Source organism: Mustelus asterias, chromosome 13, assembly GCF_964213995.1.
Source record: "Mustelus asterias chromosome 13, sMusAst1.hap1.1, whole genome shotgun sequence".
Lineage (NCBI taxonomy): Eukaryota > Metazoa > Chordata > Chondrichthyes > Carcharhiniformes > Triakidae > Mustelus > Mustelus asterias.
This window is the reverse complement of record NC_135813.1, coordinates 91,546,328-91,686,465: the sequence shown is the minus strand read 5'-3', so window position 1 is coordinate 91,686,465 and position 140,138 is coordinate 91,546,328. Positions and strand designations below refer to the sequence as shown.

General features: G+C 43.5%; 2 protein-coding genes across 3 annotated transcripts; one reads left to right on the top strand and one right to left on the bottom strand.

Moving 5' to 3' along the window:
• Nucleotides 1–47,778: 47,778 nt before the first annotated feature.
• Nucleotides 47,779–98,019, bottom strand: lrrc74b (leucine rich repeat containing 74B). Of its 2 annotated transcripts, XM_078227256.1 has the most exons (13): nucleotides 97,729–98,019; nucleotides 95,553–95,709; nucleotides 94,270–94,412; nucleotides 91,970–92,102; nucleotides 89,285–89,491; nucleotides 85,971–86,080; nucleotides 80,627–80,742; nucleotides 73,181–73,259; nucleotides 72,003–72,098; nucleotides 60,952–61,068; nucleotides 58,772–58,900; nucleotides 52,464–52,549; nucleotides 47,779–50,693 (listed from the first exon to the last, which is right to left on the bottom strand). In XM_078227256.1, exons 1-13 carry the CDS (start codon nucleotides 97,903–97,905, stop codon nucleotides 50,663–50,665), a joined length of 1,581 nt encoding a protein of 526 aa, XP_078083382.1. In that variant the 5' UTR covers nucleotides 97,906–98,019; the 3' UTR covers nucleotides 47,779–50,662. The 2 variants fall into 2 exon arrangements, with proteins under 2 accessions (XP_078083382.1, XP_078083383.1); XM_078227257.1 differs by lacking the exons at nucleotides 47,779–50,693; nucleotides 52,464–52,549; nucleotides 58,772–58,900; nucleotides 60,952–61,068 and adding an exon at nucleotides 71,624–71,763.
• A 586-nt stretch (nucleotides 98,020–98,605) lies between these two features.
• chek2 (checkpoint kinase 2) lies at nucleotides 98,606–139,480 on the top strand. Its single transcript, XM_078227258.1, has 14 exons — nucleotides 98,606–99,477; nucleotides 106,357–106,481; nucleotides 108,757–108,904; nucleotides 111,432–111,522; nucleotides 112,463–112,571; nucleotides 114,447–114,518; nucleotides 114,599–114,663; nucleotides 115,820–115,919; nucleotides 121,990–122,076; nucleotides 123,426–123,589; nucleotides 124,775–124,890; nucleotides 128,399–128,484; nucleotides 133,172–133,252; nucleotides 136,069–139,480. The coding sequence occupies exons 1-14, from the start codon at nucleotides 99,249–99,251 to the stop codon at nucleotides 136,165–136,167; spliced, it is 1,572 nt and encodes a 523-aa protein (XP_078083384.1). The 5' UTR covers nucleotides 98,606–99,248; the 3' UTR covers nucleotides 136,168–139,480.
• The last annotated feature ends 658 nt before the right edge of the window (nucleotides 139,481–140,138 follow it).

Sequence of the window (140,138 nt, the reverse complement as noted above, 5' to 3'; positions counted from 1 at the left end):
GATCGTGCATTCTACCACACGCCAAACCAACACATCCCAGCAGTCTTCACTTCATATTCTTTCTCGTACTGCCCAACAGAACAATTATACACTCATGACGTGTATAGTCAACATCTTTTCCCAAAGGTAGGAGAGTCTAAAACTAGAAGGCATAAGTTTAAGGTGAGAGGGGAGAGATACAAAGGGTCCAGAGGAGCAATTTTTTCACACAGAGGGTGGTGAGTGTCTGGAACAGGCTGCCAGAGGTGGTAGTAGAGGCGGGTACAATTTTGTCTTTTAAAAAATATTTAGACAGTTACATGGGTAAGATGGGTATAAAGGGATATGGGCCAAACATGGGCAACTGGGATTAGCTTAATGATAAAAATAGGCCGAAAGGCCTATTTCTATGCTGTAAACCTCTATAACTCTATGACTTTCATCTTGGCACTAAAATACTTGTGTCATAACTCAAAGTGATGCAGAACCACACGTTACTTGCATCCTCGTAATTGAGCTCCTTTCGGGAAGCGATGGCCTAGTGATATTATTGCTAGACTATCAATCCAGAAACTCAGCTAATGTTCTGAGGACCCGGGTTCGAATCCCACCATCGCAGATGGTGGAATTCAATAAAAAATATCTTGAATTAAGTACCTACTGATGACCATGAAACCGTTGTCGATTGTTGAAAAAACTCATCTGGTTCACGAATATCCTTCAGGGAAGGAAATCTGTCCTTATCTGGTTTGGCCGACATGTGACTCCAGAGTCACAGCAATGCAGTTGACCCTCAACTGTCCTCCAAGGGCAACCAGGGATGGGCAATAAATGATGGCCAGCCAGCGATGCCCATGTCCCATGAATTAATAAAAAAAATGAACTCACCCAGCATTTACTCAACAACATTTGGACTTTGTAATCTTAAGGGAACACATAATTCCAATTTAGCTTTGTGCTTTGCATTATATAGTGTTCTGTACTCTTCTTACAGAACAGAATAGCATCTGACTTACCAGGAGCAGAAGGCGGAGCAGACTCGATGGGCTGAATGGCCTACTTCTGTTCCTATGTCTTATGGTCTTACGACTACTCTATATTTGCTAATCTTCCCAAAACTTTGTGTATAATGTGTGTTGCAATTTAAATGTGTCTGTAACTCAGAAGAAAATTCTGGTCTGCTTTTGTGAATGGCTCATATTTCTCAGGAACCAGTGAAAAGATCTTTATACTGATTGACTCCAGTTTGGAGTCAATCAAAGAACGCTCCACCATTAACCAATTACTTCAATGGTTTTCACCGCATCACTTACACGCCCTAGCAGCACTACAATCCAATATGAGCAATAAAGTAGGAGGTCCATGAGTAGTAGATTAATTGTAAATTTATTTTTCCATTTATTTGTTCATATTAGGTCAGCATTTATTGCCCATACTTAATTGCCCTTGAGAAGGTGATGGTGAGCTTCCTTTTTGAACCACTGGAATCATGTGGTGTAAGTGAATGGGGCTCTAGGATTTTGACCCAACAACAGTGAAGGAACAAAGATATAGTTCCAAGTCAGGAAGGTGTGAGGCAAGGAACTGTATTGCCATTCCTTCATTGCAACTAAAAAATGGCAGCTTAAAAGAATCGATCTCATGGCAGTTTCATGTAACAAAGGCTGTTTTGAACTCATCCTTCAAGATTATCAAGTGATAAGAGTGTCAACCTGCTCCCTCAGCATACAACTGGGACTGTAGATCGGCTGCCCGATACAGCACAGCCATTGATGTTAATACAATGGGCAGCTGATGGACCAGCTGACTTCATTAATTTTGTATATTTTTCTATACACATTTAGAACTGAATAATCTCATTAGCGATAGACAACATGGTTTTGTACGAGGGAGGTCATGCCTCACAAATTTGGTTGAGTTTTTTGAGGAGGTGACAAAAATGATTGACGAGGGAAGGGCCGTGGATGTCGTCTACATGGATTTTAGTAAAGCATTTGACAAGGTCCCTCATGGCAGGCTGGTGCAAAAGGTTAAATCTCACAGGATCAAAAGTGAACTAGCTAGATGGGTACAGAACTGGCTTGGCCATAGAAGACAGAGGGTAGCAGTGGAGGGGTCTGTTTCTGATTGGAGGCCTGTAACGAGTGGTGTTAACACTGTGTTAAACTGTGTTTACCCCAGTCCAACGCCGGCATCTCCACATCATGACGAGTGGTGTTCCACAGGGCTCTGTACTGGGACCTCTGCTGTTTGTGCTATATATAAATGATTTGGAGGAAGATGTAGCTGGTCTGATTAGTAAGTTTGCGGATGACACAAAGATTGCTGGAGTTGCGGATAGTGATGAACATTGTCAGAGAATACAGCAGGATATAGATAGGCTGGAAAATTGGGCGGAGAAATGGCAGATGGAATTTAATCCAGATAAATGTGAAGTGATGCATTTTGGTAGATCTAATGCAGGGGGGAGCTATACAATAAATGGCAGAACCATCAGGAGTATAGACACACAGAGGGACCTGGATGTACAAGTCCACAGATCCTTAAAGGTGGCAGCACAGGTGGAAAAGGTGATGAAGAAGGCATATGGCATGCTTGCCTTTATTGGACGGGGCATAGAGTATAAAAGTTGGCATATGATGTTGCAGTTATAAAGAACGTTGGTTAGGCCACATTTGAAATACTGCGACCAGTTCTGGTCGCCACACTACCAGAAGGATGTGGAGGCTTTGGAGAGAGTGCAGAAAAGGTTTACCAGGATGTTGCCTGGTATTAGCTATGAGGAGAGATTGAGTAAACTAGGGTTGTTCTCCCTGGAAAGACGGAGGTTGAGGGACGACCTAATAGAAGTTTATAAAATTATGAAGGGCATAGATAGGGTGAACAGTTGGAAACTTTTTCCCAGGTCAGAAATGACAAACACAAGGGGTCACAAGTTCAAGGTAAGGGGGGCAAGGTTCAATACAGATATGCGGGAGACATATTTTACACAGAGGGTGGTGGGGGCCTGGAATGCACTACCAAGCAAGGTGGTTGAGGCAGACACGCTAGGATCATTTAAGACTTATCTAGATAGCTACATGAACAGACTGGGAATAGAGGGTTACAAACGGATGGTCTAGTTAGGAACGCATGATCGGTGCAGGCTTGGAGGGCCAAAGGGCCTGTTCCTGTGCTGTATTCTTTGTCCTTTGTTCTTATAATGGCATGATATGCAACTGGGTGGCAAGTTCAAAATCTTCCCTCTGAGTCTACCATCTTTCCATTACACTGTTAGGTTTGTTTGATGAGCCTAAAGTACAGGCCTCAGGCCTTCCTTCCCAGAAATCCATCCCAGCCCCTGGACTGCGCTAATTGGTATTTTGTCTTTGGAAAGGGAGGGAGGGATCGGGCAGGAGACCAGGGGAATTGGTTGGACTTCACCTCATTTTCCCTTAGATCTGAATGAGCTACTCTATGGCTATATGATGAGATAATAGGATTTCTGCGCTGATAGAATCAAGGAAAGTAGGTCATTTTGATGAGCGGATCTTCACTATACCTGGTGGAATTGTTGTGCTTGTGATTTATTTCTCACACTACAATTCTCTTAAGTCCCCCTCATATATTAACCCTTCAGCTCCAAAAGAGGACAACCTTTTTTTGCCACACTCAGTCCAGCCATGCGTGAAGACTCTGTCAAGTCCTCTCGACTATCATCAAGACGGTGCTGACTCATCATAGAGAATGACACATAGAAACATAGAAACTAGAAGCAGGAGTAGGCCATTCGGCCCTTCGAGCCTGCTTCGCCATTCATTTTGATCATGGCCGATTATCAAATTCAATATCCTGATCCTCCTTTCCCCCCCCATATCCCTCATCCTTTTAGCCCCAAGAGCTATATCTAATTTCTACTTGAAATCAGACAATGTTTTGGCCTCAACGAATTCTACAAATTCATTACCCTCTGGGTGAAGAAACATCTTTTTACCTCAGTTCTAAAAGCTTTACCCCTTATCCTCAAACTATGACCCCTAGTTCTGGACTCCCCCGCCATTGGGAACATTCTTTCTGAGTCTACCCTGCCTAACTCTGTTAGAATTTTACAAGTTTCTATGAGATCCTCTCTCACTCTTCTAAACTCCAGTGAATATAATCCTAATCGATTTAGTCCCTCTTCATATCGCAGACCTACCATTCCAGGAATCAGCTTGGTAAACCTTTGCTGAACTTCCTGTATAGCAAGGACCTCCTTCCTCAGATATAGACACCAAAACTGCACGCAATACTCCAGATGTAGCCTCACCAACGTCCTATACAATTGCAGCAAAACATCCCTATCCCTGTGCTCAAATCCTCTCGCTATGAAGGACAACACACCATTTGCCTTCTTTACTGCCTGCTGCACCTGCGCGCTTACTTTCAGCGACTGATGCACAAGGACTCCAAAGTCTCGTTGAGTATCCACCTCTCTTAATTTATACCCATTCAACTAATAATCTGTCTTCCTATTATTGCTACCAAAGTGGATAACTTCACATTTATCCACATTATACTGCATCTGCCATGCAGATGCCCACACACTCAGCCTGTCCAAATCACGCTGAAGCATCTCTGCATCCTCCTCACAGCTCACCCTCCCACCCAACTTTGTATCATTTGCAAATTTGGAGATAATACATTCAGTTCCCTCTTCCAAATCATTAATATATAATGTGAACCATTGGGGTCCTGGCACAGATTCCTGTGGAACCCCGTTAGTCACTGACTGCCAATCAGAAAAAGACCCATTTATGCCAACTCTTTGCTTCCTATCTGCTAACTAGCTTTCTATCCATCTCAAGACACAGTGCAGGAGGCGGCCACTTGGGCTATTGCTCTTTGAAGGAGCTATACAATTAGGCCCATTCTCTCATTCTAACCCTGTAGCTTTTCATGTCCCCCGCACCCCTCCCCTCTGCACCCCCCCCACCCCCATCCACTACCCAATTCTCTTTTGAAAGTGACGACTGAATCTGTTACCACTGCTCTTTCAGACAGCACATTCCAGATCACAACTCACTGCAGAAGTAAACATTTTCTCAACTTCTCCTCACCAACTACCTGAAACTTTTGTCCTCCAGCTATTGACTATCTTTGCAATTAATGAAACCCTTCATTTTCTGCCTTCTTCCACAATTTGGACATTGAAGTGATCTCTGCTCCCAAAGGACAGGCCTTAAAGTCTCCCCTTTAACTTTATAGTTACATGCTGCAAATCCCACCCCAGTACACAGCAAACCAGACACTAATGCCAGCCCCAATCTATGTCAGTCATATGTTCAGTAGTAAAGTTTGCCATGCAGCCTAGGCCTGCATGTCAGCAAGCTAAGGAATGTTCATTCACTCTCAGCTGGTGTTATGATTTCCACACTGATATGTAGAATCATAGAATCCCTACAGTGCAGAAGGAGACCATTCGACCCATCAAGTCTGCACCAACTCTCCAACAGAGCATCCTATCCACACCCTATCCTTGTAACCCCAAGTACTTACCCCACTATTCCCCCTAACCTACACATCTTGGAACACTGTTGAAGCAATTTCCCATGGCCAATTCACCTAACTTAACCTAACCATCTTAAAGTTTATTTATTAGTCACAAATAGACTTACATTAACACTGCAATAAAGCCACTGTGAAAATTCCCTAGTAACCACACTCCGGTGTCTGTTCGAGTACACTTTGGAGTGTGGGTGAAAACCGGAGCACCCAGAGGAAACCCACATGGACACGGGGACAATGTCCAAATGCCACACAAGCAGTCATCCGAGATCCGGGTCCTTGGCACTATGAGGCAGCAGTGCTAACCATTGCATCACATCCATTGGAGAAGAAAGACAGTTAATTTTCATCACGAACTTTCCCTGCCCTCACAGATTGCCCCGTATTTTGCCAACCACACTCTTTATCCAGGTCACTGCCAGCAAGATCAGGAGGCACTCAGTACAATATGTAAGTCAGATTTAACATTGCACATACCCGAAAACCTTTAGCTAGCTAATGTATTCACTATAACAGATGGATATATGCTGCCCTACATACAGCTCAGTGCAACTAACCCTCTTTTAAATGAGCAAAACTAAAGTCTTAATCATACTAGGAGCAGCTTACAGCAATGCCCGAGGAATGAGCTACATCTCGTGACAGCCTTGAGTGCTCCCTTCAATTGCCCTTCACACCCAGAAGTGGATATGCTCCACACTGAGCTGCCTCACATTAACTCCTTACTTTCCATGTCTCCTTTACACATTTGTGAAAATACAGCTACACTCAAATCGCCTTCAAGCCGTGCTTACTGTTCTTCCAAAACCTCATTTTTGCTCAGAGCATTTTGTTAGTTCCTTTGTAAAGGTTCGCGCATTCCATGCTAATCCCTTTTGATTTGACTTATGTATTGGTATATAGTGAAAAGTATTGTTTCTTGCGCGCTATACAGACAAAACATTTACTTTCTCAGAAGACTAAGGAAATTTGACATGTCAGTTAAGATTTTCACCAGCTTTTACAGATGCACCATAGAAAGCATTCTTTCTGGTTGTATCACAGCTTGGTATGGCTCCTGCTCTGTTCAAGACTGCAAGAAACTACAAAAGGTCATGAACGAAGCCCAGCCCATCACTCAAACCAGCCTCCCATCCATTGACACTGTCTACATTTCCTGCTGCCTTGGAAAAGCAGTCAGCATAATTAAGGATCCCATGCACCCCAGACATTCTCTCCTCCACCTTCTTCCATTGGGAAAAAGGTACAAAAGTCTGAGGACACGTACAAACTGACTCAAGAACAGCTTCTTCCCTGCTGCTATCAGACTTTTAAATGGACCTATTTCGCGTTAAGTTGATCTTTCTCTACACCCTAGCTATGGCTGGAACACTACATTCTGCACTCTCTCCTTTCCTTCTCTATGAATGGTATGCTTTGTCTGTATAGCATGCAAGAAACCATACTTTTCACTGTATACCAATACATGTGACAATAATAAATCAAATCTCTGGCTGAGGGAGTCCACTCACCTGTTGTGCCAACTAAACAGATGTGCTTTAAGAAGCAAACTAGAGGGGCTTTGCTGCTCCCCGCCTCGAAGAGATCAGGATGCGGTCATGCGCGGTGGTTTGATATCCTAATGAGTCGGCCAATCCAGCTGATAGGACTGGTCCTCCAAAGGGGGGTGGGGTGGGGGCGACATTGTGAATAAGTGCTTGGATTTCTGCAGGGTTCATCCATTCTCCCACCAAAAGCCTTGGAGAAATGTTTGGGAAAAGGTTGGGGGTGGGTGGTGGTGCGGTGGGGAGGTATCATTTTCAAGTTGGTTGTCTGGAGGTAAAGTGGACCGTGCACCCTCTGTGGAACATGTCCAGCTCTCATCCCATTGCTTACGATGAGATAAAGGTTGGGCGGATTCTGCATGGAGTGCACGTGTCCACTAGGTTGGCACTCAGTTGCCAAGTTGAACATGAAACCTATGTAGAGATAGGCCTTTCCTCCCCAGGATTTTTTTTAACATTGACTTATCCTGAAGTTAAGTCAGAAAATGAGAAGAACCCTTGGAGATATTTCAGGTTTTTTCTTAAATTCATTTATGGGATGTGGCTGGCTGGCTGGGCCCAGCATTTATTGCCTGTCTGGAATGAAAAGTCTAATGATAACTATGAAACCATTGCTGATTGTTATCCCTTTAGAGAAGAAAATCTGCCGTCCTTACCTGGTCTGGCCTACATGTGACTCCAGACGCACAGCAATGTGGTTGACTCTCAGCTGCCCTCTGAAATGGCCCAGCAAGCCACTCAGTTCAAGGGCAATTAGGGATGGGCAATAACTGCTGGCCTTGGCAGTGATGCCCACATCCATTTTAGGGCGGCCCAATAGTTAGCACTGCTGCCTCACAGCGCCCGGGACCTGGGTTCGATTCCCGGTTTGGGTCACTGTGCGGAGTCTGCACGTTCTCCCCGTGTCTGCGTGGGTTTCCTCCGGGTGCTCCGGTTTCCTCCCACAGTCCGAAAGACGTGCTGGTTAGGTGCATTGGCCATGCTAAATTCTCCCTCAGTGTATCCGAACAGGCGCTGGAGTGTGGCGACTAGGGGATTTTCACAATCTGTAGATGTAATCAGATTTGCCATCAGATTCAGTCTATTGTAAAAAATTCAAATCCACCTTTATGCTTGCAGAAGGGAACTTAGATGCTGATTCTGAGGTGAACGCCTGAGTTGAAGTGGCCACTTTTGTGGACCAATGTATGTAAAAATTTGCTGAGTTATGCCAATTTTAGCGTTTGACTCCATTGAGCCATTTATAATTTAAATAGTATGGCAATGGTATTTGTTTATTCATTTCTTTATTCATAAATCACTCCATTATAATTCTGGCACGGTAGTATAGTGGTTAAGGCACTGGGGTAATCCAGAGGTCTGGGGTGTTAACATGTTATCGTGAATTCACATCTCATTGTCTCAGTTGGGGAATGTAAGTGTAATGACCAATACCTCTGGGTTAGAAATAGCGAAACACATCAGGTTTACTTATATCCTTTAGGGAAGGAAGTTCGACCTCATTACCCAGTCTGAACAATGTGTGACCTCCAGGCCCAGAGTAAGTTGACTCTCAACTGCCCTCATAATGGCTTAGCGAGTCACTCTGTCTTAATCAAGAAGATGGCTGGCAACTAACTACCTTCTCAGGGGCAGGTTGAGATGGGTGTAAATGCTGGCCCACTTCCTGAGAATGATTAAGGACTCAATTCAACACATTCACACTGCCTGCACTGAGTATTGAAGTGACCACACACTAGCTTCCTTGTACTTGTAGAAAGAGTCGACGTAGACACATGTGCCAGAATTTTACCACCTCACCCGCCCGAGGCTCGTAAGATCCCACCCGAGGCCAACGGAGAATGCCGTTCCGCGAACCTCGCCCGTCTTGATTCTGGGGCAGGCGTGCCGGTGAAATTCCGGCCATGGGGTCAAATGGTTTCCTTCCATATTGTAAGTTTCCATGGTTCTTGCCCTAGGATCAACTGGCTAGCCCATTTCTTGCTCCTCACCTCTCCTTCTGCTGAAGCCAGTCTTACTATTTCTCCTCACAAGAATTACTCAAGCTCATTCTTACCCAGTGTTTCTAAAGAGTTCCTGCAGTTCCCTTCCACACAAGCTGTAACTTGATATAATCCAAACATTCCTTTTCTGAATTCTCCCTACTTCTAAAGCTTGGTGCTTATGAGGATTGTGGCCTTTAACCCCTCCTAGGATTTTTAATATAAACCTGAATTCTCTTTAATTTCATTTTGTTTGTGAGTGGTTGGATGAAGACTTCCTTCATCTCACCAGATGACAGTCCACGCCATGTACTGACCCCCTCCACTGGGGGGGTCCCCGTTCCCCAGGGGCAAGTCCACCTCCACTTGGCTGGCTCGCTCCACAGCCATTTAACACCCCACTGGAGAGGAAGTACCGCCCCCTAGAATAGCTGGCCAATCAAATGGCTCCTGTCCCAGCAGCGCCAGTGGGGCTGGTGGCCAGTGCTAGAACTGCAACAGTCTGCAAGGAAGGCGCTTAGCAATTGTGAGATGAGTCTGGGGTTCCAGGCTGACACGGAGGGGTGGCGGGGGTGGGGGGGGGGGGGGGGTGTGTGGTGGGGGGTGGGCTGAGGTCAGATGAGGAGAGGGTGGGAAAACTTAGGGCAGGGTGAGGAGAGGGAAACTGATGTGTTAGACCTGTGCTTCTGTTGGACACAAGGGGCCCAAAAAAGAGGCCATCACGCCCTCCCTTACCTGGCCACAGGTCCTCCATTTTTCACCTGACAACAGCCGGAGGAGGCCCTTAAGTGGTTATTAGTTGGCCGCTGAAGTGCCTCATTTAACTTATGACCATCTGACACCTCACCCGCTGCTGGTAAAATCGCAGCATTGTTAGTAAAAACCCATCTGGTTCACTAATGCCCTTTAGGAGCAGAAATCTGCCGTCCTTACCTGGTCTGGCCTTCATGTGACTCCAGAGCCACAGAAATGTAGTTGACTCTCAACTGCCTTCTGAACAAGGGCAACTAGGGATGGGCAATAAATGCTGGCCAGCCAGCGACACCCAGATCCCAGGATTGAATAAAAAAAAGGTGCAGGTGTTTCAATGGCAGGCATGGAGGCAGTGTCCTGGCACCCAATTTTATGCTCCCCCACAGCCTGTCATTCTGCCCTGAAGGATGGCATGGGGGAGGTGGTAAAATTGCTGCCTACAAATTGTAAGCAACATTTAATTATGAGGGTAAAAACTGTCTGGAGTTGGGATGGAAGTAAGAACTTTCTCATACTCTACCAACCTGGCAATCCACCTGTCAATTGGAGGGGGAGGCGATGGCCGAGTGGTATTATTGCTGGACTATTAATCCAGAAACTCAGCTAATGTTCTGGGGACCCGGATTCGAATCCCACCTTAGCAGATGGTGGAATTTGAATTCAATAAAAAGATATCTGGAATTAAGAATCCACTGGTGACCATGAAACCATTGTTGATTGTCGCAAAAACCCATCTGGTTCATTAATGTCTTTTAGGGAAGGAAATCTGCTGTTCTTACCTGGTCTGGCCTACATGTGACTCCAGAGCCACAGCAATGTGGTTGACTCTCAGCTGCCCTCCAAGAGCAACAAGGGATGGGCGACAAATGCTGGCCAGCCAGTGCCACCCATGTCCCACAAATGAATAAATTGTAGGATCCAGTCCTGGTGACTTAAAATTGGCCATAACCCAAATTCAATCGGGCACAGAGCAGAGATTTCCCCCATTAAACTGAAACGGCCAAGCTCCAGGCTTCTGAGAGTGCCTAAGCATATGTGTTTGAAACGCTAGGCTTAGACGTAGAATCATCATGATAATCACAAGGGAGCACAAGTTCAAGGTAAGCGGGGAAAGGTTCAGTAGAGATATGTGGGGGAAGATTTTTACACAGAGGGTGGTGGGGCCTGGAATGCACTGCCAAGTGAGATGATTGAGGCAGACACATTAGCGACATTTAAGACTTATCTGGATAGACACATGTACAGGCGGGGAATAAAGGGGTACAGGCGGGGAATAAAGGGATACAGGTGGTTGATCGAGATAGGACAATGTGGTCAGGCTTGGTGGGCCGAAGGGCCTGTTCCTGTGCTGTACTGTTCTTTGATCTTTGTTCTGTTGAATGGGCTGGTCCAAAGTGTGGGGAAGTTGATCGCAACAGATGCTCACTGGGGCAGTGATGGCGGGGATGTTGAGGGATTAGGGATGAGCTATGGTCTGGAGAATGGGCAAGCAGAGTCTGATGCAAATCTTCAGGTGGGGAGCTAAATTGAAGATAATAAATTAAATATGAATTTAAGATTGCATGGACAAAGAGAAAAATGACAGAGAAGTGGAATGTAAATTAAAGAGCTACTCAGTGTCTCAGGCTTGGAGACAGGACAATGCAGGAAATCCACCAAGATATTCTATAACATGGCCATCTAACTTCCAAAGCTTTATCTGTGAGCCTCATAAGACTCATCATAAAGACCTTTGAGCCTCTAACTCTGTTTGAGTCAAATTTTAAAACGGAACTTTTCCTAACTCGCAAATCTCCCTGATTACTCTCCCCAAAATGGGAGAAACCTCCCTTGTTATCTCCTTGCTCTTGTACCTCCTTAAATGATAAGTGCTGGCAAACTTGTTATTTATATTTTTGTAGAATAGGATTTTCTAAAGGAAATTATTTGTCCCGTGGTATTGTAAAAATGAAGCTACTCTTTGGATTGTAACTCATATTCCTGTCGTAATTCTTGTCAATGTTGTATTTATTTTGGGGACGCATTTCTAATTTGGTGAATAAATGTTCTGAAGCAGCAGACTGGTCTGTTCTGTGTGTTGGTGTTTACTGGATGTTTTCCAGCTGTCTTCTCTTTTTTTCCCCCTAATTCTGCTGATCCACCTGCTTTATGGGCAATTTTCTACAGAGCCATTGTCCATCATAGAAATCATAGAAACCCTACAGTGCAGAAGGAGGCCATTCGGCCCATCGAGTCTGCACCGACCACAATCCCACCCAGGCCCTACCTCCACATATTTACCCGCTAATCCCTCTAACCTACGCATCCCAGGACTCTAAGGGGCAATTTTTAACCTGGCCAATCAACCTAACCCGCACATCTTTGGACTGTGGGAGGAAACCGGAGCACCCGGAGGAAACCCACGCAGACACGAGGAGAATGTGCAAACTCCACACAGACAGTGACCCGAGCCGGGAATCGAACCTGGGACCCTGGAGCTGTGAAGCAGCAATGCTAACCACTGTGCTACCGTGCTACTGTGAGGCAGTGAATACTGACCAGCACAAATGGGTCTGACCCTGATTCATGTCCCCCTTCTTATCAGCTGTGACTCAGTTAGTAGTGTTCAATTGTTTGATCTTGTGAGTCTGGTAACTGATCTGTGCTCACTGTACTGGATTTGTTAAGCTTGGGTATGGACTCAGTGTTAAGGACCAGATCAGAAACGCCAAAGTATTTTATGAAGTTGGCCTAGACTCTAACGTCTACATTTGATTTTGGCATTAGGATGAGCATAAGGTGTTTCACTCCAGGTATGATTCAAGTGGCCCACTAGAAGCTTTTATCAAAACAAGCTTTATTTAAGAACACAGTAAGAATATAGCAAAAGGATTTAGCATAGTTTTTCCCAGTTAAAATCCTTAAACATGACAAAGTATAATTCTTAACAGCTAGCTATCTCTATTGTTCCAATTTAGTAGTATCCCCCAGAAACATGAATCCCTTCTTTAGAACCAGTTAGTACAGAAACCAAAGATGCTTATGTGGATACTAGGTTTCCAGCCTTCTAACACTTCTGGAGAGTGATCCAGACAGACAGACTCTCTTCTAATTCAATGCAGCAACTTCCAGAAAAGGCTCCACCTCCCAAACAGTAGAATCTTCGAGAAAAATACTTATTTCTTGACAGATTCCAGTCTCCACTTCAGACAGAGCAAGAAACACAGAGAAAGCAACCTGTCTCTAAATACCAAAAAAGCAGACTGCCTTGAGTTCTCCGTGAAAGCCTAGCAGTACCCAGTCACATGACCTTAACTGTCAATCAACCTAATCAAGCCCCACTCTGCAATATCCCAGGGGAAAACACAAAAGAACAGAACCCTGCATTACTTCAGATCAAAACAAACACTGCATCAATTAAGATCAATTTTGTTGGTGCAATAGATGTCTCCGATAAAATGGAAAGGACTAGTAAAAATATTCAGCACAGAAACATGATTAAAGTACATTTCTTAAAGGCACAATATCATCACACAGAGAAAAGGAAACAAATGGTAGAAACAGCTGGAAACTAGAGTTGAAGCATAGGGAAGGCATTTTGAAGCACTGTGAATTAAGTTCCTGTATGTATATAAGGTGGTGTTTTATCACTGCATAGATCTGAAATATACAATAGATAGCACTCACACCTCTGAGTCAGAAGGTTGTAGATTCAAATACCACTTCAATGACTTGAGCACCAAAACTGAGCTGACATTCCGGTGCTACACTGAGGGGGTGCTACACTGTTGATTGTGCTGCCTTTTGGATGAGATTTGAAACCACGTTCAGCTTTCAAGAGGATTTCAGAGATCCTCTGACACTCTTTCAGAGAAGAGCCAAGGTGTTCTCCCTTATGTCTTGCCTTTATTCACGAGGGTATGGTCACTTATTGGTTATGTGATTGCACTGGTAATCCAGAGATTTATTCTGAAGACATGAATTCAAATCCCACCTCCTCGGCTGGGGAATTTAAATTCAGATAATTAAATAAATCTGGCTTTAAAAAGTGGGACACAGTAATGGTGATCATGGAACTAGATTGTTGTAAAACTCATCTGGTTCATTAATGTCCTTTAGGGAAGGAAATCTGCCGTCGATACATGGTGTCCAGACCCACTGCAGTGTAGTAGATTCTGAAATGGCGTATTTGCTAGCCTCATCAACGATGCTCACTTTCCCTGAATCAATAAATCCCCTGTCATGTTTGAGGTCTAATTATGGACAATAAAAAGACCACGAGGTAGGTCAGTGTAATTCAGGCAGGGAACGGCTTATTGAACATCTTAACAGATGGACAGTCAGTCCAAGATTGACTCCCCAAAGCTCCACCCTGGGTCACCTGACCCATTCTCTTAAAGGGGCATACGCCCAACTACATACATAACATCCCTCCCTCCCTCACCCCTTCCACAACTGCAATGATGCCTGAGATCACCTGATTGAGTCTGGAACCTCCCATGTCGACTCTTCCAGAAGATGGAAGCCTCTGGCACCTCCACCCATTTAATAATTATTCTTGCACAAGCCTCGGTGCTGGCTAGTTATTCAATTGATTCAACTGATCCCATTGCCACTGACTTCCACAAGGGGTCATTGGATATTAATCGAGAGTGGCAAATCAGGAGTGGCAATCTTTTCCTCCCAGTGCAGGATACTGAAGCCAAATTGTAATCCTTTATCGTAGAATACTTAGAGTGCAGAAGAGGCCATTCCACCCATTGAGTCTGTACTGACTCTCCTGCAGAGTATCTCACCCAGATCTTCTCCCTGATCCTATCCCTGTAACCCCATACATTTCCCATGGCTAATCCATTTAACCTACACAGCTTTGGATTGTGGGAAGAAACCAGAACACCTGGAGGAAACCCACACAGACATGGGAAGAACATGAAAACTCCACAAGGCCGGAATTGAACCTGGGTCGCTGGAGCTGTGAGGCAGCAGTGCTAATCACCGTGCCACTGTGTATCAGTAGCCTAAGTACGGGAAAGTGACATTGTACAGACTGCAGATTATATATAGAAACAATAGGAGGCCATTTGGCCTCTTGAGCCAGTACTCATGTTCTGTGAGATGACGATGGGAATCTACATCATGACTTTATGCACTTGTCTTGGTCCTGTCTCCTTTTATATGCTTTTCTGGTAAACTGCTGCCCCACAGCGGCAGGGACCCGGGTTCAATTCCAGCTTCGGGTGACTGTCTGTGCGGAGTTTGCACATACTCTCCGTGTCTGCATGGGTTTCCTCCGGGTGCTCCGGTTTCCTCCCACAGTCCAAAGATGTGCGGGTTAGGTGGATTGGCCATGCTAAATTGCCCCGTCAGGTGGACTAGCTAGGATAAATGCATGGGGTTATGGTGATAGGGCCTGGGTGGGATTGCGGTGGGTGCAGCTTCGATGGGCCGAATGGCCTCCTTCTGCACTGCAGGATTCTATTGATCTTGGAATGTTTTGGGTCTGTGTGATGCATTGGGAAACATAATTCACTCACAAATTGCTTGAAACATTGACTGCATTCCTTCTTTGGCCCCTGTGCAGGATGTGAAAACTAGGTGTGTGATTGTGTCATGAAAGACATCACAATTTCTCTTACTCACAGTGTTACTCTGGCCAAACAATACAACCAGGATAGGACCAGCTTTTAAAATATTCCAACAATAACGTGCTTGCATTCTAGAATGGAAAGAGTTAAAATTGTCCATTGTGCTAGCTTGGCTTCTGGCTGTACTTGGAGTCTGTAGGATTAAACGGTGACTTATTAAAAAGTGAAGCAGAATGTGAAGGGAGAGGATTTTTAGCTGTTAAGCAATTAGACAGGCCCTAAGGTTAAGCAGCGCCTGATTCTCCTTCAACTCCAATCTTAAAGATGTGATGCTCCATATATCTTGTGAGACACTGTCATTGCCTGTATGTCTGTGGCAGGTTCACCGAGCTCGCATTCATTCCTTATCTTTGCCCTTGTCTTAATCACCACCAATAAAAGTAAAGCTGAGATAATCCTATTTGGAGGTGACTGCAAAAAACTACAAAGGATTGTGAATGTAGCCCAATCCATCACGCAAACCAGCCTCCCATCCATTGACTCTGTCTATACTTCCCGCTGCCTCGGAAAAGCGGCCAGCTTAATTAAGGGCCCCACGCACCCCAGACATTCTCTCTTCCACCTTCTTCCATCAGGAAAAAGATACAAAAGTCTGGGATCATCTACCAACCGACTGAAGAACAGCTTCTTCCCTGCTGCCATCAGAGGTTTGAATGGACTTACCTTGCATTAAGTTGATCTTTCTCTACACCCTAGCTATGATTGTAACACTACATTCTGCACTCTCTCATTTCACTTGCTAGCCACAGTTTGCTTTGTCAGTATACAGTGCACGAAACAATACTTTTCACTGTTTACTAATACATGTGACAATAATAAATCAAATCGAATTTAAAAAAAACCTTCTTCATATTTGAAAGGACCTAATTAACACCAAGCTATTTAATACAGCAAAAGGACGTGATGCTTTCAACTCTCACCAGGTGGGCATGGGAGGCACCCGCTGATGCCTCAGTTGGTGTGTACCCTGCCTATTGTGGCACGGAGCCATATAGACCTGAAACACTTGCCTTCTGGATCAGGGCCCAGTTATCAAGGTCAAATGAAGTCACAACATCATATTGTGTGGGAAACTGGGAGCAGGTAGCGCAGTGGTATTGTCACTGGCCTAGTAATTCAGAGACCCCAGGCAAGATCTGGGGACCCGGGTTTGAATCCCACCACAGCAGATGGTGAAATTTGAATTCAATAAAAGAAATCTGGAGTTAAAAGTCTAATGATGACCATGAAACCATTGTCAATTGTCATAAAAACCCATCAGGTTCACTGATGTCCTTTAGGGGAGGAAATCTGCCGTCCTTACCTGGTTATGGCCTACATTTGACTGCAGATCCACACCAATGTGGCTGACTCTAAAATGCTCTCTGAAACGGAGGGAAGTTAGGGAATAAGGACAAGTCCCTGATCTTTAATTTGCTAATTAATGTCCTTAATTGGCGACAGGCCACTTGTGGGAAGATCGCCCTTTGGCTACCACGCCCACGTCTGCACAGGTGGCCCTGGTGGTGGGATGAGACGAACCGGTGGGTGGCATGAAGTGCCTGCCCTCATACTCACCTCTGTATGGGCAAAATTCCTGCCCAGTGATTCTGTAACTCTCTCCACAGGCGCTGCCTGACCAGCTGAGTGTTTCCAGGGGTTTTCTCACCCCTGATCACTGGAAAGTTATCCCTGCTGGAAAGCTCTCACTTGGGAATAAGTGATGAGGCCAGCATCAGGCTGGGCAGTGAATGGCTCAATAACGCCATGTCAGACTGGCAGGAGTAATTGCCATCGCACCCGTAAGGGCAGCACGGTGGCACAGTGGTTAGCACTGCTGCCTCACAGTACCAGCGATCCGGGTTCAATTCAATTCTGGCCTCGGGTCACTGTCTGTGTGGAGTCTGTATGTTCTCTCTGTGCCAGCCTGGATTTCCTCCGGGTGCTCTAGTTTCCTCCCACAGTCCAAAGATGTGTGGGTTTGGTTGATTGATCATGGTAAATTGTCCCTTAGTGACAGGGGGACTAGCAGATTAAATAAGTGGAGTTAGGGGGATTGGACCTGGGGTGGGATTGTAGTCGGTGCAAACTTGATGGGCTGAATGGTCTCCTTCTGCACTGTGGGGATTCTGTGATTCTACCCGGGCAAGCAAATGCCTTTCCTTCAAGGGAGAACTGAAGTAAGAGGGAGGGCATCAAGGTGAAACAACATGATGCAGATTTTTAAAAATATTTTTCTTTGCAGATGGGTGTGGAGAGCTGACAGATCTCCTAGTGTCATAGGGACACTCTCAACAGCTGTTCCTTCACTATCAATATCTCAGTAGCAATAATGCTGCCCATGGTTTAAACCTTCAGTCCTGCTGGAAAGAAATCCGTTCACTAAGTAATGATGCATTTAGGGTGTTCTTGAAAAACATACAAGAAGTGAATTCAGAAGCATATATTTGTGTTGATATATTCTAAATAAATTACTGAAGACACACTGCCTGTTAAATTAATGCGCCTGAGGAACTCGCTGCGCAGTGGAGTCTGAATCGCTGAATGGTTTCAAGAAGGCGACAGATATATTTCTAATTAAAAAAGGGATAAGGGGATATGGGGAACAGGTGGGAAGGTGGATTTGAGAGATCAGCCATGATCTGATTGAAGGGCGGAGCAGGGTCGAAGGGCTGAATTTGCCTACTTCTGCTCCTAATTCCTATGTTCCTATGTCCTGTGGTTCAAATGCTCCTAATGCCACTTAGACAATTAACCCTGTACGATGTGGAATAGGCTCTTGAATCAGATTGTTGTGGGGCTCATACTGACAGATTACTGTCAATGCTGAGGGAGTGCTGCAGTGTAGGAGGTGCCATTTTTCTGATGGAATGTTTCACCAAGGCCCCATCTGCCTTCTCAAATACAACACAATCCCAGTGCACAATCCGAAGAGAAGTAAGAGACTGGGGGGTGGTGGGGGTGGGGTGGTTGTACTCCTTGGTGCTCCTGCCACTATCTATGCCTCAACCAGCACCTGCTAATTACTGTCTGGTCAGTATTGCATTGCTATTTATGGGTTCTTTGCTGTAAGCAATTTCTATGTTATGTTTCCTACACAACAGGAGCGACTGCACTTCCGCAAGCTATTGATTGCAAAATGCTCCTGGACATTGTGGGGTTGTGAAAGGTGCTATATAAATTCAAGTCTTTCTTTCTTATGCAAGACAGGACTGTGCTTAAATGGCTAGTGCTTCCCAGTCTCTCCCAGCCCATAGCCTAACACATCAAAGAATCATAGAATCCCTACAGTGCAGAAGGAGGCCATTCAGCCCATTCTGCATCGACTCTCTGACAGAGTATTTTGCCCAGGCCCTCTCCCCCTGCCCTATCCCCGTAACCCCACACATTTCCCATGGCTAAACCTACACATCTTTGGGCACTAAGGGGCAATTTAGCAAGGCCAATCCACCTAACCTGCACATCCTTGATCTTTGCACATCGACAAGCCCTCACTCACCATCAGGTCTCATACACAAGGCATGATCCCATCAGGACAGGTGTCGTAGGACAGTTACTGATGATTGAAATCTGCTTCTCCAAAGACATGCAGGTTAGGTGGACTGGCAATGTTAAATTGCCCCTTAGTGTCCAAAGCTGTGGCAGGTTAGGGGCATTGGCTATGCTATATTGTCCCTTAAGGTCCAAAGATGTGCTCCGGTTTTCTCCCACAGTCCGAAAGATGTACAGGTTAGGTGCATTGGCCATACTAAATTCTCCCTCAATGTATCCAAACAGACATCGGTGTGTGGTGACTAGGGGATTTTCATTGTAGTGTTAATGTAAGCCTACTTGTGACACTAATAAATAAATTAACAAATAAAGATGAAAGCAAATTACTGTGGATGCTGGAATCTGGAACCAAAAGAGAAAACGCTGGAAAATCTCAGCAGGTCTGGCAGCATCTGTAAGGAGAGAAAAGAGGTGACGTTTTGAGACCCTTTGTCAAAGCTGGACATTGTCCAATAAAGATGTGTTATTTAGGTGGATTGGCCATGCCAAATTACCCCTCAGTGTCCAAAGCTGTGGCAGGTTAGGAGGATTGGCCATGCACAAGGTTACGGGTGACTCATCAAACACGGGAGCAGAGGAGACGGAAAACTGAAGGAGGGCGGGGGCAGTTTGGTGTGGGGTGGGAGGGGTGTGGGCGTGTGGGGCGGGGACTTGAAAAAAGACAAAAGGAGGGGGAAGAAATTACAAGTAGAAACGGAACAAAGCTCTGCAGTGAGAGGGTTAATTCAATTTAAATTAACCATCGGGAGAGCTGGGTGCGGTTGCTCAGGGTAATGTTTCTACTGAGACAGAAGGAACTCATTGCTCATTAATTGACGAGCATATGCTGGGTGAACTACTCATTATACTGCCTGAGCCCTGAAACCTGTCAGCCATTTGAAATGAGGAGCAGTTTTATTGGATCGAAACGGATTGCCTTTCGAGACAAAACCAGTTTGCTGTTGTCTCGCAATCCATTTTACATTTAGAAATTACATGACTCATCAGAAGGGAGAAAAATGGCTGTAATTTAATCGAGGCCTTGGGCTGATATTATATAACCCAGCAAAGCTTTCTGATTACTGTCTGCTCCTCCAGATTCAAACACGGTTTTATTCTCTCTGTCTGCTATTGATGCATTTTATTGTACGTTTTCTTGATGGTCAGACAATTATGGCATCTCATCCGGCAGTCATCCGTCTGTCAGGCCCGAGGTGTCACACGCAGAATGGTGCTGCTGCGCTGAAGAAGCTATGACTCATAGAATCATAGAATCCCTATAGTAAAGGAGAGGCCATCCATTGGGTCTGCATCGACCCTCCAAGAGAGCAGCTTACCTCAACCCAATCCCCTGCCATAATCCTGTAAACTTGCGCATAGCCAATCCACCTAAGCTGCCACAGCTTTGGACACTAAGGGGCAATTTAGCACAGCTAATCCATCTAACCTGCCACAGCGTTGGACACTAAGGGGCAATTTAACATGGCCAATTCCCCTAACCTGTAAGTGTTTGCACACTAAGGGGCAATTTAGCATAGCTAATCCCTCGAACCTGCACATTTTTGCAAACTAAGGGGCAATTTAGCATGGCTAATCCCCTAACCTGCACATTTTTGGACATTAAGGGGCAATTTAGCATGGCCAATCCCCTTAACCTGCACAACTTTGGACACTAAGGGGCAATTTAGCATGTCCAATGTGCCTAACCTCTACATTTTTGGACTCTAAGGGGTAATTTAGCATGGCCAATCCCCCTAACCTACAAATCTTTGGACTGTGGGGGGAAACCGGAGCACCTGGAGGAAACCCACGCAGACATGGGGAGAACCCGCAAACTCCACACAGTCACCCAAGGTTGGAATCGAACCTGGGTCCCTGGCGCTGCAAGGGAAGCAGTTCTAATCACTGTGCCACCGTGCCACCCCCATGCTGCCCCACACATGCCATGGAAAATGGGGATGCTGAAGAAACATATGCCTCTTATCCCTCACACCTCAATCCATTGTTGCTGAAAGGCTGTGTGGGATCAGTGGATGATGCGACTCAAAAAAAATAATGAGTGCATTCCAGCAGGAGTTAATTCCAGTAGGCTTATTTCACAGGTAAGAGTTTTCTCGCTGGGATTAACAGGTGAAACAGTTTGTTTAAACAGATGATATCATGATAAAACATTAAGTTTGGAGACAGCTATTGCATAATTAACTCCTTCCATGCCCTTGGTAACAGCCATCCATCAGTCCACCACCAGGCAGACAAACCTCCCTAACCTTGGATGTTCCTCAGCTACCTCTCAGCTACAGTGTCATCGTACGCTAGAGAGCAGGAACATCTTAACTTGGTAGTCCATATTGCCTGCAACCAGGGAATAGTGGGAAAAACGCAGCCTCCAGGATTAGCAGAGAGGCAAACCCTTCTAATTCTTACTCTGATTGCCAGCCAGTGATCTCTGGCCATGTATGAGTCAATGCTGGATGGGAACAGAGATGATACCTAAGCCAAAGTGCCTCGTCTAGTTGAATAGAACATAAGAACTAGGAGCAGGAATAGGCCATCCTATTCAATAACCTGATGAACCTACTCCGAAAGCTCGTGATTCCAAATAAACTTGTCAGACTTTAACCTGGTGTTGTGAGACTTCTTACTATGACCATTCCAGTCCAACGCCGGTATTTCCACATCATGGCTCCACATTCAATAAGATCATGGCTAATCTTTTCATGGACTCAGCTCCACTTACCCGCCAGCTCACCATAACCCTTAATTTATTTACTGTTGAAAAATTGATCTATCCTTGCCTTAAATATATTCAATAGGCCGATCGACGAATTTAACCAGCTGAATCTCAGCCCTTTCTTCTTTGCTTATTAATTCTTGTGGACGTTAGGGTTGGCCAAGAGTTAATGGGGGAAATTTCGCATTCCACCCGTCACAGGAATTGTAGCAGGCGGGAGGTGGACCATGGAAAGGTCCATAAGACCATAAGACATTGGAACAGAATTTGGCCACTCGGCCCATCAAGTTCGCTCCACCATTCAGTCGTGGCTGATATTTTTCTCATCCCCATTCTCCTGCCTTTTCCTCATAACCCCTGATCCCCTTATTAATCAAGAACCTATCTATCTCTGTCTCAAAGACACTCAATGACCTGGCCTCCAGAGCCTTCTGCGGCAAAGAGTTCCACAGATTCACCACTCTCTGGCTGAAGAAATTCCTCCTTATCTCTGTTTTAAAGGATCGTCCCTTTAGCCTGAAGTTGTGCCCTCTGGTTCTAGTTTTTCCTACCAGTGGAAACATCCTCTCCATGTCCACTTTATCCAGGCCCCTTAGTATCCTGTTAGTTTCAATAAGACCCCCCCTCATCTTTCTAAACTCCAACGAGTACAGACCCAGAGTCCTCAACCGTTCCTCATATGACAAGATTTTCCATGGTAAGAAGTATCACAACACCAGGTTAAAGTCCAACAGGTTTATTTGGTAGCAAATACCATAAGCTTTTGGAGCGCTGCTCCTTCGTCAGATCTGACGAAGGAGCAGTGCTCCGAAAGCTTATGGTATTTGCTACCAAATAAACCTGTTGGACTTTAACCTGGTGTTGTGAGACTTCTTACTGTGTTCACCCCAGTCCAACGCCAGCATCTCCGCATCAAGATTTTCCATGCCAGGGATCATTCTTGTGAACCTCCTCTGGACCCTTTCCAAGGCCAGCACATCCTTCCTTGGATATGGGATCCAATACTGCTCACAATACTCCAAATGGAGTCTGACCAGAGCCTTATACAGCCTCTGAAATACATCCCTGCTCTTGTATTCTAGCCCTCCCGACATGAATGCTAACATTGCATTTGCCTTCCTAACTGCAGACTGAACCTGCACATTAACCTTAAGAGAATCTTGAACAACGACTCCCAAGTCCTTTTGTGTTTCTGATTCCCTAAGCATTTTCCCGTTGACCTCGGGTGGGCTTTTCCGGTTTTGGGGCGAGCGCAGTCGGAAATTCCTGTCCCATATCTCAGGATGATGAGCATTTATCAGAGCCCAGTTCTGGATCCGTTTGGAAAATTTGCTGGGAAAATTAGCTTTTGAAGTTCTTTGTGCATCTTTTAAAAATAAAACGCTGCTGTCACCACCATAAACGTCATTTGCGAGTACCACTTTGATGTGGTGACAGATGCCTTGTTACAGTTGTGCTGCTTTTGATTTTAAGCTAGTCTGCCCTTGGTGATGGTTGCTATGGCTGCGTGCCTCTCTGTCACAGCTCCAGGTTGGTGAGTCACGAGCTGTTAAGTTGGATGCAAGCTATGCTATGCTTGTTTTCCCCGCTCCAAGGTCATTTCACTCCTTCTTGGCTCACAGCGAAGTAGAAAGATGTACAGCGGGTGTGGAAGGGGGGGGGGGGGGGGGCGGGGGGTAGCAGACTGTAGCAGCTCACTCACAGGCATTTGGGATCATTGCCATGGACTGAAATTAAAAGCATTAAAGTAAAATAAAAACAGAAACCACACTGCCTGCTGTTACAAGGTGACTAACGCCTTTAGATGGTTTCCAACTGACTGAGGAAAGCCAAATCTCCATGGACACCAAGGAGAGAAATGAAATTACAGATCAAAAGAAAAATAAATCACCAATTTTAATATTGAATATTCAGAGCAGCATTTCCAGCATGGTGTTTACTGGACTGCTAATTCAGAAGCTTGGATTCATAAATGAGTTCTAACCCAAATACAGTCGCTGGGAAATTTAAATTCAGTGAATGAAACGATTCTAGCACAAAACTAGTATCAGTAATGGTGAGCAGGAAACTGGTCAGTGTCACGGCGGCACAGTGGTTAGCACTGCTGCCTCACAGCGCCAGGAACCCGGGTTTGAATCCCGGCTTGGGTCGCTGTCTGCGCGGAGTCTGCACATTCTCCCTGTGTCTGCGTGGGTTTCCTCCGGGTGCTCTGGTTTCCTCCCACGCTCCGAAAGACGTTAGGTGCATTGGCCATGCTAAATTCTCCCTCAGCGTACCCGAACAGGAGTGTAACGACTAGGGATTTTTCGCAGTAACTTCATTGCAGTGTTAATGTAAGCCTACTTGTGACTCTAAGTCACTAATTGTCAATTTTTTTTAAAAAACCTATCCGGGTCACTAATGTCCTCTGCAGAAAGGAAACCTGCCGTCCTTACCCAGGCATGTCTATACGTGACCCCAGACCCACAAGGTGGTTGACTCTGCTATGGCCTAGCAAGCTATTCAGTCATACCCAAGAAGGTGGCTCACCACCAGCTTCTCAAGGGCAATTAGAGATGGGCCATAAACGCTGGCCTTGTCTGTCACATGCACATCCTTTGAATGAATGAATAAACAAAAAACACATTGGGGGAGAATTTTCCCGTCCTGCCCGCCATGGAAATCATAGCAGGCGGGGCAGACCATACAAAGACCCATTGACCTCAGATGGGGTTTTCCGGTATTGGGGTGAGCGTGGCCGGAAGATCCTGCCCATTGTACTTAAATTGAAGAATGTTATGATCTCCATTGCGACTGGTAACTTTAAAGGAGGTGAATTATTCTCTGCTAGGTTCCAAGCCTCTGTCTTGCTCATGTAGCCACATCATTTAACTGGACTAACCATATAACTAGAGTGGCTACAAGAGCAGGTCAGGGGCTAGGCATGCTGCAGAGGGTATCTCACCTCCTGACTCCTCTAAATCTGTCCACAATCTACAAGGCACAAGTTAGGGGTGCGGTGGAATACTGTCCACTTACCTGGATGAATGAAGCTTCAGCAACACTGACAAAGCTTGACACCATCCAAGACGAAACAACCCATTTGATTGCAACCCCTTCCACAAACATTTAATCCCTCCACCACTGAGGCTCACTGTGACACTACATTCTGCACCCTCTCCTTTCCTTCCCTATGTACGCTATGCTTTGTCTGTATAGCGTGCAAGAAACAATACTTTTCACTGTATATTAATACATGTGACAATAATAAATCAAATCAAATCAAAAACCTCACTTGTCTTCTTTTAGGCTCTCCTTAAAAACTTAACTCATTGGCCAAGTACCTGCCTTAGTGTTGTATTATGAGCCTCATATCATATTTTGTTTTGTAAGGCCGCTGTGAAGTACTTATGTTAACGGTGTGTTAGAAATACAAGCTATTGTTAAATCTTTGATACACCCAAATGTTTTGTATACTTTGTCAAATAGTAATTTTATGTGCATTGTTCATTCATAAGCCTTGCCGTTGGATTTTCTACCCTTCATTGTTGTTGCTACGTTTTCTCTCACTGCCAAGTTTATGTTTTAGTGACTGGCCAGGAATCGTAGTGAAGTGTTAATTTACCATGCGATTTGAATTGGAGTGATATCAGTTTTAGTCTCGCAACAACCTCTCCCCCCCCCCCCCCCTGTACTCGTAACACAACCGGGGCGATGACTCTTTTTTTCTCTTTTCTTCGCCAACCCATGGGCGGAATTTTCTTGTCTCGCCTGCCGCGGGACGCTCTGCGGATCAGTTAAAGGTTGGACGGGAATTTCGAGTCTTGGGGTGCTCGTGGCCGGAAAATCCCATCCCATGGCCTCCTTTCTTGTCTTCTTGGAGCTTGACTGCAGTGGAACTTAGTAACCCCCCCCCCCCCCCCGCCCCCTCCTTCCTGCCACGAGCAAAAGATTGTAAGTGGGAAGTTATTAGGAGGAAACTTCCATGCAGCAAATGAATGGAGTTTATTAAGACAAAACGCATGGTCCTAAAGTGCTAACTTACCTTGCTTTAGCTGTACTGAAGTGCCTTGCCTGCTCTTGGCAACTGCTCAATGGTATTACTGACACCAGGAACATAGCGTGGAAGGAATGGTACACACTGACCTCATCTAATCACACCATGATGCAGAGCATTTTAGATGATTGTCCTCAAGCTAGATTCGCTGGGCCTTGTTGAACTGTGAGTGTGTAACATGCTATACATTATACATTAATAATATTTTAGTTCATTAAAAACAAAGAAATCTTGAAAGCAATCAGGGGTCTTTAAGTTGGCTGATCTCCCAGTGTATTGATTCCCAGTTCTGCTTGTGCTAATACAGGTGTAATAAGAGACAGTAGGCGAGCCATTCACTCAGCCTCTGAATCGACAGGCACTAACTATTGCTCAGCCCTTTCTCTTTGAATATACAATCGATTTCCTGAAAAAGGAATAGGAACATTTGGGAAACAGGGATGTTAGTCAACATATAAGGCCATTTCATAACTTCAATTTCATAGAAGCATAGAATCCCGACAGCGCAGAAAAGGCCATTGGGCCCATCGAGTCTGCACCGACTCTCTGACAGAGTATCTTACTCAGACCCTCTCCCCTGCCCTATCCCCGTAACCCCACACATTTCCCATGGCTAATCCATCTAACCTGCGTATCTTTGGACTGTGGGAGGAAACCGAAGCACCCGGAGGAAACAAACGCAGACACAGTGGGGGGAATTTTGCATTCTTGTATTTATAAAATTTGCTCATGTACATAATATAACAGTTCAAATATGCTGTGACAAGGTGTAATACAGTTCCGTTTATTTCGATTCAGTACATGAGATGCCTCACCAAACTTATAATTACAGATCATAATTAGAATGTACACTTAAATTTCATGTCAAATATATTCGGGTGCACAAAGACGAAGGTGTTTTACATGGATATCAGTGCCTTGGTGTAGTGTGGCAGGTGTAGACTGTAACCTCTTCTCCACTGAATCTTTGTGGTGGTTTTCTCAAGCTTTAGTGTGCAAACACACAAGAACACAAGAGATAGGACAGGAGTAGACTATACAACCACCTACAGCAGCCACTACTGCCAACCTCAGTGCTTTTCAAGGGTGGCATTGTCAGTGGCTTGAAGGTGATTGTGGCCAAGAACTTTGATGCTTCAAGCTCCTTCCAGGATGGAATAGGCAGTATTTGCAATATCTCACAGTGAGTCATCTGTTGTTTCATAAATATACGGTAAATGGCAGGACTCTTAAGAGTATTGACAGGCAGAGGGATCTGGGTGTACAGGTACACATTGAAGTTTTGTATTCCAAGAGCTGACAATGTTTCATTTTCTCTTGCTTGAGAGAGCGAAATAAGGTGAACACATAATTTAAAGTTTATTTATTAGTCACAAGTAGGCTTACATTAACGCTGCAATGAAGCTACTGTGAAAATCCCCTAGTTGCCACAATTCGGTGCTTGTTTGGGTACAGTGAGGGAGAATTTAGTGTGGCCAATGCACCTCACCAGCACGTCTTTCAGACTGTGAGAGGTAATGCATTTTGGAAGGCCTAACACAGATAGAAAATATACAGTAAATGGCAGAACCCTTAAGAGTATTGATAGGCAGGGGGACCTGGGTGTACAGGCACACAGGTCACTGAAAGTGGCAACGCAGGTGGAGAAGGTAGTCAAGAAGGCATACAACACGCTTGCCTTCATCGGCCGGGGCATTTAAAATTTAAAAGTTTAAAAATTGGCAAGTCATGTTGCAGCTTTATAGAACCTTAGTTAGGCCGCATTCAATTCTGGCCGCCACACTACCAGAAAGATGTGGAGGCTTTGGAAAGGGTGCAGAAAATATTTACCAGGATGTTGCCTGGTATGGAGGGCATTAGCTATGGGAGGTTGGAGAAACTTGGTTCGTTCTCACTGGAACCTAGTCAAAGAGAAAAAGGAAGCATTTGTCAAAGTTAGGAGGCTGGGAACATGTGAAGCAAGCGTGGAATACAAGGAAAGTAGAAAAAAACTTAAGCACGGAGTAAGGAGGGCCAAAATGGGTCATGAAAAAGCATTGGCCAGCTGGATTAAGGAGAATCCCAAGGCTTTTTATACATATATAAAGAGCAAGAGGGTAGCCAGAGAGAGGGTTGGCCCACTCAAGGACAAGGGAGGGAATCTATGCGTGGAGCCAGAGGAAATGGGCGAGGTGTTAAATGAGTACTTTGCATCAGTATTCATCAAAGAGAAGGAGTTGGTGGAAGATGAGTCTGGGAAAGGATGTGTAGATACTTTGAGTCACGTTGAGATCAAAAAGGAGGAGGTATTGGGGTTCTTGAGAAACATTAAGGTAGACAAGCCCCCAGGGCCTGATGGGATATACCCCAGCATACTGAGAGAGGCAAGGGAGGAAATTGCTGGGGCCTTGAGAGAAATCCTTATATCCTCACTGGCTACAGGGGAGGTCCCAGAGGTTTGGAGAATAGCCAACGTTATTCCTTTGTTTAAGAAGGGTCGCAAGAATAATCCAGGTAATTACAGGCCGGTGAGCCTTACATCAGTGGTAGGGAAATTATTGGAGAGGATTCTTCGAGACAGGATTTATTCCCACTTGGAAATAAGTGGACGTATTAGTGAGAGGCAACATGGTTTTATGAAGTGTCTCACGAACTTGATTGAGCTTTTCGAGGAAGTGACGAAGATGATTGATGAGGGTAGGGCAGTAGATGTTGTCTACATGGACTTAAGTAAGGCCTTTGACAAGGTCCTTCATGGCAGACTGGTGCAGAAGGTGAAGTCGCATGGGATCAGAGGTAAGCTGGCAAGGTGGATTCAAAACTGGCTCAGTCAAAGAAAGAAGTTTAACAACACCAGGTTAAAGTCCAACAGGTTTATTTGGTAGCAAAAGCCACACAAGCTTTCGAGGCTCTGAGCCCCTTCTTCAGGTGAGTGGGAATTCTGTTCACAAACAGAACTTATAAGACACAGACTCAATTTACATGAATAATGGTTGGAATGCGAATACTTACAACTAATCCAGTCTTTAAGAAACAAAACAATGGGAGTGGAGAGAGCATCAAGACAGGCTAAAAAGATGTGTATTGTCTCCAGACAAGACAGCCAGTGAAACTCTGCAGGTCCACGCAACTGTGGGAGTTACAAATAGTGTGACATAAATTCTGATTCTAGGATCGCATGATAAAGACTCAGGAGGAAAAAAGCAGAAATATTTATGTGAAATAGTGTGACATAAACCCAATATCCCGGTTGAGGCCGTCCTTGTGTGTGCGGAACCTGGCTATCAGTTTCTGCTCCGCGACTCTGCGCTGTCGTGTGTCGCGAAGGCCGCCTTGGAGAACGCTTACCCGAATATCAGAGGCCGAATGCCCGTGACCGCTGAAGTGCTCCCCAACAGGAAGAGAACAGTCTTGCCTGGTGATTGTCGAGCGGTGTTCATTCATCCGTTGTCGCAGCGTCTGCATAGTTTCCCCAATGTACCATGCCTCGGGACATCCTTTCTTGCAGCGTATCAGGTAGACAACGTTGGCCGAGTTGCAAGAGTATGTACCGTGTACCTGGTGGATGGTGTTCTCACGTGAGATGATGGCATCTGTGTCGATGATCCGGCACGTCTTGCAGAGGTTGCTGTGGCAGGGTTGTGTGGTGTCTTGGTCACTGTTCTCCTGAAGGCTGGGTAGTTTGCTGCGGACAATGGTCTGTTTGAGGTTGTGCGGTTGTTTGAAGGCAAGAAGTGGGGGTGTGGGGATGGCCTTGGCGAGATGTTCGTCTTCATCAATGACATGTTGAAGGCTCCGGAGGAGATGCCGTAGCTTCTCCGCTCCGGGTCGCGGAGCAGAAACTGATAGCCAGGTTCCGCACACACAAGGACGGCCTCAACCGGGATATTGGGTTTATGTCACACTATTTCACATAAATATTTCTGCTTTTTTCCTCCTGAGTCTTTATCATGCGATCCTAGAATCAGAATTTATGTCACACTATTTGTAACTCCCACAGTTGCGTGGACCTGCAGAGTTTCACTGGCTGTCTTGTCTGGAGACAATACACATCTTTTTAGCCTGTCTTGATGCTCTCTCCACTCCCATTGTTTTGTTTCTTAAAGACTGGATTAGTTGTAAGTATTCGCATTCCAACCATTATTCATGTAAATTGAGTCTGTGTCTTATAAGTTCTGTTTGTGAACAGAATTCCCACTCACCTGAAGAAGGGGCTCAGAGCCTCGAAAGCTTGTGTGGCTTTTGCTACCAAATAAACCTGTTGGACTTTAACCTGGTGTTGTTAAACTTCTTACTGTGTTTACCCCAGTCCAACGCCGGCATCTCCACATCATGTCAGTCAAAGAAAACAGAAGGTAGCAGTGGAAGGGTGCGTTTCTGAATGGAGGGCTCTGACAAGTGGTGTTCCTCAGGGATCAGTGCTGGGACCTTTGTTGTTTGTAAAATATATAAATGATTTGGAGGAAAATGTAACTGAATTGATTAGTAAGTTTGCGGAAGACACAAAGGTTGGTGGATTTGTGGATAGCGATGAGGACCATCAGAGGATACAGCAGGATATAGATCAGTTGGAGACTTGGACGGAGAGATGGCAGATGGAGTTTAATCTGGACAAATGTGAGGTAATGCATTTTGGAACGTGTAATACAGATAGGAAATATACAGTAAATGGCAGAACCCTTAAAAGTATTGATAGGCAAAGGGATCTGGGTGTACAGGTACATAGGTCACTGAAAGTGGCAATGCAGGTGGAGAAGGTAGTCAAGAAGGCATACAACATGCTTGCCTTCATCGGCCGGGGCATTTAAAATTTAAAAGTTTAAAAATTGGCAAGTCATGTTGCAGCTTTATAGAACCTTAGTTAGGCCGCATTCAATTCTGGCCGCTACACTACCAGAAAGATGTGGAGGTTTTGGAGAGGGTACAGAAAAGATTTACCAGGATGTTGCCTGGTATGGAGGGCATTAGCTATGAGGAGAGGTTGGAGAAACTTGGTTTGTTCTCACTGGAGCGACGGAGGTTGAGGGGAGACCTGATAGAAGTCTACAAGATTATGAGAGGCATGGACAGAGTGGATAGTCAGAAGCTTTTTCCCAGGATGGAAGAGTCAATTACTAGGGGGCATAAGTTTAAGGTGCAAGGGGCAAGGTTTAAAGGAGATGTACGAGACAGATTTTTTACACAGAGTGTAGTGGGTACCTGGAACTCGTTGCCGGGGGAGGTAGTGGAAGAGGTTACGGTAGTGACTTTTAAGGGGCATCTTGACAAGTACATGAATAGGATGGGAATAGAGGGATATGGTCCCCGGAAGGGTAGGGGGTTTTAGTTCAGTCGGGCAGCATAGTCGATGAAGGGTTGGAGGGCCGAAGGGCCTGTTCCTGTGCTGTAATTTTCTTTGTTCTTTGTAATGAAGGTACTGATGGAAAAGAAAAGAAAATCTCTGCATTTCTGTAGCACCTCCGTCCCTCAGGTGGTCCCAAAGCGCTTTGCAGCCAATGTCATAGAATCCTACAGTGCAGAAGGAGGCCATTTGGCCCATTGATTCTGCACCGACCACAATCCCACCCAGATCCTATCCCCGTAACCCCACATTTTTCCCCTGCTAATCCCCCTGGCACTGAGGGACAATTTATTGCCTGGGCAGGGGAGAGGGCTTGCGTCAGAGTCGGTGCAGACATGATGGACCAAATGGCCTCTTCTGCACTGTGGGGATTCTATAAAGCATGAAGGTTAATACCTGGTATTCTACCAGCAGTCATAATGCCTTCATTCTGCACCATTGAACTTATTATGGTATTGCTTCCAGGGTTTGACAGCTGGCATTGACCACCACCACTATTGAGTCCAACTGGTCTTGTACAATTTGCCTGGAGGGCCTCCTGAACCCTATGGATAAATAACATCTCTCCTCTTCTCCAACTCCTCCAACAAGATGTCCAGTGAAGTGTCAGACAACCTTAGAATTGATGATGAATAGCTTACAGAATCGTAGAATCCCTACAGTGTAGAAGGAGGCCATTCAGCCCATCGAGTCTGTACTGACTCTCCGACAGAGCATCTAATCCAGACCCCATCCCTGTAGCCCTACGTATTTACCCCACTAATCCCCCTAACCCACATATCTTGGCACACTAGGGGCAATTTAGCATGGCCAATCTATCTAACTTGCACATCTTTGGACTGCGGGAGGAAATCGGAGCACCTGGAGCAAAATGTGCAAACTCCACTCAATCACCCAAGGTCAGAATTGAACCTGGGTCCCTGGTGCTGTGAGGCAGCAATGCTAACCACTGTGCCACCATGCCGCCCATTAACTGCTGTGCCATGGTGCCGCCCACTTAGACCATACTCTCTCACCTGTTGCACCAGAATTCTCTCTTCTTCTCTGGTTTCCTCTGGTTTCCTCACACAGTCCAAAAGATGTGCAGGTTAGGTGCAGTGGCCATGCTAAATTCTCCCTCAGTGTACCTGAACAGGCGCCGGAGTGTGGCGACTAGGGGACCTTCACAGTAACTTCATTGCAGTGTTAATGTAAGCCTACCTGTGACACGAATAACTAAACTTAAAACTTAATAAAACTTAAAAAAAATAAACTTCCTGCTCAGACTGTTTTCCATAAAATCCGTGTGCTCTTTGCATGTAAAGTGGACCATAATCCCTGCACCTTTTTGGGAAGTGATCGAATTTTGCCATGATCTCTGTACAGACGTACTTACAGACTCAGTCACGTTTGTCAAATTGATTTTACACTTAACCAAACTCTGTGGATTGATGGTTCATTGTTTTGTCAAGTTCACAAAAGATGAAATTACCTTGGTCGTATGGTTTGAGTGACAGGTAGCTCTAATAAGTGGCTTGTTACACACCAAAGATAAATGGTGTTAAACGTATAAAAACACACAATTTACAAGTCAATACCTGATGCCACTTGCTGCTACCACTAAGAAGTCCTCTAAGTGCCACAGCACCTGAGGTTATATTTCATGCTACTGTTGCAAAGAAGTTAGAGTCACCTTGTCAGGAATCCCAGGTCTGCATGCTACAACTATGGACATTCGAATGCCCTCACTACTTTATTAAGGCTGTGAAAATGTCCCCTTAAGACACCAATAGTCCATTCAGACAGAGGCAGGTGTCTCATTAAAGTTGCAGTACCATTCAGAAGGTCAGCAAGGATCCCCAAAGATCTCGCATTCACGTGGCTATATTCTTTAAAGTGCTCAGGGAATTGCCAAGAAATTGTCATCTTCCGGTGGCCATTTGAAGAATGATTTGCGTCTGGTCACACATAATCTGGAGCCCTTCTCTGTGAAGCACATTGAGAGGGTTAGGTGTAGGAATTCACAAAGGTGTGTGGCGCCAACTTGGCTTTGGAGAATCCAGCAATGCTAAGAGGCTTGATAGATATATTATTTATTCCTTTGTGGAATGGGGCATCAATTGCAAAGCTAGCATCTGATCCCAATCCCTAAATGTCTTTCTGGCTTGCTCGGCCCTTTCAGAGGACAGCTAAGAGTCAATCACATTGCTGTGGGTCGAGAATCATTTATAGGTTATGATGTGGAGATGCCAGCATTGGACTGGAGGGGGCACAGTAACAACACCAGGTTAAAGTCCAACAGGTTTATTTGGAATCACAAGCTTTCGGAGGACTGCTCCTTCATCAGGTGAGTGTGGAGAGGTGGGTTCACAAACACAGCATATATAGACAGAGACACAATTGCAAGATAATGATTGGAATGCGAGTCTTTACAGGTAATCAAGTCTTTACAGGTACAGAGAGTGCGAGTGGAGAGAGGGATAATCACAAGTGTGAATTGTCTCAAGCCAGGACAGTTAGTAGGATTTTGCAAGTCCAGGCCAAATGGTTGGCGATTACATGTAGTGTGACATGAACCCAAGATCCCAGTTCAGGCCGTCCTCACAATTTATAGGCTAGACCAGATAAGACTGGCAGATTTATTTCTGACAGGATCTTTAGAGGTGGTGGGGGGGAGGGTGGTGGGGGCAAGGGATCAATTACTGTGTTGTAGGACACTGTCCAATTAAATGCTGCTTCACCTTTTTTTCCTCTTGCATTTAACTGCCTTTCATGGCCTCAAACGCGTGAGTCAGTTAAGTACCAAAAGAGAAAATGCTGGAAAATCTCAGCAGGTGAGGAGGAGGAGGAGGAAAATGGATGGGACAGATTTATGATGTGGAGATGCCGGCGTTGGACTGGGGTAAACGCATTAAGAGGTCTCACAACACCAGGTTAAAGTCCAACAGGTTTATTTGGTAACAAAATCCACTGGCTTTCAGTGCGCTGCTCCTTCGTCAGGTAAGTGGGAGTTCTGTTCACAAACAGGGCATATAAGGACACAAACTCAATTTACAAAATAATGGTTGGAATGCGAGTCTTTATAGGTAATCAAGTCTTAAAGGTACAGACAATGTGAGTGGAGAGAGGGTTAAGCACAGGCTAAAGAGATGTGTATTGTCTCCAGACAGGACAGTTAGTGAGATTTTGCAAGCCCAGGCAAGTCATGGGGATTACAGATAGTGTGACATGAACCCAAGATCCCGGTTGAGGCCGTCCTCATGTGTGCGGAACTTGGGACAGATTTAGTCAGTTAAGTACTTTTGCAGAGTAATCACTGAGGCTGTAAATGCTGCAGGGAATGTGTGCACATCAAAGTCTTACAGAAAGCAACGTGAAGACCAGATAATCTGGTTTAGTGATGTTGGTTGATTGCATACTAGGGATTAGCAATTTGGAATCATGAAGCTGGTACTTAAAACCACTCAGAGTGGGCGGAGGCAGAAGACTTCCAGTGGTCTTGGAGGCCATTAAGTGTCAGAGTCAGTTTCAGCTAATTCCAGGTGGCAAAAAACCCCTCACTTAAAAGCTCTTCTGCTACTTCAACCAGCTTTCTTGATGGTCCATTTTTTTGGTTCAAGGGCTTTGAAACAAAGTATTTCCACCATCAATTGATATTGGCCAAGCCTGTAATAACTTTGCTATTAACTTGATGCAAAGGGTGGAAGGGTCCAAACTCATTGCTGTTTGTTCAATAATATAGTAATAAATTCCCAGCAACATTGAATGGTGCCAATGTCATCTACAATCTCAATTATGAGATGAAAACCCAGAGGAAATCGATCTTGTCTCAGAATCCACGAATGACACTACTGTCAGTCTGATTTTTACAACTCATCAAAAGCGTAAGAAACTTAGGTGTGCAAGTAGGCCACACAGCTCTTTGAGCATTGGGGTGGAATGGAAGGGGATGTGAGGGGTGAGGGCAAGCTGCTTAAAATTTAAGGAAACAACTGGGATGATGTCCCTAGGAAGAAGTCCCCGTGGCTGCCTCCCAATCTGCATCCAGGAACGACGGGCCTCACTCCATTCTGCACCAGCACCTCCAGAGCAATAATTGGATCTATTCAATAGATCAGGCCTGATCATATATCAATTCCATTTTCCTGCCCTATTACCTACAGTTCCCTTAATACTCAAGAATCTATCCATCTCTACCTTGAATATAATTAATGACTGAGCCGCCTGGGTTAGAAAATTCCAAAGAATCACAACCCTTTGCATTCCGGAACGTTCTCCTCATCCTTAAATGGCAGTTCTCTCATCTGAGACTTTGATTTCTGCAGAGACTCCATGGACCTTTAAGATTGGTAAGACATATTTGGAAGTCCCACCCCCACCCCCAGCTGTTTCATTTTTACCAGTAGGGAAAAGGGAGCAGCCGTGACTCAGACATGACGGAAACCTGAATTTAGCAGGGCTATTTTAAGTCAGTGCTGAGTTCAAAAAGACCCCATTTTCACTGTAGCAGAGGCCTTAAGCCACAGTATCAGAGTCACAAATTCTTAGAGTTGTTGTCAATGTTCATGAAGGGAAGATAAGGTCTGTAGGCATATCAAGCTGTTGTTATTTTCATCGCCTTTAAAAAACACCGGTTTCCTGAGTGAGATACAATAACAAATGTTCTAGTAAATACAATAACTGTTTGTTGACATTTCCCTAAGTATTAATAATAATATTTCCACAACTGATAATTTGCAGGCTCTTCCTAAGTTCCCAATTTGATTGACAGCTCTAAGAGGTTTTTACAGGATTAGTTGATATGGGGTTCAAAACAAAAGTTTGTTTTTATAAGGGGTTAAGTCTTGATTGGGGTTTAAATGTTTTGATAGGGTTTTCATGAAAGGAAGTGTTTTTTAACTACTGCAAAAACATCTCAGTATGGCTTCTGACATCCGCCCATGTTGGATACAGGGCATGTTGGCATGAAGGGTGTGAGGGCAAAGGCTTGTGGGGCATTGGCTGGCATTAAGCTGGCACGAGAGATATATGAGGCAATGGAAATGACTGGGAAGGTCTAAGTTGTCATTAAGTTGGCATGGGGACTATAAGAGGCCGTGGGGTGGTTGGGTGGAGGGGACAGCCTAGACTATCATGCATTGCATTGGGGTGGAATGGAAGGGGATATGAGGGGTGAGGGCAAGCTGCTTAAAATTTAAGGAAACAACTGGGATGATGTCCCTAGGAAGAAGTCCCTGTGGCTGCCTCCCAATCTGCATCCAGGAACGACGGGCCTCACTCCATTCTGCACCAGCACTTCCAGAGCAATAATTGGATCTGAAGGAGAACTTTCCTCTGAAGTGGACGCGGCAAGCCAGGAAATTTCCCAGCTTGCGCTAGCTAACTGCCCTGGGAGTGAAAATCTGGTTTTATGAATCCTGATTCTAGATTCTCTTGGCAGGGGAAACAATCTCTCAGCGTCTATCCTGTTAAGCCCTCAAAGAATTTTAAGATTTCACCTCATCGCTCTAAGTTCAACAGGCAAGTTGCCGCATAGGAGACTGTTAAATAAGTTAAGTTTCCATGGTGTTAAGGGTAAGATCGTGGCATGGATAGAGGATTGGCTGGCTGGCAGAAGGCGGAGAGTGGGGATAAAGGGATCTTTTTCAGGATGGCAGCCGGTGACTAGTGGTGTGCCTCAGGGGTCAGTGCTGGGACCACAACCTTTCACAATATGCATTAACAATTTGGAGGAAGGAACTGAAGGCACTGTTGCTAAGTTTGCAGATGATACAAAGATATGTGGAGGGACAGGTAGTTTTGAGGAAGCGGGGGGGGGGGCTGCAGAAGGACTTGGACAGGTTAGGAGAGTGGGCAAAAAAGTGGCAGATGGAATTCAATGTGGAAAGTGTGAGGTTATACACTTTGGAAGGAGGAATGGAGGCAGAGACTATTTTCTAAATGGGAAAATGTTTAGGAAATCAGAAACACAAAGGGAGTCATTGTTCAAGATTTTCTTAAAGTTAACGTGCAGGTTCAGTCAGCAGTTAGGAAGGCAAATGTTAGCATTCATGCCGAGAGGGCTAGAATACAAGAGCAGGGATATACTTCTGAGGCTGTATAAGGCTCTGGTCAGACCCCATTTGGAGTATTCTGAGCAGTTTTGGGCCCCATATCTAAGGAAGATATAAATGATTTGGAAGAAGGTGTAACTGGTGTAATCAGCAAGTTTGCGGATGACACAAAGATGGCTGGAATTGCGGATAGCGAAGAGCATTGTCGGGCAATACAGCAGGATATAGATAGGCTGGAAAATTGGGCGGAGAGGTGGCAGATGGAATTTAATCCGGATAAATGCGAAGTGATGCATTTTGGAAGAAATAATGTAGGGAGGAGTTATGCAATAAATGGCAGAGTCATCAGGAGTATAGAAACACAGAGGGACCTAGGTGTGCAAGTCCACAAATCCTTGAAGGTGGCAACACAGGTGGAGAAGGTGGTGAAGAAGGCATATGGTATGCTTGCCTTTATAGGACGGGGTATAGAGTATAAAAGCTGGAGTCTGATGATGCAGCTGTATAGAACGCTGGTTAGGCCGCATTTGGAGTACTGCGTCCAGTTCTGGTCGCCGCACTACCAGAAGGACGTGGAGGCATTGGAGAGAGTGCAGAGAAGGTTTACCAGGATGTTGCCTGGTATGGAGGGTCTTAGCTATGAGGAGAGATTGGGTAGACTGGGGTTGTTCTCCTTGGAAAGACGGAGAATGAGGGGAGATCTAATAGAGGTATACAAGATTATGAAGGGTATAGATAGGGTGAACAGTGGGAAGCTTTTTCCCAGGTCGGAGGTGACGATCACGAGGGGTCACGGGCTCAAGCTGAGAGGGGCGAAGTATAACTCAGACATCAGAGGGACGTTTTTTACACAGAGGGTGGTGGGGGCCTGGAATGCGCTGCCAAGTAGGGTGGTGGAGGCAGGCACGCTGACATCGTTTAAGACTTACCTGGATAGTCACATGAGCAGCCTGGGAATGGAGGGATACAAACGATTGGTCTAGTTGGACCAAGGAGCGGCACAGGCTTGGAGGGCCGAAGGCCTGTTTCCTGTGCTGTACTGTTCTTTGTTCTTTGTTCTTTGAAGGGGGGGAGGTTTAACACAGATATCAGAAGGACATATTTCACACAGAGGGTCGTGGGGGCCTGGAATGTGTTGCCGGGCAAGGTGGTGGAGGCGGACACACTGGGAACGTTTAAGACTTATCTAGACAGCTATATGACCGGAGTGGGAATGGAGGGATACAAAAGAGTGGTCTAGTTTGGACCAGGGAGCGGCGCGGGCTAATTGTTCCTTGTTTCTCGTTTCAAGGCTTCATTCTATGATCATCTTGCTGGTGCCAGTACAGAGCGAGACTGCGGATAGTTGGGAACCTGTCTCGGGGGCAGGGAATTCATATGGTGTTCATGGAAGTGGAAATGACTAGGGTTGGGAAGCATTTTCCGATCAGGGCCATTGTGATCTCCTGGACTCGTTTCGATCGCCTCAGGGGGTCGGAGAGGAATTTCCCAGATTTTTTTTTTTCCCCATATTGGCCCTGGGGTTTTTCACTCTGGGTTTTCGCCTCTCCCTGGGGATCACATGGTCTGGAATAGGGGGGTGGGGGTGAGTTAATAGGTTGTAATGAACAAAGCATCGTAGCTGTGAGGGACAGCTCGGTGGATAGGATATTGGTATGTAGATAGGCTGGAAAATTGGGCGGGGATCCTGGATTCAGGATTCAATCCTGGACCGGGGAGCGGCGCGGGCTTGGAGGGCCGAAGGGCCTGTTCCTGTGCTGTATTGTTCTTTGTTCTTTGTTCTTTGTTCTTTGAAGGATATGCTGGCCTTGGAAAAGGTCCAGAGGAGATTCACAAGAATGATCCCTGGAATGAAGATCTTGTCGTATGAGGAACGGTTGAGGACTCTGGGTCTGTACTCGTTGGAGTTCAGAAGGATGAGAGGGGATCTTATTGAAACTTACAGGATACTGTGAGGCCTGGATACAGGGAAGGGGAGAGGATGTTTTCACTAGTAGGAAAATCTAGAATCAGAGGGCACAACCTCAGGTGAAAGGGACGATCCTTTAGAACAGAGATGAGGAGGAATTTCTTCAGCCAGAGAGTGGTGAATCTGTGGAACTCTTTGCCACAGAAGGCTGTGGAGGCCAGGTCATTGAGTGTCTTTAAGACAGAGATAGATAGGTTCTTGATTAATAAGGGGTTCAGGGGTTATGGGGAAAAGGCAGGAGAATGGGGATAAGAAAAATATCAGCCATGATTGAATGGCGGAGCAGACTCGAGGGGCCGAGTGGCCTAATTCTGCTCCTATGTCATTCTGTTCAATCTCTTATGTAACAACCCCCTCATCCTCAATCATGCCAACTTTCATGATTTTATTGTAAGAAGTTTATTTTATTCATTAGTCACAAGTAAGGCTTAGATTAACACTGCAATGAAGTTACTGTGAAATTCCCCTAGTCGCCACAGTCCAGTGCCTTTTTGTGTCAATCCACCTAACTAGCACATCTTTCAGACTGTGGGAGGAAACCGGAGCACCTGGAGGAAACCCATGCAGAAGGTGCAAACTCCATACAGACAGTGACCCAAGCCGGGAATCGAACCCACTGTGAAGCAACAGTGCTAACCACTGTGCTACCGTGCCGCCCCCATGTATGTGACTTCTCATCAAAATTAAACCTCTCGTAAGCTTGTGTGAAGGTTGTCACATCCTTGAACAAATATGAATAATTGCTTTCAGATGGAGTCTTTAGAAAATATTTGTTGAACTTTTGGAGGCACCATTTAGTTTGAATGTTTGGTGAACATGTAAAAGCTGTCAGCCATTATTAAAGTGTTGATCTATTTGGCTAGCTCGAGCAATCTCCGCATATTTGCAATAGATTTGAATGAAAAAAAGCTGTTGCTTCCAGTCCATATGATTCACAGTTTCTTTTGACTGCTGCTCAGGTAGCAGTTGGTACTGAGTTGCCGACTGTCAGCGGACTGGCTGCTTGGTTACAGAGAATAGGTTTGCAAGGACATGATACAGCCACTGACTATTTTTTTAATATTTGCACTCAGTCCTTATCCCCTTCCAACAAAGTAGCACTCATCACTTTTATCCCATTATTGTTAAAAGCACAGTACACACTAATCATATAAAACAACGGTAGCACAGTGATTAGCACTGCTGCTTCACAGCTCCAGGGTCCTGGGTTCGATTCCCGGCTCGGGTCACTGTCTGTGTGGAGTTTGCACATTCTCCTCGTGTCTGCGTGGGTTTCCTCCGGGTGCTCCGGTTTCCTCCCACAGTCCAAAGATGTGCGGGTTAGGTTGATTGACCAAGTTAAAAATTGCCCCTTAGAATCCTGAGATGCGTAGGTTAGAGGGATTAGCGGGTAAAATATGTGGGGGTAGGGCCTGGGTGGGATTGTGGTCGGTGCAGACTCGATGGGCCGAATGGCCTCCTTCTGCACTGTAGGGTTTCTATGATTTCATTTCTATGACAATTGTGGCGTTACAATCACTGAATTGTTGATCAATTTTCCTACGTCCAAAATATGTACAAAGTGACAGCCCATGGTGAATTCACATTAAGTTAAAGCACCTGTAACAGAGCAGATTTGATGGTATTAGATTGATTTTTTAATGATGGAATTAATTTAATTTGACTCCACTTCTGAAACCAATAATGCTAAAATACTGAATAATGTTCCGACCAAAACATTCATCGAAAGTTAACACAAGGAAAATGATTACTTTAACTTCCAGGCAATTAGCCTGGCCATGTTTGCGCATCATTATTTCTGTCTGCTTTCTGATACTAGCATGGTTTAAGTTGACAGGGCGAAACCTTCATGCCATTTTTACATAAGTGAGAATAATCCCCATAGCTTTGCATCCTGCATGTACGTTGCGTGATCCAGGCTTGTTCAACCGTTTCACTCTGGGGGACATATTTGCATATTTCACTTACTCAAGGACCGATAAGCAAATTTTGGAAACGTAAGTTTTGGCAAAGCAATAAATTGAATTTCAGAAAAATTTGCTGTTTTAAAGAAAGAAACAATTGCTGAACAAATGTAAAGCTGAGTACGGTTTTGTCCCACACTCCAAAGATGTGCGGGTTAGGTGGATTGGCCATGCTAAATTACCCCTTAGTGTCAGGGAGATTAGCGGGGTAAATACGTGGGGTCACGAGGATAGGGCCTGGGTGGGATTGTGGTCGGTGCAGGCTCGATGGGCCGAATGGCCTCCTTCTGCACTGTAGGCATTCTATGATTCTATGAAAAAAGATCAAGCAATGAAAATGATCCGATTGTTGTCAGTGTATGTCCACAGGAGATTGTGGATGTGTCTGTGTGTGTGTACGTGTGTATGTGTTGGTACGTGGCGGTGAGAGTGAGTGAGAAAACTGAGGTTGAACGTAAGGTAAACGCACACTCACCCACCCACACACTCACTCCCATACCCCACCCACTCCCACACACTCTTTCTCACACACATCTCCGCCCCTGAAAGGGTTAAAAAATAATTCAGAGCAGCAAAGAGCTGCCAGGTACAGTCGCAAAGACAATGAACAAGGCAGCTTAAATCGATCACAAGGGGGCTGTAACTACACATATCACTGCGTCCCAGGTAACTATTGCTCAGGTCTGCAGGCTCCGATCTGCTATTGCTTGGCTCCGACCGCAGTATAACTCTGTTCCATGGTTTCCGGCCCCGTTCCCTCCAGCCCCGCCGTTGCTCGGGTCTGCGGTCACCGGCCCTATTGTTTGGCTCCATGGGCTGCAGCTCTGCCACTGCTTGGCTCTCTGGGCTTCTCTTGCTCAGTAAGAAGTCTCACAACACCAGGTTAAAGTCCAACAGGTTTATTTGGTAGCAAATACCATAAGCTTTCGGAGCACTGCTCCTTCGTCAGATGGAGCAGATATCCACTCCATCTGACGAAGGAGCAGTGCTCCGAAAGCTTATGGTATTTGCTACCAAATAAACCTGTTGGACTTTAACCTGGTGTTGTGAGACTTCTTACTGTGCTTACCCCAGTCCAACGCCGGCATCCCCACATCATGACTTCTCTTGCTCACCAGCCTTCAGCACATGTTCGCTGCTCCACCAATATGGGAGCGATTCTCCCAGCCTGCTACCTTGCTTTAGCAGTGCAACAGGCCAGGAGATATCAGCGGAGGCCATTTTGTGGGCTTCCTGCTGGGCGCCATGGCCTCCGCACATCTCTGGGGCTAAGATTTGCAGTGTCATCAGCTCCATGACAGAAATTAGTGCAGAGCTGATTTCAATATTTAAATCCGAATTAGCATCTGATTTGCGGGCCCAGGACTGAACAAAGAACAAAGAACAAAGGAAATTACAGCACAGAAACAAGCCCTTTGGTCCTCCAAGCCTGCACCGATCATGCTGCCTGACTGAACTAAAACCCCCTACCCTTCCGGGGACCATATCCCTCCATTCCCATCCTATTCATGTGTTTTTTCAAGATGCCTCTTAAAAGTCACTATCGTATCTGCTTCCACTACTTCCCTCGGCAGCGAGTTTCAGGTTCTTTGTGGAAAAAAACTTGCCTTGGACATCTCCTTTAAACCTTGCCCCTCGCACCTTAAACCTATGCCGCCTAGTAATTGACTCTTCTACCCTGGGAAAAAGCTTCTGACTATCCACTCTGTCCATGCCCCTCATAATCTTGTAGACTTCTATCAGGTCGCCCCTCAACCTACGTCGTTCCAGTGAGAACAAACCAAGTTTCTCCAACCTCTCCTCATAACTAATGCCTTCTATGCCAGGCAACATCCTGGTAAATCTTTTCTGTACCCTCTCCAAAGTCTCCACACCCTTCTGGTAGTGTGGCAACCAGAATTGAACACGACATTCCAAATGCGGCCTAACTGAGGTTCTATAAAGCTGCAACAGGACTTGCCAATTTTTAAACTCAATGCCCCGGCTGATGAAGGCAAGCATGCCGTAGGCCTTCTTGACTACCTTCTCCACCTGCTTTGCCACTTTCAGTGACCTGTGTACCTGTACACCCAGATCCCTCTGCCTATCAATACTCTTAAGGGTTCTGCCATTTACTGTATATTTCCTATCTTTATTATCCCCAGACCCACTAGCATCCACCATCTCCTCCCCCCCCCCCCACCCCTCTTCCCACCTCCCTCCCCAGCCAAGAGTGGTTCACTCCAGCGGGGTTACTACTGCTCTGTTACGAACAGGCAACAGGTGGCCCAACCCAGCTCCTGGGAACAGAGGCCCTGGAGGTCCCCCAGGAGGTCGGGGGTTGTGGAGGGTGCCCCCTGGGCATTGCCAGCCTGGCCCACGGGCACAGCGAGCCTGGCCCACTGACACAGCCCTAGGGCCAAACTGGCGATGTCCAAGGGGCACCTTGGCACTGCCCACCAGGCATCGGACAGTGCCAAGGGGGTGGGCCAGAGGGGGTGGGGCCTATAGGAGCGATTGGTAGGGGCGGGGAGTCCCGCTGCCACTCTGCCTGAGGATCACAGGCAGAGGGAGGGAAGAAGAGTTAGGGGTTGGCCATCTGGATGGGGGTGGGGGGGGGGGGGGTGGATGCGGAGGGCTGCAGAGTGGAGGGGCGGAGGACGGGGGTTGGCACTGCCGGCAGGGTGGGGGGATCGGGAGATTGGGGCTGGCTGTGGTGGCGGGTGGTGGGGGGTGCAGTGCTGGGGAGAATCCCGACCTATTTCTCTCTCTCATTTCCTTATGAGTCAACCTATCAGCCGCAAACGCGAGAGAGTAACAGCCTATGATTGGAGGAGCAGTTCCAAGCAGAAGTTTGCATTGAAACTCAGCTGGTTGACAAGAATTTCATAAACTACCTCAGGAGGGCTGAATAGAGAGGTTTTGCATGCTGCATCCGGTCCCCGGGCTGTACCTTGGACAAGCCTGTACTAGTCTGTGTCCAGCAATAGAATCGCGGGCCTATGAAAATCTCAGTCTCTTAATCAGCTAAATGGGATAAGGGAGACGGATATCGCAAGGTTAACTGAGGGAAACAATGCATGTTGTTTACAATCTGATCCAAAAAAAAAACTGGAGAATTAACAAATAAGAGCATGGAATTTGATTTCCTTCCTTAAAAGAATATTAATCAGTGTTAATGTGGAGTGGAAGCAGGAAGAAAATTAAATGGGGAGAGGAGTGCATGGAGATCAAGGAGCACCACAATCTGCATTTGCCTTTGTAACTGTAGGTAAATTATTGGGTTCAGTGTAGCTTCACATGACCTGTTAGATGGAGGTTAAATGATCCATGAATGAGATTCATAAACCAAGTGTCAATAGAACATAGAACATAGAAAAGCTACAGCACAAACAGGCCCTTCGGCCCACAAGTTGCGCCGAACATGTCCCTACCTACTAGGCTTACCTATAACCCTCTATCTTACTAACTTCCATGAACTTATCCAAAAGTCTCTTAAAAGACCCTATTGAATCCACCTCCACCACCACTACCGGCAGCCGATTCCACACACTCACCACCCTCTGAGTGAAAAACTTACCCCTAACATCTCCTCTGTACCTACTCCCCAGCACCCTAAACCTGTGACCTCTTGTGGCAACCATTTCAGCCCTGGGTAAAAGCCTCTGAGAATTCACTCTATCAATACCCCTCAACATCTTATACACCTCTATCAGGTCACCTCTCATCCTTCGCCTCTCCAAGGAGAAAATACCTAGCTCTCTCAACCTATCCTCATAAGGCATGCCACCTAATCCAGGCAACATCCTTGTAAATCTCCTCTGCACCCTTTCTATGGCTTCCACATCCTTTCTGTAATGAGGCGACCAGAACTGGGCACAGTACTCCAGGTGGGGTCTGACCAGGGTTCTATACAGCTGCAGCATTATCTCCCGATTTCTAAACTCAATTTCTCTATTGATGAAGGCCAGTATTCCATATGCCTTCTTAACCACAGCCTCCACCTACGACGCTGCTTTGAGTGTCCTATGAACCCGGACCCCAAGATCCTTCTGATCTTCCACACTGCCAAGCGTCTTACCCTTAATATTATATTCTTTCATCCTATTCGACCTGCCAAAATGAACCACCACACACTTATCTGGGTTGAAGTCCATCTGCCACTTCTCTGCCCAGTCTTGCATCTTATCAATGTCTCGTTGCAACTGCTGACATCCCTCTACACTATCCACAACCCCACCAACCTTTGTGTCATCATCAAACTTGCCAACCTATCCTTCCACTTCCTCATCCAGGTCATTTATAAAAATCACAAAGAGCAAGGGTCCCAGAACAGATCCCTGGGGCACTCCACTGTTGACCGAGCTCCATGCTGAAAAAGACCCATCTACAACCACTCTTTGCCTTCTGTGGGCAAGCCAGTTAGAAAAATAGAAACCCTACAGTGCAGAAACAGGCCATTTGGCCCATCAAGTCTGCACCGACCACAATCCCACCAGGCCCTACCCCTATATTCCTACACATTTACCCGCTAATCCCGCTAACCTACGCATCTCAGGACACTAAGGGGCAATTTTAGCATGGCCAATCAACCTAACCCGCACATCTTTGGACTGAATCAACAAAGCAATGAACGCCTTGCTGAAATCCATATCAACTACATCTACCGCTCTTCCCTCGTCTATGTGTCTAGTTACATCTTCAAAAAATTTAATTAGGCTCGTAAGGCATGATCTGCCTTGGACAAAGCCGTGTTGGCTATTTCTGATCATACTATTCCTCTCCAGATGTTCATAAATCCTGCCTCTCAGGATCCTCTCCATCAACTTACCAACCACTGAGGTTAGACTCACCGGTCTATAATTTCCCGGACTATCTCTTCTCCCTTTCTTGAATAACAGAACTACATCCGCAATCCTCCAAAACCTCTCCTGTCTCCATTGCTGACGCAAAGATCATTGCCAGAGGCTCAGCAATCTCTTTCCTCGCCTCCCACAGTAACCTGGGGTACATCCCATCCGGTCCCGGCGATTTATCTAACTTGATGCTTTTCAAAAGCTCCAACACATCCTCTTTCCTAATGTCCACATGCTCAATCTTCTCAGCCCACTGCAAGTCTGCACTGCAACTACCAAGATCCTTTTCCACTGTGAATACTGAAGCAAAGTATTCATTGAGTACCTCTGCCATTTCTACCGGTTCTATACAGACTTTCCCACCGTCACATTTGATAGGTCCTACTCCTTCACATCTTATCCTCTTGCTCTTAACATACTTGTAGAATGCCTTGGGGTTTTCCTTTATTCTGTCTGCCAAGGCCTTCTCATGACCCCTTCTTGCTCTTCTAATTTCCCTCTTAAGTTCCTTCGTACTAGTCGTATACTCTTCTAGATTTCTAACATTACCTAGCTCCCTGAACCTTTTGTAGGCTTTTCTTTTCTTCTTGACTAAATTCGTTACAGCTTTCGTGCACCATGGTTCCTGTGACCTACCATAACTCCCCTGTCTCATTGGAACGTTGCTGTGTAGAGCTCCAGACAAATTTTCCTTGAAAATTTGCCACATTTCTTCTGTACATTTCCCTGAGAAAACCTCCTTCCAGTTTATGCCTTTAATTTCCTGCCTAATAGCTTCATAATTGCCCTTACACCAAATAAACACTTTCCTAGCTTGACTGATCCTATCTCTCTCCAATGCTAATGTAAAGGAGATAGAGTTATGATCACAAGGAGATAGAGTTATGCTCACCAATCTATATTGGTTTCTGTTTGAGAAAAAAGTAAAACAGTATGGTTGGTGCTGTTGCATCCCAGTGAATAATTTTGTGGCAAAATACACGAAATACCCTGATTTTCCTCCTTGTAACAATCGAAGTTTCTTAAGGCAGACTTGTAAAGAGGTCCTGTTACCATAATACCAAAGTACATACTAAGAGGTCAATGCTTGAACTAATCCAGAGTACACAAAAGTAGTTTTGGAAAGAGTGAGGCTTGGCAAATATCTCTACAAAGTAGGATTCAGTCACGAGCCACGATTTTTCACAAGCAACAGTAAAAATGTCCACCAACGTTGGATTTGGTCCCAAATAAAAGATCTTGATTGTGTCAACATTTGTGTTTTTGAAATTAAAATTAATTTAAGGATTTCTTTATATCAGGTTAAATATTTAATTCTAAAATTTAAGTCTTGGAAAGATAGATTTAGGGAGGATTCACTTGCACAAAAAAACAAACTCAACAGGAATGTAGATAAGGTATGTAATGCATCAAGTGCATTGACATCTGTGTACAATTGTTCAAACTGCATTCCCCAATGAACCTCATCTTGCAAGATCTACCCTAAAATGTACAACGTACTAAAGAGAAAATGGCAGAGGAAAAGATAGCAAAGTATAGAAGTAATTTTGTTTCCATGACATAGTATATTTGAACTTCATATGTAAGAGGCTCACTGCTTGTTTAAGATGATCGTTTGGGATATCTAAAAAATAACCTGACTCAACATGAGACCAGATGTCTTTCAGATATCTTTTACGCTCCTATGTGTCCTTAGAGGGTAGATCCATGTGAAACACAGATTTCTACCTCCAAAGATGCCTATGGTGACAAGTAATTCCTGTTTGGCATCTAATTAAGACAGACTTACTTACAATGCTATTACAATGCTATTAGCTTCTTAGTAGCAATTTGTTAATTCTCTGAAATAAAGAAGTAAAATTGTTAACATTCTTAAAAGGTATTACACACAAGGTTTTTGATTTGATTTATTATTGTCACATGTATTAGTATACAGTGAAAACAATTGTTTCTTGCGCGCTATACAGACAAAGCATACCGTTCATAGGGAAGGAAATAGAGTGCAGAATGTAGTGTTACAGTCAAAGCTAGGGTACAGAGAAAGATCAACTTAATGCAAGGTAAGTACATTCAAAAGTCTGATGGCAGCAGGGAAGAAGCTGTTCTTGAGTTGGTTGGTATGTGACCTCAGACTTTTGTATCACTTTCCCGACGGAAAAAGAATGTCCGGGGTGCGTGGGGTCCTTAATTATGCTGGTTGCTTTGCCGAGGCAGCGAGAAGTGTAAACAGAGTCAATGGATGGGAGGTTGGTTTGTGTGATGGATTGGGCTAGATTCACGACCTTTTGTAGTTCCTTGTGGTCTTGGGCAGAACAGGAGGCATACCAAGCTGTGATACAACCAGAAAGAATGCTTTTTGTGGTGCATCTGTAAAAGTTGGTGAGAATCATAGCTGACATGCCAAATTTCCTTAGTCTTCTGAGAAAGTAGAGGCGTTGGTGGGCTTTCTTAACTATAGTGTCGGCATGGCAGGGACAGGTTATGGTGATCTGGACACCTAGAAACTTGAAGCTCTCGATCCTTTCTACTTTTTCCCCATTGATGTAGACAGGGGCATGTTCTCCTCTACGCTTCCTGAAGTCAATGACAATTGCCTTCGTTTTGTTGACATTGAAGGAGAGATTATTGAGGCTCTTGGATAAGTAATTTTCCTGAGAATAGCATTGTGCCTCAACTCCAATTGCTGCATCTCCAGCTCGTACAATTGCATTTTAAAATCTGTACTGGCTGTAGTAAGTCATCTGGAACAGATGTTTTAAGACATGGAAAATATGGATGGAAAAATGCATTCCCAACCATTTCAATCAGGGCAAGGTAGATTTTATTTTATGACTTTTTTTCTAAGGCACTCTTGGTGGGATATGGTCCTGCAGATGGCAGTAGCTATCTGGTTCCTTTTAGAAGTCTTCATGGGCAAGGTTCTTCAATAATGGGGAACACATAGGGCTGGATTCCCCAGCCTCGTGAGATGGTCTGCGGGAATCCCGATGCCCCGCAAAATGGGTCGTCGTCGCGATTCCTGATGTGTGATAATGTGGCAATCGGGATTCACCCAGCCCTCAGCCACAATTGGGTTGTAACACAATTAGCAGATTTGACAGCCCATTTACTGGCCTCCCACCATGCACTCCCAGCAGGAACGGCACTGGGTGAGCTGTGGTCTTACTAATCACAAGTGGGGACATGGCATGCTGGATCCTGACGGTCCAGGAGAGCACCACCAACCCTTCAGAAAGGAGGGGCATCCATTCCCCCCCACCACTCAAATTACGGGTCACCCCCCCCCCGGCCAAGCCAAGCAGGCTTGACGGTGACCCGACGTGACCTCAGCCTCCCTTCCCAATCAAACCCTCCACTCACTCCCCCTTCAGATATGTCAATTTCACCAGATGGGGAAGGTTTCATTCTACACAGCTGTGCATTCAGCTCCAATGCATTCACTCAACTTATATATGAAGTCTGTGAGGCTTCCTAGCAAGCTCAAACCTTTGAAACACTCTGTAGTCCATTGGCACCCTTTTACCTCTGTCAATTCCAATGTGCACTGCTTTGAAAAAGGCCTCCACTGAAAGCCTAATGGATTTCTACTTGTGCTCCAGTTAGCTAAGTTTATTTATATTTCCCTCCATGCTTGAATGCATCTCATGTACCTCCATTGATCCTAACTGCGATGTTCACAAAGATTCTAAGCCTGATTGACAACTGTGGTTTCTTCAAAAGGAATAAGTCGTTTGCAAAAGAGGAAGTTAAAGAAAAATGGCACCTGATCTTTGAATGGTTGGGTTGGCTGGCCCCGGGATGAGCTCATTAGCATCTTTTAGGTGGGTGAATCCCACCTGACAGATGCTGCCAGCAGAGAACATTCCTGTTTTCCCACCAGCATGGGCACTTAGTCTGAAAATGGGAGAATCCTGTCCATAGTTAAGTCTGATCTTCTTCATACATCTGGAACTGCCATACAAGAGCACTTTCCAACAAGAGTCAATAGTTCACAGTCAGGAGCAGAATCTTCAGCCCAGGAGTGCTGAGTCATTTGCAATGTCCCAAATGTTGCTGCAGCTGAGAGCAGCAAATTCTGCACAGTGGGTGAAGTGTGTCAATGTCTTATCAATTATATTGTTAAGGCTTGTTGATGTCAATTACATGGTTAAGAGAAACATGTGATCAGCATGTGAACATATATATGAATAGAGGATAGCTGGGACTTTGGTTGAATGTGAGGAACGTTGACACTGACAAAGTCAATAAACTCTCTCAGCAAGGAAAATCTGTGTCCTAGTTTTGACTTCAACCGTGTGTGTGTGTGCGTGTGTACTCTTGCACGAGTGCGCACGTGTTTGTATGCGTGCGTGCATGCACGTGTGTTTGTGTGTGTGTGCACATGTGTGTCTGTGTGTGTGCGCGTGTGTGTGCGAGTGTGCGCTTGTGCATGTATGTATGTGTACATGTGTGCGCGTGCACGCAGATGTGTGTGTATGGGCTGGGAGTGCAAAGGGGGTTGGAATCTGTATATGCACCTTCTGATCTACATGATTTAGTATTGTACAAGAAGTTGTCTTTAGGCACAAGAATAGTGGAGAAGCTGCGAAATGAAACTTTTCCTTTCAGGGGAAATAAAAACAGTATATATTTTAATAAATTTAAACACTTTTTTTTTCTTTTGATTGTAGAAAAGTAAAAGTGATTATTAAGCGATATGTGTCAGCTCTAGGTCTGAGAAAGTGACTAATGCAGGGTTAATGCTAAATAAAACATGCATTTCCTTTCATGTCCATACATGTCAATTCTTAAGATTCCTCTGGTTTTGAAGCGATTCTTTCCAGCATCTCATGAAGATAGGCTTTGCTTGCATTGAGATCAGTTGCTTAGTAGCAAATTGTTCAATTCACTGAAAATAAAAAATAAAATTATTATTGAAGATCTTACACAGATGAAGCTCTTACGTTATTCTGCAAGACTGATAACATTGTACCTTGACTCCAATTCAATTGTTGCATCTCCAGCTTGCATCATTGCAACTGTATCAACTTTGATAAAAATATCTTTTTCAAGAGTTAGTTTGAGAGAAAATAAAAATTCAATGTTTCATTACCAAATTATTGATTTTACATTGTGTTTTCATAGAATCCCTACAGTGCAGAAGGAGGCCATTTGGCCCATCGAGTCTGCACCGAAAGCAATCCCACCCAGGCCCTACCCCTGTTACCCCACATATTTACCCTGCTAATCCCACTAACACTAATGGGCAATTTAGCACGGCCAATCCACCTAACCCGCACATCTTTAGAGTGCAGGAGGAAACCCACACAGACATGGGGAGAATGTTCAAACTCCACACAGACAGTCACCCGAGGCCGGAATTGAACCTTGGTCCCTGGAGCTGTGAGGTAGCAGTGCTAACCAGTGTGCCACCTGCCGCTGGATTAAAGGGGATAGGCAGTAAACACATTTCTCTCTTTTATCCCCATGAAATCTGACCATTAAAATGATACTGCTAAATCAATAAATTGTTAATGAAATTAAGGATTAATTAATTAAATGCAACACTGTGAAGTTCAACAAAACAGCAATTTTGGGTGGTGCTAATGGGGGTTCAATTAATTCTTCTCTACCAGTTTATACCTTACAATCTTGCCAATGTGGTTATTTTTTCAAGTGTTTGCCTTGGGAGCAGTTGTCAACAGGCTATTCAAACACAAGAGGCACCACAGCAGAGCTGATTCTGACTACACAACCGCCTTTGTTACTGCATAAGGATTACAAAAAACTTGAACAATCCTTTAGACAGAGCCCTGAAGTCAATACATTTTTTAAAGCATATCTTCGCATCTACACTGTTTTTACACTTTGGGATCAGCGGTGTAAGGATTTGAGAGCTAATTATCATCCTGTCGAACGTTCCTTCTATGGCCATCGAGTCCTGGCGTTGGACTCAGGCCTGGAGCTTCTGGTCCAGTGGTAGGGATGCTACCACTGTTCCACAAGGCCTCCATCAATAGCAATGCTCCTTACTGTAATCCAGCTGTGATCAGCTAACTCATCAGGGCTGGTGATAACGTCTGCAATCTTCCTGGTTGGTGCAACTCGACTAATTACTGGATAAACTCACTGAGTGATCAGGAATCTCATAGCTCCCAATTAAGGATAGGGTCACCTTCCTGTTTAAGAGGCAGACAGTGTACAACTGTTTTCAGATTCCAGCATCTGCAGTATTTTGCTCTTAAGAGTTTACGACATAGGGTTAATTTTATTGAGGCTTATTTCGAAGGTTTTTTGATTATCCGGAGAATACGGCGAGACAGTGAAACATCCATTATCCACCACAGTGGTTCTTTTTGAATATGATAGATTGATAATGAACATTCCTCTGTCCAGCCACCTGCCGTCACGTATTGTGACTGCAAAAACTGAAAACAGCTCTTACTAGAATTGAAATTATATTGATTACCAATTTTTGAGAGGTTATTGTGATGGCATTGTGTGGAATAATACTGCTTCATCAGATTATAACAGGAGTTAATTTTCATTTTGAAAGCAAAATTACTGGGGAACTGGTTATAACTATCATTATTATGTCTTACTGGCTATCAGCTCTTGGCGGCTTACACAATGATGAATGAAACAGAATTTTGTTCTGTATATGATTAGAGTCTTGTACCTGAAATCAATGGCACCATCCTTTGTTTTGTCCAGTGAATCTAGCAGCTTTTGCTGTTCAGTCTCATTTAGAGGGACTCTAACATTCTGAAACAGACAGGAGTTATCAATGAAACAAACATTACTCTTTGTTCCAAAACATTCTGATTTGATTTCACTTTGCATTAGACATGGGCAAAACAACTTAATTCCAGAGGCAAGGTAAAAGCCACCGTCCTTGATATCAAGGCAGCACTTGACAGAATGTGACATCAAGAAACTGTGGCAAAATTGAAGTCAATGTAAATCAGGGGGAAGACTCTCCACCAGTTGGAGTCATACCTAGCCCAAAGGAAGATGGTTAAGCTTGTTAAAAGTCATTCATTTCAGCCACAGGACATCACTGCAGACATTCATCAGGGCAGTGTCCAAGGACCAGCCATCTTCGGCTGCTTCATCAATGATGTTTAGTCTATCATAAAGGTCAGAAGTAGGGATGTCTACTGATGATTATACCGTGTTTAGTTCAACTTGTCAGCTAATGAAGCAGCCCATGACCTCATGCAGCAAGACCTGGATCACATTCAGACTTCAATTGATAAGATGGCAAATATATTAGCATCTTAAACTTAACTGGGGCAGCCACATAAATATAGTGGTGACAAGAGCAGGCCAGAATCTGGGTATTCTGTGGCAAGTGATTCACATCCTGACTCTCCAAAGTCTGTCCATGATCTATAAGGCACAAGTTGGGATTGTGATGGAATACTCTCCACTTGTTTGAATGAGTGCAACTCCAACAGCACTAAAGACGTTCGGCGATCTGCTTGATTGACACCCCATTCATCATCTTAATCATTCACTCCCCCCACAAAGTGGCTGCAATAGATATCACCAACAAGATGCACTGTAGCAATTCACCAAGGCCTCTTTACCCTCTTAAAATTTGTGAACTCTACCAACTAGAAAGACAAGGATCGCGGGAACATAGGAACACCAGTACAAGTTCCCATCCAAGTCACCCTGTTGTAGGCAAAAATACCTCAGACTAGTCGTAGGTCAAAATACAGTGGTTTATTTGCACAATTGTGGGTGACGTCTGGTGCCTAACACGGCCTCAGATCACTCAGCAAATACAGGTTAAGAACATAAGAAATAGGAGCAGGAGTAGGCCATCTAGCCTGCCCCGCCATTCAATAAAATCATGGCTGATCTGAAGTGGATCAGTTCCACTTACCCGCCTAATCCCTATAACCCCCAATTCCCTTACCGATCAGGAATCCATCTATCCGTGATTTAAACATATTCAACGAGGTAGCCTCCACCACTTCAGTGGGCAGAGAATTCCAGAGATTCACCACCCTCTGAGAGAAGAAGTTCCTCCTCAACTCTGTCCTAAACTGACCCCCCTATATTTTGAGGCTGTGCCCTCTAGTTCTAGTTTCCTTTCTAAGTGGAAAGAATCTCTCCACCACTACCCTATCCAGCCCCTTCATTATCTTATAGGTCTCCATAAGATCCCCCCTCAGCCTTCTAAATTCCAACTAGTACAAATCCAATCTGCTCAGTCTCTCCTCATAATCAACACCCCTCATCTCTGGTATCAACTTGGTGAACCTTCTCTGCACTCCCTCCAAGGCCAATATATCCTTCCGCAAATAAGGGGACTAATACTGCACACAGTATTCCAGCTGCGGCCTCACCAATGCCCTGTACAGATGCAGCAAGACATCTCTGCTTTTATATTCTATCCCCCATGCAATATAGGCCAACATCCCATTTGCCTTCTTGATCGCCTGTTGCACCTGCAGACTGGGTTTTTGCATTTCGTGCACAAGGACCCCCAGGTCCCTCTGCACAGCAGCATGTTGTGATTTCTTTCCATTTAGATAATAATCCAATTTGCTATTATTTCTTCCAAAATGAATAACCTTGCATTTGTTAACATTATACTCCATCTGCCAGATCCTCGCCCACTCACTCAGCCTGTCCAAATCTCTCTGTAGACCTTCTACGCCCTCCACACGATTCACTTTTCCACTTATCTTTATACCCCACCCTGTCACGTCCACAGTTTCCCAGGCCCCTCAGGTTCCCAGGCTGTGGCTTGTCCTCCATCGTGTGAACCTTGCTGCCTTGGCGGTTTCTTCACGGTTGTCTCAAGGCTGTGACTGTTGTTGCTCTCTGTGGATACCTGTGGGGCAGTCTCGCACAAATAAGTTAACTGGCTTACAGAGGAGCAGGGGTCTATATACATAGGTTCATAGGTACCTGTATAATTTATATCAGTAAGGATATGATGAATATATATGAATGTATCATTATACGATCACAGAAGGCCTGCATGTAGGCTCCACTGTTAAACAGCAGTACATAATATTAAAGAACACAAAATGGCCACCAGCTGGGTTAGCCACATTCCTGAACAGATTAGCCGGGAAAAACATAATCTTGTACACAACAACTGCTGCTGTTCAGATACATGAAAAACAGATTCTGCAGACACGAAAACAAGTCTCACAAATCTCTCAAGTATTTCTTTCAAGTGTTACAAAGTTTATTAACCCTTTCCCGTTTTCACATCCCATCTATTTTTGCTGTTCCTTCGATGTAACTGGGTCAAGTCCTGGAAACTCCAACCGTATAGCACTGTGGAGTACTTTACTACATGGATAATAACATTTCAGGATAGTGGCTTGTCAGCATCTTCATAAGGACAATAAATGCTGTCTTTGCCAGATATGACCACATCACAGTATGTATATATTGCATCCTCTGGTGCTTCAAATGATGTACAACACTTGGGTTTGGAAATGCATCAGTTCTTTTAATACCAAGGACACAAGGGGGACAATTTTCCCTGTCCGCTGCGCTGCTTGAGCAGTGCAGCGGGCCGAGAGACATCAACAGAGGCCGTTTCGCAGGCTTCCCGCTAGGCGCCACGGCCTCCGCGAGTCTCCCAGCCAAAGATTTCCAGCATCATCAGCTCCATGCCAGAAATCGGCATTTATATCTGATTAGCGGGCCCGGGACTGAGGTTTCTGGGCCCGCTGGCATCTTCTCCCCCACCAGGAGTGGTTCACTCCAGTGGGGTTTACAACTGCTCCCCACTAATGGGGAACAGGTGACCCGACCCTGCTGGAGGGAACAGAGGCTACTGAGGCCCCCCAGGCAGTTGGGGGTGGCGGGGGGGGGAGCCCCTTGGGCAGTGCCTGGTACTGGCCAAAGGGCAAACTGACAATACCCAAGGGGCACATTGGCACTGCCCAATGGGCAACGCCATGGGGGCAGGGCCAGGGGGATGGGACCTATTGGGAAGCCTATTGTGGGGCAATCGGTGGGGGGATCCTGCTGCCACTCTGCACTGGGATCGGTGATAGAGGGAGGGAGATCGATGGTCGGCGCTGGCCATGCAGGTTGGGGGTGGTGGTGTCATGGCTACCGCGGGGTGGGGGGTCAGTGGTGGGGGCTAGCCAAGGGGAGGGGAGATTGGAGCAGGCCGGGGAAGTGGGACATTGGGTGTTGCCCCAGGAGGTGGGGTGGGGGGCTCTGCAAGCTCAGCGATGGGGGACTGCAAGCCTGGCCAGTGATCTGGAGGCCGGCAATGCAGGGCCACTGCACATGCGCCGATCTCTGCTCTGACAGATTGGCGCAAGCACAGTGGCCTGCTCAATGTCATGCTGCTGACCTCCTGGGCTGGAATAGGCCCTGGACCCTGCTTTTCAGAGTTAAAAATGCTAGGGCACTCTGTGATGCACAGAGTGTCGGGGATTCATTCTGGAAATCATGCTGAAAAAAACCCAGTGGGATTTACTCCTGTTTTCCCACAAATTGGGAACTTAGGAGTTTTTTGAGAGAACCCCAGTCAAGATTTCCACAAGTTGTGTCGTTTCCATCATCATTATTTTAATGATAAAACACAATTCATTTCAATTTTAACACATTACAAAAGGTTGGAACATGGAATCAAAAGTATAATTTCTCAATTCGTGGATGGCACCAAATTGGGGTTGGGGCGATAAGCAATAGAGGAGAACTGCAACAAATGACAGTAAATATTAACATGTTTGCAGAAATGTGAGGGTGCAGACTTTGATAGGAAGAATAGGGAGGTGCTTTATTTCTTGAAGATACAGGCCTAGGTGGGATAGGAGAACAAAAGGGATCTCAGAGTATAAATGAAAGTTGCACACCACAGATTGGAAAGGTCATAAAAAAGCAAAGTAAGCATTGGCTTTATTTCTAGAGAGGAAGAATTGAAAAGTAAAAACATTATGCTAAACCTGAACCCCACAGTACTTTGCATGCAACTCTGGTCTCCAAATTATCAAAAAGGATATAAGAAACACTGGAGAGGGTGCAGAGGAGATTTGCAAGGATGATTCGATAAATACATGGATATATGTTTCAGGAAAAGATTCTCAGACTGGGTCTCTTTTCCCTTGAGAAAAGAATGCTGAGGGGTGAACCGACAAAGGTCTTTAAAACCATGAAAGGTTTAGATAGACTGAATATAGAGGGAATGTTTCTCTTGTGGGTAAAAGCATAAGTACAGGCCATCAGCTTAAGATATTCACCAGGAAATGCAATAGGAAATTCGAAGCAATCTGCTTTACTCAAAAACTGGTTAGAATACGGGATTCAGTACCACATTGTGTGGTTGAAGTGAATGGTATCGTTGCTTTTAAGAGGAACCTAGACAAGCATGTGAGGGAGAAGCGAATAGATGGTTAAGATGATAGATTTAGAGGAGGCTCGGGTACAGCATGAATACTAGCATGGACTAGTTCCTATGTAGCATGAGTATAACAGGCAACATAGAGGAGGCAATGGCATCGTGGTATTGTCACTGCACTGCTATCCAGAGACCCAGTGTAATGTTCTGGAGTCCTGGGTTCAGGTCCCATGGCAAATGTGAAATGTGAATTCCATAAAAATCTGGAATTAAGAGTCTAATGAAGTCATAAAAACCCATCTTGTTCATCAATGTATTCCTTTTTACTCATATCTACGTCTTTGCTGATCTAGACTCTGCTGGACGGTGCCTTTAACTATAATGACAACATTAAGGGTTAAAGGCTAAGGGTGAAAACTCAACACAAAATCTAGAATGGAATCTATTTAGGCAGTTGGTGTTTCCTTCAAGTTAGTGTCCTCTGAGAACTTCTGCAACTTAGTAAGCTCCAGACATATCCAGTATCCTCTGGATCCTATCAAGCCCAGTACAGGATATTATGCACTTTCGGTCAATAACTTTTAAAAATTGGACACAAACAAGCAGTTAGGATTGCTGCCGCAAATCATGTGACTTGTGGCATTTGGACTACAAGCAGACTCCGGTGAATACCTAATTAAATATGGACACAGGTGAGAGTACCTCACAGTCATTTGTGGAACTCTCACATCTCATTGTTTAAGGATGTATTTCCAGATTGCCTATTTCTATGATACATATTGGAAAAAAGGGAAGATTGAAATTCAACAGCCATGGTCAACTTCCCATTTTATCATGATGGCAACTCTGATTTAAACAGAAGTTGGGGGGTGGGGGATACTCTGAAGTGTTGACCCCGTGGTCGTGTAATTGAGGCTAGTATCAGGAACAACACCCTAATCATCCCAAGACCCAACAAATCAGACTCTGAAATTAGCTGCAAATCAGCAAGTTGCTAAAATACTTAACCCCTTCCAGTTTCAAAGTTCACCTGAGAATCAACTTCCTGCATATTCAACCACAAGAAACCACACGACCTGCTGTAATTCTTTGCTTTACAAGATCCTCGCTTCAACTTTAAATCATCTAATCCATTCACGAAACCATCATAGGCCTGTCATGTGGAAGACCGGAAATCAAAATCAGAGCCGGAGGTGACTGTAATTCATAAAAGTGCACAATCTTTATCTGTATTCAATTTTTTCTGTGTGCCTGCTTGCATGAGACCGAGTGTGTGACGTTATATTAATTCTGGGTAAGTGTGTGAGAATAAATAACTTCTTGACTTTTAAACTCACAAAAGCTTGCTGCTGAATTATTTAATTGGAATACATGCTAGGGTACAAAAAGACACACCTCTTTCCATACAAAACCTTGATTACGGGCAGTAAGAGATACATTCTGTCCACGACAATACCAACTTATAATGTCAAGAGGCGGAGGTAGGGTGGAGGGGAATGTTCAGATGCTAGGCAATCTTAACCATGCCCAGGCTATGCTACTAAGTGAATTTTAACTGACAAATTATTTTGGTGTTTTGATAAATGTTTTTGAGAGTATTGTTCATACAACTTTCATTGCATTTTAATTATAAGGAACGCAGCAAGCATACTGACCTTCAGTCCCTCTTGGAAATCCTTTATGTTGACAAAATGGTTCTCGGCTTTATCAAAGTTGTCTAAGAAATGCTCCAACTGCAGGTCGTGCTGCTTCATGAAATCTTTCAGTTTAGTGAGGGGATCAGCCTGTGACAAATGGAAAGGAACTACATGAATCAGCATCAGTGGAAATGTGGTACAGATCCCCATTGTCTAACTGTGTTTGGCCAATAAAACTCCACATCAAATTTTTTTTTTTGCATTTTGTTCCCTTGCCAGTATCTTTCCCTCACCTGAAGGTACTGATTCTTCTCTGCAGTACAGGCATTGGTCACTCACATGCCAGTTTGGACAATACTTTCTGGCAGAATAACTGCTGGGGCATACAGCTAACCTGATCTTATCCATACCAGCCATCCACACTGCTCTATTTCTAGTGGGAGTGGGTGTTGGGGAGAGCAGCAGCGATGTTACTGGATGACAACCAAGAGCAGGAGTCCTGGTTGATTTTCTCCTCCCTAATCAAGGCTACACTCTCCATGACATTCGCTAATTCAACAGATTGACAATCAAAAGGTGGGATGTTCCATGTCTAAATGTCTAAACTGTGTTGAGATAAGCTTAATGAGACATCTGGGAGCTCTTTAATGGATTTTCAAAAAGATAGCTGTAGGCGGTATTGCAAATTCTCAAATATTCACATTAAATGGGAATGAGGGTGGCACAGTGGCAGAGTGGTTAGCACTGCTGCCTCACAGCGCCAGGGACCCGGGTTCAATTCTGGCCTTGGGTAACTGTCTGTGTGGAGTTTGCATGTTCTCCCCGTGTTTGCGAAGGTTTCCTCCAGGTGCTCCGGTTTCCTCCCACACCCCAAAGATGTGTGGGTTAGGTTGATTGGCCATGCTCAATTGCCCCTTTGTGTCGGGGAATTAGCTGGGTAAATACGTGGGGTTAGGGGGAGAGAGATTGCGGTCGATGCAGACTCGATGGGCCGAACGGCCTCTTTCTGCACTGCAGTGATTCCATAATTCTAAAAAACAACAGCTTCATAAAACATTGATATGGGGTTTGCATGAAGTACATTCAGGTTACAATCACTTTGATAGGGACAGATTTCTAGGCCAGTTAAAAACCTGAGATATTTTACATGACTGAATAGAAAAAGTGAAATGTAAAGCAGCAAAGTAAGGATGAAAGTTATAATCCTGTTGAGGGCTATGGGAAGAAATCAGCTATGGGATTCACTTTTGATTGTAGCAAGTGCTGCAATGGGATGTATGGACTTCTTCAGTGGTTCTAAGAAGCTCTTGCAGACAGATGAGCCACAGGGAAGCTCACCAAATGGCATTTTAAACTGCTCAATACAGTAAAAGGAGTGTTAATCTGATAGCTCTCCTGCTCCTCCTAGAGGAGAAATGATAGAACAGCATTGCCAGGGATCAGGAAGCAGTTCACTGGCTTGCCCTCACATATTCATGCCTGTTATACTTGTGCTAACAATTAGTTTGCCTCTGTATGTCCATTCTGCAACACTCGATATACAATTAGATCTTCAGATTATACACAAATGAATCTTCTGCTGATTTTACTTATTTCGGTGGCTATTCTATGAAGGAGAAAGAACTAATAAAAAAAAAACTCATTTCGGGTTAAAATATATTAAGACTGTCTTCAGAACAGAAATGCATCTACCCTTCACTTGGCACTTCTCTCCATAGTGCATTTTATTACCAACACACAGGGAACCAAGAAAGTGATTTCCCAGACTAATGATCCATCGTGCGAGATTCATGCTCGACAGCAGGAGGGAGAAAATAGTCACTTTGCTTTTAATGAAATTGCACTTTGATGACACATCGGTGAAGCATACTGATGCATTCAGTGGAACTTAACTTCATCATCTTACCAGGGAGAGGCCAAGAGACTGACCCTATGTAAGCGTAAGCTGCTTCTCAGAAACAATTGTAAAGCATTCTATGCAGAAGTGAAAAGTTGATCAAGTAACAGCAGCAGGTGGGCAAACTTGTTTTATAACACATCGGATTCATTACACTTCTTGTTTGCGATACTTGAATTCAGATGACCTGAAGAATTTATAATATATCATAAAACAATAGATATTGCAGGTTAGGTGAAGCGCACAAACTACTGAAAATATTTTTTTCGCTTGACAGGAAAATCGAGAGAAAGTAAATTACCTTCGATCTTGGCTTTTTGAACTGATTTGCATTCTTCTCGTGTTTCACTTGGAGATCTGGTATCTGTTGTTTCACATCGTTGAACAAGTCCTCAAAATCCTTATTAACTCTGATATCCTGTATAGAATCACAACAATTTCATATGGGGATACACAAAGACAGTTGAAGTGGAAAACCAATCTCAGTGCCGAAACAGCTCACGGCTTCATTAGCACTGAACAATTCTTGTGAATACCGGACATTTATTGAAATTTTCAAAACCTAAAACCATTGTGCCAGAGTTACACACCTCAAGGTGTCATCATGGGTCAAAACTTACCAATTAGTTGGTCTGAGTCAATCCACCCAGAATTTTTACTGCCAAACTTGACTCAATTCTGTTTTCACTTTTGATTATTTGATTTCTACTAATTCTAAGGATGGAATTGGTAACTTTGAGAAAAAGTTGGGCAGATTGAATTCTCAGTTTTCTACTCTCGTCATATGTATAGACTGATCGAACTAAAAGAAGTTTGATTAATTCTCATTTAATTAAATACTTGGGTTGGCTGAAACCAACCAGTAATTTTGCTTTATGTACATTTTAAAGATGTGACAGCACTCTGATCATGAGGCCTTTGAAGAAGATGAGACAAATACAAAATTGTAATGTTATGTGCTAAATTAAGTGCTTAAGTTCTACAGTAGAGCTTGAATCTACAATCTTCTGATTCAGAGGAGAGAGTTCTACCACTGAACCAAGGCTAACATGCCTCCAATTCAGATGGCACAGCTTCAAGCCCATAGACTAGAGCACATAATCTAACCTGATACCTCAGTGCTGCACAGTCAGAGATACTGCCTTACAGCTACGATGTTAAACCTAAGCTGTGTCCATCCTCTCATGTGTATGTAAAAGATCACACAAAACTATTCAAAGAAAAGCAAGGAATTCTTCCAGGTGTCTTGGTCATCATTTATCCCTCTATCAAAATCACTAAGATTGATTATCTGCTCAATTATCTCTGCAATTTGTGAGACCTTGTTGTGTATATATTGGCTGTCATGTAGTCCCTTATTATAACAGTGAATACATTGCAGGTACTGCAATTGATGTATATCTGAAGGATATGAAAGGTATTAAGAACATAAATATTAAATAATCACAAAAATTTATAGGGAAGATTGTTAATGGATCCACGCTGGTTGGTGAAGTTAAAATTAAGACACCACGGTTTTTTCTATGCTGGAGAGAGTTTATTGACTGAGTTAACACAATACCAATGTCCCAGCTTTCCCAGTTATACCATAGGTGTACAAATACTCATCATCTGTTTAAAAATGTATTTGGCATTAAACATTAAAGTCAATTCGATTCACTCCACATGATATCAAGAAACAGCTGATGGCACTGGATACCACAAAGGCTATGGGCCATGTCAACATTTTAGCAATAGTATTGAAGACTTGTGATCCAGAACTTGCTGCACCCCTAAACAAGCTATTCCAGCTACAACACTGGCATCTACCCAGCAATGTGAAAAATTGCCCAGCTATGTCTGGACATAAAAAACAGAACAGAAAAAGCAAAACAGAACAATTACCACCTCACCAATCTATTCTTGGTCATCAGTTATGGAAGGGGTCACCAACAGTACTATCAAGCAGCACTTGCTTAGCAATAACCTGCTCATTGACACTCAGTTTGAGTTCCGCCAGGGTCATTCAGCTCTTGACCTCATTACAACCTTGGTTCAAACATAGACAAAAGAGCTCAACTCCAGAAGTGAAGTGAGAGTGACTGACATTGACATCAAGGCAGCATTTGACCAAGTGTGGCAACAAGGTGCCCAAGCAAAACTGGAGTCAATGGGAATCAGGGGGAAAACTCTCTGTTGGTTGGAGTCATACCAGCACCAAAGAAGATGGTTGATGTTGTTGGGTGTCAATCACTTCAGCTCCAGGACATCACTGCAGGAGTTCCCCAGGGTAGTGTTTGAGGCCCAACCATTTTCAGCTGTTTCATTAATGAACTTCCTTCCATTATGGGTGTTCGCTGATGATTGCATATGGTTCAGCACCATTCAAATTCCTCAGATACTGAAGAAATCCATGCACAAATGCAGCAATCCCGGGAAAATATTCAGGCTTGGGCAGACAAGCGATGAGTAACATTCGCACGACACAAGTACCAGGCAATGATCATCTCCAATAAGAGAGAATCTAACCATTGCCCTTTAATTTTCAATGGCATTAGCATCACTGCATCCTCCACTATCAACATCCTGACCAGAAACTGAATTGGACTAGCCATATAAATACTGTAGCTACAGGAGCAGATCAGAAGCAAAGAATCTTGTGGTGAGTAACTCACCTCCTGATTGCCAAAACCTGTCCACTATCTACATACAAGGCACAAGTAAGGAGTGCCCTCCACCACCAATGAATAGTGGCAGCAGTGTGTACCATCTAGAAGATGCACTGCAGGAACTCACCAAAGCTCCTTAGGGAGAACGTTCCAAACCCACGCTCACTACCATTTAGGAGGACAAGGGCAGCAGACACATGGGAACACGACCACCTGGAAGTTCCCCTCCAAGGCACTCACCATCATAACTTGGAAATATATTGCTGTTCCTTCACTATCGCAATTTCAAAATTGGAACTGCCTCCCTAACAGCATGGTGCGTGTACCTACACCACATTTACTACAGTGGCTGAAGAAGGCAGCTTGCCACTATCATCTCAAGGGAAATTAGGGACGGACAATAAATGCTAGCCTAGCCAGCGATGCCCACATCCCGCAAATGAATTTTAAAAATTGTTACAATTGCCATTAAACCGTAACAAAGTAATGAATAAGACATTGACAGATTCCCCTCTTTTCCTTTAAGTTAACATTTTTGAAGGCTCAAGAACAATCTTTCAAAGGAATTGAAATGAAACAAAATGGGGACTTGAATGGCGACACAGTGGTTAGCACTGCACCAGGGACCTGGGCTCAATTCCAGCCTCGGGTCACTGTCTGTGTGGAATTTGCACATTCTCCCCGTGTCTATGTGGGTTTCTTCTGGGTGCTCCAGTTTCCTCCCACAGTCCAAAGATGAGCAGGTTAGATTGATTGGCCATGCTAAATTGTCCATTACTGACAGGGGGATTAGCAGGGTAAATACATGGGGTTACAGGGATATGGCCTGGGTGGGATTATTGTTGGTGCATGTTCGATGGGTTGAATGACCTCCTTCTGCACTGTAGGGATTCTATGATAAAATTATATGTATTTTTCCATCTTCTATATCCCACATTATCTTACAACCAATCACTAATATTTCCCATATATTCCTCCTCCTTTAAATATTTTTCTTTGCCATGTATAAATAATCATAAAACAATCAAAGGAAACATTGATTTTCCATATCCTCATTATAACACTAAAGCTTCCCTCTTTCAGTACATCTATGAATTCCCTGGAGCAAGCACCTTTCTTTGTATAATAGTCTGACAATTGGTGACTTGCATTCACCCATTTTATCTTGAAAATCTCCCTTCCAACCTTTCCTTTATGTGAGCAAAGTCAATTCTCAACTTTTTTTTTAAGAGACACCCATTGTCAAACGTGCATTGCCTGAAAGAGAACAGTTATCAACTCAGCATTATTTGGGAAGACCTTTCTCATATTGCCCTTGTGTAGAATTTCCTTCAGCATGCTAGATAAGAACATCCCCACATCTATTGCTTTTACTAACGGCAGTGTTTCAGTAGCTAAGGTGCTTTTAACTACCCTTTTATTTTCTTTGCTTCCCAAGCTAATGGACATTTATTATTGTTGGTGGAAAAAAGTATGGTAAACCCTGCCATGCAAACCCTGCTGTGGTAGAATATCTTCGACATAGACTTGGTGGGCCGAAGGGCCTGTTCCTGAGCTGTACTTTTCTTTAATATCCATCAAGAAGTTTGGCATGTGAAGTATTGCTAAAAACGACTAACTTCATATTTCTAGATCACTCAAGGCTGGAAACTTGCATGTACATTTCTCTGAATTTCTTTAATGTTTTATTTTCTCTTAGAACTTCCTCAACTGTAGCATATTTAATCCTAGTACTCAGTTCCACTATATCAGAATTAGCATCAGGTCTTGTCTGACTGCACAACCAGTTCAACTATCCAATCCAACTTAATTGGCCTATTTCTTCCTTGGATGCAGGATCCTCTTTGTGAGAAACTAGCCTGATTTATTGGGATGTGATTGAAGTTTTCCAAATAAGACTGCTGATTCAAGGTCAGTCCTAACTTATTCTGCTTAATGCCTAATCCTATATGTTTAAAGGCCTGACTTCCAATCTTAAAGTCCTTCATCATTTTATCTACCTTCCATTGCTTAAATTTTGCAGAATCCCCCTACAGAAAATCACCAAATGCAATATCAAGATGCCTACTAGTTTCTCCTTGTGATACCTATTGAACATTGCTGGATCTGCCTTTAATTGAATACAACAGGACAGACCTAATTATGTTAAAATACCCCTGATGCATCATTTAATCCAACGCCTGTTCAACTTCCACAGTTTTCCTTCTATAATCGATCCAGCTTCTTTAGGTGGTTTCAAAATTGGTTTGAAAAATCTCACCCTGCAAAAATGCTGCCCTTATCAGTTGATTTACATTCCAGGAATATGTTGCAAAAAAAGTTAAGAAAATCTTCAAGCTCACTTCTCCTGCAGAAGGGGAGTCTGCCCTGACATTTGATCAACAAGCCTTTCTTCAACATCCTGAGTAATTCGTTTAGCTTTAGCCTTATACTTGTCACTAGGAGGTACTTTTTTTGTGCACATCCACCTGTGTGATAAGGCTAGCTGTTCTCTGTTTGGAATTTCAGTGTATACAGCAAATTCTTTCCAACTCTATTTGTTTGGTATCCTTTACCAACTTATCTTCTAATTTGATAGCAGGCACTAAAACATCTCGATCATAAAGACTTCTACTTCGAGTGGCATTCCCAGTCTGTTCTATGGTCCTTGATCTTGTGAAACTACGACCTTTACTCCCCCTCCTCTCTCTTTCTGGGCTACCTGCTACATGATCTCTCCCTCCTATGATCAGAGTCCCTTTGCAAGCCCATGATCTTTTCCTGGGGCTGTGATCACTTTCCAGTCCACTTTTAGAACTCATTGCTTTTTCTGGCCTTTATCATCTTTACCGCCTTTTGCCAATGCATGGGCCTCATTTTGAAAATCCACGGTTCTTATTTCCTGTCCCTGATCTTGCATATTCAGCCATTTTTTGTATTTTTTCCTGTTCTCCCTATACTGGCCCCTGCTGGCATATACGTTACCCCAGTGCCAAACATGGGTAGTTGTCCTTTGGAATATAATATCTTCCTCAGGCACTTCAGTGTCACTTTGTTCATGTTAAGTCATCTGTTTATCCGCCGTAATCTGCTCCTCATAATTTTCTGGCGTATGCACATGAGATGTGCATAGTTTTCTATGCTCTACTCAGAGTCTGTAAATGTATAATCAGTGCCAATTAGCCTTAGGAATGTACCCTAACAATTTGATTCCATGTTGTAAAATTAGTTTTGCCTAAACCTTACTAAGTCCTTTCCATTCTTTCAGCCCTTCTCTTTTGTAATATACCACGCTCCCTGGATTAAACTGTATTTCTAATGGCCTTATGCAGTGTTGTAAGGCTCGTCAATTTCAGCCTTGATAATGCCCTTCTCCTGTGTGCAAGGAATTCATATGGTCAGAAAAATTGAACCAATCACATTCCTTTCCAAGGCTAGGGAATCACCAAAGATATATTAAATTATTGATGTGAACTGTAGCCCCTAACCATTTGGAGTGAATTTTTGAGTGGATATCCCAAGCCAGAGCAGATGTCAGCTCAGGTTTTCAATTACATGCGATTTCTTTCACAAATTGCATTACTAAAGGGACAAAGTGCTACTGTGTTCATCATTATTTTCACACGTAATTTAATTCAAATTCTCCCCCATTGTCAGTTAAGAATTTAGTCAGTGCTCCCAGTCCAGTTCCTATCCATTTTTCCATTATCTTGTCCACAATTACCATTTTTTCTTTACTATATATTACTGGAAGCAGACTGAATTTTGTTGCCGTGTCCATGAAATGTAAGAGAAAAATGTTTTTGTTCTTACTCCATATCTTCAACTCCATTGCTATAACTGCATTGAAATCTCTTGCTATTGGGAGACTCATTGCGTGCCTCTTATATTTTCTACATATATTGCATTTCATACTGATCACTTCTACAAGTTTAGTACATTCATCAGTCACTATCCCTGCAACTTATGTAGAATTTCTAATCCATGACAAGATGGATGGGTAAACTGCTGATATAGTTTAAAATAAGTTGCCATTTTTTCTTTAAACTCCTACCTCCTGATGTCATCAACACTTCTTTAACATTGTGATTCAAAATGTTAAAGGAATGCAATAATATTCCAACTTCCTAAACTCTAAATTTACAGATTTCCCAAAGACAATTACCATAACATATTACATGTCCAATTTCACCTGAGACATTTTCATAGGCGGCTTACTCAACAATAACAGCATTTCCCTGGTTACTGCATCTGTGCTGATAAAATGGCTTATTTTACATGGAGTTCCTACTCTCTTTAAAGTTTATTTATTAGTGTCATAAGTAGGCTTATATTAACACTGTGATGAAGTTACTGTGAAAATCCTCTAGTTTCAACATCTTATCGACCCAAACCCAAAGTAAGGAGAACTTCCCTTACCTTACTTCGGTCTTTGCTATTTAGGGAATCCAGGTAGCATTTTAATCAATCCATTCCACATACTGCGAACATATACCCACTGTCTGGTACATCGTAATTGAATGAGTCCACCACAAGCACAACCAATATCGGATTAAAACTTCTGATGACCAGTACAAATCTTTCTGACTGATCAGTATCATCATCTTCCCTTCCAATCCTTCCTTGACCTGTGTCTTTTCAAAATCTGTTATTCTGTTTGAAACCTTCCTCTGTGTCCAAACGATGAGCCTCTACCTCTAAAAATACTTTGCACCTTTGCAACTCTGGTACAAAGTGCCAAAGCCTTACCTTACTTTTCTTTCGTAAGCACATAACCTGTGTCCACATATCCACTTCATTCTTTCATTGGTCATAAGGTTCAGCTTCAGAGAACAACGGTAGAAAATCATACCCCAATACTTTACACATGGATTCAGCCATTCTTCTCCAAAGTAACTCCAATAACAACCTTCTGTCTGAAAAGGTATCTTTTCTAATCTTCATTTTTAGGCCAATCATCCTCTGCTACCATTGTTAATTGGAGCCATTCCTATTGGTGAAGTTAAAACTAAGATACGGCAGTTTTCGTGGCTGAAAAGTTTCTTGACTTAATTCACTGTCAACACTGTCGCCACACCACCAGTGTCCCAATTATCCTTGCTATATGTGTGCACATACCAATCACCTGTTTAACAATGTTATTTTCCATTGAACAATAACAATGTAATTGCCATTAAAACATGATAATGCAATTTCCATTAAGCCTTAACAACATAATCAATAAGACATTGACAGAGGTTGGAAAACAGAGTAATTACAACATAGAATCATCTATCACAAACTGTTTAAGCAGAGTCCATAATTTATTTTAGGTGCGATTTACTTAGTTGAATGAAAAGGAGTAAAAAAGTGCTAAAATGAGTGGAAGAGTTGGTTTGTACAGGAATACTGTTCCAAGCACCACAGCACTCCCTACTGTCACTATCAACTGCGGCTTCCGCTACTCTTGCATGCCCCAAGAGTTGCCATTGTTTCCCCTCTTCCCTGTGATTTCTATTGGTGAGCTAAGCAGCCCAAAATCTAATCCCCTGAAGGGAAATCTCTCAGTGGGGTCTGTTAGCGACCAGATCAGAAATTCCAAGGTACATTATGAAGTTAGCCTGGACTCCCAACTTTATTTGATTTTGGCATTAGTGCGAGCAGATGATGTTTTGCTCCAGGTGCGATTCCACTGACCCACCAGGAAATTTTTATTAAAACAAACTTTATTTAAGAACACAGTTAGAATATAACAAAAATAATTAGCATAACTTTTACCAATTAAAATAATTAAACATGACAAAGTATAATTCTTAACAGCTATCTATCTCTATAGTTCCAAATTAAGCAATATCCCTACAGACAAAAATCCTACTTCAGAACCAATTCGCACCAAAAACAGATATGTTCATGTGGATGCTAGATTTCCAGCCTTTTAACCTCTCTGGACAGATACAGAAAGATATCTGCTTTCTGACTCCCATGCAGCAATTTCCACAAAAAGATCGACCTTCAAGCATCAGAACTTCAGGGAAAGAGACTTATTTTCTGGCAGATCCTGGTCTCCAAATCCAGAGAGAGAAAGAGACAGATAAAGAGCTATTTCGTCTCTCTACAGATCCCAAACAACTGAGCAGCCTAGCCATTCATGTGCCCATTCACATGAATTTTCCTGTCAAAACATGAACCAAGCTCCAGTCGGAAAAACCCCAGGAGAAAGCATTAAAATAACACCCTGCATTAGTCCAGGTTAAAACAAACAGTTCAGCAATTGTGATGGATTATGCTGTTGCAGTAATAACAAGGGCTGCCAGGTACAGACAAAGTGGCACCAATAATAAAACAAACTGCTAAAACAAATTCTGCAGAAGAAACATGATACAAATACATTTCTTAAAGGGATAGTATCATCAAAGGTATAACAGGTACTGGAAGCTGGCCTGGGGTATTCACATGAAACCAAAACCAAATTTTGTCAGGCATCAGGCCTCTTGTTTTGAGTCTTTTAATGTTTCTATGTGTTGTAATTGAGCTAAACACCAGTTTCCCATCACCAAACACCCTTTATTGTGCACCAAATTGTTGGGCTGAGTCTGCAGCTTACAGCTAGATAATCTACACCTTGGGACCTACAACGCCGGTCTGGGTTGAACAGCAGGTTTAAAAGCCCCGCTGACCGCTTCTCATTGGGTGAGCATCTGCTCGCTCTAAAAGAAGCTTATACTCCATGAAACGCATGGGGAGATCTATTGATGATCCACCGTGGCCTTTGTGGCAATCATAACACCCCTCCCTACTGAAGTCCGTGTCTCTCCCAGCAGCCCCACTGCGAGGAGGTCCTTTCCACCACTTAGTAGTTGGTCTGATGTCCATCAAAGGACAGCCTGGGTTAGGTGGCGTAAACCAAACAGGAGATCTTAATTTCCGGAGGGAGTGTCACAGGGTTACCGATGTGGGTTCCTCCCCAGGTTCAGCTTCAGCTTCAGCCCGGAGGCCCACTTCTTCAACCTCCATCGCCAAGTCCGTACCTTCACTATCTGGAGGGGCTAATGTGGGGTCAGCTTCAAGCTGATACTGGCACCACTGAAGAGCATGAAGTTCTGGAAATCACCATTAGTAAAGGCCATGCTGTTATCGGAAACAAGGACTTTGGTATTCTGCGTGTACTAAAGTTGTCGTAATTACTTGATCGTAGCCTGAGATGTGGTGGAATGATGCGGGTACACCTCCAACCACTTGGACTGTACATCTAACATGATTAAAAACATGGAACCCATAAAAGGCCCTGAAAAGTCCACATGTACACACACCCATGACTTGCCAGGCCACTTCCCTGGGTTAGGGAGGCTGAGGGAGGGAGTTTTTGATTTTCCTGGCACAGGTCACATCACTTCACCAAGTCTGTGATGTCAGAATCAAGACCGGTCGTCAGAAATCCTAGCCAGCATTTTCATTTTGGATGCTTCCAGGTGGCCATTATGTAGTTCTGTTAATATTAGACGTCGTCCTAGGTCAGAATAATTATTCAGGACTCCCAATGAATGATCCTATCCTCAACACTAAGTCCATCTTTCCTAATAAGGCAGGGTTTCATTTTTTTCAATGGGTCGTCCTTGGAATCCACCGTGTAGGATCATTTGCCTTATTTTTGATAAGGTTGGATCTTTCGGGTCTAGGTCTTAATCTGCCTTGCTGACACTGGCAAAGCCTCCAAAAAATTCAGAGTCATCACAAACTCTTCCAATGCTGGTAAAGGAGCCATGTTTGTGGGCAACAAGAGGTGACTCAGTGCATCAGCATGAGCTATCCTGGTTCCAGGGCGGCATTCTAGAAGCTATTTGTACGTCGCCAGTAACAAAGCCCAGTGCTGTATCTGAGTGGAGGTGATGGGGGGATTGCCTTGTTCTGTTTGATGCTGCCTTAAATGTTTTTCTTATGGGCCATGACAACGTTTATGCTTCACAAGAGGTTCTTCCCACTTTACTTAATCAAACACCTTTAACTTATCCTTCTATTTCATTGTCCCTCATGTATCCAGCTTTGTCTTACTGTATGAGTCTTGGCAAACTGCAGCTTTCAAACAGTGTTGTAAATGATCAAGAGTTGGAAAGTGGGAATCCTAGAATTCATATGGATGAGGCCATTCAACCCTAATTCTGCCATTTGCATGTAGGTGCCACTTCTTAGGGAAGCCACATCTTTTGCCTCCCTGGCAGTAAAGCAAATTTCTGTGCGAATGAGATATAAAATATTCTTATTTTGAGTGGATTATGTGATATATAACTGTGGAACAAATTCCAAAGAGCTGTCATAGGCATAATGGGAACACATACTGTATCACTCTATAACTTTATGGTATAGCTTCAGTATATTTTCCATAATTATATTATAGTAACGTGCAAACCACGGTTGGCTTTATGATTGATGTGGCACAACAGTAAAAATCAAAAAATGTCCTCCAATGTTGTAGGAAATTTAAAAAAGATGAAACTGTAGATGATGGAAATCTGAAACGTGAACAGATAATACCAGATTAGGTCAGTAAACAATCATGTACAGAATTGAGGAAGAAGTTTGGGACTTGAGTTAGTTTTAGACAAGAAAGAAAGAGAAAAGAAGACTTGCATTTATATAGATCTTTTCATGACCATCCGCATGTCATAGCATTTTACAACCAATGAAGTACTTTTGAAGTGTAGGCACAGTTAAAATATAGGCCCCATTTAGGGAGCAGAATAATACTTACAGAGAAATCCAATGATATTATGGCACTTTTGGGATTTTCTTTTAAGGCTTTCAATATCGCATAACATCCAGCACTCTGCATGGGATTCCGAGCCATCTGTGAACACAGGTTACAAGTGAGTAATTACCTGAAGTGACATTTAAAGTTATTAAATCACTTTCTTTTCAATTTGCACCCCTTCTCCCTTGCAGGGGCAGAGTGTTTCTGGATGAATTTTCATTGGCCCTCAGAATCTCAAATCCTTGAAACAAGGTGGCTCTGCCCTATATACAAAGCTCCATGATTTTTCATATAACAGTGTATAAGGACTAAAAATCAGTTTAAAGAAAACTGAAGTCCTGCATCAGCCTGCAACCCAAGAATATAGATCACCAAGTATCGTCATTGAGGGAACTGGACTGGATGCTGTCAAGTAATTTATCTATATAGGAAGTGTCTTCTCATTTGATGTCATCATAGACGAGGAAGTGAACATTAGGCTTTCAAAAGCAAGCAGTGCATTTGGCAGACTCTACAAACAAGTGTAGAGCCACTACAGCCTCAGAGCACAGACTAAACTCAAAGTGTACAAAGCCATCATTCTTTTGTATGGCGCCAAGTCATGTGTCCTGTACCGCTGTCATGTACGCCTTCCTGAGCACTTCCATCAGCGCTGTCTCTGCAGCTTTTTCAAGATCTGCTGGCAGGACTGCATCACAAGCAATAACGTCCTGGAAACAGTCAACATCACTGCATCGAGACCATCCTCCTGCAAAGTAAATTGCATTGGGCGGGTCACACTGGCCAGATGGACGACAGTCACCTGCCCAAGATCGTGCTATATGGAGAACTGACTTCTGGCAAATAAAACAGAGGGGTCCCACATATTTGCTTCAAGCAATTCTGAAGAAATCGCTCTGAGTGCCACGTTGACCATTGCCGGAGGGATGCACAAGATACTGATGCCTAGAGATGCCACATCAGCAGTGCTGTAGGCATCTTTGAGATTGAGTGAAGAACCAACATGAACGAGAAAAGGAGGATAGACTTAATTGCCCTCAGCAGTGACTACCCCCCCTTCACTTGCATCCGCTGTAGGAGAACTTGAGACTATAATTTATTATTTGATGTAATGGTTGGGTTAGCTTTATTAAAATGAGGTATTTGATAAACATATATCTGTTTGATAATTTACTTACATTAAGCTTATTTAATGTAGTATTGTTTCTCAGTCCAATGGATAACCACACTGCTCCTTCTGGAGTAATATGATTGTTACTATAAGAACAAAACAAAAGATAAATCACAAGTCTTTAAAATCCACACATTTATTTTGGCTTGGATATCGAAAACAATATGGGGGCAATTCTCCTAGTCCACTGTGCTGACATCTGCACAGAGCTGTATAATTTATTCAAATGAAGATTTGCATTTTATTAGCGGGCCTGGAGACTTAAGTCCCAAGTCCGCTAGCCAGCCCCCAACTCCTCTCCCCACTAGGAATGTTTCACTCCAATGGGTTTTACAATAGCTCCCCACTAGCGGGAGGCTGGCGGCCCGACTCCACTGAAGTGTAGGGGGGGTCATAGAGGCCCCCTAAGGAAGTCGGGGTAAGGAAGGGTGCCACCTGGCACTGCCCAAGGGGCAAAGTGGCAATGCCCAGGATGCACCTTGGCACTGCCCACCAGGCAACAGGCAGTACCAAGGGGGCAGGGTCAGAGGGGGGTGGGTCCTGTTGGGGGAGGGGGGGGAGATCAGTAAGGGTGGGGGATCTCGCTGCATTTGGAAGTGACGGAGGGAGGCGAGCGATTGGAACTGCCAGGGTAGGGGGGGGGGACGGAATCGAGGTTGGCCGGAATCGAGGTGGGCCAGGGGGGTTGCGGTGGTCGTGGGGGCAACAACGCGGGGTTGCGGGGCTGGTCGGTGATCGGGCTGGCCAGCGATTGGGAGGCCGGTAGTGTGGGCTACTGCACATGCACTGATCTCCGCTATGATAGATCGGCACATGGGCAGTGGCTCACTCAGCACAATGCTGGGGTTTCTCCAGCAGGCCCCACCCTCGGAACTTTAATGAGATTCACACTCCTTGTTATGCACAGAGTCCTGCTGAAAAAGACAGTGGGATTTATTCCAGTTTTTACGCAGATTCAACACCTAGAATATTTTGGGGAGAATCCCACCCAAATGGGCCCAATTTTGCCATTTTGATTCAAAATGCTGGGCGGACTTGAATCTGGGATTGTTTCAGATCCGACTTTTAGACTTGTCCTCTGGTGCCTACATATGCACTCTGCCTGAAAAAAAATCAGCGATTCTGAATCGCGCTGCACAAGCCTGTGGCGGGGCTTATCGTGCCCAAAATCCTGCTGCTCTGATTGGCATCTCCAACTGCGCATGCTCACCAAAAAAAAATGATAGAATGCTGCTCCCATACCATATTGCGACCAGCCAGATAATGCCTCCCCCTGGCCCCACAGCCATTGCCACATCCCCACAACATTATTGACCCCCTTATCACGTAATAGAACAGAGAATATAGAAGGTGGCAAGAATCTAACCTCAGGCAGAGCAAAAGAGGTGACAAGTGTGAGGAGGGAGGTGGTCAATGCAGGGCTGAGGGTGTTGTACCTAAATGCGCGCAGTATACGGAACAAGGTAAATTAGCTTGTTGCGCACATTGAAATTGGCTGGTACAATCTTGTGGGCATCACAGAGACATGGCTGCAAGGGGATCAAAATATCCAAGGATATGTGCCCTATCGGAAGGGCAGGCAGATGGGCAAAGGCTGCGGGGTTGCATTGTTAGTAAGGAATGAAGTTAAATTGATAGCAAGAAGTGATATAGGATTAGAAGGCATGGAATCTCTGAAGGTAGATTTGAGGAATCGCAAAGGTAAAAAAACTCTGATGGGAGTTATGTACAGGCCCCTGGCAATAGTCAGGATGTGGGGCAGAAAATAAATCAGGAGATAGAAAAGGCATATAAAAAAGGCAATATTACAACAATCATGGGGGACTTCAATATGCAGGTGGACTGGGAAAATCATGTAGGTAGTGGCTCCCAAGAAAAGGAATTTGTGGAATATTGAAGAGATGGTTTTTTGGAGCAGCTTGTGACAGAACCTACTAGGGAACAGGCTATTCTGGATTTGGTGATGTGTAATGAGGCACACTTGATTAGAGAACTTAAGGTGAAGGAACCCTGAGTGAGCAGTGACCACAATATGATAGAATTTACCTTGCAGTTTGAGAGGGAGAAGCTGGAATCAGATGTAACGGTATTACAATTAAATAAAGGTAACTACAAAAACATGAGGGAGAAGCTGGCCAGAGTTGATTGGAAAGGGAGCCTAGCAGGGAAGACAGTGGAACAGCAATGGCAGGAGTTTTTGAGAGTTATTCGGGAGGCACAACAGAAATTCATCCCAAGGAGGAGGAAACATGCTAAGGGGAGGACGAGGCATCCATGGCTGACGAGGGAAGTCAAGGACAGCATAAAAGCAAAAGAAAAAGCATACAAAGTGGCAAGGATTAGTGGGAAGCCAGAGGATTGGGAAGCCTTTAAAAGCGAGTAGAGGACAACTGAAAAAACAATAAGGGGGGAAAAGACAAAATATGAGTGTAGGCTAGCTAGTAATATAAAAGAAGATAGGAAGAGTTTTTTTCAATATATAAAAGGTAAGAGAAAGGCAAAAATAGCCATTGGACCACTGGAAAATGAGGCTGGAGAAGTAATAATAGGAAACAAAGCAATGGCAGAGGAACTGAATAGTTACTTTGCATCAGTCTTCAAGGTAGAAGACACCAATGGGATGCCGAAACTCCAGGAGAATCGGGGGAACAGGTGAGTGTAGTGGCCATCACTAAGGAGAAGGTTCTGGGGAAACGGAAAGGTCTGAAGGCAGATAAATCACCTGGACCGGATGGACTACACCCCAGGGTTCTAAAAGAGATAGCTGAGGAAATTATGGAGGCATTGGTGGTGATCTTTCAGGAATCACTGGAGGCAGGGAGGGTATGAGAGGACTGGAAAGTAGTGAATGCAACACTGCTGTTTAAGAAGGGAGGGAGGCAGCAGACGAGAAATTATAGGCTGGTTAGCCTGACTTCGGTCATTGGCAAGATTTTAGAGTCCATTATCAAAGATGAGATCGCAGAGTACTTGGAAGTGCATGATAAAGTAGGACTGAGTCAGCACGGCTTTGTCAAGGGGAGGTCATGTCTGACAAATCTGTTAGAGTTCTTTGAGGAGGTAACAAGGAAGTTAGACAAAGGAGAGCGAGTGGATGTGATTTATTTAGATTTCCAGAGGGCCTTTGACAAGGTGCCGCATAGGAGACTGTTAAATAAGTTAAGTGCCCATGGTGTTAAGGGTAAGATCCTGGCATGGATAGAGAATTGGTTGACTGGCAGAAGGCAGAGAGTGGGGATAAAGGGGTCTTTCTCAGGATGGCAGCTGGTGACTACTGGTGTGCCTCAGGGGTCAGTGCTGGGACCACAACTTTTCACAATATACACTAACGGTTTAGAGGAAGGAACTGAAGGCACTGTTGCTAAGTTTGCAGATGATACAAAGATACATAGAGGGACAGGAAGCAGGGGGGCTGCAGAAGGACTTAGACAGGTTAGGAGAGTGGGCAAAGAAGTGGTAGATAGAATACAATGTGGAAAAGTGTGAGGTTATGCACTTTGGAAGGAGGAATGGAGGCATAGATTATTTTCTAAATGGGAAAATGCTTAGGAAATCAGAAACATAAAGAGACTTGGGAGTCATTGTTCAAGATTCTCTTAAGGTTAACGTGCAGGTTCAGTCGGCAATTAGGAAGGCAAATGCAATGTTAGCATTCATGTTGAGAGGGCTAGAATACAAGAGCAGGAATGTACTTCAGAGGCTGTATAAGACTCTGGTCAGACCCCATTTGGAGTATTGTGAGCAGTTTTGGACCCCATATCTAAGGAAGGACATGCTGGCCTTGGAAAGGGTCCAGAGGAGGTTCACAAGAATGATCCCTGGAATGAAGAGCTTGTCGTATGAGGAACGGTTGAGGACTCTGGGTCTGTACTCATTGGAGTTTAGAAGGATGAAGGGGGGGATTTTATTGAATCTTACAGGATACTGTGAGGCCTAGATAGAGTGGACATGGAGAGGATGTTTCCACTAGTAGAAAAACTAGAACCAGAGGGCACAACCTCAGGCAGAAGGGACGATCCTTTCGGACAGAGATGAGGAGGAATTTCTTCAGTCAGAGAGTGGTGAACCTATGGAACTCTTTGCCACAGAAGGCTGTGGGGGCCAGGTCATTGAGCGGCTTTAAGACAGAGATAGATAGGTTCTTGATTGATAAGGGGACCAGGGGTTATGGAGAAAAGGCACGAGAAAAATATCAGCCATGATTGAATGGCGGAGCAGACTCGATGGGCCGAGTGACCTAATTCTGCTCCTATGTCTTATGGTCTTACGGCACTTGCTGCGGCCATTGAGAGGTGGCCCCCAACTCAAGTGGCCATTGCAGAGGGCTCAACCACCATGGGTAGGACGCAGGTGGTCCTCCAGGACTGGCAGTGCCAGGTGACGCCAGAGATTCTGGAGCTCACTGCAGAAGCAACACTGTCCCATGGAGTGACCCATGGGCCCACAGGAACCCCAAGGGGAAATGAAGGGCTCGAGCCCATTCCAGGGCCTTCCAGCCAGGAGACTGGCTGTGGCTACACATTCTGACTCCCCCCTTCCTTACACTAGGGCATCTCAGGGGCAGCAGAATGAAGAGGGCATTATGGAAACATCCCAGACACCTGGAAGCAGGCCAGGGACTTCAAGGTCCAGGGCCTCCTGAGGACATCTACCATGCGCATCACAGGCCACAAGGCGAGGTAGAATGCTGGCCCCCTCCACTGACCCGAGACAGAAAATGGCCACAACAACAGGACACCTGTGAGTAGCAGAGAGCCGTCGGACACTATGCACTTATCTCCTCACTAACTCTCACTGATGGAGCACCCAAATTGGACTTTTACTGAGCATGTCTGATTCGTGCCAATTCCCGATTGGCGAACGCAGTGGTAAAGGGGGAAGTGCTGATAAAGTTGGTCGTCCAGCCCATGAATTCAATTTAAATGCATTTAAATTGCCATCGTGCCCATTTTGGGCGCAGTCCCGATCACGGACATTTTAGGCGCTTGGTAAAGGGGGAACAGGCGCGGAGGCGGTCGCGGATCGCGCTACTCGCCTCATGCCCGACTTTACCAAGTTTTCGCGCCCGAAAACAGGCGCAATGTGATGGTAAAATTGGGCCCAAAATGTTTATTGGACAAAACTGGAAGTTAAGCTTGTAAAGATTGTAATTGTTCACATTGACTATTGTTTCTTCTCAAATCGCAAAAATCCCAATTTCATTTTACTTTTTACAAATTTATCTCAGTTGGTAATACTGTTGCCTGAGTCACAGATATGAGTTTAAACTCCAGGATTTGAGTACATAAAACAGGTTGATAATTCAGTGTAGCATTAAGGAAATGCTGCATTGTCAGAAGTGTGCTTCTTTGAACGATATATGGCATCTGTCTGTTTTGGTGGATGCTAGGAGTGCATGGAGCGCGCATGGCAATATTCTCCCAATACCAACCCCATCTTTCCTGTCTGTGGGTTTATGCAATGGTCAAAAGAGCTGCCCTATTTGCCCACACAATTGTCACTGCTTTTCAAAAAAAAATCACTGCATATAACATATTGAAAAATGTGATAAGATGTTATAGAAATGCAAGTAAATTATTTTTCTCTTACAAACACTAGACCTCAGTTTAGTCATCATTTCACGTGTAATCTCGATTGCCAAAATGCTTAACAGCATTTTCCAATAACAAATATCTGCTACAACTGGTTATGGGATCCAGGATTTTCTTCATTTATATAATGAAGAATTAAGTGCTGCATGTTTACTCCTATGTTCTTCTGCAAATTAAACCTTAAAATTCAGTATTTTAATATTTCTCAGAAGTGCCAAGGAAGTAGATATACCACCTCCTGTGGCATTGAGTCTTTCAGGCTAAAGAAGTCCCAAGTTTCAACCTGTTCTGTACTAAGAATGGGAAATCCATCAGGGCATCCACTTGCAATTGTTATTCAGTTCCTCTGCCTGAGAGTGTTTGTATATAGATGTTGGGTGAGATCAGTCTCTGTTATAATATCCCAATGACTGAAAGACTGCTGAGACTCATTGGGCCCGATTTTACCATTGCGTTGCGCCCGTTTTCAGATGCAAAAACTTGATAAAGTCGGACGTGAGGCGAGTAGCGCGATCTGCGCCCTTTACCAAAGCCCAAAAATGGCCGTGATTGGGACCGCGCCCAAAATGGGAGCAACGGTCATTTAAATGTATTTGCATGTATTTAAATTGACTTAATAGACTGCATGCCCAACTTTACCGGGACTTCCCCTTTACCACCTTGTTTGCCCATCCAGACACGGCACGAAACAGACATGCTCCATATAAGTCTGATTCGGGCATTTCAGTTAGTGAGGAGGTAAGTGCTGACCGTCCGCTGCCACTCTGCCTGAGATCAGTGGACGGGAAGAGGGATCCGCTGCCACTCTGCCTGAGATCAGTGGACGGGAAGAGGGATCCGCTGCCACTCTGCCTGAGATCGGTGGGCGGGAAGGGGGGTCTGCTGCCATTCTATCGGAGATCGGTGGGGATGAAGGGGGTGGGAGGGGCCCATGATCAGTCTGGGTGGGGTGGGAGGGGCCCATGATCAGTCTGGGTGGCGAGGGGGTGGTAGGGGGGATAAGGTGGTCAGTAATGTTGTGGGGGTGGGGCAATGTCTGTGCAGGCCAGGGGGAGGCATTATCCAGCGGAGGGATGTGGCAGGGGAGCAGCATTCAATCTTTTATTTTTACGCATGCGTAGTTGGAGGCGTCGATCGGAGCTGTAGGGTTTTGGGCTTGTTAAGCCCCACCCACAGGCTTCTGCAGCGCGACTCAGATTCGCTGATACTTTTGCAGGCATATGGGGGGGGCTGAGAATGGGTCTAAAAGTTGGATCTGAAACATTCCCAGATTCAAGTATGACCAGCACTTAGAATCAAAATGGTAAAGTAGGGCCCATTGTTTCAGCTCCCACATGAAGAATAGCATGATAGATAGGGGAGTAGAAGTCTCATAGTGTTCAGCATCAATCAGTGGACAAATATTTTTCTTTAAAAATGTCACTAAACTTGTGAGTCTTTTAATGCTATGCAAATTGTGAAATTTTCACCCACCCCACCCCTTTCCACTCTCTGATACCAGCAATGCTATTCATTCCCGTTCTAACATGTGGGTCCTGATCAGTGCAAAAAAGAGACCTCCTTACAAGACCTGCCTTTTCCCAAGGCCGGGAGGCCAACTAAGCTGCCCGATACTGTGGTGTGTGTTATCTGGCATCCCTATGTTAATGGACCGTTCCTCCTGCCAACACTATTTGCTGCCCACTAAATCTACTCCATTTTCTATTTTTTAAAAAGTGGGATAAAATATCAATTTGTGCAAACTATACATTTTTATTTGAATAAGCTATTTCAATCAACATCACAATAGCATGCAAAGGAACTGCCTTATACTAACAGAAAGATGGTACCCAATCTGCAAGAAAAGAATGTGGATGATATACCTGACATTCAGTTGTTCAAGCACATTATTAACTTTAAGAGCAGCACCGAGGGCTTTTGTTCCTTCATTCCCGAATCCATTATAGGACAAATCCAGTACTTTCAAATAAATGTTCTCCTGGGGAAAGAAAATAGATTACACTCAATTGCTTTTCTAATGGCAGGATTTGTAAATCTTGGTCAATTCAATTTCCAAGACCAGGTATCAGGTTTCAGCAAAGAATTATCCTAGTGAGATCAAAAGACTGAGTAGTATTTATCATCCGTGGCTAAATAAGGAAATCAAAGATAGCGTCAAATCGAAAAAACATTGACAAATTCTGTGAAGATTAATGGCAGATCACAAGAATGTTCAGATGTTAAGAACCAGCAAAGAGTGACTGAAAAAAGAGAACAATGTGGTGGGGAGGGGGATGATTTTGACCCTGCACTCATTACACGGGATTGGCAGAGTGGGGCCAAAATCACATCGCTTCTCGGCCTTTTGGCTAAGATCAAGTGTAGTTATGCGGATGCTGCGCTTGGTAGTGGCCATTGGGTTGCACTTGGGCTTCATTTTCATATGAAGCAATTTTTAAAAGCGGTATCTCGGCCTTTTGGCTAAGATGCAAATGAAATCAAACCTGGGGGGGCGGAGACGTCTGCCTACTCCAATCAGCTTGGCTCATGTAGATCAGGCCCAAGACAGGGTAGAGGATTGCATGCCCTGTCTTGTCAGCCTGGGTCGGAAATGTCTCAACTTGTTGAGACTCTGAATTGGACTTGATTTGATTGAATTGGAAAAGTATTTTAAGAAATTAGATTCAAAAAGCGTGGTTCACTCTGGCATGGCTGTGTTTTCCAATTTTCATTAGCCCTCACAGATGACGTAATCAGGTGCATGCTCATAATGGACAAGAACCTGATTTTAATGCATTTTAATAAATTTCCATTTAATGACATGTTGGAGAGGTTCTCGACAGGTTTTTAAAACCTGTCAAGAGAATCCTGGAGGGGCGCAAAGGCATGTATAGCCCACAGGGGAGATTGAGGGTATGGTGATGGCAATAGTCGCGGGGAGGATGGTTGCAGAGCCCCTGATACTGTGTTGGGAGGGGGAGGGGGGTGGGAGAGTTAACTTTCTTTTCCAATCAGGCCGCCCTTTAAAAATTGCGCCCCGATCTCTGTGCAGCTAGCTTTGCCAGTTCGCGGACCCCGTTTTCATCTTGGAATATTCACACTTCGACAGCTTAAAAAAAGTGGGCAAGGTTTGCGTCGAAGCGTGAATATTCCAGATGAAAACAGGCCTGTGGAGCTGGAACTGACACTCAATAAGTTCTGGTAAGACCTCCCCCTTAGAGAATGAAACAAAGCTAGCTAGATATATAAAAGCAGATAGTAAGAGTTTTAACACATATTTAAAAAATATTTAGCAGCATACTATTTTAGTGAGAAAGATTGTGGAACCTGATGGTACAGAGGGATTTGGGTGTCCTAGTTTACAAGTCATAAGAAGTTAGGATGCAGGTACGGCTAATGATTAGGAAGGCAAATTAAATGTTTATGCTTATTGAAGAGTATGGAATAATTAAGTTGGAAAGTTCACTGCACCCCCTACCTCCTCTCCCCAACCTCAAAGGGTGCCAATGGATCAGGAAAGGTTGAACTTTCTCTGCTGCATCGCATTATATGACCCTAGTCATTGAAAGCAAATGAGCTACCATCAGCCAGACATGAGTCAGACATTCACAGCGGTTCTGTGAGGATCAAAGGACTGTCCCAGTTGCAAGTTGCCATCATCCTCCTGGAATCTAGGTACTATGGACATCCGCTACATTCCCATGACAGGGGCCTTATCACGGGGGTATATGCACTGTCATCAGTCAGATGCGAGTGTAATACTCACAGAAGCCATGTGAAGCGAATGGGATGTTCTCACTGGATGTTCTTATCCCCCCATGAAGATAGTGGCAATGAGCACATCCTGAGCTCATCTTCTTTGTCTGGTCTTTGCCATTGCCTCACGGCCGACATCCTCTCCTTCAAGGACTTCCTCAGCCTCATTCCCTTTGATGTCCTGCTCATCGGAGGAAAGGAGCCGTTCCTCCATCTTCTCCTTGGGCAGTCCCCCATTGCAGCAGCAGGTTGTGCAGGGCACAGGAGGTGACCTCAATTCCTGACACTCTCTGCGGAATGTATTACATGCTCCACCAGACCAGTCCAGGCATCTGAACCTCATATTCAGCATCTCTATGGTCTGCTCCACCAAAGTGAGAGTTGCAGCATGAGCCTCATTGAACCTTGGCTCAGTTGCACTCTGTGGCCTCCACACAGGCATCATCAGCCACTTCCTCAGTGGTTAGCCCTTGTCCCCAAAGATCGAAGTTTGTAACTTCTGTGGACCCTTAAACAAGTCAGGGATCTGAGAGCAATTCAGCATGTAGGAATGATGCACAATCCCTGGGAATCAAGCACACATCTGCAGGATGCGTTTGCTGTGGTCACAGACCAGTTGAACATTCATCATGTGGAAGCCCTTGGGTTCACATAATTCAGAACTTGATGCCATGGAGTTCTGAGTGCCATGTGAGTGCAGTCGATGGCACTCTGCATCTGTGGAAAATCAAAGATTTGCAGAACTTCCACTGCTCTTGCACCCTGGTCAAAATGGATGAAGTAGTGTGCCCTCACGAAGATTGTGTCCATCATCTCCTGGATGCGCTTGTGTGTGGAGGCTTGTGAAATCCCGCAGAGGTCACCTGTGGAGCCCTGGAAGGAACCACTTATGTAAAAATTGACTGCTGCAGTAACTTTCAGTGACACTGGCAGTGGATGCACTGTCAAATCCTGCAGCAGGTGGCAAATGTGGCCAACCTGTTCCCTGGGCATGCATAGTCTTCAGCAATGGTTCTTGGACATCTGCAGGTATATTAGGCATCGTTTGTAGCCCCTGGGTCTAGTGAGGTGCCTCTGAATGATGGCCCTCTGAGGTTCATCCTCTACGTGCAGAGTAAGCCATGTCCCCTATTCTTTTCATAGAATCGTACAGTGCATGAGGCCATTCAGCCCATTGGGTCTGCACCGACCACAATCCCACCCAGGCCCTATCCCCGTAACTCCATTTATTTACCTAGCAAGTCCCCCTGACACTAAGGGGCAATTTAGCATGGCCAATCCACCTAACCTGCACATTTTGGACTGTGGGAGGAAATTGGAGAACCCGGAGGAAACCCACGCAGACACGGGGAGAATGTGCAAACTCCACACAGACAGTGATCCAAGTCAGGAATCAAACCTGGGTCCTTGGCGCTGTGAGGCAGCAGTGCTAACCACTGTGCCTCCGTGCCGCTCCTGCCTTTGGTAAGTCAGGTGCCTCTGTTGACATCTTCTTTTCCTGCCATAAGCAAGACTAATGACAGTGAGGTCACCAGGCTTCATGTTCCTGACTGTCTCCTCACTGCAGAGAGACTTGACAGTTAGCTCCTATCTCGTAAGGACCACAATTTACCTATTCATTGTCTAAAAGATGCCTCTCAAAGCCCTCAAACTGATTCATGTCCTGGCCATAACATTGACGCCCAGTTCTTATTTCGCATGTGGCAAAACCCCAAACCACCCTTGCCCCACATTACATGGCCAAGTGGTGACAGATTTGGCCACTCTACTGCATCCTGAGCTCCCATCTCAAGATGCAGACATTATCTGAAGCTTCACTCCAAGGCCTTGTGCTCAACCTGGACTATGGAGGCACTTGCCAATATTCACATTAGCATATAGCTAAAGATTAGGAAAACTCTCTTAGGGCAGTGTGTTATTGCCAACTTTCTAAGGGGATATATTTGCTTACCCAGTCAGCCAATGGTACAGACACACCATGATGTGGAGATGCCGGCGTTGGACTGGGGTAAACACAGTAAGAAGTTTAACAACACCAGGTTAAAGTCCAACAGGTTTATTTGGTAGCAAAAGCCACACAAGCTTTCGGAGCCCCAAGCCCCTTCTTCAGGTGAGACACACCATGACAGGCATTGATTTTGGAAGTCAGTGCGCCAAGGGTTAAATGCTGAGCAACAATCAGTGGTATTCACACAAATAAGTAATGCTTCAGTGAGCATAATTGCATGACTAGGTTGACTCCAATCATGTCAATTGCGCTACAACTGGACAGTCTCAACTGCAATGGGGTACTGATGACTGACATATTTTTCAATCAGCCTTTCCCTTGTCAATATACCACCTCCAAAAGCCGCAGCTCCCTGCCCCCCCAGATTGAGTGGAACTGTCAAGTCTGTGATGATTTCCCATCTCTCCAACACTGAACCAGGCTTCTCTTCCCTCAGTGCAGCTCTTCCAAGGAGCCCCTGCCCCAGGTTTCCCTTCCCTCTGCAAAAAAGGTTTCCCTTCCCTCTTCCAAAAAGCCCATGGCCCAGTAGCAGGAGGTAGCCTCCAAAATGCTGCTTGTACCCCTGGCTCAAGCCTTGGGTCCCCCAAGTCAACCCTCGTTTCCCCTCTCTTCCCTGAAGATGTGGTACCACTCTGCGAGCACTGCTCTCTCCCGAGTTCCCCTCAGAGGTCTGCCTACCTTTTGAAGCCAGTCATGCGTCACGCCATCTTGCCGCCTTGGATGGAGTTTTTGACACTGGGTATGATTTCGGCGTATGGGCCCGATAATGAGATGCAAATGTATTACAATGAGGTTCCAGATGTTCAATGGCAGGAAATGCAGCTTGCCACTAATGGCGCTCGCCAACAAATGTACATTACATATAAAAAGTGACAGTGTGGCTTTATACACCGATTTCCATTATTAGCGCTGATTGCAGATCAGGATCAGACAGCTTAGACAGAACCTTAGAACTGCTATTTCTTGAGCTGTCTGTCTTAAAGAGAGAGACTGGATATTATCTTTGTTTTTGCTTGTTTCATATTGAAAGTGCTGCTTCTACTTTAGAACTTTTGCTGAATGTTGTCATTCATTCATTCACCTATGCTCTGTCCAAAGACTCATTGTCTGCCACTTTCTTGGCAGTTTTTGTCAGTGGTAATATGGCAACGCCTTCCATTCTCAGGAGCAGGACAAGGAGGCAGATTCCAAGTTTCTCTCAGCTTGAATGGTAATTAAACTACACTGTTGGTGATATCCTGAACTGCACTCAGCCAACTGAACTAACCTGTCCTGTATGATGCAAGTCTTTTCTAATTAGATCTGGAGGCCATATTCAATAATGTACCACCGCCACCTCCCTGTCCTGTTAAGTTTCATTTGAAACCACAAAATACCACACTGTGCACATATTATCATGGTGTGTAACTATCATTATTCCCTTCAAACAGTTACAGAAATCCACATAGCCTTGTAGTACTTACTTGCAGGCCTTCTGCTATTGCTATACATGCTTTGCCACGGAGATAATTCCAGCTTAGGTTCAATTCTATTATCCCAGTGTTTTCTGCTATAGCATTTCCAAGGTCTTCACCTTTACAAAGCAACAAGTAAGTTACTGAAGCCTGAACACCTTTATAAAATTTAATAAACTGTGAAATTTGCTAAGTACGAGATTATGCAAAGAAGTGAGAAATTGGAGAAAATGGGATATTTGTGTGGTCAATTTTTACAAATACACAAAAAAAAATGAGCAGGAAAAAATCCTTGGTTTATTCAGTCTCTTCCACAAAATTATATATCACAATAATATAGAATCATAGCAGAGCACACACAGGAGGTCATTTAGCCCACTGAATATGTATCAGCTCTTTTGAAGAACAATCTAGTGCATCCCATTGTCCTGCTGTTTCTCCATGCCCTTGTAATTTTTTCTCCTTCAAACATTTATCTAACCCCATTTTGAAAGCTGCGATTGAAATTATTTCTACCACACTATCAGGCAGTGCATTGAAACTCCTAACCACTAATGCAAAAAGAAAATGTTAATGTCCGGCCTGGTTCTTTTGTCTATCACCTTAAATCTGTGCCCACTGGTTATGGACCCTTTATCCATTGGAAGCAGTTTCTCCATCTATGTCTTTCATGATTTAAGCATCCTAATCAGATACCCTCTCAAGTCTCCTCTGAGGAGAAGACTAGCTTCTCCCATCCATACAGTAACTACAATCCCTCATCCTAGGAGCCATTCTCATTCACACCTTCCTCAAGTGTAATGCTGAGAATTGGATAGTTGATGCTGAAGGCACAATGGAGCATTAGGAGTTGAGGTACTGGCCTCAAAATTCTCAGCCTCTGGCCTCCTCTTGTAGTTACAGTATTTATAGCACTGGCTCAATTCTGTTGGTCAATGGTAAGCCGAGGATGTTGATTGTAGAGGATTCAGCAGTGGTAATGCCATTGAATGTCACGGGGAAATGGTTAGATTCTCTTTTATTGGAGATGATCATTGCCTGGCACTTGTGTGGCATGAATGTCAATTGCCACTTATTAGTCCAAGCCTGACTATTGTCCAGGTGTTGATGCATATTAGCATAGACTGCTTCAGTATCTGAGGAGTTGCAAATAGTACTGAACATTGTGTAGTCATCAGCAAACATCCCCACTTCCGACCTTATGATGACTTGATATGACTCCAACCAGTGGAGAGTTTCCCCCCTGATTCATACTGAGTTCAATTTTTCTAGGGCTCTGATGTCCTTGATACTCTACTCTCAGCCTTTCTAGAATTCCCTGTTTATGTATTTTTTTCTCATATAGTATCCTGACAACCTCCTGGTTTGCTGTAGATTTGACAAGTTCTCTTCCTTGATAAACGCTGATACAAAATACCCAGCCATGCCTTCTACCTTCACCAATAGATTTCCTTTTTGGTCCTTAATCCATCTCCATTGCTCCCCTGATATCCCTTTTAATGTTGACATGCTCGTAGAGGACCTTTAATTTCCATTTGATGTGAACTTCCAACTCAGTTTTGTACTGTCTCTTTGCCTCACACTCTTCATCCCACTCAAAACCATGAGAGCCTGGGAGGAGCAAAAAGTCAGATAAAATCTTAGGTTTATTTAGGGGAATAAAATCTGGAAAATTTCTCTCTCAATTCCTATGGCTATCAAAAATAGTTTAGGAGATCACTCTGGCCATAATTCTTTGCAGTTCCTACCTTTGAGAGGTAACCTTCACTCCAGCCAGAAACAGATTTAACTCTCACTTGAAGGAATTCAGCGAATCAGCATCCACTGTATGGGCTGTTATGTATGAGGTCTAATATGGGCTAATAAAAGACCATGAGGTAAGTGGGAGTAAACTAACTGGAACTGTTTATTAACATGTCATATCTCTTGCACGGTCAGCACAAAACTGGCTTGGCAAGCTTCACCCGGGTGGAGCATGTGTCCTGAGTCATCTGACCTGTTCTCTTAAAGGGGCATGCCCCCACATACATAACACTCTTCCCCTCTTACTTCAAAATAACCCATATAAGATATATACATTTTTAGCACAACTACATAATGATTGACCAAATATATACACACAATTCAACCATCATACAAGAACATGAACTGTGAATTACATTATCAACGTCCATTTAAATATCTACATCGACATAATCAGTCTATCTGGAGGGCGACAGTTCCTGGACAAGCATCTCCTTGCTTTAGGAGTCTTCTCAGAGTTCTTCCCCAGATTTCCAGAAGCTCTTGAGCTTCCTCTCTCGCTTTGGTTACCATTTCCAGTAGACCCTGCAAATGTTTCCTCTCTGAGGGAAACTATCTGTGCTCCAGGGACACCAGACCCTGCCTGCAACAATTCCGGATTGGGAAAGATTTCCCAGCTTTGATATGGGACAGTCACCAGCTGATCCATGTGTCTCCTCCAAACCCGCTCATCTGGGTCTGTACAGTATATGACAATGGCCCCGTCTGGGCCACCACGGTTCCTGGAACCCATTTCTCGCCAACACAGTTTCTCCCTTCTGGAAATTCCTTGACTTGGAATTCCCCTCCCTTTGGGCCATCTAATCTTCCTGGTTCTTTGCCACCACTTCTCTCATATCCTCTGGCTGCATCAGGTGCTTCTCAGTTTGGGATCAAACATCAATGACGCCGGGGAGCACTGGGTTGTTGTATGAAATGTGTTACGGTATATACTTAGAAATCGATTCAGTCACCTTCCAAGGGAACCCTCTCCTTGGGGAAACCTTAAGCACTTACTTTCAGGTCTGGGCAAACCTTTTCACCTGGCTATTAGTTGCAGGGTGGTATGGAGCCGACCTCACTTCTCAGACTCCTTGGTGGCATATGGGGTCTAACAGGATCTAATAAAAGACTATGAGGTAAGAGGGAGTAAACTAACTGGAACTGTTTATTAACACATTGTATCTCTAGCACAGTAGCATAAGACTGACTTGGCAAGCTCACCCATGCCCCCACATACATAACAAAGCCGGCAACCTGTTCCAGAAGTTCACTGCTGTTTGGGAAAAGAACCAGCACCTGACATCTCACCTAGATCTATCCTTATGTAACTTGAAATTGTGACCTCTGCTCCTCCCTAAGCCACTTAATTTGGGTAAATTGTCAAACTTAAATACAATCTATTTATTTTTCCAAAGTATGAAGTCCTAGCACCTTTCACCTATCTTGAAAACTTTGCTTACCATCTATTGATTTGTGAACACAAGACAATTTATTTGTATGCAAATAAAAATTGCAAAACATGTACTGTACAAACATACCTAAAGAATTGCCAATTTTATTGTGGCTCAGATCCAAGTATTTCAACTTGTGTGAGGTGCTTATAGCCTCGGCCAGCAAAACAGCTGCATGATCATCGAAATAATTCCCAGAAAGGGTAGCTCTTGTTAGTGTTAAATTTTCCATGAACATGGAGGCAATTGCTCTGGCCCCTTCAACTCCCAGTTGGTTGTCTGACAAATCAACATCTAAAAGTAATAAAAAGACAACATCATGAAAAGAGTCTCACAGCTGGATCACTCTTTGTAAAAGAAAAATGTTCAAGGTTTATATCTTTAAAAACAAAACATTTCTAATTCTTAACTTTGGAAGTTCAGGCTTAATCGTGTCTTCATTAGACATATCTATCAGGTGTCCATAAAAGTTTGCTTTTCAGCAAAAGTCACAAAAGCAATCAAGATCCAAAACCAAGGCTAACATCTCAATTTCCTCAGTCAGGGCTGCTGACGTCACTACCATCCCATCTGAAATCACAGACCCTAAACTTAGAACCTCTGGTCTGTAAAGTTTAGTGTTACAGATGTAGTGCACGGTGTATCAAGCCATGAAGAAAGAGTACTTGAAAAGTCTGGGTAATGATTATTTCAGTTAATAATAATTAGAAATAAAGGCAGAAATCAGTTGAATCATAACCTAATTGTAAAGATTACAGGCCGAATTCTCCCCCAAAAATTCGAAGTGTTGAATTCTGCAGTAATTCACGCTGTTTTTTTCAGTGGGAGTTCACACTAGGATCTCCCACACACTGTACATCCAGAGGCCACCAGCGTGAATATCATTAGATTTCAGGGGGCAGGGCCTATTCCCATCCGGGAGACTGAAACCAGCGGGCATCTGCGCATTAGCAGTGGCCCCAAACTGTCAGCCTGCACTTTGCTGGCCAACTCAATCGCTGGCTAGCCCGGGACCCCCGCAGTGCTGCCCACCCAAACCCCCCCCGCCTGCCCCAATCACCTCCCTCCATCCTGCCCTCATCGACCCCAATGGCAGTCGACCCCCCCACCCCCACTGATCGCCCCTAGGCCCGGTCCCCATCAGGCCCCGCCCCCTAGGCCCCATCCCCTTGGCATTGTCCTATGCCCAATGGTCAGTACCAGGGTTCCCCCGTGGACATAAGCACTTTGCCCCTTTGGCAGTGCTGGGGGCACAGGCTGCTAAGGTGCGGATACCCAGGAGACACCACCCCCCCCCACCGCCTGACCTCCTGGGGGTTCCCGATTGCCTCTCCTTCACTCCAGCAGGGTTGGGCTGCTAGTTCCTCGAACGTGGGGAGCTAGTGTAATCCCTGCTGGAGTGAAATAGTAGCGGGCCCAGAGAATTCAGTCCCAGGCCCGTTAAATGATATTTAAAATATTTAAATGCTAGCCCTGCCTCCCTGCTGATTTCCAACGCTGGGAGATGCTAGCTGGACATGAATTCTTGCGCAAATCCCGCACATTACCCACCCCCCCCCGCGGGATTCTCATGACCCACTGCTCTAAAGAATTAGCGCAGCGGGATGGGAGCCTACACATTTCAAATGGCCATCTGCACCCTAAATATGCTGAATATTACACCAAAGGCCAGTTTCCTGTCTTCATTCTATTCCCAACAACAGGATGAGGGGACAGCGGGGTTATTTGCCCACACAATGACCTTGTTAATGGTCGATTGAGGTCCATGTCAGAGATCGACTGCAATTTTCTAGATGGCCTCCAGGTCCCCAGAGGCATTGGGTAACAGTGTAGCTGCTGGGAGGAGGCTTTCGGCAGCAGACCAGGACGGGAGACAGTTCTCCAGGCATGCCCTTCATTCCCAAATGGCTCCAGAGACTCATCCTCCACAATGGTGGCCCAGCTGCTAAGAATCTTTTTCTATTTTGAGACGGTTGGAGACATGGCGGCACGGCACGGTGGCATAGTGGTTAGCATTGCTGCCTCACAGCGCCAGGGATCCGGGTTCGATTCCCAGCTTGGGTCACTGTTTGTGTGGAGTTTGCATATTTTCTCCGTGTCTGCATGGGTTTCTGCCGGGTGTTCTGGTTTCCTTCCACAGTCCGAAAGATGTGCTGGTTAGGTGCATTGGCTATGCTAAATTCTCCCTCAGTGTACCCGAACAGGCGCCGGAGTGTGGCAACTACGAGATTTTCACAGTAACTTCATTGCAGTGGACCGACTTTAGACACTAATAAACTTTAAATTTCCATGTTGTGGTGCACTCTCCCTCACTTCCCTTGAAATACCAGCTTCTGCTGGTATTCTGTATTTAGCACTGGAGGGCCTCCTGTTGGCCCTTCAGCTTTGAGAGCCTATCAGCTGTCCTTAATTGGATGATGAGCCCATCCTTTGGCCACTAATTGGCCAATTCTGGGAAATTCGCAACTGGGAGACTATTCCTCACACAGCGCTAGGCTAGTGGGGTCCTAAAGCCCACAGTGGAAACTCCTGTTCAAGCTCACAGCTAATCAGCAGCCGTTTTATACTCTGCACGATTTTCGTGTCCATCTAAGTTGATGAAATTAGTTTATCAGTTTAGGTTTTAGGAATGTTCCAATATGTACCCTTATTCTCTACTTCTCTCCTGAAAAATGCAGTTCTTAATGAACATGTGTGGTGAAGTAAAAAACAGCACAGACTTGCTCTGCAGATTCAAACCAATAGGTTAAGATGGTATAGAGATGCTTAAACCTGTAATGTAACAGTTATCCTTCAGCATTTCTGCGATAGCTCTGGCACCTTCGGCCTCCAACCAGTTATCCTTCAGATTCAACTTTAAGACAGATGTGTTGGTTATCAGAGAAACAGAAATTGCCTTGGCACCCTGAAAGTAAAAAAAATAATTAGTTTGGAGACTTTACGAAATGTAAAAAGTTAAAGTTTATTTATTAGTCACAAGTAGGCTTACATTAACACTGCAATGAAGGTACTGTGAATGTAATTGATATTCGTTGTATTCAGGTTTCAAGCAGTTGAAAGTGACTCCTTGGTGACACCACGAAACCACAACAGAAATTATAACAAACAGTATTATAAAATCATATATTATAGGAGGCGATTCTGGTGATCAAATGGTCAGTGTGGAGATATTGGCATATGGGTGGGCACAAGTATTTCGGATGAGTTGGTAGGGCATAGTAGCGAGGGCACATCATGCTCGCTGGTGCAGATGGTAGAGGTAGGGAGTGCCCAGTGTGCCAGCAGTCAGAGACAAGGACCATGCTGAGCCTATAGGTTGGCAAATGCTGGATGTCTAGCGGGTTGCTTGGGGAGATCTGGCAGAGATTCCTGAGGGATTGTGTGCCATGGTCTCCATCAGGGAGGCGTCCTTGTGGAGCATGAGTGCTGCATGAGGCTCTAAGCACATGGCCTCAATGGAGAGACAACTCCAGGAGTAGTACGAGACTTTCCTGGGATTCATTGTAACAGCTTTAACTTTTGGATTCTTTATTAGAAATAAAACTGTGTTTTCCATATTTAATTTTGTGATTTTCTTAGTCACTTAAAGTGTATTGCATGTTCCAGTTCTTTAATAAATTTGCAAATAGGTTAGTAAAATATAATATCTCACATAGTATTCAGTATACAACTTCAAAGAACACTTCTCTGTATACTCCAAAGTGGAGAAATACATTTTTGAAGAAAGACCCCCAGACCCTGAAACAAACATGTGAATAAAGAGCGGGAGTAGGCCACCTGGCCCCTCCAGCCTTCTCCGCCATTCAATAAGATCATGGCTGATCTGATTGTAACTTCAACCCTCCACATTCCTGCCTATCTCAGATCATCTTTCACCCCCTTGTTAATCAGGAATCTATCTAACTCGACCTTAAAAATATTCAAAGATTCTGCCTTCATTGCCTTTTGAGGAAGAGAATTCTAGAAACAAATGAATCCCTGAGAGAAAGAAATTGTCCTCATCTCTGTCTTGAATGAGTGACCCTCAGTTCTGGATTCTCCAATAAGAGGAAACTTCCTCCTCCCATCCACCCTGTCAATACCCTTCAGCAACTTAAAGGTTTCAATCAAGGGGCCTCTTACGCTTCTACAAACTTACCCTCTCCAAATAGATAATTATAACCCAGGTGATAATTATCAAAAAAAACTATCTGGGATCAGTTAATATTTCTTGATGATTATCGTCCCTGAGCGAGAAGTGGTTCAATTACTCAGACCCAAAATAAGTGTCTGCAGGAGGTGAGTACTTTGAACTCAAGGGAGGGTGATTATTGGGGAAGTAATCTTGATCTGGAATAGCCCCATAAGGGGTTAAGGTTATAATTCATTTCAAAGTGGTACCAAATTTGGATGTTGAAAGCCTGAAGACTATGTAAGAGGAGAATATTGAGGGAGGTAGGGTTGTTCCACAGCTTTGAATGTCCTGTGAAAGAATTATTTAGATTAGAACAACTTGGATAAGTATCAACTAAAACACAATGAAGGTGCTGGAAGCACAGCATGAAAGATTGCTGATTTCCACTTGAGAGGGACCAAAATATTCCAAATGGATAGACTGAAAAATGTAAGTGTTCTAAACAATGTTATAAAGCAAACAGGGAATAAGGTTTAATACAGTCCTTTTTATGAGGTCTTGTGGACCAGTGGGTAGCATTCCTGTCTCTAAGTCAGAAGCTCCAGGTTCCAGTCCTATCTCAGGTCTTGATGGCCAAGGAAGTTGCGTTCATAACACTGCCAACAGATTGACTATCAACTTGCAAAATCCTTCCAACACACGGCAATGGCAGATGGTAAGAGTGGCAGAGACTCCTAGTCAACTGTGCTTGATGCAGAGTGGCACCCCTCAAGCTATAAACCTCTGGTGACAGGCTAACAATCTGTTCCAGGAAGAATCTCGTTATGGGAACAGACAGGTCTGCCTTGTGTGGGAGGAGATACAAGAAGAAGCTTCATTAGATTAAACAACAATAGACTGCCAATAAGAACAGTGTGAAAGTTCTTCCAAATACATATAAACAATATTTTTTTTTTACCTGAGGTCCAAGTCCATAATGCATCATAACTAGTTCCGAACTATTCATGTTGCGCAGGAAGTAGGAGATTGGTACCACACCGTATGCTTCACATGCCTGTTTATATTTAGTCTTCCCTGTATGATCATAGGCTTTTGAACCATCTGAAATAAAACCATAAAAGTTCTATGTTGCAATATGAAATGCAACGTATTCTAGCCTTATTTAAGTTAATATTGTAAGGCTGGTATACTCTGTCACAGCACACAGTGCCCTTTTCTTGTTGTGAAAACGCTTCACTCTTGCTGCTACATAGTCTTCTGCAATCCTGCCCAAGTGATCATTCTTTATGCACAGGACTTTGAGGGGACACCACATCGGAGGCCAAACCTGCTTTCATACAACCCTGACTCATGCATATTTTCCTGCAGGGGTCGCAGGACAATAATGAAGAATTGAAACTCTGGCTGGTCTTCCAAGCCTTTCCAGGTTCTTCATGGTCAACTGTGGGACTACAGCTGCTACCCTGTTAATTCAGACCTGGAATCAAACTAGCATTTTTGGTCTGTTTGATTCAGTTACAGTTGCTTTTACGAATTGAGCCATTGGAAAATTGGAGGTCACTACTTAAAGATCTTTTCTCTTCTTTCTCTAGTTTCCTGTTGTTTCTGACTCTCAATTCTCCTACGACATTTATGTACACATGCAATTGTTGAATAAGATACGAAAGAACAGATTAAGCAATTCGCAGCAACTAGTGAAATTCGCCCAGTTAATTGCTCTAAACAGACAGCAGTGAAATCCTGCATCAATTTCCCTCTTCGGTCACCTTCAAATATTGAAGACAATTGTATTCCTATTCGAAACCCAATATTATCTGATTCATTACAAACCAGAGATTTAACCTGTTGTCGTATTGGTCTGCATGATTCAGTGCCACACCAGGCATGGCATGGAGGTTAGTTCTTGGGCAGACCTTTTTAAACTTGCAGGGTGTATAGAGCTTGGAAAGATTCAATATCTTCATTTGTACCTCCCATTGCTTAAAAAAAATATTTTGGATGTCTGCTTGGGTTTCCTCTGGATGCTGCGTTTTCCTTCCATAGTCCAAAGATGTGCAGATTAGGTTGATTGGCCATGCTAAATTGCCCCTTAGTGTCAGGGGGATTAGCAGGGTAAATACGTGGCGTTATGGGGATCGAGCCTGGGTGGGATTGCTGTTGGTGCAGGCTTGATGGGCCAAATGGCCTTCTTCTGCATTGTAGGGATTCTATAAATCAATTAGCATTGTCAGTTTTTCTTACCATCTATATCCATGTCTAGTCCTCCCTCACTCATCACATCATCATCAGAAAACTCTCCAAATGAATCGACAGATGTTTGGTCATTAGGTACCCAAGGTTTGCAGATTTCTTCTTTAACGTCCTTTACCTGATAACTGGTATGCAATCGAGCAACTGTCTGGAAAGTTTAAAATTTGAATAAAATCACATTGATTAGCTTACACAATTTTCTGCTATTTTAAAATACACTAGCAAATCACATTCCCACTCTCTGTTGATGAAAAGGACAACTATTTTTAACGGGCGGCACAGTAGCTTAGTAGCGCCTCCTTACAGGACCAGGGGTCCAGGTTCAAGTCCAGTCTTGGGTGACTGTCTACGTGGAGTTTGCACATTCTTCCCATGTTTGCCTGGGTTTCCTCCAGGTACTCCGGTTTCCTCCCACGGTCCAACGATGTGCAGGTTAGGTGGATTAGCAGGGTAAATATGAGGTTAGGGGCTAGGACCTGTCAGAGAGTTGATGCAGACTTGATGGGCTAAATGGCCTCCTTCTGCACTATAGGAATTTATGATTATGAATAATGGGCGGGATTTTCCAGCCGTGCTCATCCCAAGACCAGAAATTCCCGCCCGAGGTCAATGGACCTTTGCATGGTCCTACCCTGCCTGCTACGATTCCCATGGCAGGCTGAATGAGAAAATTCTGCTCAAAATGTTTTCACTTGGAAAAATGACCAAAATTGCGTGGGAATATTGTTGAAAAGAGTCATGTTGCTGAAGCTTTTCATGTTGCACTCATCAGGACAGAGGTGAGAATAACAAAATTTTAAACAATCACAACAATTTACACCACGTGAGAAAAGATTGTTACTTTAAAATTTAAGTTTACTTTTCTTGAAGTCGCAACATCCTAGTGGCACAGTGGTTAGCACTACTGCCTCATAGCGCCAGGGACCTGGGTTCGATTCCCAGCTTGGGTCACTGTCTGTGCGGAGTCTGCATGTTCTCCACGTGTCTGCGTGGGTTTCCTCCGGGTGCTCCAGTTTCCTCCCACAGTCTGAAAGACGTGCTGGTTAGATGCATTGACCCAAACAGGCGCCGGAGTGTGGCGACTAGGGGAATTTCACAGTAACTTCATTGCAGTGTTAATGTAAGCCTATTTGTGACGAATAAGTAAACTTTACTTTTATACTTTATAAGTGTGTCTCCGAGAAGTGCTTCATGTGACTGTGAGTGAATTGGTTGGGGGATGATGGTAGGGGGTTAAAAGACACTATATAAATACAGCTGCTTTCCCTACCTCCTACCTGCTTGTTTTTATTCATTTTTATAGGATGTGGATGTTGCTGGCTGGGTCAGCATTTATTGCCCATCTGCTAACTGCCCTCCATTTCAGATGTCGTTTGAGACACAACCACATTCCTGTAGTCTGGAATCGCATGTAGGCCAGGCCAGATAAGGATGGCAGATTTCCTTCCCTAAAAGGCATTAAGTTTAAGTTTATTTATTAATGTCACAAGTACACTTACATTAACACTGCAATGAAGTTAATGTGAAAATTCCCGAGTCGCCACACTCCGGCGCCTGTTTGGGTACACTGAGGGAGAATTTAGCACAGTTAATGCACCTAACCAGCACGTCTTTCGGACTGTGGGAGGAAACTAGAGTACCCAGAGGAAACCCATGCAGACACGGGGAGAATGTGCAGACTCCGCGCAGACAGTTACCCAAGCCAGGAATTGAACTTGGGTCCCTGGCGTGCTAACCATTGTGCCACCATAGATGGATTCCGGACAATCGACAGTGGTTTCATGGCCATCGTTAGACTTTTAATTCCAGATTTTTATTGAATTCAAATTTCAACATTTGCCGCGAACCCTGGTGGTCCTGCAGAGCATTATCCTGGGTCTCTGGATTGCTATAGTCCAGTGATAATTACACTGTGGTTAGCACTGCTGCCTCACAGCGTCGGGGACCCGCGTTCCATTCCTGGCTTGGGTCACTGTCTCTGCGGAGTCTGCACGTTCTCCCCCGTGTCTGCGTGGGTTTCCTCTGGGTGCTCCGGTTTCCTCCCACAGTCCGAAAGACGTGCTGGTTAGGGTGCGTTGGCCGTGCTAAATTCTCCCTCGGTGTTACCCGAACAGGCGCCGGAGTGTGGCGACTAGGGGGAATTTCACAGTAACTTCATTGCACTTACCTTGGGGTGGACGCTACCCCTGCTGTAGTCGTTGCGGGGTCTGTTGGGGGGCTTGCTGCTGACGCCCCCGAGTTGGTGGGGGACGGCATCTTCTGGAGAAGCCTCCCGGGGCACCTCTTCCTCCTGAGCCGCCTCCGACTCGCTCTCCTCCTTGGACAAGTGTTCACTCAGCACCATGGCCTTGGGACCGAGAGGAATAAAACAGCCGCGTCAAAATCCCCGCAGTATAAAACACACATGTAATCTCTCCTTTCCCCTAAAGACATTATTATTAATGTTATTATTAATGTTATTATCGATGAAGAAATCGCCGCGAGCCACTCACCCGATCCCTCAACTTAACCTGATGACTGAAGGAGGCCGGTCGAGGCTGAATGATTGACGTGGCCGACCAACCAATAGCGACTCGGAATCTGCCCCCTCCAACCAATCAGCGACGAGGGGAGGCGGGACAAGGACCAAACCACTAGGTTAGGTTGACCCCGCGTTGCCATGGCAACCACAAACATTCCTATTTCCTTATTCAATACTTCTGTCTCCCAACCCCCACCAGAATTTATATTTTCTTCCCCCCCAACCCCCCCAACTTTTTTCTGAGTGAACAAAAGTAAAAGAGGTTGAAAAAACAGAACCCAATTTTGATTTTGAAAATAAACGGCCAAAATCCGACCGTTGCTCCCCCCTCCCCGCTCCAGCATGCCTTGCGGCGGGAGGACAAGCATTTTTATTTATCAAAAATAAAAATAAACAATCTTACCGAAGGCAGCGACTAAACACCGCCCTTGATTATCATTCTGGGTGCAAATATGATGGAATTATCAATTATTTTGTTGGTGTGATGGGCAGCTGTTGCCAGGAAGGTCAAAGGTGAAGAGTTGGCGCCAGCCCCGGTTGTCCGGGCGGGGGAGGTGAAAAGGAGTTGGGGCGGAGAGTTTAAAGAACTCTATGGTGCAATTTGCCCCCCATGTGCGCGGAAAAATAAGACTAATATGTATTAAGTGTTGTGTTAGGATAGGATTTACATTTTCGGGAGTCACACATTGCATTGCCCCCGAAGTTGTTCAGCACTGAAGGAAGCTAATTGTGGGCTTCCTCCCCCTTCTATTATTTCCATTTATTTCTTTTCATTGCAGTTCGTTCACACTTGGACCTTTGGGAGAGCTGGTGTTTGATTCCGTTCAATTATTCCCCCCCCCCCCCCTCTCTTGCAGATGCAGAGGGCAGGCTCAGCACTGAGTTGCAATGGGTTGAGTTTTAGCCTCAACCCCTTTTTATTGCTGGACAATAAATAAACCATGAGCATCCTCACGGAAAAATCTCCCACGCGAAGTCCGGGCCAAACTTTTTCTTTTAAAGTTTAACAAGTTTATTTTTAATGTGTGTGCATATATAAACAATTTACCACGTCCCTGGGAGTTTTTTTCCCCCCGTTGTGTCTTGTTTTAGTTCCCATTCCATCCACCCTCTTCCCTCTCAAATTCTCTTAACTATTGTTTTTTGGACTGGCAAACCAGCCGACAATGTCGAAGGAGAGCGCCACCGGCACATCTCAGTCCCAGAGTCAGTCCCAGTCCCAGTCTCAATCGGCTTCGTCCTCCAGCGCCACAGGATCGAGCAGCCTCTCCTCAGCAGGCACTGTCATCCTGGATTCCGTCTCCACCCAGGATCTTGCAACCATCCCAGAAGTGGAGGAATCGCCTAAACCCTGGGGACGCCTCTGGGCGTTGGAGAAAGGATTTTGGAACTTTGGTAAATAATTTTTACACCTATTTTGCTATTGTAGAGCTGTGCACCACTCTAAATATGTCTTAAAGTTTCAGATAGAAGTTGAACATGAAATCTGGGAAGTGCATCTAATGCTACAATTATTGGAATTATTGCCCCTATTTTGCTATTGTAGAGCTATGCACCACTCTTAAGATGTCTTAAAGCTTCAGATAGAAGTTGAACATGAAATCTGGGAAGTGCATCTAATGCTACAATTATTGGAATTATTGCCCCTATTTTGCTATTGTAGAGCTATGCACCACTCTTAAGATGTCTTAAAGCTTCAGATAGAAGTTGAACATGAAATCTGGGAAGTGCATCTAATGCTACAATTATTGGAATTCTTGCCCCTATTTTGCTATTGTAGAGCTATGCACCACTCTTAAGATGTCTTAAAGTTTCAGAAAGAAGTTGAACATGACATTTGAAAAATGCAACTAATGCTGCGGATATTTAGAGAGCTGAAAGCTTGCAGCGCTTTTCAATTTGATTTATATTCCGTATTTCGAACGCTTAAAACAGTTGAGCTGGAGAACTTCTCTGAGATTTAATGACCTGGGTGGGCTTCAGAGTTATTACTGACAGTTACACATAGTTGTCACTCGACCTCTTTGTCTTGGCCCAAAAGAGATGGAAAAAGTCAACTGCAACAGTTCCTTGTGTTCTGCATACTTGCAAAGTGCTAGAAATATTTGCAAACTAAATATGTAATAGCACATAAAACATGAAATGCAGAAAAAAACTCAGCTCTGACGGCATCTGTGGAGAAACAGTTAACATTCTGAGTCCGTATGACTCTTAAGAGCCGAAGTGAGGTGGAGGAGATGTGAAACAAACAGAAAATAACGGAAAAATCTCAGCAGGCCTGACAACGTCTGGGGAGAGAGTAGAGCCAACGTTCCGAGTCTCAAAACGCTGGCTCTATTCTCTCTCCCCAGATGCTGTCAGACCTGCTTGAGATTTTCCAGCATTTTAATCTGTTTTTGTTTCAGATTCCAGCGTCCGCAGTGTTTGAGTAGAAGAGTAGAGTAGAACAGTACAGCACAGAACAGGCCCTTCGGCCCACGATGTTGTGCCGAGCTTTATCTGAAACCAAGATCAAGCTATCCCACTCCCTATCATCCTGGTGTGCTTTTATCTGAGGTGGAGATGTGATGGGTTTTGTGCTGTTGAAGAGAGGTGGGATCACATCACCAACCTGAAGAGACTGGGAGCCCCTGAGAATGGCATGGGAGAGAGTACCTGTTTGACAGACTCGCCCTCAACTGAGTCTTGGGAATGAAGTCTGATCCCATTCTGACTTTTTTGTGCTCCCTTTCCTGAGCTGTTGCTGTATTTGGAAATAAATATTTATTGTTGGACTGATTAAAAAAGAGAGGTGAGTGAAGTAGAGCAAAATAGAAGGTTAGGGATCGGTTGAGGCCGAGGAGGGCTTAAATGAATATGTCATGGAGCTCAGGAAAGATTAAATGTCAAAGATTTCATTTCTGCATATTTAGTTTTAACTAAAAACAAAAATGACTTTTCCGGTGGTTGCAGTTATACTGTAGCTGCTCTGATGCTGATTATTGGCCTATTTTTTCATGTATGTGCAATTTTCACTTGTTATCTTGATGTGAAGTAGTTGCTACAAAAAGTATTTTTTCATAATATTCAAAGAAACTGCAGAATTGCTTGTGTGATTAAAAGTGCAAAATTGCTTGTGTAAGTACAGTACAAGAACCACACAGTAGGTACTGTCCCAAAGTTCTTTTATGTGCTCGGGCATCACTAGCGGGCCAGCATTTATTGTCCATCCATAACTGCCCTCCATTTCAGAGGGCATTTGAGAGTCAACCACATTGCTGTGGATCTGGAGTCACATGTAGGCCAGACCAGGTAAGGATGGCAAATTTCCTTCTCTAAGAGACATTAGGACAATTGCTAATGTACTTAAGCAACACTCCTACTGGCTTTACATTTAGGTAAGTATATTTTTAAAGCTTGTCTTGTTGATTGAGGCCTAATACATTGTCCTTCAAGGTTTGCTGAAATGCAGACATTCTTGCAATGGGGGGGGGGCGTCAAATTGTTGTCAGGTCCCTAAACTTTCATTTCATAAAACTCACAACCTGTTTCAGGTGTGGGCATGGCACGTCATATTTTTTAGGCTTTTTGCAATATGGTGGGTGTTTCTGATTCATAATCAGGCTGCACTTTCTTCTGGCCACGTTGGAGGCTGAGGATGCCATTCCAAATTTCCTGACCAGCCATTTTGATTTCAAGCCTCGTGTTACATTGTGTAGTTCGGTGCAGCAAACTGAAATTGGTTATGACGCAAATGGCATAAAGCTGTGAGGAGATGAAGGTTGTGGCAGTGGATGGGAGAATTGAATATATAAATGTTGCTTTAGAACTGACTTGCTTTATTTGAGAGGTTCTGTATTTTGCTATTGTATGAAAAACATGGGAATTATCTGGATCTTGAAATCATGTTTAGGAGTGTGGCTGTGGAATAAATTTAAATGTGGATTGAATTTTGGACATGGCTGTAGGTAACCTTTTACGGTGTGGATGGTGTTACTGTTAGCACAAAACAAATGATATATTAAAGTGATAACTAGCAACTCTTTCTGAGTTCAGAAAAATAACATCTGAAATCAAAAACATCATGCTTAGTTCTCCATCAGGGCTGCATGTTTTATTCTGAATTCCTGACCTTCAAAAATGAAAGTAGTGTAGTGATTAGGTGTCACTGTATAAAGTAATTGCAAAGTCTAATCTCTGCAATAATGTAAATATTTCGGACACCATTCAAGTATTATCATAAGAGTTGACTGGTGTTGAAGAAACTTAAGTGCAAGCTAAGCATGAAATGGCACTGTTATTTTTGTAATTTGTGATTTTATGTTTGTTTTTGAATGGAGGTATGAAAACAAAGGCACAATATATGAATCATATTGGAAGGAGGAGCAGGAAAAATATACTGGTATGTTAAAGTTTTGAATAGGAAACCCAGGAAATAATAAAGTGTTTGAATTATCCTGGAAATGCCCCTGACATTGTGTAAATGTTTCTGGTAATAAATTAATGTTTTTTTTATATATGGACTGGCTTGAAGAACAAACATTGCTCTTTACAACCTCCATTTAATGTTTTTCCTGGGTTTTTTTCTCCTCGGAAATACTACAGGCAATTAAGGCTTTGTAAACTTTTGACTGAATTTTAGTTACATGTTTGTGTCTCATGTGACTTTTAGGTTAAATTGATTTTAAAGTGCGAGAGGAAGTGAAGACAGAGCAAATAAATATGTTGGTAATGAAGCAAATGCCCAGATATCGTATGCTAGAAACTGAAGGAGCTGATCTTGGAACAGTGGGAGGCACCTAAAATTAGCTTTCTTTTTAACTTGTCTCTTTTTGACTTGTTTAAAAATAGTGTTTTAGTGAATTCATTATTCAGAAATCTTTTGCAAAGCCATGCAGACTTAAGGAGACAAAAAGTATTTAATACTTTTAAGTCAAGCATCCTGATACTCAGGTTTCCTGTTTCACTTAACAGACAACTGCTGTTCATTGGCAGCCTGAAAGCAAACTATAATACAGTTCCTTCCTACTGCTTTTTTGTTGTGGGGACGGAGTGCGATCAGGCCAATTTGGGCTGATGTCCAGCTACGAATATGTGCAGAGAAATGTTCGCTCTTAGCCTATCAGTTTAGTCCAGCTAATATTAGTTCATATATGAGAAATTGTTTCAAATCTTGTTGATTTTGCTGCGTCTATGCTAATATATGGTTACATGAGCTTAATTTACCTGTAGCATCTCACTCAAGTGGCTTTTATTCACCTATGAGCCTAGATGACTGACACTGGTTAGCATGAGAGTCCAAACTCTCCTGTATTGAGTGTCTGTGCATTCCAGCAGGCATGGTTGAATATTGATCAGGAGAAACCTCGAGGAGATTTTACCCTTCCTTTCCTTAGCTGCTCGGGCCTCTTTAACCTTAACCTACAGCAAATAGCATTGACCATGGATTGAAACTCAAACCTTCCTTTCTGCTTCAGTATTCACTTGTTAATGAGCTAAGCCAGTGGCAGTTTATTTGTTTTAATTTTAAGTCTATTTAGCTTGGAATTGGCTGTCCTGTTGAACTCTAAGCGTTAATACCATTCCTAATGGCGACAATATCTATTTTTGAAAGATAAAAGATTGGAAAATCATCACTGATTTTAAGAGGAGCAGTGAGGTGTTGAAAGTATGTCACATTATATTACACTAAATGTGGACTTCCTTTATATGACAAAGCCTTGGTGTAGGAAACACATGTTTGCCCTTAACTGCTAGTCTTGTGTGTGTAAAATGCTTCTCTATAAGGAAAAAATACAATTCACTGAGGCTTTGACTACTTTATAAATGCACAAGTGCACTCAGTTATGCCTGATTAAGTAGGGAAGAGGCCAGCAGGAGCAGAGCAGTGAGTAAGTTACAGTAGTGGATAGGCTTAGTGACTGCATTAGCTGCTTGGGATGTATTTGCATATTTATAAGGCACTGTTTTTTTTTTCAAAACTGCTGTCCTCTATTATTTTAGGAAGTTTATTCTATATCCATTCACCCATGTCCAATTACCATGTCCAAATCCTCTCCTCAACATCCCTTCTCCCTTCCAATGTCTGAGCTGAGGTGACCCCCAATCATTGCAACCATCTTCCTTTGTGCCAGATTTGAATCCAACCAGAGGAGTGTTTTCCCTCTGATTCCCATTGACTCCAGTTTTGCTAGGGCTCCTTGATGCCATACTCATTCAATTGCTGCCTTGATGTCAAGGGCAATCACACTTACCTCACCCCTTACATTCAGCTCTATTGTCCATCTTTGAATCAAGGCTGTAATGAGTTCAGGAGCTGAGTGACCCTGGCAAAATCCAAACTGAGTATCCATGAGCAGCTATTGCTGAGTAAGTGCTACTTGATAGCACTGTTGATGACCCCTTCCATCACTTTACTGATGATCAAGAGTAGACTGATGGGGTGGTAATTGGCCAGGTTGGATTTGCCCTTTTTCTCGTGTACAGGGCACACCTGAGCAATTTTCCACATTGCCGTGTAGATGCCAGTGTTGTAGCTGTACTGGAACAACTTGGCTAGGGGTGCTGCAAGTTCTGGAGCACAAGTCTTGAGCACTATTGCTGGAATATTGTGAGGGCCCATATCCTTTGCAGTATCCAGTGCCTTCAATTGTTTCTTGATTCACGTGCAGTGAATTGAATTGGCTGAAGACTGACATCTGTGATGCTGGGGTACTCCGGAGGTGGCCGAGATGGATCATCCACTCAGCACTTCTGGCTGAAGAAGATGAGGTCAAGAATCTTTTTCCCTCTTGTTGGCTCCCTCATCACCTCCCGCAGTCTCAATGTCGCAGGCGAAAGTCATTTTATAAACAAAAGTTCTTTTTTCTCTGTCGTGCTCTGACGAAAAGTCATCTGGACTTGAAACATTGGCTCTATTCTCTCTCCACAGATGCTGTCAGATCTGCTGAGATTTTCCAGCTTTTTTTTTGTTTCAGATTCCAGCATCCACATTGTTTTGCTTTTATCTTAGTGTTTAACTCATTGCCACTTCTCTTCCAGGAATGCCTTCCCTGTAGAAGTACTGCTCTTCTCTCCAACAGAATTCCCGTTTGTCTCTTTCACCCTGTCCCCCCCCATCACTGCTTTCCATTTCCCTCACTTCCACAGCTGTATTTCCTTCCTCAGCGATTGTCTTCGGCTCCGTCTCACTCCATGTCGATTCCAAATGAAGTTCCACTCCTCATCTTTTCAATCCATCCAGGACATACAACAGTCCTTGGACTGCTGTTCTCGCTGCATTCTGAGATCCACGCTCAGTGCCATGCACCACCATATGCACGCCCTCGATATCTCTCTCCAACAGCTCCAACTCTTTCTCAAAGCTATCCTTATCCCCAATTTCACTTAATTCTTCGTCTCATCTGACACATTAACAAGAAACTTTTTTCTTCCTTTTAGGTATCAAGGAATGCAAGCTCGGCTTTGATGAAGGATCGACTAGGCTCTATTCTCTCTCCACACGTGCTGTCAGACCTGCTGAGATTTTCCAGCCTTTTCTGTTTTCTTTTTTGTTTTTGCCTTGCTTATACTTTCTGGCATTCCTGTTTTACTCTTTCTTTAGAAAACTTCTTAAAAACCCATCTCTTCTAACGTACAAAGCTCAGCATCTATTCACTTCTTTTTCCCCCTGAAATGCTGTGTGAATGTTTTTCTGCATTTAAAGGGCGATGGAGATAAAATTGCTGTTGTTTCTGTCTCTCATCATAAACCATTCTGAAATGTTTCATTCCGATTGCACCACCATGATGGGCTTCAGGCCTGCATCTCCACTTCCTCACATTGTGACCTTCTGAGTTGATTCTTACATAATGTGCTTTCCTGGGTAATTATAAGGTGGTGACACTTTATCACAGGGTGAGAATCTCAATTATAAATAACTTGATTAAAACATAGTTTTAATGAGTCCCTTCACTTATTCTATGGTTACTGGGATAGCCCCCTTTCCTAAATAGTGTTCCTTTGCCTTCTGTCACTGGAAAGCAAAGCAGGATGAATGCTACAAAATGCCAGTTCCTGGGACATTTTACTTCCATGAATGGGGGCAAGGAGATGCAAGGAATAGCAGTAGCCCATTTTGATCAACATTGTGCTGAAGCCTGTCATGTGACACAGAATCTTCACAAAGTTGTACTGTGCGTGTCCCTAATATAAGGTTCAGTATCACATTTTAATAAGAGCTACCAAAACATACTTGCATATATTTTAGAAGGGGTTTTGGGGTGGATTCATCTATCTTTGTTTTTTCTGTCACAGATTGCTTTAATAATGAATACTGGTTCGGGAGGGATAAGTCATGTCACTACTGTTTTGATCGTCCAGTATTGAAGAAGAAGGAGCATTTCAAATCGTACAGCAAGAAGCACTGCAGAATAATCAGAGTAAGTGATGGCAACACTTGAGCAAGAAGTATGATGCAACATTGAAGGTTTCCTCTTGTATGTATGGGCAGGGTCTGGGTGTCAGTTCAAATGACCTTTTGCCAATTTTGCTAGTCCATATCACATTCTGAACATATAAACTGGGAAAGCAAGAACAAAACTTGAGTACCTTTTTAAGTTATGTGCATACATATGTGTTCACACTAGACAGGTTATCTGATTGTGATCAGCTGTTATGTCTTACACAGTTGCCGAACATGTCAACCCTTGCTAATTAGGCAAATGCTTTAAGATCGGACAAATGACACCAGAAGGCTGGCAGTGCTGGTGAAACTACCCCAGCAAGAGCCAATTTTGTTAAAGTTAAGTTAAAGTTTATTTATTAGTCACAAGTAAGGCTTACATTAATACTGCAATGAAGTTACTGTGAAATTTCCCTAGTTGCCACAGTCCGTTGCCTGTTCGGGTCAATGCACCTAACCAGCACATCTTTCAGAATGTGGGAGGAAACCCACGCAGGCACAAGGAGAACGTGCAAACTCCATGCAGACAGTGACCCAAGCCGGGAATCAAACCCAGGTGCCTGGCGCTGTGAAGCAGCAGTGCTAACCACTGTGCTACTGTGCTGCCCTGATTATACCAATTTCTACCCTGACTCCCAAGGTGCTATTTTTCTAGAAAGTGGCAAACTTGGGATATTTAAAACCATAGTTTTAAATAGATTTATTTGAAGATCCTTTCATTGCAATTTGCTTAAATTTTAAAAAAGTAATTCTGTTAACTACTTTTTACAGCACAGAGGCCCATCGAGTCTGTGCCAGCCATCAAGCACCTATCTATTGTAATCCCATTTTCCAGAACGTGGTCCATAGCCTTGTACGGTATAATGTTTCATATGCTCATCTAAATGCTTCTTAAATGTTGAGAGTTCCTGCCTCCACCACCCTTTCAGGCAGCAAATTCCAGATTCCCACCCCACACTGGGTGAAAATGTTTTTCCTCAAATCCCCTATAAATCTCCTGCCCATACCTTAAATCTATGCTCCCTGGTTATTAATTGGAAAAGTTTCTTCCGTCTACCCTAGCAATGTCCCTCATCATTTTGTACACTTCCATCATGTCCCCCCCTCGTCTCTCTGCACTAAGACAAACAACCCAGCCTAACTAGGCTCTATAGCTGATACGCTCCAACCCAGGCAATATCCTGGTGAATCTCTTCTGCATCTTTCCTGTAGTTTGATGACCAGAACTACTCACAGTATTATAGCTATGGCCTAACGAGCATTTTATACAGCTCCACCATAACCTTCCTACTCTTAAAGGCAAGTATCCATATGCCGCCATAACAAACCACATCTACCTGCCCTGCTGCTTTCAGCGGTCTAAGGACATGGAATCCAAGGTCCCTCTCGTTCTCTGTACTCCCGAATTTCTTACTGTCATTGTGTATTCCCTTGCCTTGTTAATCCCCTCCAAAATGCACCACCTCTCACTTTTCATGATTAAATTCCATTTACTACCGTTCTGCCCATCTGACCAGCGCACCAAGATCATCCTGTAATTTAAAGCTTGCCTCCTTGCTATTTACCACACCACCAATTTTAGTGTCATCCTTGAACTTACTTTCACCTACTTTCTGCTTTTACATCTAGATCATTAATGTAGACTACAAACAGCAAGGGACCCAGCACCGATCTCTGCGGTATATCACTGGATGCAGGCTTCCTGTCATTAAAAACAACCTTCGGCTATCATCCTCTGTCTCCTGTCAATAAGTCAATTTTGGATCCCATTTGCAAATTACCCTGAATTTCATGGGCTCTTATCTTTCTTGACCAGTCTCCCATGCCAGACCTTGTCAAAAGCCTTTCCGAAGTCCATGTAGACTACTCAACTGCACTGCCCTTATCTACATCCTAGTCACCTCCTCAAAAAATTAAATCATTTAATAATTCTCTTCCCCATTGTTCCCGACATTTGGAAGACATCTTAAAGTGGAAATAACAAGCCAAGATATGTTGAAGTGTGGCTTCCCTCATTTCTCCGAATACGATTTACTTAGTGCAGTCTTATTAGTCAAGTTGTACATCTTTCTGAAATGGCTGGTTGGTGCCCCTGGCTGAATGCCTTTGTTGTACCTCGTAAACAAAAGGCTGAACTTTCCCAATTATTTCAATTGAAGCTGTTAGCAATATTTGGGATAGGCCAAATGACCTCCTTCCATGCAGTAATAATTCTGTGATTTTAAACATTTATTTTGTATGACCTTACTTAGGAAAAGGGTCCTGGAAGCACATTTGTAGTATTTATTGAAGATCACAGTTCGAATGGTACCTTCCTAAATGGTCAAATAATTGGAAAAGATCAAAGATTACCATTGTACAATAATGCAGAAATAGCAATTAATCATGAATTGCACAAAGGTAAGAATATACTTTTAAAACTTCGATTGTTGATCAAATTCATTCAGTTGTTTTGTGGACCAGATTGAACATGAAACTTAGAAACGTGATCCAAGTAAATGCCCATCATAGACACCAATCCAAGCCACAAACGTGTCAAAGTTTATTTTTGAAAATTATTCTGGAGGTTCCTGGGTCCAATTCTGTTCCTTCAGGGATGCACAAAATCCTGTGGAGTCACTTAAAGAAGAGGGAAGCTTTGTCGGTATCATGGCTGACATTTATCCTTCAGCCAACACCATTAAAACAGATCATTCATCTCATTATTGCATGCAAATTGCACAGTGCATTTTTAAAATTCAGTCATGGGATGTGGGTATCATTGGCGAGGCCAGCATTTATTGCCCATCACTAATTCCTGTTTAGAAGGTGATGGTGAGCTGCCGCCTTGAACTGCTGCAGTCCATGTGGCGTGGATACACCCACAGTGCTGTTAGGGAGAGAGTTGTCGGATTTTGACCCAGCAATAGTGAAGGAACAGCAATATGTTTCCAAGACAGGATGGTGTGTGGCTTGGAGGGGAACCTCCAGTTGGTGGTGTTCCCATGTATCTGCTGCCCATCTCCTTCTAGATCAGGGTTGCCACGTTTGCATATTTTTCTCACTCTGGGGCCAATTTCGGAAAGATGAGGTTTGGTGCAATATTAAACTGAACTTCAAAAAAAAAAGTTAAGATGTCATGGAAAGATACAATTGCCAAACAAATGTAAAGCAATGTCATAGCAATAAATTAAATAAGCAATAAAAATGACCAGAATGTTGGAGGGTCAGTGTGTGGGTGTATGTTTTTGTGCATGGTGGAGAGTGAGTGAGACCAACTGAGACTGGGCATAAGACATACTCGCACTCACCCCCTACCCACTCAGTTTCTCTGCCGCCTGCTCCCTCTTTTCCGCCTGTGCACTCAATTTTGATTTGATTTATTATTGTCATATGTATTAGTATACAGTGAAAAGTATGTTTCTTGCGTGCTATACAGACAAAAGCATATCGTTCATAGAGAAGGAAATGAGAGAATGCAGAATGTAGTGTTACAGTCTTAGCTAGGGTGTAGAGACAGATCAACTTAATGCGAGGTGGGTCCATTCAAAAGTCTGATGGCAGCAGGGAAGAAGCTGTTCTTGAGTCGGCTGGTACGTGACCTCAGACTTTTGTATCTTTTTCCTGACGGAAGAAGGTGGAAGAGAGTATGTCCAGGATGCATGGAGTCCTTAATTATGCTGGCTGTTTTGCTGAGGCAACGGGAAGTGTAGGCAGAGTCAGTGGATGGGAGGCTGGTTTCCGTGATGGACTGGGCTACCTTCACGACCTTTTGTAGAAAGTGGAAGAGCGAATCAATCTTAAGCTGTATTGTCCTTTTGAGCTCTTGGAGTACCACACTTTGAAGCAGATATGTGCACAGTACGTAAGGAATTTGTATCTAAAAGCATGTTGCAACTTATCCGACTCGGTACAGCAATTAAAAAGGTCAGACAATATAACCAAATAAAATGCTAAGCTGTGAACTTTTGTTCAATTAAACCCAATAAAATAAAGTGCGCAATTACTTGTAATTGTATAATAACAATAATGCAAGCATCCTTTACAACATACAGAGCAAGCACTGCTGTTTTCTATTGGGTTAGCACTTGGGAGTGTTCCTGCCACTTCAGCCCCTCTAAATTTCTGCTTGCTATTGCCAACCAACCCTGCTCCATCTGTTCTTCAACTTGGTCTTTTCGTTTTCTGGTCCTAATCATGTTGCACTCGCTGGTTAATTGCTCTACTCCATGGTCTACATTCCCAGTCTGAGCAATGCTGTGGGAGAGCCTCTAATTATATCAGTTACGAGCAGTTGAGCTAGAACATGTAAAGATTTTGAGCGAAGTTCCCTTTTTTTTTTGAATCTATGTTAAAACTGTGATTGCCGTAATTTAACGTGAATATTTTAATAAGGAAACATAGCCATAGAATCCCTGCAGTAGAGAAGGAGGTCATTCAGATTCTCTGAAAGAGCATTTTACCCAGGACCCCACCCCCATCCCTGTAACCCTGCGCATTTACCATGGCCCATCCACCTAACCTGAACATCTTTGGACTGTGGGAGGAAACCAGAGTACCCGGAGGAAACCCACGCAGACACGGGGAGAATGTGTAAACTCCACACAGTCGCCCAAGGCTGGAATCGAACCCAGGTCCCTGGTGCTCTGAGGGAGCAGTGGTAACCACTGTGCTGCCCATCTTGGCTTCTGAGGAAAGTGATGTCAGTGGGACATTTAGATGCTTGACACAGCTCGAGCCTTTTAAAGGGCATTTTATTGTACTGGACCCTACAGGTAATGCAGTAACATTTCCTGGAATAATTGAAAAAACTATTGTGGTTTTCGCAACCCAAATGTGGACTTTCCTATTACTGCACTCTGAAAGTAGAACAAAATAGTACTGTGGTTTCAACAAAAGGTTTTTTAAATGATGCAGATATTAACTGTTCTATGTTGCTATTTTCTAGTTTTTGTCTTTTCTGATCTCACAATTGATGACCAATTGAACCTACCAAAAGGGTTTAGGGATAAATACATCATCTCAAAAACTCTTGGATCGTAAGTGCAAGTTATCTTTTTTTTGGCTCGTTCAGAGACCTTATTTTGTATTGTAATATTCTGAGTAACAACTGTGTGATTGTTTAGGAAAACATTATGGAAGATGTAACTTTATATATCTTTTTCTTTAAAGATCTGCTATATATTCCGACTTTTTCTGCACTCATTTGAGTTTTCTGCCATCTACAGATTTTTTGCTTCTTTTGTTGTGCTATGATTTTTTTAAAGTGCTTGGAGCCCCCTCCTACTTTGTCCAAAAATAGTCATTCATCTTGTGTTATCCAAATCAACATGGGTAGGTTATTGGCTCGTTGGGAAGAGGCATTTCAACTCCTTCCAGCATGGGTGGTGAATGAGGATAAACTCTGATGGTTTCATCCTGTTTCCACATTCCTCTCTCTCTCTCTCTCTCCTCCTCCTCCTCCTTCTCTCTCTCTCCTCCTCCCCCCCCCCCCCCCCCCCCCCCCCCCCGGCAACCTTCAAAAGGAAAACCTAACTTGGGATCAATTAGATTAGAATTTGGCTGAAATCAATTAACATTACATTCACGAGAATAATACTTAATAAGTTGAAGTTCAAAATGCAGTCAATAATTTTGTCCTTCAGTTGCTCAATTAAAATGAAAGACGATCAGTGTATTTTTCTTGCATCAATTTTGTTACTGATCAGTCTGTTTACCATTCATGAATGCTTTGATTCCTTGGTTGGGTTTAATGCTTTATACATCGAAGTAGAGAACCACCCAATTTTACAAATTTTCATTCTAAACATGCAGTCAAGAAGCTCTAGTGCTGTACCAGTGAATGATCATAATGCCAACAGGAATTATCTTCACAGCATATGTAAACCAAGTTCTTCATGTAGCTCATCTTTATTTCCATTTTTCCTTATTCTTTCTTCTGTAGTTTGGACTAGTTCCTAATTTTTTTTAATCCTGCAGGGGAGTATGTGGAGAAGTGAAGTTGGCATTTAAGAAGGCGAACTGTAAGAAAGTAGCTGTGAAGATTGTACATAAACCAAAATTTGCACAACTGATATCTGAGCAAGGCGTAAGTATGACCAACTGAATTGCACAGTTTCTGCAGTAAGTATTTTTTTTGAAGCTAAATGAGCTTAACATCAGCAAAGCAAGAAAGGAAATGACTGAGGGGAACTTCCAGCGTTGTGTAAAGACGACTAAACTTAGTTGGGTCAAATATCCTTCACCATCCTTTTAGGGTGTTGACGTGTTCTAAGGAATGGCTTGTGGATGTTATTAATTCTTGTGGTGAGTGTCCAGTCTCTGCTTAAAAAACATACAAGTCAGACGATGGACTTATCTTGGCAATAGTAGGGAAAAATAGAGGGTAATTCAGTCCACATTATTCTTTCATAACTCCTGGTGGTAGTTTCAAAGTATATCTACTTGGAAACAAGTTGTATTTTGCAAAATCCCGAATGCATAAAGAAAAAATATATGCTGATAAAGCAACTAATATTTTTATAATTTGACATTTATATTTGTCTTTTATGGGTTGGTGTAATAATCCTGATGTAATTTTACACTGGTAAAGTTCATCCAATGGTTCAGCATCTAAATGCACAACTGTCAAGTGTGCTGCTGAGCCATATGTGTACTGAGTTTGCTGGTATCATCGTGGACAATAGTTGGTTGATAGAATTGTCCTTCGTGCATCTTGGATGGCATGCACATTGTGCAAGGACTGTTTTTAATAATGTCAGTAAGTAGTCTCACAACACCAGGCTAAAGTCCAACAGGCTTATTTGGTAGCACGAGCTTTTGGAGTGCTGCCCCTTCGTCAGGTGAGTGCCTCACCTGATGAAGGGGCAGCGCTCCGAAAGCTCATGCTACCAAATAAACCTGGTGTTGTGAGACTACTTACTGTGCCTGCTCCAATCCAACGCCGGCAACTCCACATCATGGCTACCAGCGACTTTTAATAATGTCAGCAGACATTCTCTGTCTAGGTTTGAACGTGCAGAGGGGCCAATTTGGTTTTGTTAGTATTTACCAATAAACAGTCAGTGCCTTTGGAACAGTAACTCCATGTGGGACTTCCATGGCTATCTGGCTTCTGTGATTTTCAATTGAAGAAAGTTGCAGGTGTCTACACCCTTTCAGATTCAGGCTTGTGAAAAGTGATACATTTCAAATAATTTTAAAAACACAGGAAAATTCTTTGTGGTGGCGGAAACAAAATCCCTTTGTAAAATAACCTTGATTAAATAATCTATAGCGAATGAATCCTGCCACACTAAATATTCCCTTTTAAACACGCTTTGAATTTTAACAGGTGTGTGTGTATCTGTATTTCAAGAAATAAAGCTGCATGTTGAATTAAATACCATGTAGGGCATGGCAAGGAATCTTTTCACTAGGTCTGCAACCTGCTTTTGAAACTTGATCGTACAGCATGCTTAACACACAGTATCTAGGTGCTGATATTCTGTTTGGACCTTTTTGGTGTAAATTAATATGCCAAACATTCTGGTAATTCTTCAATCCCCAGACTGTGTAAGTCATCTTAAAGCATGCCAGCCATTATTTTCCAAAAGCACTAGTCTGCTCCTGAACACGCTTTGAGTGTTGAATGGCACAAGTGATTAATGTGTACCCCTAGTGTCCATTTTTCTGTAGAAATCTCCTGGCTTTAAAGTAGTTAGTCTCTCTGAGGCACTGTGCCAGTTACACTGAAGGCTGTCAAACACAGTTGCAATGCCAAAGTATTTACATGAGGTGAAACAGCTGACAGTTTAGCTGTTTCATGCGAGAAATCTTGCCTCAAGTTCATACCATTACTCACACAGTCTTGAATGGCAGATTAAAAGCCATTTCCATACAACACGATTTCTGACTTAAGTATTGCACATGACCAAACTTGAGTGTTGGATTGTCTTTATTACAAGTTCTTGTTTTTCTATAGGACGCTGCTGAAAATTGCTCTGCTGCTTCAAATGTTGCAACAGAAATTGAGATTCTGAAGAAATTGGACCATGTAAGTCACAGAAATTGCCCCCTTTTTTTTCTACTGAAATATTAATGTCTGCCTAATAAATTCTTTTTCCCCCCTTAAAGCCTTGCATAATCAAGATTGAGGAGGTGTTTGATTTCGAAGACTCTTTCTACATTGTATTGGATTTGTAAGTGTTCCACCTCTTTGGCCTTATTTTAATTCCTTGGAAAATACATTTTCATAGTCAGCAGCTGGAGAAGTCGAGTCTATCCTGTTTCTTTGTGCTGTCATATGCTGGAAGTAAAATAATTTATTGAAGTCAATGTTCCTTCATTTCAAAGTGAAATAAATTATAACGAACTGATGGATCATTAAATGGACATTAAGGAAATATTTAAGAGGGAATATTTACTCAGGCACTGATTAATTCCATGTATATAATTGTGTAAAGTAACTGTCATCAATCTTTATCCTAGGTGGGGTAGGAGGTAGATGGGGGATTTATAACAAAGTCCGAATTAAAATGTAATCCTTTACAAGAAAGATTGTTTTTTTAAAAAAAAACACATAATTGAGTAGAAGGGGAGGAACTTGATGATTGAAGCTGTGGAAGACTTTCACCAAAGTCTGTTTTCCTCCAAGGTTGGATTTGTCTCTACAGGGTAAACTAGCCGAAGGAAATAAAGAAATTTGGCTATTAATGAAAGAAAAGGCATTCAAATAATTTATGCTTTACATTAAGGGGCCAAGTATACCTTGTGACAGGCTAGCTAATATTGAACAAAGAAAAGTACAGTGCAGGAACAGGCCCTTCGGCCCTCCAAGCCTGTGCTGATCATGATGCCCTACTAACTAAACTTAAAAAAAAACCTTATGCCCTTACTCAAAGTTTATATTAACATAATATTAATAGAAAAATATTCGCAGGTTGGCTATATTACAAACAATGGAATGGTGATTCCTGCATTAGCATAAAACATTATTTGGTGATGTGATCCGCATATAGTTATGACTGCTGCTGCATAAGTTCTTGCGCTCAACTTCATTTTACATTTTAAAGGGACTGGATTGTGCAATACTTGCTGCAAATTTGTGTTTTCAGTATTGCAACTGAGTAGAGTTTGTCAAAGAATCCCAGTGCGATCGTTCATAACATAATGTTAAATTAAACTACAGAACCACAATTCCATTTAAGGTTGTGTCCTGATTTAAGGTATAGTTGCATACTATAGAATTGTTTCTCTTTTGTTGTATGCTGCAATGATTTCTGATTGCAGTATGAATTGAAGAGGTTATCTTATCATGTTAGGCTATAATTGAATAAGATATTATCCTTTTCTAAGGATGGAAGGTGGAGAACTTTTTGATCGAGTGGTGCGCTCAAAAGGATTGAAAGAACAAACTGCTAAACTGCTGTTCTATCAGATGCTTCTTGCAGTCCAAGTACGTAGCTCTGAATTCTATTTCACTTTTAAGCAATAAGAACTTGCATTTTTATTTTTTGATGAGCAAATGAACACCTGAGCTTTTTTGCTGATCCTTTTGGTTTGAAAGTTGCTCATAATCCCCATCACTACTCCTTTCCAGCCCCACAAGCTGGTTCTTTATTTCCAGAAGGTGTTGATTTTACGTTGGGCTATCGGTTCACAAATTCCAGCCACTCAAATTCCTGTTAATTTGTCAATCCATAAATGCCTGCATGCTCTCGAGAGGAAGAGGAGCCCTGAATTGCATTATCCTTTTCTCACTTCACTTCTCACAACCATTTCTCAGCAGGAGTCACTGCACAGTGATCAGATGTAGGAACTCTTGCTATTTCTTTTCTTGGCATCTACTCCTCCAAACTCCCACCATGCAAAAGATAGACATATTCCGATCTTGAAACCCACCTGCAAGTGTTTGGAGATGCTAGTTTAAATGAACATTATCATTTGTTTATTTTGGCTTACACTACTGATATGAACAGATGTTCCCGTTCAAGTGGTAATTGACTTAAAGTTTTCACTATTTAATGCCATTGTGGAGTCTTTTGATGCATTGCTATTTTGCATTTTTCCCCAGTGATTTTCATCAAATTGTTGCATTTGCACAAGATTTGTCTGGTAAACTCATCACAAAGTTTAAGTCTAGTAATTAACATTGTATGTACCCACTTATCATTAATAATGACTGCCAATCCACTTCTTTTGTCCAGAAAATAAACAATTTAAAATGTGGAAACTCAGGTTGTGAATTATTGGAAATTTTAAAATCAAGACAAAATATTCTCTCTCTCTTTCTGAATCTAATTTGACATTGACTTGCGCTTTTTAGCCCTCTCTCTTTGTTTTTCAATCCCTGAATTTAGTTGGTTAGAGTGATGCACTGTCTGTCTGGTAACACACCAAGGTCCTACATGTGTTGTTGCCTTTGCAGCTTGCAGGGGGATGCTCTCTGAATAACCTGTATTAGTGAATTTAACATTTACCCATTTATCCAGAGCTGATAGTATAATTTTCCAAAGCTGCAGTTCTAGGAGACAGAGCTGGGGTAAGAAATCATAGACTGCGGATTGAATATTACAAGAATGGGTCTACTGTAACTAATTGTATTAGTTCCTTTGCTAAGCTCAGCTCACTGCACTCAAGTGGTATAGAGGTGTATAGAGGCTAATAGAGGTGTATAAAATTATGAAGGGCATAGATAGGGTGAACAGTGGGAAGCTTTTTCCCAGGTCGGAGGCGACGAACACAGGGGTCACTGGTTCAAGGTGAGGGGGGCAAGGTTCAACACAGATGTCAGGGGGACGTATTTTACACAGAGGGTGGTGGGGGCCTGGAATGCACTGCCAAGCAAGGTGATTGAGGCGAACACGTTGGGATCGTTTAAGACTTATCTAGATAGCCACGTGAACAGACTGGGAATAGAGGGATACAAACGAATGGTCTAGTTGGGCACATGAGCGGCGCAGGCTTGGAGGGCCGAAGGGCCTGTTCCTGTGCTGTATTGTTCTTTGTCTTTGTTATGTGGTTTAGTGCTGCACTAGAGAGTGAATTTACAAACTAAGACACAACTTTTTGTTACTCTTGCTCCTAGAATCGAAAAGGTAGTCCTGTCTTTCTTCCACCAATCATGATTTGATATTGAGATTTTACTGAAACCTATTTTAAATATTAAAATTTACTTTATTACATCTGACTTTTAATATGTTTGTGCTGTAGTTGTTGAGGCTGACATCTGTGTTGAACCTTGCCCCCTCACCTTGAACCCGTGACCCCTGTGTTCGTCACCTCCGACCTGGGAAAAAGCTTCCCACTGTTCACCCTATCTATGCCCTTCATAATTTTATACACCTCTATTAGCCTACAAAATTCTCTTTCACACGTTACTTACCCTGCCTCCTTTTTTTATGTTTAGTTTTACTCCTGTTTCTCTCTTGATTTTGCTTTGGGATGCCAGTTGTTCATCATTAAAACTCAGACCTGTTGAATATTCCTTGTTCCAGTCCAACTCCAACCTCCTCTCTCAATGCATCAATGACTATATCAATGCCATTTTCTGTTCTTAGAGTCATAGAGGTTTACAGCATGGAAACAGGCCCTTCGGCCCAACTTGTCCATGCCGCCCTTATTTTTTTAAAACCCCTAACTAATCCCAATTGCCCACATTTGGTCTATATCCCTCTATACCCATCGTATCCATGTAACTATCTAAATGCTTTTTAAAAGATAAAATTGTATCCGCCTCTATTACTACCTCAGATAGCTTGTTCCAGAAGACTCACCACCCTCTATGTGAAAAGATTGCCCCTCTGGACACTTTTGTATCTCTCCCCTTTCACCTTAAACCTATGCCCTCTAGTTTTAGACTCCCTTACCTTTGGGAAAAGATATTGACTATCTACCTTGTCTATGCCCCTCATTATTTTATAGACCTCTATAAGACCTCTCAAAATACCTCCGCCTCCTACGCTCCAGAGAAAAAAGTCCCAGTCTATTCAGCCTCTCCTTATAATTCAATCCATCAAGTCCCGATAGAATCCTAGTAAATCTTTTCTGCACTCTTTCTAGTTTAATAATATCCTTTCTATAATAGGGTGACCAGAATTGCACACCGTATTCCAAGTGTGGCCGTACCAATGTCTTGTACAACTTCAACAAGACGTCCCAACTCCTGTATTCAATGTTCTGACCGATGAAACCAAGCATGCCAAATGCCTTCTTCACCACTCTGTCCACCTGTGACTCCACTTTCAAGGAGCTATGAACATGTACCCCTAGATCTCTTTGTTCTGTAACTCTCCCCAACGTCCTACCATTAACTGAGTAAGTCCTGCCCTGGTTCAATCTACCAAAATGCATTACCTCGCATTTGTCTAATTAAACTCCATCTGCCATTCGTCAGCCCACTGGTCCAATTGATCAAGATCCTGCTACAATTGGAGATAACCTCCCTCACTGTCCACCATGCCACCAATCTTGGTGTCATCTGCACTTATGAACCATGCCCCCTATATTCTCATCCAAATCATGAATATAAATGACAAATAACAGTGGGCCCAGCACTGATCCCTGAGGCACACCGCTGGTCACAGGCCTCCAGTTTGAAAAACAATTCTCTACAAACACCCTCTGGCTTCTGTCAAGAAGCCAATTTTGTATCCATTTAGATACCTCACCCTGGATCCCGTGAGATTTAACTTTATGCAACAACCTACCATGCGGTACCTTGTCAAAGGCCTTGCTAAAGTCCATGTAGACAACATCAACTGCACTGCCCTCAGCTACCTTCTTGGTTACCCCTTCAAAAAACTCAATTAAATTTGTGAGACATGATTTTCCACTCACAAAGCCATGCTGACTGTCCCATATCAGTCCTTGCATCTCTAAATGCCTGTAGATCCTGTCTCTCAAAATACATCCCAACAATTTACCCACCACAGATGTGAGGCTCACTGGCCTGTAGTTCCCAGGCTTTTCCCTGCAGCCCTTTTTAAACAAAGCCACAACATTTGCCACTCTCCAATCTTCAGGCACCTCACCCGTGACTATCGATGATTCAAGTATCTCGGCTAGGGGACCTGCAATTTCCTGCCTCGCCTCCCACAACGTCCTGGTGGCACGGTAGCACAGTGGTTAGCACTGCTGCTTCACAGCTCCAGGGTCCTGGGTTCAATTCCCGGCTCGGGTCACTGTCTGTGTGGAGTTTGCACATTCTCCTCGTGTCTGCGTGGGTTTCCTCCGGGTGCTCCGGTTTCCTCCCACAGTCCAAAGATGTGCGGGTTAGGTTGATTGGCCAGGTTAAAAATTGCCCCTTAAAGTCCTGAGATGCGTAGGTTAGTGGGATTAGCGGGTAAATATGTGGGGGTAGGGCCTGGGTGGGATTGTGGTCGGTGCATACTCGATGGGCCGAATGGCCTCCTTCTGCACTGTAGGGTTTCTATGATCTCTATGATCTTCTATGATATACCTCATCAGGTCCTGCAGATTTATCTACCTTGATGCACTTTAAGACTTCTAGCACCACCTCCTCTGTAATATGTACAGTCCTCAAGACATCAATATTTATTTCCCCAAGTTCCCTAACATCCATGCTTTTTTTCAACAGTAAATACTGATGAGAAATATTCATTTAGGATCTCGCCCTTCTTGCTCTGAATGGAACATTTTATCAACTTTGCTTCCAATTTCCACCGTTTTGTTCACCTTCATGTCATCCATTTTTACCCTTTCAGCCCCTTCCCTTCTTTGACTTCTATGTCTGTTTCTGGATGTGGGCTATCAATTCACTATAAGCCCACTGATTTACTGCTACCTCACACCCTGCATTCTGTAAGGAGTCCATTCCATTCTCCCAGTTTTTTCTTCAAATCTGTTTTGATGATACAATCTTCCAAACCAGCCCTGATATGTCATCCTTTTCTGTCAATAGAGGAGCCAGACAGTCCTTGGCTATGTCTGACCCATTTCCTGCACTTCTGCTCTCACCCCCCTCCTTCTGCCCCAGAAGCACGATAGGATTCCCCATGTCCTCACCTTCTATCCTGCCAGCCTCCACGTGCAACCGATGATTCTCCATTTTCGCCACCTCTAGCACAGTTCCATCACCAAATACATCTTGCACTCTCTCAAAGCATCTTTCTGTGTAGGGAACACGCGCTTTTTTATTTCCTCTCCTCACCATTTAAGGCCCCAAACCGCAATAAAACAGCAATTTTATGTGTACCTTTTTTAATTTAGTGCTGTCCACAATGTGTACTGCTCTACACGGGGGGGGGACTACACAGATGGGTGACTGCTTTGTGAAACAGCTCCATTCCCAGTCACTTTGTCATTTTAATTCTCCACCTTGTTCTCTTGCTGACCTTTCTGCTCTCAGCTTCCTGCAGTGTTCCAATGAAGCTCGGCGTAAGCTCGAGGAACAGCATCTCATCCTTTGGTTCGCCTTCCAGACTTTGAGACCGTCTTCCTCCTTTTTCTTTGTAGGTTTCAGTTTTACTCTTGTTTCTCTCTTGTTTTTGCTTTGGAATGTCAGTTGTTTATCATTTTGCCAATCATACCACCTCTAGGCTGATTTTTGGTTTCTTTGTGCCATTGTCGTTCCCTTTGGCCTTGCACAGCCAACTTTTTTGTCATTTGATCTCCCCTGATGTGTACCCTATCACAGACCTTCTTTAAACATTTCCAACTTCTTCCAAGTTCTGATGAAAGGTCATTGACCTGAGATATTAACTGTGTTGCTGTCTTCACTTATGCTGCTTGACCTTCTGAGTGTTTCTTGAATTTTTTTTGTTCTTATTCCAATTATATGTTTGGCTTTTAATCACCTCTTGAGGTGACCTGGCAGAGTTGGCACACTGCCCCTTTACAGGGCAGCAAGAAATGGGCAATAAATGTGGCTTTGCTGGTGTTGCTTGCCTCTTGAATTTTTTTTTAGATTGGAGAACACTTGCACTTCAGGAAGGGTTTGCTGGCATAGGTAGGCAAGGAGCAGAGAACTAGGGGGTTAGGAAAACAATGCAGAGTCAGAGAGGAGAGAAAGCACGTGAATGTTGTGTCTTGTGGTTCCCAAAAGTTTGAAATAATCGCACTTAACCTCCCGTTAAATGAAACTCCCATTGTTTATTTCTCAGATCACACCATGTGCTGCACAAAGATGAAGCGTCAGATCAAGTCCAGGATTGGGTGCAATGCCTCATCTTGTCAGCTTGGATCATGTTTGCCTCACTCTTGAGGGGGCCTTGAATTGGATTCAGTTGGATTTTGAATTTAATGTTTGGAGCAAGCAAGGAATGGATTTGGGTTTGCCTGGTTCATTCTCAGCATTGGCTTTGTCCCTTGATGGAGTAAAAAAATTTTTTAAAAACATTGTTAGTTCTATGTGGAGGCTGTAGAGCAATAGAAATTAATGTGGCAATCTGGAATACTTATGTATATGTACACATGAGCCATGTCATATTGGAATAGATGTAACGTAAGATAGCAATTTGATGTAAGAATCAAGGAATTATTTGATAAATTTTCTCTGTTTGCAGTACCTTCATGATAATAGCATCACACACCGAGATCTCAAACCAGAGAATGTATTGCTTGAGAACAATGAGGAGAACTGCCTCATTAAGGTAATGATTATTATGCAATTTGATGCCATCCGTTGATAAAATTCGCATCTTATTTTTAGATATTGAAGTGAGGTTTGGGGTTGTAAAATTATGCGTTGAGCATCTACCAATAAAGTCACATTAAATATTTACATAGTGAGCATGTGGCTATTCTACCTGGCCTTGGCCTTGCTTGTTTGTAAAATCCTGTATAATGAGTAACATTCTGTAGTTAAACTGTTTTTGAATACTCACACTTAAAATGACTCTGCCTGGAGGCAAACATTCCAAAAACAATTATTCACCAAAAATTCCCACCATGTGTAATAATGTATTTTCTTTGTGTTCTCTCATTGTGATGAGATCAACTGTCGCAATTTGTCTTCCCAAATTTCATCTGGCTCTTTTAAATTTTAAATCTTTTCCTCTTGTGCATACCTTGCCGGTTACCTGATTTTAAATACCACAAAGTTTGAGGCCTGCAAAAAGTCCCAATGGGAATACAATGATCCTAACTTGTGCTAAGTTCCATTCAGCTATCATCTCTGTGCTCACTATACCGCATTGTCTCTTGTCCAGCTGTGACTTGAATTTCTAAGTCTCACCCTTGTGTTGAGATCTCTCCAAAGCCTTGCCCCACCCACAATATCTGTAATCTCCTCCAGCTCTACAACACTGCTGGATCTGTGTTTCACTCATTCTGATGGTTTTGCTCTTTCCAGATTTCCCTTTGTTCCATCAATAGAAGCCATGCATTCAGTTGTCCAGCCCTAGAATTCTCTGCCTAAAACTGGCTGTCTCTCTCCTTTGAAACACTCCTTAAAACCACATCCCTGCCTACTACCTCTTTGTGGCCCAGCTTCATCATTCTTGTGATGCTGCTCCTGTGAAATACCTTTGGTGTGTTTTTCTGTTAGTCACTACATAAGTTCATGTTATTGCTGTTGCTACTCCTCAGCTCACTTGTCACCTCGGAATATTTAAGACTTGCTATCTTTGGCCAAGTGGCTAAAAGCTTAAAATTAACAAATGTAATTTTCAGATATCCAAGTGTAAAGCAGTTATCATCATTGTACATTTATATCGTTTGCACTTTCCATCTAAGAGGTTTTCTTGAAACCCGTCCTTTTAAGTCTTTCATATAATGGATGTTAAAACCAAATTAAATACTGCGTATTTGTGCAAGCTGCTATTAATTCTTGATGGCTATATGCAAATTCTATTTATTAAGTGCTCACTTCTCCAGCAGTCAGCAGAGAAAGTGGGAATGCTTAACTGGATTCCTTTGATTCACAACAAAGCGTTGAAAGACATTCAGTCTCTACAAAATTGAATTTCATTTTTTAGAACAGTATATTTTTTATTTTAAGATTACAGATTTCGGTCTGTCAAAGATCTTAGGAGAAACTTCACTGATGAAAACATTATGTGGAACGCCCACTTATCTAGCTCCAGAGGTGCTGTTAGGCGCTGGAGCAGGGGGGTACTCCAAAGCGGTGGATTGCTGGAGCCTGGGGGTTATACTTTTCATATGGTAAGTCACTTGCATAAATGTTTACTTACTGAATGATGGCATTTAGGAGGAAATCACTATTTGAACAGTGATCTTGTAAACTGAAGCACAATTAATTTGCGGTTTTCACTTTAACTTCAAATTGAATAGTTATCTTGTTAATGCTTGTGCCTGCTTTTGAAAATGATTCAAGTTGCCCATTTGCTATGATTTGATAGCATGCAAGTCTTTCTTGGTTCCTGCTGTTGAAAGGCTGATGTCTGTATTTGCAAAGCCGACTGTAATGGACCCAGTGTGGATCAAGTTATTACCATGTAGGTCGATTGAAGTTACTTGTTGCCTTTTCGGGACAAAGGAATGTATAGCACCAGAAGAGAGCATTGCTGTCTATTTGGCAGCTCACAAAGAACTTTGAGGAGAGTATTGTTTGTTTGTAATTAAAAATCATTAAAAGACTGGCAGCATGCTTGTAGCTTTAAATTGTGTGTGAATTGACAGCTGGTATTGAGAGTTTCCACACATTGTGATACACCAGCTTGAAGGGGCAGGCTGAATGCACCAGTGGGGTCTTTTCCTCTGTTATTTTTTTCTTATGTGTTTGTACCCTGCAAGTAAGTCTAAATAGGTAATATTTTCTGTAAGTAGCATGAGAACGAGCAACTAGAAAGTATCTTAAATTATATATGGAGTTAACCTGTGTTGAAATGCACGGAATGCTAAATCTTACTAAATGAATCAGAAAGTTATACATTTTTAAAAGGACACACTTGAACCTTACGATTTTTCTGGCGTCTAAAAAGATTTTATTTTGTTAAATGGAAGGTATGTGTAAGCCGTATAGTTTGTTTTGACTTCTGTTTAAAATGCAGCTACTCCTTGGTCAGTCAGAAAGGAGGGGACTAGCCTCCCTCTTCCCGATGGATTATGGAAATTGGCGGATAATGAAGAGTCCATAAAAATTTTGATCTTGTCACATGAGGCAACATTATTCCAGGTACAGGAATACCTAAAAAAATAATGTAACGTTTCTCGTGTTGAGTTTCTTTTTATCTGTCTCATTGTACTATCCATTAACGCCAAGCTCCTCTTGCTGGACAATGTCTTGTATAAAGTTTTTGGGCCAGCAAATGAGAGAGAGAGAGTAATGAGGTTCCACTGTAGTTACTAGCATAGATACTATTTAACTGAACCTGAACTGTTTTTCAGCTTGGGTGGGTATCCGCCATTCAGCGATCAAATCAAGGACATGAATCTGAGGGACCAAATCGTAAAAGGAAATTACAGGTTCATCCCACAGTGCTGGGTAGATGTCTCTGAAACAGGTAAGCATAAGGTTCAGATAACCTTTGACTTTAGTGCAACTACTATGACAGATGAAGCATGATCAGTACTCCAAGCATTAGAACTGTTGTCCATTTTGTCCAAATTCCCTTCCCCACTTGTGCAGCTGTAAACTTTAATTTTCCAAATTGTTTCACTCCTAATGAATAATGCATTACTCACCCAACCACCTGCCTCTTTCCCCACTCCTCTCCCCCACAACTTATCTCTTCTAACCGTGCTAATTGCAGGAGTCAACATTTCATTGTGGCGATGGGGGTTCAAATCTTATAGGAATGGACTCTATTATAGTGTTCATGTTATTTGGCAAGGGCATACTAGTTTATTTAAAGGCAGAATATAAGAAAATAGAGAAGTCTTTGATTTGATTTATTATTGTCATTTGTATTAGTAAACAGTGAAAAGTATTGTTTCTTGCACGCTATACAAACAAAGCACACCGTACATAGAGAATGAAAGGAGAGAGTGCAGAACGTAGTGTTACTGTCATAGCTAAGGTATAGACAAAGATCAACTTAATGCGAGGTAGGTAGGTCCATTCAAAAGTCTGTTGAAGCAGGGAAGAAGCTGTTCTTGAATTGGTTGGTATTTGTCCTCTAATTTTTATATCTTTTTCCCGATGGAAGAAGGTGGAAGAGAGTATGTCCGGGGTGTGTGGGGTCCTTGATTATGTTGGCTGCTTTTCCAAGGCAGCAGGAAGTGTAGACAGTGTCCGTGGGTGGGAGGCTGGTTTGAGTGATGGACTGGACTTCTTTCACAACCCTTTGTAGTTTCTTGTGGTCTTGGACAGAGCAGGAGCCATACCAAGCTGTGATACAACCAGAAAGAATGCTTTCTATGGTGCATCTGTAATAGCTGGTGAGATTTGTAGTGGACATGCCAAATTTCCTTAGTTTTCTGAGAAAGTAGAGGCGTTGGTGGGCTTCCTTAACTATAGTGTTGGCATGGAGGGACCAGGCCAGGTTGTTGTTGGATCTGGACATCTAAAAACTTGAATATCTTGACCACTTCTACATCAATGGGGACAAAGTAGGCATGTCCTCCACTACGCTTCCTGAAGTCGATGACTATCTCCTTTGTTTTGTTGACATTGATGGAGAGATTATTGTCGTTCCACCAGTTCACCAGATTCTCTACCTCATTCCTGTACTCAATCTCGTCATTGTTTGAGATCTGACCCACTACGGTGGTGTCATCAGCAAACTTGAAAATTGAGTTAGAAGGGAATTTGGCGACAATCAGAGGTGTGTAAGGGGCTGAGAACACAGCCTTGTGGGGCACCAGTGTTGAGGATGATCATGGAGGAGGTGTGGTTGCCTATCCTTGCTGATTGTGGTCTGTGAATTAGGAAGTTCAGGATCCAGTTGCAGAGGGAGGAGCCGAACACCATCCCACGGAGTTTGGAGATATGTTTTGTGGGAATAATGGTGTCGAAGGCTGAGCTGTATTCGATAAATAGGAGTCTGACACAGGTGTCTTTGTTATCTGGATGTTCCAAAGTCAGAGAGATGATGTCTGCTGTAGACCTGTTGCGGCGGTAGGTGAACTGTAGTGGATCCAGGCAATCTGAGAGGCCGGAATTGATTCTGCCACGACTAACCTTTCAAAGCATTTCATAATGATGGATGTCAGAGCCTTTGGACGATAGTCATTTAGGAACACTGTCTGGCTTTTCTTTGGTACCAGGATGATGGTCGCCTTCTTGAAGCAGATAGGGACCTGAGATTGTTGTAAAGGGAGGTTGAAGATGTCTATGAATACCCCCGCCAGCTGGTCCGTGCAGGATCTGAGTGCTCGTCCGGGTGTCCCATCTGCGCCGGTCGCTTTCCGTGGATTGACATTCGAGAAAGCTGCTCTGATGTTAGCAATGGTGACCTCGGATACAGGTTCATCTGGGGTGGAGGGCATGCTCTCACTGACCTCTTGCTCAAAACGGGCATAGAATGTATTAAGCTTGTCCGGGAGGGGTGCATTGGTGCCAGCAATTTTGTAGCCTGTTATGTCTTTCAGACCTTGCCGTAGTTGGCGGGAGTCTGTGTGGCTACTGTCTTTTGACATCTTTGGATCTCCTTAGATCATATCTGGCTTTCTTGAATAGGTCAGTGTCGCCTGACTTGAACGTCTCAGACCTGGACTTCAGCAAGCAGTGGATGTCCCTGTTCATCCATGGTTTCCGGTTGGGATACAAGCAGATTTGCTTCGTTGGCACACGTCTTCTACACACTTCCTAACGAAGTCAGTTACTGTCGTGGTGTACTTGTTCAGGCTGGTTGCAGAGTTTTTAAATACTGACCAGTCTACTGACTAAGCAGTCCTGTAGGAGATCATCTGATTCCTCGGACCAACATTGCATGACTTTCTTTGACGGATTCTCCCCTTTCAGTTTTTGCTTGTAAGCTGGAGACAGGAGGACAGCCATGTGGTCTGATTTGCTAAAGTATGGGCGGACAATGGAGTGATAGAAATGTTTGATATTTGTGTAGCAGTAGTCTAGGATGTTTTGGCTTCTGGTGGAACAGGAGACGTGTTGGTTGCATCCTGGTGGGACGCTCTTGAGCTTGGCCTGATTGAAGTCCCTGGCTACGATGAACAAGGCCTTGGGATGTTTCGTCTTAAGGCTATTTGTAGTGGTGTATATTTTATCCAGCGCGATCTTCACGTCCATGTGGGGTGGGGTGCAAACTGCTGTCAGGATAACAGGTGAACTCCCACGGAAGGTCGTAGGGGCGGCATTTTAGCATCAGGTATTCTAGGTCCGGGGAGAAGAAACTCGCCAGTGTTGCCATGTCTAGGCACCACGAGGTCTTGATTTGTAGGCAGACCCCACCTCCCCTAGCCTTGCCTTAGGCCACTGTATGGTCCATTCGGTGGATTGAGAAGCCCTCTGGTTGTAGGGCACAGTCCGGGAAGCAGGAATGAGCCACGTCTCTGTGAAACAGAGTACACAGCAGTCCCTCAGTTCTCTTTGAAAAGTGAGCCTGGCTTTAAGTTCGTCTAGCTTGTTTTCCAGAGATTGGGCATTTGCCAGGAATAAGCTGGGGAGGGGAAGGGGTCTTGGAACCGCGTTGTTTCACTCTCACCTGCAGGCCTGCACGTTTTCCACGCTTCCTGGAGTGACTGCTGCTTTTCGGGCTGGGAGACGGTGAGAGTAGTTTCCGGTGTTAAGGGTATAGGTGCGTCCAATGAGCTCACATAATGTGAAGTTTATTTTTAACCAGAGAAAAGTTGATAGTTTTTTGGAAAAGAGATTTACGTGAAAGGCAGCAGTTATTTACTGCTCTTTTCACTTGAAATAAAGCTACGTATTTATAATGGGATCTGCCTTTATAGGTGAGCGACTGTTAGAAGTTGTGCAGTTTTCATGTTAAAACTAAGTCTTTTGATGTCCGTGAATTATTTGTGATGTTGCTATGCATCCTTAAAGGCAGTTTTATTTGCAGCTCTTCCTTTTGCTCCTACATTACTTTCTCCCCTTTTCTTTCTGTTTAGCAAAGGACCTGGTGAAGCAGCTGCTTAATGTGGACCCAGATAAAAGATTCACAACAAAAGATGCCCTTAATCATCCATGGATGCAGGTGGGGATTGCTTTTAAAACTGAAATGAAGGGCACCAGCTGTTGTCTTGACTTGTTGTTCAAAGGCAGGAGCTAACAATGAGTGTTTTATCAGCTTTCCTGACGTACCAGATTCTGGGGTGGAGTAGGCCTCCCACTGAAATTGTCCATCTGGATGAATGATCTGTTCTTGGAAATTTTGTATGTAGTGTGATATTCAACTGAGTGGAACTGAGAAGTGAATATCCAGCATTCATAAACACACAAGTGGTCATGTTGAAGTAAACTCAATTGCAGTCAGTTAGCTGTGACTCAGTTGGTCACAGTCTTGCCTCTGAGTCAGACGATTGTGACTTCAAGTCATGTTCCAGAGATTTAAGCACATGATAGACTGGCACTCCATAGAGTACTAAGGGAGTGCTGCTAGTTGGAGGTGCATCTATAACCTGATTGAGGAATTTAACATTCTTAGGGGGGTATTTAAATTGTTAAGTAGATGCTAGGAGAATGTTTCCACTGGCTGAGGAAATATGGAACACTGGGTCACTGATTCAGAGTAATTGGTTGGCCAATCTGGATTGAAATTAGGAGAAATTTCCTGTCAGTGGGTTATGAATCTTTAAAATTCTGTACCTTAGAGAGCTTTGGATGCTCAGTTATTGAGGCTTGAGATCAATAGATTTTGGATACTAAAATAATCTGGGGATGGTGCAGGAACGTAGAGTTGGGGTTCTGCATTAAGGTAGAATTAGATCAGCAATAACCTTAATGGTGGAGTGAGCTCCAGAGGCCGTACGAACTACCGCTCCTACTTGTGTTGTGTAGCCTGCAGTGTTTTAACTGAGTAACCAAAAAACCAACTGCATTAATATGCATTACAGAAATGAGGAGTGGAGTTATTGGGAAAGAAATGAGTTTTATTTTCCCTTTCATTTCAGAAAAGCCTAATTGTCTGTTTGCTATTTTTCTAGAATTATAGAATTTTACACAACACTTAAGTTCATTGTGCCAGCTTGCCAAGATTTTCCATATCTCGGCCTGCTCTTTCCCATGTCTTTTTTGTATTTCCAAATACTTACCTATTTGCGTTTTAAATTTATTATGGATTCCGTTTCCACGACGGTTTCTGGTGAAGCATGTCCTAATGACTCTCTGCATAACTCAGAAAGAAAAGGTTTCTGACTCTTCCCTTTGAAATTATACCTTTCAGCTACAGACTAATCAACCAGAGAAATTGTTCCCCCTCTTTTACCATGTTAGGAATCAAAGAACAAAGAAAATTATAGCACAGGAACAGGCCCTTCGGCCCTCCAAGCCTGCACCGATCATGCTACCCGACTTAACTAAAACCCCCTACCCTTCCGGGGACCATATCCCTTTATTCCCATCCTATTCATGTATTTGTCAAGACGTCCCTTAAAAGTCACTATCGTATCTGCTTCCACTACCTCCCCCGGCAACAAGTTCCAGGCACCCACCACCCTCTGTAAAAAAAAAAAATCTGCCTCGTACATCTCCTTTAAACCTTGCCCCTCGCACCTTAAACCTATGCCCCCTAGTAATTGACTCATACGCCCTGGGAAAAAATTCTGACTATCCACTCTGTCCATGCCTCACATAATCTTGTAGACTTCTAACGGGTCACCCCTCAACCTCCGTCGCTCCAGTGAGAACAAACCAAGTTTCTCCAACCTCTCCTCATGGCTGATGCCCTCCATACCAGGCAACATCCTGGTAAATCTTTTCTGTACCCTCTCCAAAGCCTCCACATCCTTCTGGTAGTATGGCGACCAGAATTGAACACTATTCCAAGTGCTGCCTAACTAAGGTTCTATAAAGCTGCAACATGACTTGCCAATTTTTAAACTCAGTACCCTGGCCGATGAAGGCAAGCGTGCCGTATGCCTTCTTGACTACCTTCTCCACCTGCATTGCCACTTTCAGTGACCTGTGTACCTGTACACCCAGATCCCTCTGCCTATCAATACTCTTAAGGGTTCTGCCATTTACTGTATATTTCTTATTTGTATTAGACCTTCCAAAATGCATTACCATGACTCATTTTATTGTTAAGTGGGGGCCGTAAACAACAGAGTCTAGGAATTTCCATACGTGAAGATGGGGAGTAGGCAGCTCATGTATCACGTTTGGAGTTCTTTGGGCTGAGGACAAGGTCACCTATATGAAAAGAAAATGGTGTGTCAACACCGTTTGTGGGAGTGGGATGCCGTATTAGAGAGAGCCCTGGGACAAGGGACAGAGGTCCCAAAGGAGGGAATCCAGTGAGAGGGGACACGGAGGTCCCAGAAAGAGCGAGAGAAGCAGCAAAGAAGCCATCAGGAGCAGCAGTCCACTGGTCGGAGCCACCAGGGAGCGAAGCGACATGAGAGACCCAAAAAGGTAAAAGTGTTATGGTTGGCAGGCTTCAGGTAGTGAGTGCTCGGGAGAAGACCTGGAGATCTTCGTACCGCAAACCATTGGGGCAGAGAAAACCCTTCAGAACAGTAATGTTATATTTGGCAAAGCTGAAGTGCTGTAGTTGTGCACGAGTTGGTGCTGGAAAGCACATTCTGGAATCCAGGGGAATGGAGTCTCAGGATGCGATATTGAAGTCCTGTGAGATGAGCTGCGACGTTTGGAAAGAATTCCAAAGCTAGATCTTCGAGGGTGAAAACTGGAATCCGTCATGAGACAGAGTTTCAATAAGATTGGTTAATTGAGTGTTTACTTACATCTGAATGGGTCGCAGAGAAATCAGTGGCTTGCATTTGCTATTTATTGTGCAGTGTCGTGCGTTCGACCACTATTTGCTTGTTAATTCTCATGTACCTCATAGTAACAACATTTTGTTCGAGTCTAACAATATTGTCATTTGTTTTATTTTTCTGACTGTTGTAAAGTTTATTTTGTTTGTTCAAAAAGCGTGGAATCTCGTGGCAATATTCCCTTGGCAAAGATCTTGAGTCTCAAAGTTTGTCTACTTTCAACAAAAGCCTAGTAGTCCCTAATTGGATCATAAAAACATGGGTGGGGGGGTGCGACTAGTCTGAGTATTGCAACCTATAGTCAACCTTTAGAATTTTCATGTCGCCTCTTCCCTTTTCTAGTGAAAAGAGCCCGATTGTATTTAATCGTAATCAAAAAACAGGCTTTGAAGAAAGGCAACCAACTAAAACTGGACACTGTTCCAGCACAGCTAATCAATAATTCACAGCCGTTTAGTATTATCAATGTTTTCTATTCAGTGCTTCCATTGACTAGAACCTATGGTCTCATTTTTTTTACAGCTGGTTTATCAATGTCCTACCACTTTTTAAAAATTGTGCATTCTCCTTCCAAGATGTACTGGACATTGAGGAGATTGCTGTTAAATGTGATTCAAATCTATTAATCGGTCTTGTCTATCTGAAGTGGAAATCCTTTTTAAAAATCAATATATACACAAGATTTGGTGGACACAATTTTATCAGAGCACTCATTGTTTTCTCAAAGGTCTCTCTCTATCAAAATGTCTGGCTGTTCCTAATGAAGCATCACTGAGTCATTTCTATTATGCCCTCAAAAAGATTCTTCCCATCCCACTCCACTAGTTAAAGTCTGTATTTAACTTGAATACTACTAATTCTCTAATCTAGTTGGTTCAATATCCCTAATGAAGAATATTTTGAAAGGCTGGTCAGAACCTCAACTCTTCCTCCCTATTTCTCAGCTCCCTTCACCACCACCCGCAACATTCTTGGACATATGCCACCATCTCGCAGAGCTGTGAGGAAGGAGCAGGATTAATTTAATAGTCATTTTTTGCAGAGCTTGCACAGACCAAATGGATTGATTGGCCGCCTTCTGTGCAATGTAATTCTATGATATTCCAGTGAATGCATCAGACCATAAAACATGGGAACAGAAGTAGGCCATTTGGCCCATCAAGTGCTCCGCCATTTAGTGAAATCGTGACTGTTATATAATCCTCAGCTCCACTTTCCCGCCTTATCCCCATTGCTTGATTCCCATACTGATTAAAAATCTGTTACCTCAGCCTTGAACATACTTAACAACACCCTCTACAGCCAAAAATTCCACAGATCCACTACCCTGAGAGAAGAAATTCATCATCTCTGTTTTAAGTGGACAACCCTTATTCTGAGATTATGCCCTCTGGTCCAGGAGTCTCCCAAAAGAGGAAACATCCTCTCAGCATCTACCCTGTCAAGTCCCCTGAGAATCCTATACATCTCTAAGGTCATCTGTCATTCTTCCAAACTTCAATGGAATCAACCTAGTGAACCTTCTCTGGACTTCCCTCGATGCCATTTTATCTTTCCAGGCATGTTCTAACTAGTGCCCTGTATAGGTTTAGCAAGATTTTCCTATTTTTATGTTCCATTCCATAGCTTTTTGTGATTTATACACGTGTGTGTGTGTCCCATTATTAACTTGAGGCACATGACTCAACTTAATCAATTTACTTTGTTACCTGCCTTTATGTACCATCAATTCCTTTTTTGTATTATTGATCCTCTATTTATCATGCACCCTTTTAAAAGTCTTGTTTTAATTTTAATTTTCCTTTGTTGAAGGTAGCTCCGGCTTGTAATTCCTCAGGTACATAATAGAATTGTACCAAATCTCTATTAAATGACATCAGGTTTTAGCTTTTGTTATTGTAAATTATTTGGTGAGAGCTTTCAAATAGTCTTGTTTCAACTCAGGATGAAGATATGAAGAGAAAGGCAAAGCAGTTGATGTATGCTCAGACTGAATTAATGTTGCCACTGAGCACAAGTGACCAGGTAAGAGCTTGCTTCACTCGCAACGCCAATTTCCTTCGCCACACAGCATTTGCCTTTGCTGTTTGTGCACAACTTGTTCATAATACAGTGGGTGTTTGAAATAACAGAGGCTGTGCAGGGTTTTACCTTCATGAATAATAATCTTCCATAAAGCTGAGGTTTTAGAATACACTAGTCTGACCAGAATGGAAGTGATATGTTTCATTTTACTCCCCTTTATGATAAAAATAATGTATGTGCAACAATGATCCAAATTGTAAATCAGAAGGTCTTGTTCTTGGTTTTCATAAAATAAAAGTGGATATAAACATGGCATGAAATCTCCCAAATTCTGTGCAAAAGAATGAGCACAATGGTGAGCTGAATGTTAGCAGTGAGTGCTATAAATCAACTATGCAAGAGAAGTGCATACCAACCCAGATGCTTTTTCTTAAATGGCACAATTAGAACTGCTGCCTCACAGCACCAGGGACCCGGGTTCAATTCCTGGCTTGTGGTACTGTCTGTGCGAAGTTACTCCATTCTTAAAGTTACAAAGCCAATGCTCAGAGTGGAACAGGCAAGCCTGATTCCATCTCCTTGCTTGTTCCAACAACCAAATTCAACTCTAATCCAACTCACAGTCCCCACGAGAGAGAGAGAGATGTACTCAATCCAAGCTGACAAGATAAGGCATTGCAGCCCATCTTGGGCTTGATCCAACGCTTGATCTTAACCGAAAGACTGAGAAGTGATGCCTTTACCAGCAATCCACCAGAAAATTGGAAGCAAAGAGAGACCCACTTTAAAATAAGTATTGTACATCTTTGTTTGTGGAGTATTTCAAAGGTCCAGTGATGTTTTGCACCTGTGGGCTGGCAGTTGGTTAACTCGATATTGTAATACTTGACTTTATTGTAACATTGAAGTACAGTGCGTGTTAAGTAGCAATTTTTTGATTCCAGTACAATGCACCTGGAGTATGGATAGGATTGATTTCTTTTCATTTCTGCCATGCCCGTACAGAACAAGTTATTTGTTTTAAATTTGTATTACACATTTTGGCTGATGATCTGGATTTAAATCTGTGTGGAGTTTGCACATCCGCCCTGTGTCTGCATGGGTTTCCTCCGGGTGCTCCGGTTTCCTCCCACAGTCTGAAAGACGTACTGGTTAGGTGCATTGGTCATGTTAAATTCTCCCTCAGTGTACCCAAACAGGTGCCGGAGTATGGCAACTAGGGGATTTTCACAGTAACTTCATTGCAGTGTTAATGTAACACTAATAAATAAAAACTCTAAATCTCCTGCCCCTTACCATAAATCTATGCCCCATGGTCATTGATCCCTCCACCAAGATGAAAAGTTTCTTCTTCCTGTTCGATATCTATGCCCCTCATAATTTTATACATCTCAAGAGGTTTGCCTGTCTTGTCAGTGTGGATTTGGAATGTCTCACTTGTTGGGACTTTTAGTTGGACTTTTTGATTAGAAATAAAGTACCGAAAGGTACCAAAGAAACTATTAGGGAACTGTCAGGCTCACCACAGCATACCTGGAATTGCCTAACTTTTAATAGGTGGACTACCAGGGGATCCTATCCTCTGGGCTTTACAAAGCAGAGGTTTAACTCAACTTCCCACCCCCACCTCAGTCTCTGCTCCAAGGAAAGCAACCCCACTCTATTCAATCTCTCTTCATAACTATAAAACTCTCCAGCCCAGATAACAACCTGGTAAATCTCTGCACCCTTTCCAATGCTATCATAACTCTCCTGCAATGTGGATTCCAGAACTGCGCACACTGCTCTAGCTGTGCCCTAACCAACATAACCTCCCTGCTCTTAAACTATGCTTCGGTTAATAAAGGCAAGAGTACCATATACCACCTTAACCACTTGTCTCGCTTCCTTAAGGGACTGGTGTGCATGTATATTCTCATTGTTTTATTTTCTCTTGGAGATACTTCTCCCGTCTCCTTCCCTTTCTATGTTTCTCATCACTCCACTTGAATACTTTTCCCCCTTCAATTCCTTCCCAAGCATTCACACTTCTCTGATTTCCTTACTCGTCATTTCTATATGCAATCTTGGAGGACCGGAGGAGACATTAGTTACAGCACCATTCAGCACGTTGTGTTGTAAAAGCTTCTTAAAAACTTTCTCCTTTCCACTCTGGTTCTTTTGCCACTCTTGAATCCCTCTTGTGGTAAGCTCAGTTACCTTTAGTGCATCCTTTAGCATTCTGCAAAAGTCAGTGCAAGGAACAGTCCAGTCTGTAGTCTGGTAACTTCAGGAGGTTACCTGGCTCCTGGTCTTTTGGAATTTTCAGCATCCAGTGAAGAATCTGTGGGGTTTTGAGAATTAAAAAAGAATCTAATAGTATTAAAAATTATACCTCTTTTTTGTTGCTTTTGTCATTAATCCAAATGGCTGTTGTATGTGGCAGAAATAATTCAGATCGTATTGTGTTTGTAAATGCTTTGGTGACTACCAGATTTTATGGTTGCTGTATGTACACACAAAGTTGCTAAATGGGAACAAAACTGATGAGCATTTTATTCTGGCTGCTTGCTTATGGATGTGGCTTCAAAGTTTTCACTTGTGGCTTCAACCAAAACAACTGAGAATTTAATTTTTTTGGGTGGGTTAATGGTGTTAAAACTTTGACTCCACAGCTTTTCCTCTCCCATCCCTTTAATCCTTTTTTCCATTGCTTTCCTTCCCTTAACTTAAGAGAGGGCTTTATAGCCAATGTTGAACTTGAAATATTTGGGGAGGCAAGATAAGGAGCAAGGATAGAAAGGGATTCATTGATCAAAGATGTTTTTTTTTTACAGCCATCAGCTGGTAGAAAAAGGCCACATGAAGAGGACTGTCCTTCGAATGCTAAACGACCCATGCGTTCTTCTCAAAACAAAACAGTTACTCAAGAGTAGGCAACCTAAAGTGGATGCAACATAACTGTTACCTCCTGTGTGTGGAGTTCCCCAGAAACTGCTTCATTTGATTTACTCTGGGAATCTCTGACTCATTTTAGACAAAATGTTTTTTGTGCTTTGCTTCTTTTATGCGTGTAATTCATTCTATCAATGCATCTAGAATTCATCATGCAACTTTTGTTGCAGATTAAAATGTTTCCACTGATTTTTCATTCCATGATCTAGAGCCCATAGTGGGAGATGGTCAATCATTATACAGGGAATTTGTTTTATTTTAAACCTCTACACCTTTTACATGCTTTATACATCAAGGTATTGTATGGTTTAAAGAAACATTCTGGCATAAATATGAAGGCAGCTCAAAGAACCAAGTGTTGCCCTTTGACAGAGCTGGTGAAAAATGTCGTGATTTAACACATTTGCCTCTTAAGAAAAAAGTGGGACTCAAACATGCTGCTGAATGTTGCACTAATTTCCCACAATAGTTAAGGGGTGGGGAATATAATTAGATTTTTGAAGTACAAGAAAACCACTCTTAATTACTGCTGTTGGTAATAGGACTTGGCGATAAAGCCATTGACTGACCATGTGGGCTGGATCCCTAGGTTTCATTTCTGATAGCAGCCTTTGGCCATGGATGGCAAAGGCAAAGACATGGGAAATGGAAACTTCTGCCTTCCCAAAATTTTTTTTTTTTTGCTCTTTAGGAAGTTGGATCTAAAGCTGCAAAACGACCATTTTAAGTGTATATTTTTTTGTATGAACTGCATATACTGCATTTAAATGAGGGCTTGTCCTTGTACATCCTTAAATTTCTATAGACGTGGATGTGTTGATATCCTAGTGGTTATGTCCGCCATCCATCATTGTACTGAGCCATACAGTTCACAAGGATCCCAAGTTCGGTGCCTTGGCCTGTCCTGAATTAAAGATTTGTAGTCAGGTGACAGTAGGGTTACGACAACTGGCCTTGTCTTTATGCTGGTAAGATGGGGTTCCTGTTGCTGAAAAGTTTACATATAAAGTTTGGATCATGTTGGATCAGTCCCAAGTTATGATGCTAATAGCTTAGCATTTGCTGACCAGACTGGCACCTGAAGTTATGGCTCTTGGCTGAGATACTGGATGTGTCACTTGTGGCATGTGGAAACACATGCTACCAAGAGACACGGCCTTCAATGAGACTGAAATGTGTGTGGAGAGGTAAATTTTGAGCGAGAAACAAATCCAGTGTGGCTGTTTAAGGATATACACAAAGGAAAGTCAGCTGCTATGAATCAGTGTAATCTTGTTTCTACTGCCAAACGGTTTGAATGTTGTGGGCATTTGTTTTTCCCCATTCCGCTATGATGGAGGTTATCCCTTGATTTGTGTTTCGCTGAGCTTGCGTCATCTTAAATGATCATGCAAAGTTAGCAATGTTGCTTTGGTGCTTTTTGCAAAGCTGTAAGACTATTTCATGCTGAAACTTGCACAGAGCTTTTTGTCACCTTCTATGACCTTTTATGATCTTTCTTTTCCTAAATATTTTAACCTGTCTTTGTGACAACTGCATCTTTTGTGTTGCAACTCTTATCTTTGCTCGCTTAAGAATCTGACAAAATTTGAATTGTTTACTCATTTAGCTGACCCTGTGACTGTCCAGTTACAGTCTCTTACTGCTGCAGCATTCCTCCTCTTTTCATTGCTCCTTTCTGCATCCTTGTGCATTTGTAACTTGCATGGGTCAATCCTGTATTTCCTGTCGTGTTACAAACATTGGTGTAGTGACGACAATATTTTGTACAAAAAAAATAAACGATTTAAGAATTATACAGTTTCATTATAAATTCCTTGAAAAATGAATTGTTTCTGGGTAGTAGTAGTTTGATGCTGGAGATGCCCAAGCACACACTAGGATTGTATTCATTTTGTCTGTACTGTTGGGGCTTAGTTGACATAGTCTGAAGTATATTGGGTTAAAATTGTAATCCCTACGTTCCCAAGCATGGTAGAATAGAATACAATTCTGTACAAGTCCTGATGTGTCGAAGTGATGAACAGGGACAAATTGAGACCCCCATGTTTAAAAATTATTGGAATTGGGGGCTGGTTAGCTCAATTAGCTGGATGACTGGTTTTTGATGCAGAGCAGCAGCACAGGTTCAATTCCCATACCAGCTGAGGCTATCCTCAACCTTGCCCCTCACCTGAGGTATGGTGATCCTCAGGTTAATTCATCACTGGTCAGCTCTCTCTCTTTCTCAAAAAGGGGGAGAGCAGTCTATTTTCCTCAAGGACTTGGGCAACTTTCATTTTATTTCACTGGCGTGTGGACAGACCCAAGGAGGCTGTTGGCTTTTTAACCAGTAATGACTGTAGACATTCAAATAAAAGCTGTAAATATATCTAAATAAAAGCTGTGAAATGGAACAAACGCATATTTATCGCGTTAAGTGGACAATGTTGACTAATAAACAGCAAGGAAGCATAAATGGGGATTCCCCTGAATGCCAATGACCTAAATCAGGCTCAAAGTGGAAACGATTGACTGATTAGATGGACAGAAACAGGGTTTTACTTTATGATACAGAGCCAAGCTGACAACTGTGTGTAAAATTTAAGGGTTTCTAAGATGTTAAGCTTACGTTATCAAGAAAAGGCAGAAGATAAACTTTCGGCCAGAGACAAGGCAGCCAATCAACTGGAGGTAGAGGACCAGTGTTCCATCAGGAGTGTGACAACTAACCATTGCTCTTCGATTTTGTGCTTCTTGTGGAAAACGTAATAAAGTCTGAAGATTGTAGGAACATCAATTAGCTGCTTGGATTAGTGCTCAGAGTTTGAAAGAAGGGGGGGGCGGGAACTGACATCATAGAAAAGTCATTAACTGATTGGTTGGAGAGTACTGTGTAAATAGAATCCCTACAGTGCAGAAGGAGGCCATTCGGCCCATTGAGTCTGCACCGATCACAACCCCACATATTTACCCTGCTAACCCAACACTAGGGTCAATTTAGCATAGCCAATCAACCTAACCCACACATCTTTGGACTGGATAAATAGCTAGATTAACTCCCTACTTTCAGGAAAGGTGGGCACGTAGTTGGTTTAGGTTTTAAGTAAATCTTAGATAACCTCTGCTTAACCCTCTCTCCACTCGCATTATCTGTACCTGTAAAGACCTGATTACCTGTTAAGACTCGCATTCCAACCATTATCTTGTAAATTGAGTCTGTGCCTATATGTCCCCTGTTTGTGAACACAACTCTTCACTCACCTGATGAAGGAGCCGCGCTCCGAAAGCTTGTGCTACCAAATAAACCTGTTGGACTTTAACCTGGTGTTGTGAGACTTCTTACTTGGATATCTCCCGAATTGAGGGACAAGGAGCTGATTGGTAAGGGTGAGTAAACTTTCTAGTTTCCAGTTTAAACTAAACTTAAGGTATGACAGGGTAGCTTGGCCACATGAAGTGTACGCCCTGTGGCACGTGGGAAGTTGTGGCTCTTCATGTGGCATAGATTTAACATGTGTAGGAAGTATCATCAGCTGCAGAAACTTGAGCTGAGTTTTGGAACTTTTGCAATGGCTGGAGTCACTTGGTGCATCTACAAAGCTGAGAATGATATGGATAGCACATTTGAAGAGGTGGCCTGAAAAGTAGATTTTAGGGAGCTGGGAAAGTGATTTAAAATCAGGAGCTCTGAAACAGTAACCTCGGGATTACTCCCAGTACTATATGCCAGTTGAGTATAGAGCCAGGAGTAAATGAATGAAGACATGGCTGGAGGAATAGTGTATGAAGGAGGGCTTTAGATTTCTGGGGCACTAGGACCAGTTCCAGGGCAGGTGGGGCCTGTAGGAGGAGGACGCATTATACATTTGCAGCACTGCGACTAATATCCTCATGGGAAGATTTGTTAGTACTATTGGGAAGGGTTTAAAGTAGCTTGTGAGGGAATTGAGAACCTGAGAGAGTTTAAATA

What these genes read in the sequence shown, in the direction of transcription:
- lrrc74b (XM_078227256.1), bottom strand. Translation starts at nt 97,905, where the DNA reads ATGGTGCTGAGTGAACACTTGTCCAAGGAGGAGAGCGAGTCGGAGGCG. An exon ending in GGATAACTGTTACATTACAG is followed by an intron (nt 89,492 to 91,969) that starts GTTTAAGCATCT and finishes TATTACTTTTAG; the next exon opens with ATGTTGATTTGTCAGACAAC. An exon ending in ATTTCCAAGAGGGACTGAAG is followed by an intron (nt 52,550 to 58,771) that starts GTCAGTATGCTT and finishes TGTCTGTTTCAG; the next exon opens with AATGTTAGAGTCCCTCTAAA.
- chek2 (XM_078227258.1), top strand. Translation starts at nt 99,249, where the DNA reads ATGTCGAAGGAGAGCGCCACCGGCACATCTCAGTCCCAGAGTCAGTCC. An exon ending in AGGAGAACTGCCTCATTAAG is followed by an intron (nt 122,077 to 123,425) that starts GTAATGATTATT and finishes TTTTATTTTAAG; the next exon opens with ATTACAGATTTCGGTCTGTC. An exon ending in GGTAGATGTCTCTGAAACAG is followed by an intron (nt 124,891 to 128,398) that starts GTAAGCATAAGG and finishes CTTTCTGTTTAG; the next exon opens with CAAAGGACCTGGTGAAGCAG.